We start from the raw sequence: 144179 nt of genomic DNA, 5'->3' as shown, positions 1-144179 counted from the left end.
TCTTCCTGGTTTTCCTTCTGTCCTTGCCTCTATCAACACGGTGATCCAATTGGAGTGTCGAATAAGATGGCCAAGCATGCTGTTTCTTCTTTTTCCTATTATCTTCATAATCTGTCGTCCTTCATTAGCTTCCTTTAGTATGTTTTCATTCCTTGCCCTTTAGGTCCATGATATAAGCAACATTCTGAACCAACACCACATTTCAAATGCTTCCAGCTTGAATATTTCAGCTTTTCTCAATGTCAGCGTCTCTGATCCGTAAAGTGCCACGCTCCGTACCAGACTCTTCGAAAATCGTTTTCGAACGTCCGACACATTTCTTGATAGTCTTCTTTTCCTATTGAATGCTTGTTTAGCCTGCGCTCTAAAACTAAATTGCTTTTGTACGAAAAGAAAGAGTTCAGATGTAATGTAAGATCAATTTTTCGAGGCACATAACCATTCCTCTTCTAGAGCAACCATAGTATTCTTAAGAAAGTGTAAAATGTTTATTTAGTTATCAAATTTGAAAGGGGATCCGGACCCGGTGGAGCACATACGTGGGTGCCCCTGCTACGATGTCATCTATCGACTGAGAAGTGCATCATCTTTGGACAGTAGTATAATGAAATACTAATTAATGTCCGAAAGTTAATTAGAATTTTGGACTATATCTCTTTAACCATACGGTGTGTTGTCCTGCTAGTATGATAACAAAATGAGTTCATTATTGTATATACCAATATGAATTTAATGTATGATTACCGTACAGAATCATTTTTTTAGGTTCACCTCTCTCTCTCTCTCTCTCTCTCTCTCTCTCTATATATATATATATATATATATATATATATATATATATATATATCAGTCTTGGGAAGTAATGTAACGCAAGTAACGCGTTACTTTTTAAGTAACGTTTGCTAGTAACGCGTTACATTCTTTCCAAAGTAACTGTAACGGTAACGCGTTACAATTTTTTAAGTAATGTACCTAGTTTGCGTTACTTTTTTCGCGTTATATTTAGGATGACTAACTACAATATATGTAATTTTTTTCGGTAACAAACGTTTCTTCCCTGTAAGTGAATTAGTCTGGAGGAAATACATCGAAACTAAAAATTTCAGTATGTCTAATGTTTTTCGGTGGCTTTTACCTAATTTGAGGGTGCTGAATCTGAATCTGCCGGGTGTACAAATGTACACCTTGAGCGTTTTGAGTAATTCAAGATGGCGGCCAATATGGCGGCTGTAAAATTGATAGGAATATTTTTGCATATTTTATCAAGATGGGTATCAAATTATGTTTTTGGGTTGCAGATTCCAATAATAATGTCAAAAATGTTATGAAATTGATACAAATCGAGATATTCAATATGGCACAAAATATGGCGGCTGTAAAATTGACAAAAATATTTTTGGAGTATTGTATCGACATGGGTATCGAATTATATGTTTCTTGGATTGCAGATTTCAATAGTTGCTTCAAAAATCTAATGAAATTGATAGAAATCAATATATTCAATTTGAAATTATCAGACTCGCGACCCTCGAGCTAGGTACATACTTAGAATAATATCTGATACACTGAAATTTTGGATTGGGTGTTAATGCTTTCTCCGTCACCGCAACTCACCTTGTTTGCGCTCCAGAACATTTTTTCCCACATTTTGGGCTTCTCTATATTTATTTCCAAAACCATACCTTTCTGTGTGCAAAAGAAAACAAACAACACAAACTTAGGTTTGAATATTTTCTTATATTTTTTTTCCTGGACGTTTTCTTAATCAAGAATTATGTTGCTGGGCACATTAATGCGAAATATGTATATTTCAATACAAAATGCCGATGTTTCTATGTTACTCCGCAACAAAATAATAAATATCACAGATCAGTCACTTGTCAGTCTTCATCAGAAGAGTATCCATGTTTTCGTCTTCTAGATTCCTAGTATTTTGACGTGTGAAGATATTCTGGCATCGTTTAGAGGCTTCACAATTGCAGAAGTCAGTGCAGATATTATGATTTGCCACACAGTCACAACGTCCTTTACACATGTTTTCAGAAGAACAGCCGCAACTCACCATCTTCAAGATGTCTTTCGGTGTCATCACAGTTCCCGGTGGTACAGCAACTGGTTCCAATGTTTTGTTCAGCTCATTACGATACGACCCAAAATGTGTCGGATCCATGTCTGGTGGGTCTAGTTTATCTGTTTGTTTCCAAATACAAGCCTGGGAATGAGCTCTTTTTACATTTTCAGAGAATGCCTCCGCAGTTGGTGGCAAGCTCTTCAATTTCGGCATATGTACGGCAGTCTTCTTTGGCAATTTCTTCAGCCAGACATCTCTTCTGACATCAGACATTGTAGGGCCAGTTATCCTACTACCATAGCAAGAAGCTATAAACTCAGTTGCCTCCTGAATCACATCTTCAAGTAGTGATGTCTTATTTCCAAGCTTTTAAAGCTCCTTCCCACTTTGTAATACTGTCATTGCCTTCTGCTTTTCAATGCCATAAAGAGGAGGAACTGTATCGCAGCCAGAAAGAGAATGAAGTGCTAGTAATTTTGTAACAATATCACGGTGTTTGGACACAGACAATATATTGTCAATAACTCCTCTCTGACTTTTAGTTGCCTCCATAAAAATGTTACAAGTAAGTTTTTGTGTGTGATAGTGGTGCATCAGGAGGAGAAGAACATCCATGTCATCACTAATTACATTTGTTGTACAATTTCTGTCCAGCTGATTGGCTACCATCACTACTTGTGTGATAATTATGACATCAGCCTCTTCATGAGTGTTTTTCATATCTGGACGTTCCTTGATACAATCAGCAGTTATTTCTGTTGTAACATCTTCTGGTCCAGTGATGAATAGGCTTTTGGTGGAATCTGATGGCAACCCTTCTGTCATTAGATACTTGCAGATCAGCTGTACTACTTGTACCTTATTCTTCGTAACATTCAGCACAACCTGTTGGGAGGGCAAGGACGTGTTGAATGACAATTTATGATACCTGCTACATGTTGATCCTGTTCTGACGCTTTTTACTCCTCCTTTGGTGCTGTACTCCTTGTATTTGTCAAATATCAGGTACACGTTGCACTTGTTCAATTTTCAAGCACATATGACCGATACAATTTTATGAAGTCAAGAACAGTTCCGTTAGATGGCCAGTTGATCACCCAAAAACAGCACAACCATCAAGTATGATAGCATCTTCGTGCTTGTACTATCTCATGGACTTCTGTAATATTTGTTTCAGTTTTGACTTACTTTTGCAGAACCTGGGAGTTCCATATTCATCAAACAAAGATGTGGGGACAGCGGCAAGCTCATGTGAAATCACTCCTTTAGCATCAATATCTCTTGTAGATGTGAGACACATTGCACGCGTGTACAAGATTTCTGTGTCAATGACACCAATACTACCTGTTCTTTTGACGTCATCGCAGGAAACTTTACGAACCGCAGTGCTTAAAGTGAGCCGGTATGAGCCGGTTATGCATCCGAAAGTTCGAAAATCGGCCGGTATGGCATACCGGTAGAAATCACTGATTTAAATTGTAATTTATTTGTAGAAAAGAAAAGAGTTTACACATAGAAATGAGTGCGACGTTAGCATCCAGTCAACAAATATGTTTGTACTATCAAATACTTCGTTCTGATGCTTCGAAAGAAGTAACAGTTCCCTATCACCCTATTCAATGGCAGAATTTGTGCTCTTGATTTTTTCAACATTTGGGCGAGCAATCCACTCCCCCTTAAAAAATTTTAACTACCGTACCAAACGCCTAAAATGTTTAACCTGGATCCTCTGTCGTTGACAGGACTCTTCTTTAAATTCAAAAGGATTATTTTCAGATTGTCTGGACTTCCCTGTTTACAATTACCAGGTTGTCCCAAAAGCTCTGCACCATACATGAAGGAAAAAGAAACACGAATATAAGAAACAAAGACAAACTTTTACTCAGAAAAATACAGGCCATCATGTTCGATGACCTTCACCCATGTTTGGGACAACAGTTCAATCTGATGGCGATACCAGTTGGAAGTTTAGAATTGAAAAACTCGCGACAGGCAGCATGCGCTTCATTATATGAATTGAATAGCCGACCACACAAGAAATGAGAGAGAGAGAGAGAGAGAGAGAGAAAAAAAAAGCGAAACAAATAACAATCTGAGGGTGCAACATCTGGACTATAGATAGGATGAGGTAACAACTCAAACACGTTAAGTTCAGCCAGGGTGTTGGTCACATTTCACCCACTGTTTACGTTTGTGAGGGTTTCTCAGAAACACCCACTTATCTCCTGTCACAATTCTCCACCAGAAACAAAGATCATGCGGATTTTTTAAAACAAATTCTAGCAAATTGCCACTCCGAGTTGGGCCTACTCTTCTGTCAGCTCATGAGGACTTTGTCGGGGCAGTTTATTGACGTAATGCATGGCATGCAATCGACGGTTTCCTGTCGATTTGGATGTCCAAACTACTCTTGCTAACACACACGTACTCGATTGGGGTTCAGCACTCACAGCATCTTGCAGAGGGCCGTTAATATCCATCGGAGATTTACCCTTACGGGGCTTGTACGCGAGGCTTAAATCACCCGAAGTAAATTTTGTGAACCAACGGGTAGCTATCGGTCGATCCAGTATTCCTTTGTTCTGCTCTGTTCTGCTGTCAGTGTTATAAACGACTAAGAACGCCGTACAAAAAGCACCGCATTTCCTTGTCTGTCCGATTTGGGTGATTTTTGGATATGTTGTAGATGAGAACCCCCTGGTCAATTGTTTATATAAGGCCAACTCCCTATGTCCAATCCTGTGACCTTCAGATGTCACCAAAAGTCATACCGTACAAGAAGTATTACATTTCCTCGTCTGTCCGATTTGGGTGATTTTTGGATATGTTTTAGCTGAGGACCCCGGTCAATTGTTTACATGGAGCCAACTCCCTATAACCAACCTTGTGATCTCCAGAGGTCACCAAAAGTCACATCGTTACGTGGACTATCCTGATTTGCCGTTGCCCAGTATAACACACAACTATTTTTTGTATACCAAGTTTGGACCAATTCTACCAACACCCGTTGTGTGATCTTTGGTGATCTCTGGAGGGCACAGGGTTGGTCATAGGGAGTTGACCCTATATAAACAATTTCTCGGGAGGTCCTCAGCTACAACATATCCAAAAAACACGCAAATCGGACAGACGAGGAAATGCAATGCTCTTCGTACGATGTCCTTTCTTTCGCTACAGCTTTTGCAATTAGTCCTTTTTTTTCATAAAAATCGTAGCACAGCTCGAGTTGAAATTTAGTCCTCATGTTGCCCATTTGACTTTACAGGAACGCTCGCTACACACGCATTACTTGCCTTCCTTCACTTGATCCCACGAACCTGTCCACTATGCATGCCCACAGTTTTCACTGGTGGCGCCACCTATCCTTTCAAAGTTTTACCTCATGCAGGTCAGTGTGCTGATGGAGCAGGACTTCAGGGACAGTATGATTAGAGGTCTGCAAGGGCTCGGGCCTACAAAAAATCACTTCGGGCTCGGGCCGTGAAATTTTAAATATACAACCATATTTCTCGGGCCTAACTTTCTACAAATATACTGTACAACGACATATATTGCACCGTTCTTTCTGGAGAACTTTCAAAGCACAACTGGAAAATTAAACCTCTAATTGCTGTAAATAAAAGTACAATTTTGCGGTAATTATTAAGTTTCCGTAATTCGGGCTTATTTCGGGCTCATTTGATTATCATACAAGCTCTGGCCTAAATGCTAAAACATATTTCGGACTCGGGTCGGGCCTCACATTGTAAAATCACAGGCCGGGTCCGGTCGGGCCCGGGCTCAAAATTCAGGCCCGTGCAGACCTGTAAGTCTGGTATAAGAAAATTAGTGTTGACCACGAGACAAAACGAGACCAGAAGAAGCTTTTGAAAATGGAAATGAAATTGGAAAAAATCATTAAATACTAGTGGATTACAATACAATACAATACAATGGAACAAAACGGAAAACAATATTCATTGAATACTAGGCTGATGATAATGGGGAGTAAAACATTAACATATTAGTCCTCACTCACTCACTCATACTCTTTCTATAGATTTTCACTTCAAATATGGTGCAAAAATGTCAGAATTAGAGATACTTTTTAGGGTTCTGTCAAAATTACTGCTCTAAGTGGTCATATTTGTTCCATACCGTCACCTCATCTGATGTCACTTTAAGCACTGACGAACCGTTGTTGAGATTGGATCGTGAAAACCAGTTGGTAGTTTTTTTCGTAAGAACACAACGCCTTCTCACCTATCTCAACAGCATTATCAACATTCACTTTCTGGGAACAAATTTTCCCTGTCACAATATTCACAATAGTTTTTTGATCATCGGTCTTCAGAGGATCTATACAATGAGACAGCTTTTCCTTTAACTTAATTCGGTCTGCAGCATCTCCTTTTACTCGAGATGGCATTTCTTCCTTATGCTTAGTTATTTTCATATCTCGTCCAGCATCTCTCATGAAATAAATGTCATTTACTAAACGACTGCAGATGTGAAGGCTGAAAGCCCATAGCTTCACTGCTGATGGATTTAGTGTAACTCCGATTATTCCTCCTGGTCGTAAATTAAGATATTTACGATTTATTATTACTCATGTCAGTAAATATTTTTTCAAAAATAGGTTTCAGAAATAACAACATAAACTTATTTTGCAGCTGCCATATTGGGTGCCATATTGAATATCTCGATTTCTATCAATTTCATAACATTTTTGACATTATTATTGGAATCTGCAACCCAAAAAACATATAATTTGATACCCATCTTGATAAAATATAGAAAAATATTCCTATCACTTTTACAGCCGCCATATTGGCCGCCATCTTGAATTACTCAAAACGCTCAAGATGTACATTTGTACACCCGGAAGATTCAGATTCAGTACCCTCAAATGAGGTAAAAACCGCTGAAAAACATTTGACATACTGAAATTTTTGGTTTGGTCCAAAAGTAGGGCTTTTCTTCCAGACTAAATGGAGCATGAACTGCGTATGTCAGTGACCGACAGTCAGTCACCGACACACAAAGAAACAAATAAGATTATAGTGCCACTTGCTGTTTTTGGAAGATGAGGACAGCCTTAGGGAAATCACGTGTACTGATTGAAAGCACCTGGAAGATTTTGTCGTAGATTTTATATATGCCAAATCAATACATTCAGTGAGTGAACTACGAGTGGAATTTTACCGGTAGTCTATTTTACTTTGGTGTTGTTTTTATGAAAATGGAGAACGGAAATACTTTATCGTTCGAATATTTGAAAGAATACTTTTTCTTAGAATATAGGATATAATATACAATATTTTTAGTGTTGCTCACGAGTTGAGTTGAATTTGAGTTTAATGTCCCGTTCAGCAGTGAATATGAGACGTGGACCTACTGATTAACGTGAAATCCGAACAACATGAGCTCCCACCGGGAATCGAACCCGGGTCACCCACGCCAATGGCGCGTACGCTAACCGCTTAGCCACGAAGGAGCTCTAGTGTTGCTCACGAGAGGAGACACTGTTCGCATCTCGTCTCGTCTCGATAACGAGGCCGCAAGAGATTTTTACAGCAAGCTCAGCTCGGTTCGACTGAGCCTATGGCTTCAGCCGGCTCCCTTGGGGTGAACCATCGACTCGAGCTGGCTTGGTTAGGATGAACCATCTGAACGGTTCGGGTAAACTGAGCCGAGGGATCTATACGACTCGGTTGGTGAGCTGTTGGCTGGGCTCGAAAGTGAATGGGCTGTGAGCCGAGCTGTTCGAGTCGTTGACAATTCTAAACCCGGGTAGAGCAGTTTTGAAAATATTTGGCCGTACCACTGCCCAGGTTCTGTAGGATCTGCAACTGCGCCCTATCGTCCTCGCCTGCTGCACGCACTCAATGAGGACGTTCCCTATCGCCTATCGAGTTTGTTGAGTGGTACTTGCGGACAGTGGAGGAGGGACCCTCACCAGACCTAATCTGTCCCGATTTCTTCCTATGGGGACACTTGAATAAAACAAGATATATGCAAGACCCATAAACAGTGTTGTGGAATTTGTGGCGCGAATCACCGAGGAATTCATCAGCATTCCCATTCAGATGTACCGAGATGCGTGGAGAAATGTGAATCTCCGGATCGGTTTTAATGGCAGCCATGTAGACCTCCAAATGAAGAATAGGGATTAGATACTGTAAAGCACTTGATTTTTACATCATTCCTTTGTACCTACAATTTTGTTTCATGCCATTCTTGTTTATAATAAAAATGCACTGACCACTCAAAAGGTGAGTCACTATTTCTGGAACACCCTGTATTATGCCCGTCTCTATGTCACTTGCGTTTACCGAAGTTTCACGAAAGGCTAGCCTTAGACAACTTCACCTGTCTTCGAAGCTTACGAGTAGCTTCGAATTTGTGTGTTGCATTGAACACTTTCTTCTGTTGGGAACGATGTCAAAGTGATCGTGTCTCAGCTCATTGGAATGTGATAAAGAACGGGATACAAAAGGATAGATTTTATAGTGTTCTTTGAGGTCCTTCTCTCGAAGTTAGCTCATGTTTATACGAAGCATTATAAAATAAATTGTATGCTTGTAAATTGGAACGTATATTTACGCCAGAAATATATTCAGAGTATGTCAAATAGTTTGCCTTTATTTCATGCAGTTTCGCCAAAATAGATATAATATAGTGCCTAACGAGCACATGTTTGATTCATATAATTCTGAGTTTGATTTTCGGTGCAAACGTCAAACTGGATAGGGTGCAGATTATTCGTATAACTTACCTTTTGCACTTATCATCATCACCACCCCAGACAGCACAATGCACGTACAGTACCCGTATAGTACATGTACAATTGCACGGATGCAACATGTGCATCATCTGTATAAATGCACGCCTGTACATGTGATGCACATATACGTCACAAGTCCTATTCAACATCTTCACTTGCACAGGACATGTGCAATGCACACTTACACGTCCTGCACAAGTGATCTACACCTACTGCGCAGGCGATTTACAAGTAGCACGTATTCGATTTACATGTAGTGCACACGTGATTTACATTTAGGACAGTGGTGATTTACACGTAGCATACAGATGATTTACATGCAGTAACCAGGTGATTTACATATAGGACAGAGATTATTTACACGCAGTACCCAGATGATTTAGAGGTAAGACAGAGGTGATTTACACGCAGTACCCTTTGATTTGCATGCAGGACAGAGATGATTTACACGCAGTACCCAGATGACTTACATGTAGGACACAGGTGATTTCCTCGTAGTACAGAGGTGATGTAAAAGCATATTAGAGATGCAAAGAAAAACAGAGTTTACATATTTGGTGGCTTACGCAGTAACACCATCTATTACACCAAAGATTTTTTTACGTTTACCCGCTTAAAGGATTGCGCCCTTTCTTCGGGAAGAGGTCGGATGGTATAGGAGCGTCAATTTTAATATGAGAGGGTCTAGGTGTTGTTTAGTCATCTTTATTAAACATTTTATTCAGTTTACTCAGAGGGATGGGCATTAATTAAGTGAGGGCAATTTTCATGTGCCATGAATGCTAAGGAAGATCGTCTGGCTGACATAAGTCGTAGTCGTTCCTTAACTTCGGTGCCTGAAATGAAGAGAAAATACCAAAACACAGTTGCGGTGATTCAGGTTCATCAGGAGCTATAAAAACATACGGTGCAATCACAAAAAAAAGACGGTAAGCAAGACAGGAGGAGTGGTAGATGTCATGAGGGTGAAGTGCTATGACGCCACAACACATGGGTATTGTTAGTAAGACGAATGCTGTTAGCTTCTGTTCCTGGGGCGACTCAGGAACTAATGAAGACAAAGGCAGCCCTGTTAGTGATTGATTTACTGTGCATGAGATGGATAGATGAGCGGTGAAACTGTGCCAGGATGATAAATGTCGAAAACTTCCGGATCGACGTTCTCGCGGCCGAGGTTCAAATGATACAGGGTCATCAGATGTTGTAAAGGTGTCGGATAATAAACAGCAGGGGTATCGAAGTCTCTATCATAGCGGAGAATGTTCAGGAATACTGGATGAGCAGTTTCAATGCGTTTTGTAATGTATTTTAAGCGGAGAGCCTCAATATGGGATAAGAGCGGTGGAAAATGGATACGGTCGTAGAGTAGAAAGGTTGGGTGGGGGAGCTGGATACGAAAGGCTAAACGAAATGCATGGCGTTCGAGTATTGCTAATTTTCGATAGTACTTCGGAGGAGCTGGCAACCAAGCTGTGTGACCATAGGTTAAGACCGGACGCATGAAAACTTTGTAAGTGTTTAGGAGGAGATTTGAATGTAGACCCCACGTGGTACCAACTAGTCGTTTCAGTAAGTTAAGTCTGTTTTTGGCTTTTTCGATGACAGTGAGAAGGTGCGGTGTCCAAGTAAGCTTGGAATCGAACACAATGCCTAGATACTTAAGAGTGTTATGGATGGTGACTGGTGAGTTGTCAACATGAAGTCGTAATAAATGAGGATTTCGGTGTACTCGAGATCGACGACCAGATGGTAAGAAAACGATAGCTTGCGTTTTAGTAGCATTGATTGCCAAACGCCAAACGTTGCACCAGTCAACAAATGTGTCAATTGCCTGTTGAAGTCGTTGTTGGATACCAGCAATTGTCCGTCCAGCAGCGAGAAATGCAGTATCGTCAGCGAATTGGAAAAGTTGTATACCAGGAGTGGTTGGTAAGTAGGAGACATAAAGCAAATACAACAGAGGAGAGAGAGAAGATCCCTGAGGAACGCCAGAATTAAGGAATATTGGAAATGACAGAGCATCATTGATCGATATGTAAGCAAGTCGGGCGGTGAGAAAGGAGTGTATAGTTCGTATGTATGAGAGAGGTAGTTGGAAAGAGTATAGCTTGTATATAAGACCCTGGTGCCAAACTTTATCGAATGCCTTTTCAAGATCGAATGTAACCAGACATGATGGATGACCCTGGTTGAATTGATTGTATATAGAGGTGCTGAGACGTAGCAGGGGGTCCAGAATGCTGAAATTGGGGCGAAATCCTGCTTGATGCAATGGTAGAAGAGCGTGAGCCTGTAAGTGATCGTGGAGACGACGCACTAAGATACATTCAAATATTTTGCTGAACGTGGACGTCAGTTGTATAGGTCGATAAGAGGTAACGTCAGAGGGCGGTTTATTAGGTTTGGGAAAGAGTAATACTTTTGAGTACTTCCAAGTGATGGGGAAAAAACCAGTACGGAGTATAAAGGTATAAATAAAGCTTAGGATGGTGAAGACAACAGGAGGAGCGTTTTTAATCAGAGTATAGGTAAGCCCATCGAAGCCTGGTGCTGTATTTCGTTTCTTAAGGAGAGTAGACTGGATGTCTGGCGGTTGGATGGGTACTGTGAGTGCATTATTTAGTTCCAGAGCGTGACTATGACATGGTTGCAAATGTGTTAAGTTAGGATCAGATAACCGATCGATTTCTGTAAGTAAACGTTGTGGAGTATGCCAGCCAGGTAAAGGAGTAAATATATTTTGGAAGTGTGCGGCAAAGGTATTGGCCTTGTCCTGATCTGAAGAAAGTGCTTGCTGGTTTACAACTAGTGGGTATGGTGTCCTTTGGAATTTGCCAACGAGTTGATTGAACTGTCGCCAATATTTGGTAGGATGGGATGTTTCGTTGAGTTTATTACAAGTTATGGTCCAGTGAAGGCGTTTGTATGCGATTATGTAGTTATGAGTGATTCGAAGATATTGTCTATGAAGGCGCAGTGCTTCTAAATTACGGCTGCGAGTGTATTCTCTGTAGGCACGTCGAGCTGCAGTTATGAGAGAAAGGTATCGTGGAGGAAGTTTCGGTTTGTGCGGGGAAATATATGCGGTTGGAATGTGGTGATCAGCTGCCGTATGTAAGGTCTGAGTGAGATGTTGCACGGCAGTGTCTAGGTCATGTTGTGATGATAACTCTAAAGTATCAGAAAGTGCTGAGGTGATGGTCGCTTGGTACGCTGGCCAGTTGGCCTGATAATACATATAAACTTTTGTCTTCGGTATGGTATGGTGTGAAGAAGTGTTGGTAGCAAGAGACAGCTTGATAGGAACGTGGTCGCTCCCCAAGGAATCCAAAACGTCAATATTGATATGAGAGTTGAGTGTTGTAGAGGATATAACGATATCAGGTGTGGTATTGCTAGATGGACGAGTTGGCCGAGGAAGTACATGGAAGTGGCCGGTCGTATTAAGCGTGACGAAATTCAAAAATCGTTGTTGTTCGTGTTGAGGCCGGCTGTGAAAATTGATGTCTCCCATGATAATGAGTTTACGATAGGTGTCAGAGAGGTATTGAAAAAACTGATATGGTATATACTGTCTCGGCCTGACATAGATGGTTGCATAAGCTATAGTATGATTCCTGAGATATAAGAGAACAACACTGTATTCGGGCAACTGAAAAGCAGGAGGTAGGATAATAGATCGATGGGGAATGCGAGATTGCAAGCCAATAGCTGTACCTCCATGGAGGCGAGCGCCGTTCGGTCCATCATGTCTGTGGAGAACGTATTTAGGAATATAGCAGGGTATATAGGGAGCCAGGAACGTTTCGTTGAGAGCAAAAGCGGTGATGTTTTCCTCCAGAAGAAGTTGTTGAAACAGTACTTGATGCGTAAGAAGAGATCTTATGTTCAAAAATAAGAAATTGTAAGCCATAATGATGTGGACCAGAAGTATGGAAATAGCACTGATACTACGGAGCATGTTCAAACAGCCGTTTCAATGGGTTGAATTTGGAAATGAACGTTGGATCCACTGTATGTGGCGTGTAATGTGAGATTGTAAAGAAGTTTAGCGGAGTGAATGATTTGGTTGAGGACGTGCTGGCGCTGAAATGGCAGGATGTTCTGTAAAGTAAGAGTTATGAATCATAAGAGGTCTTCTACTGTGAAAGGATGTGTCAGCGAGTTTACAGGTGGGGTGCTGTCATCAGAAGTTTTGATAGGTGCTACTAATTTTGGCTTATCAGATGCAGGTGCGGGCTTGGCACGACAACGGTAACTGTATGTAGGGTGCTTTTCAGGGCAAGTGGTGCATTGAGGAGGTGCGCTTGAATTGGGACAATTTCGGGTCAGATGATTGCCACTACAGTACCCGCATTTGACGGTGTTTGTACAATTATGGGTGTAATGATCGTTGTAGGTTTGGCATTTCTCGCATCGTATTGGAAGAGGTGGAGGCGCGCGAGAAGGCTCTACCTTGTAGCGGCGGCGATATATATAAGCACCGTTAGCCAAAAGATGATCAATTATTTGCTGCTGGTCGGTCAAAACACGCACAAGGTAGGTAGGGCCAGTGTTGTTACGAATTCGAATACATTTTTTGATTTCCAGGCCCTCGTATCGCAGTTCATCAAAGATCTCATCGTCAGTGAGTTCGGGTTCAATGCCTCGGATAACTACTGATAAAAGTGGTGGACGACGAGGTGGCGGAGGTGTTTTCCGTTGGCTCGGATTGAGAGGTGACAACACAGCCTGCGGCCCAAAAATTTCATAGGTAGCTTTGTTTCTAACATGAATATGAAAGTTAGGGTTAGGCGATTTCAATATGATTCCATCCCTAGTAGGAATGATTTGGTGGACATCAGCGCGCGGAACATCTTTATTGATTTGCATGAAGATGGCGCGTGCAGTCCAGTACTTGGTATCGAAGTTCTTTAGGATGAAATTATACATGGTTTCTCTGTTAGCTAGCAAAGTAGGAGAGAATGGCGCATTAGCCCAGTCCATCTCGGTGTTCCTCGCAGTCACTGTGGCATTTGAACATTCTCCATCAGAGCTATAGTGTCTTGGTTTCTTAGCGTCTGATTCCTTGGAGTGCCTAATCGGAGATCGTGAGCGAGATCGAGATTCAGTTTGTTTAGAGGTATCTGCGTTAGTGGTCTTCGTACCAGCAGAGTGACCTGGTTTCGTGGTTGTACTCTTCGCTCCCGTCGGGGAGGGGGCCATGATGATGATTTAACCTAGCAAGGATGCGATTCAGATGAAAGTGTTGTTAGGCAGTAGTATGAATGAAGAGCGAGAGGAAGCCCACTGTGGCTCTCACTTGAGGAAGCAATACGTCCTCGCGGAGATGTCGGTCAGTGCAAGCACTGGCCCTCCACAACAAGAGATGAAGAAGCGATTAGATGATGATGACCACGGGCTCCCACTTGAGTCAGCAATACGGACTGCAAGGGGATGTCGATTGTCTGGAGCAGAACAATCCTCCCTAAATGAACAAAAACACAATTAGATGCTCATAGAGCGTTAAGAATCGTTCTCAGATGTATGAATCGACGATTCGAGTCTGAATTCTGAGTTGATCTTACACCAACTTTTTTTAATTGCTAGCCGAAGGCTAGCTCTCTTGCGATGGTTACGCCCTCTATCCGGGGTGAGTGCTGAAAGTATTGGGGTAGTAAGGAGACTGGAGCTGGTCTATGGGATAGAGGAGAACTGGAACATCATGTATTTAAGTAACACTTTATTATATTTCAACTTTATTTCATTTTATTATAGTATCCATCAGACATTATGATCTTGTGATCATAATCATAAGGGCAGGAAAAGATGATGGTGAGGTGCACTTCACAGGACAAACACAAACAATTTGTTAAAAAGACGAATGCTGGTTATCTTCTTGTCCAGGGGCTACTCTGGACAGTGATGAAGACATGTGAAGCCCTGTTAGTATAATGGATTTACAGTGCAGTAAATGTGGGTGAAACATGATGGGGAAGATGATCGGAAGAATAGGCAGATGCGATAAAATGGTCGGGGTGATCAGGTGGAAGAGTTTTGAGATAAAGGGAGAAGAGCAGAAATAAAGGACAGGTAATGAAATTATAACCCAGATCGTAGTTGCGATCGATATCCATCGTGTCCACAAGTAGAGGGTGCCGTTGCTGAAAGCGGGTAGTTATGAACCTGAGCCTTAATTTTTCGATGTGATGAAGTAGGGTAGGAAACGTTATGCGGTCATACAACTCCTGCGTTGGACTCGGAAGCTTGATTCGGTATGCTAGACGAAAAGCATGTCGTTCGAGCACTTTTAATTTGTTGTAGAAGTAAGGTAATGCACTAACCCAGGCGGGGGTAATGTCCATATGTTAAGACGGGGCGCAAAAATACCTTGTAGGTATTGAGTACTGTAGAAGGCTGTAATCCCCATGTGGTACCTATAAGACGTTTAAGAAGGTTTAAACGATTATAGGCCTTGCGAGTGATTTCTTTAAGATGTGGGCGCCAAGTTAGATGATGGTCGATAGTGAGTCCGAGGTAAGTGACCTGTTTAATGGGTTGAATTCGTGTACCGTCGACACTGATGTTAAGGAGATTCGGATTTTTCTGTACTCGAGAGCGCTTGCGAGGTGGAATAAAGACAATTGCCTGCGTCTTAGTTGAGTTTATGTGAAGTCGCCACTTATTGCACCATCGAAAGAAGGAGTTAATTGCTATGCTGAGAGAGGAGTTAATCTGTTGAATGGTTCGGGCTGTAAAGAGAAAAGCAGTGTCATCAGCATATTGGAAAGTGTGCACATTGAGAGGAAGTGCCGGCATGTCAGCTACAAACAGAAGATATAGTAGGGGTGAGAGAGCAGAGCCTTGGGGTACACCAGAGTGAATAAAAATCGGATGAGAGAAGGAGCTATTGATGGTTACATAAGAGAGGCGGTTAGAAAGAAAGTGAAATATGAATCGGAGATAAGAAAGCGGAAGTCGGAAGCGGTGTAGTTTGAACAGAAGAGCTAAATGCCAAACTTTATCAAAAGCTTTTTCGAGATCGAAAAGGATGAGACAAGACGGTCGAGCAGTATTATAATGATTGGTAATGAGATTTAAGAGTCTGAGCAGTTGATCGTTGATGCTAAAATTAGGTCTAAATCCAGCCTGATGCACAGGAAGCAAATTATGGGTAGAGAGATGGAGATGAAGTCTGGCGACGATGATGCGCTCGAGAATCTTGCTAAATACGGAGGTTAGCTGTATTGGACGGTAAGATGCAACAGAATCTGGAGGTTTGTTAGGTTTCAGAAACATTAAAGTAGAGGATGTTTTCCAGTCTGAGGGGAAGTAGCCGGTACGAAGTATAAATGTATAGACATAAGAAAGAAGAAGAAGAAGACAGTATGGTGCTTCTTTGATGTGGCGATAAGTTATCCGATCCAAACCAGGAGCTGTATTACGCTTGCGAGTCACGACAGACGAAATATCGTCAGTAGAGATAGGAGCGGTGAGAGGATTATTGTCGGGAAGACTATGAGTTTCACTCGGTTGTAAGTAAGGTGCTGATAGGTTCAAGATGTCCGTGGGATGCCTCCGGGGAAAGTCTGGTGAAAAAGGAGTGAATGTAGTTTGCAGGTGGTCGGCAAAAGCGTTGGCTTTATCTTCATCTGTTTGTAGCGGACAGTCATTAATAAGCAATGGATAAGGCGTCCTGGTAAGCTTGCCCGTCAGCAGATTAAAGCGTTTCCAGTACTTAGTTGGGTGCGAAGTTTCTGCCAAGGTGTTGCAAGTCTTGACCCAGGTCCGGAGTTTATATGCCTTAACATAGTTTCGGACTGTGCGCTGGAGTTTGCGATGATGCTGCAGTGCTTCCAAGTTCCCAGTGCGCTGAAACTCTCGGAAAAATGCGCGGGAGCGGTGTATAAGAGGTAGATAACTTGGTGGTAGGCGTGGTTGGAACCGGGAGATTTCAGTGGTTGGTATATGAAGTTCGGACGCATGACGGATAGAGTAGGTAATATCAGAAATGCAATTATACAGAGCATCTTCTGTGGTAGGCGGCTCAAGATTGGCTAAATCGGCAGTGATTGTTGAGCGATAATGTTCCCATTTTGCTTGGTCAAAACGTGGGACACGCCGAGATTCTGGTAAGGTTCGAGGACTATGAGGCTGTGGTTGATCAATGTGAAGTTTGATGGGTAGATGATCGCTACCAATAGAATCTAGTACCTCGAGAGTACATCGTTGGGAAAGGTTGACAGATGAAATCACTACGTCTGGTGTGGTTTCAGTGATAGGTCGGGTAGGTTTTGGTATGTCAAAGATATGGCCTATGGTATGACTGGTGATGAAGTTAAGGAAACGTTGTTTCTGGTTATCTGAACGGCTATGAATATTAATATCTGCCATAATGATATAATATTTAAAGTTATTAGAGATATACTGAAGAAAGGAGAGGGGGATTGGGTGTCCAGGTCGCACATATATGGTGGCTATAGTGACATAAAGGGAGTGAAAATAGAGGGTGATAATGAGGTGCTCCGGTATGTTATATAAGGCAGGGTGGTATTGGCGATGACTAATGGAAGGATGAAAGCCAACAGCCACTGTAGAATCACAACGTAGTAATGTATATCTAGGTATTTTAAAAGACATAGCTGGTGTGAGGTGAGTTTCGTTAATGAGGAAGGCTTGAATAGATTCTTCTAAGAGAAGCTGTTCGAAAAGAGTATAATGAGTAGCGAGGGATCGAATATTAACAAATAAGAGCGAAATACCCATGATTACGGTGCAGTAGAAGGGTTGGAAGTTTCTGCGGAGGCATGTTCTTCGAATGGAGTGACATGAAAATGCACGTGTGGACCAGAGTAGGTAGCTTGAAAGGAACATTTAAAGATCAGGCGAGCAGAGTGATTGACCACCCCGAGAATGTGTTGTCGAAGAAAAGGATGAATGTTTTGCATTGCGATAGTGAAAAAAGATAGTAATTGTTGGAGAGTAATAGGTTCATCGATAGCTGGTGGTGGTAGCGCTTGCTGAGTTGGCGGTAAAACAGGTCGCAAAGGAACTGTGAGTTCCGGGCTGAGAGGCTCAGCTGTAGGTTTCGCTTTGCATCGATAACTATACGTCGGATGCTGCTCTGGACATGTGGAGCATTTAGGTGGTTTAGCTAAGTTGGTGCATGTCTTAGTATCGTGGGCACCGCTACAGTATCCACATTTGCTAGGTTGCGTACATTCTGAAGTCGGGTGGGAATTGTACGCTTGACAGCGCTCGCATCGCAATGGTAAAGGTGGAGGTGATTTTGATGGCTCGACGCGATGCTTTCTTTTATAAATGAAAGCGCCATAAGTTAGCAAGTCATCGATGGTGGTTTCGGAATTAGTAAGGACTCGTACCATGTATGTGGCTCCATGGTCGTTTTTAATACGTATGCACTTAAGTATAGAGTGCCCCTCTTGAGTGAGTTCTTCCTGAATCTCATCGTCTGTCAGGGAAGAATCCACCCCCCTAATGACAACTGAAAGAGCCGGGGGTCTTCGTGGAGATGGTGCCTGTTTAAACGCCTTTGAGTCTAGTCGCTTCATTTCAGCATGTTCGCCAAAAATTTCGAAACTGCATTTGTTTCGTACAGTGGTTAAGAATGATGAATCGTATGACTTGAAGATTATCCCATTGCGTGTATGAACAATTTGAGCGACGGAGGCGCGTGGTAGATATTTTATGAGTTGTTGGAAAGCCATCTTGGTATTCTCAAATTTGGGATCAAAGTTGGTAAGCAGGAATGAATGAAGACGAGGTTTGGAAGAATCCAGTATTGTCGGAAATTCATTAGCGTCGTCGAGATTCATGGATGAAACAGACTGCTCGGATTCACTAACCGTATGATGACGCTTAGACGGTGGCTGAGTTGAAGAAGTGTGATGTTTGTCCGGTGTGCGTGATCGGGATCTACCAGAATTTTTGCCTTGGGAAGCAGATGGATGCCTTCGGTCAGTCCCCTGGCCCACTGACGTGGGGTTCAGAGACGGCCCAGGAGGTTGCGGTGGTAGTCCCGGATGGCCACCTGACGCCATCCAAATGGGCGCAAAAGACTTCGGCGAAGAGGATGATCGAGGAAGCCCACTGTGGCTCTCACTTGAGGCAGCAATACGACCTCGCGGAGATGTCGGTCAGTGCGAGCACTGGCCCTCCACAAAAGAGATGAACAGACGAAAATGATGATGATGGCCACGGGCTCCCACTTGAGTCAGCAATACGGACTGCAAGGGGATGTCGATTGTCTGTATCAGAACAATCCTCCCTAAATGATCAAAAATAGTAGTAAATGCTCGTAGAGCGTTAGAAATCGAACTCAGACCTGTAAATCGATGAACGATTCGGAATTCTGAGTGGGTATGTTTGTTGCACCAAAGACATCACCTTCAAAGTATATCACAATTAACTAATAATTGTCAGTGAGAATTTTACTTTCGGTGTTTATTATTTGCAACAAACAAAGCTTTAAGTAGTATCTTTGACATGTTTGCCAAGTAACAAATAACGCAACATATTCTCCTGTAATCGCTCACGAAAATAATTTTGTAAACCTATGAACTGTCTGACAGTAGTTACAACAGTACAGTGCTGTCACCTGTTGATCTTGTATCCCAGCTCAGCGGACGTTATGGAGTTTCTACAATCATTCAGCTGTCATTCGTCGAAAACTTTTTATAACACCGCCTGGAGGAAAAACGACACCTACCAAAATTGGAGGTTACTTTATATTGTTGATGAGAATGAGAGTAAAAGAATGAAAGTAAAAGTATGCACTTGCACGGTATTATGGACGTCTCATACACACGTGCAGTAGCCGTGCAAATGCACATGTGCACACAACGGCTTAAGCACTGGTAATTTAAATGTGCTTCATCTTCACAAATGCACATGAGCACATGTACGGCTCAAGCATGGATTATGTACGTGCGCTGCATCCACCCAAATGCACATGTGTACATAACGCTACAGCACGGGTTATATAAATGTGTGCTTCATCCATGCAAATGCACATGTGTACATAATGGCTTAAGCACGGGTTATATAAATGTGTGTTTTTGATCCATGCAAATGCACATGTGCACATAACGGCTTAAGCACGGGTTACGTACGTGCGCTGCATCCATGCAAATGCACATGCGTACATAACGGCTTAAGCACGGGTTATATAAATGCGTGCTTCATCCATACAAATGCACATGTACATATAACGGCTTAAGCACGGGTTACGTACGTGCGCTGCATTCATGCAAATACACATGTGTACATAACGGCTTAAGCACGGGTTATATAAATGTGTGCTTCATCCATGCAAATATACATGTGCACATAACGGCTTAAGCACGAGTTCCGTACGTGTGCTTCATCCACGCAAATACACATGTGCACGTAACGGCTTAAGCACGGGTTATATAAATGTGTGCTTTATCCGTGCAAATGCACATGTGCACATGCACGACTTAGTCACTGGTTATATAAGTGTGCATAACCAACGCAAATGCACATGTGCACAAACACGAGTTATGTATGTGTGCTTCATCCACGTAAATTCAGGTGTAGGGCTTATCCACGGGTTATGTATGTGTTCATCATCCACACAAATGCACATGTGCACATGTACGGCTTGTGCACGGAAAGGGCACATGTGTCGTACACGTTCGTGTTGTCTGGGACAGGTAGTCTGCCATTATTGGTAGGTCACTTATTCTAGGTAGAAGACTTAGTTACATAAAAATCCATTAGCAATTAATACAAAATTAATCTTTTCGCGTATTCTGTTTGGCAAGATTTTTAATTTTTAGCAAATCCAAGTTTCCCTTTTCTTTATACACATCCTGTATGGCTTATTCTGGCAAATATAACTATAATTCGTTTAAATAATTAAATATAAATCAGGATTATTGAAACCTTTATTAATTTTCAGTCAAATACAAAAGAAAATTGATTGTAATGAAAATTGGTTGTAAAATTATACAAGAATAGTAAATGAATCTGGAATTTTTAGTTTTTCTATATCTTGCAACTACTACTACTACTACTACTATACCAGAAGTTTAAGATGTGTGATGTTCTGTGGAATGTGAATCTTAAGAAACTCAAAAATTTAATCATTCAGAGATAAAGTGGATTTTTACTTCAATTTACTCTTCGTCTTCTTCTTCTTCTTTGTTGACTTAAATGTCATTCTCTACTTAAATCCAAATAAAAGACCAAAATAGAAGAAAGGAAAAAAGAAAAATGTATCCCATTGTGAAACAAGATGAAAGGAGCGCTGCTTACAAACAGGGATATTGAATAGCACTGTTTCCTCGTAGCTACATTTTCAGCAGCTGTATTTATTCTTACCACAGAGCCAGTGCTTTGATGGTTGCTTGCAGCAATCCTTGTGGTAAGCTATTAACATCAGTTTCCTTTGTATCTACGTGTCTACATGTTTAATATCTGAACAATCTCACATTTTCATGTAGTCACATGGGGAAAACAGAATACTTGCCGATGCAAATGTTGGGAACTTACGTAGGTCGTTGGTTAGATTTTTCTTAATAAATCAGGAGTAGAATGTTGACAAACGATTTATCTTCTAGTATATAGCGAATAAATCAATTACGTGATGCTAAACCCAACATATTTATCTGATGCAACGAGGAATGAGCATGCGACATCTCTTTCCAAACCATCTTCTCGTACGAGAAAACCATCCTCGTTGGGAGAATCGACTCTGATTATCAGATGCTGCTGTTGAATGAGGTATATTGTTCGGAGGTTCAAAGTCTTCTTCCTTCGATGTCTCCAACATACTCTCAGACAAAATACTTTTCCAATTCCTAAATAATTTTTCCTTTTTCGCCATTCCACATTTTACCAGCTTCCTTCTCCGTAAATCAAAAATTATAATCAAAGCTGCATAATGGCAGATATAATCAGCTTCTCTTGTTATTGGATGGATCTTTATCCCTAACAAATGGTTCGATAAGGTCCACGCAAGGAAAGTAAATAATTTCACCGGCCCATAATTAACAATAGAGCAGCCAATTATAGTTCCGTAGTCCAATGCAGTAGGAAGAACTACTGTTCCACGCCAGTCGTTTGCAGCGAGAGTAACATCATTGCTGGACGGGTCAAATAAAACATAAATCCGATCAGCGAATACATAAGGGAGTCCTTGATCATCGAAATCAATGGAGGAGAAAGATGGCAAGACGGAGAGATCCCCCATTGCGTGCAATAACGTCTCTCCTTCAATTGTCATCATGTAGCAGGTAGAAGAGACCATTTTATATGAAAAAGACCACCTCATGTACTCTAAAATCCTTCGGTATAGTCTCTTCTTATTTTTCCTGAAAAGCAGCTGTGATGAATACAGTAAGGTTTGTGCATCGTCATTTTCTGATCGGTTGTGTGTCTTGTGTCCACTACAGAAAGTTAAGAGTCTTCGACATCTCTTGTGAATCCACTTCCTGCAACGAGAAAAGAATTGGCCTGAACATAGCCCAATTTGATTTTCTTCAAAATACTCAGTTGAGCTTGAAAATTCGAAATTCTCTTCCTCCTGTGGCTGTGATGGTTCAATATTGCAAAGCATGTCTCTCCAATTTCTAAAGAGCTTTTTCCTCTTTGCCAAACGACATTTGATAAGTCGCCTTGTATTCAAATCAAAAATGATTATTAAGGCAGCGTAATGGCAGATATCATATTGATCTCTTGTAACTGGATGAACTTTTATTCCGAGAAGATGGTTTGACACTGTCCATTCAACAAAACTTAAGAGCTCAACTGGTCCATAATTAATTATAGCACAAGTGACCATCTGTCCAAAATCCAGGGCAGTGAGAAGAGCGGATGTCCCACGCCAATCCTTTCCAAGTATTGCAACACTGTTTGAGGCAATGTTATGATAAACTTCTAGCTGGTTGCAAAATACATATGGCAACCCTTGATCGTCAAACTCTTCTGGCGAGAATGATGGCAACACTGAAAGATCGCCCATTGTTTTCAGCATTGTTTTTCCAAAAATGCTTATCAAGCGATAAGAAGAGCATAAACTTCGGTGTATAAATGACCATCTCAAAATTTCTATTATCTTTCTCCATAGTTTTCTTCGTTGTCTAGCCACCAGAAGGTCATTTGGTGAGAAATTACATTCTAGTGGGTCTGGCATCGCTGAACTGACTTTCAGATTCACATGGGCGTCATGATTTGCTACAAGCGTAGATATTCTATTGGCATTTCTGATTTCTTCATGTCTTTGTCGACCAAAAGATCTTCGCGTTCTCACTCGAAGCCACCGAGTGCAACTAAAAATCCAACTTCGGCTGCAGGTATGCCGTGTTCCATATTCATTCTCAGCTCTGCTGAGGTTCCCCGTGTGAGTTGCAGTCATAGATCTATGAGAACTGAAACATAGGCGAGATTCAGTTCGGTGTAAACACGTAAGTCCTGATGTCGTGCGAACCAAGGTGTCAGGAGGTCGCACTTCTGAAAATTGTAAATTAAAAGATGTGCTTGAAGTCATTTTGCAGTTTCCGCTTTTTAAAAACACGTCTACCTTAAACGACTCCGTGCGCGCATCTGTTGCTCAGAGATTTTTATTTTATAAACAATGTCAGTTCACTATTGTTTCTGTTGTATTAATTATTGTTAAAAGAAATAGTCAGTTATAGTAAAGTTGCGAACAGTTCAACCATAATGGCTTTTATTGTTGATGAGTCACACATTATAATTTCACGTCTACGTTATTTCTCGTTAAACGAAAATTACTTTAAAAATGTTCAGTGGTTCTGAAACTTTTCTGACTGACGGCACATTTTACTGAAGGTTCAGGACATCCCAACACACTTGTTCGATATTATTATACATAATAATAATAATAATAATAATAATAATAATAATAATAATAATAATAATAATAATAATAATAATAATAATAATAATATCTCTTACAATAGTGAAATCAATTATTTTTTTAATGACTCTATATATCAGGGAGGATTATTGCTACCGCTGGAGGTATTGATTAGTACAGACTGTCTCGATTTTAAGTTATTATTAAATTCTTCATGATTTTTAATATTTAAAATTTCGCGACACATCTTAAAAGACTGCGTGACACACTAGTGTGTCGTGGCATATCGGTTGGGAGCTACTGCACTAGTTTATTTATGACAGCAAGTAAACAGCAGTGAATATATATCCTTACAATCATGGAAAACCAATCCTGAAGGCAGGGGTGCCCACAAGGGGGGGCTATGACGCAAACTGTGTCATTGAAATATTTGGGGGGGGGTTAAAAATCTATATAAATATGCTTAAGGGTGTGTAAAAATTAATCGAAAAGACTTTTTTTCATGGAAGAACACCTAGGGATAGACAATTGAGGGGGGGTGCGTCATGGACATGAGGGGGGGTGGGCACCACTGCTGAAGGGGGTAGGATGCCGAGCTCCATGAAGTTTGGTTGGGCATATATATATATATACATGGGCGGCGATTAGGGGGGGCAAAGGTGGGCAGTTGCCCCCCCACTTTTTTGGTGTAACCCATTTGTGTATATAGTTTAATTTGGAAATGTAAAGTTTTTGTATGTATGTATGTTTATAGAAAAAATGGTGCCATATGATATTCGCCGTTGCGTGAGTACGTGATGGTTATCCTCCCGTGGAGTTAAGAAAGCTGCAGAAATTGCGTTTTAATTGCCACGGAAAATAACCCCAAAATTAACCTATTGCAACAGAACAATTTCAGCACATTTTCACTTCTTATAAGGATTCAATATATTAATCAGCCGCTTTGAATTTTAAGACGTTCAAGAGCAAGGAATCAAATCTCTGTTTAAGAGTATAAAGGGCTAGTACATACTTGCGTTGGTCTTGTCAATTTACTTAATAAAATATGAAATACGATATACGGTATTTTAACAAAAAAAAAAAAAATAGTATCCTATTAGCTATACAACCTTCCGTCAAGTCTTGCCCCCCACTTTTAACGTCCAATCGCCGCCACTGTATATATATATATATATATATATATATATATATATATATATATATATATATATATATGTTTAAAATCTCATTGTTTTCTTGTTACATATTTGAGAAACCTGAATAGGTCTCCAAAAGTTATACAGAAATCGATACCGCTACTTACAATGTTCAAAACCAAAAAAATATTATTTAACACGAAATAACACATGATAGAGAATATAAGATCCAAGTTACTAGAATAATAAAATATTTTCAAATATTTCCATGTTATTAAAGAAGATTGCAAATGAGAAAAAGAAAGTTCTGCGCTTTTCTATTATAATCCTACAATATGTATAGTGTTTATCGATAAAAAGATTGTCGAAAGATCAGACATGCAAATTAAATTTAATTTTTTTTAGGTTAACATCCCGCTGTTATATCCCTTAGCCCAAAGGAGACGGATGATTTATGAGAGTAAATTATTAGGAAATTAAATTTTTGTATGCTTTCCCACCGAGGATCGAACCCAAGACCATGTAAACAAAAGATACATGCGTTAACTAATTAGATCAGCGGGTAGGGTTAGGATCAGAAAATATATACCAATGAAATGAAATGAAAGATGAAATGTTTCAGTTTAACTTCCCCCGATTATGCCCTTATAGGGTAGGGAAGACGGGCAATATACCAATCAATACACCTCAATCAGTAGGACAAAACAATATCCATCACTGTAATAGTTCATGTGAAATTCTCGAAAAAATTTAGAAAACAAGTTATTTTTCAAACATAAAAATTGATAATGATCGAAAAGTAAGCAGCCTATTAATATGATACTGATACTGAAGTATACCCTTCTTGAAGCAATTCATATACGAAAATCAGTCAAAAAATTCCCGAATTGCTGTAGTTCTGGCATTTGTGATGCATTCATAATGAACCTTGTACAGTCCAGTCCTTAGGTTGCCTAGTTATGAATATGGCAAGTGGGAACAGGTCATAAGAGTCAGTTTACGAGTAGTGCACCTAAACGGAGGAGTATGTGGTAATCAGTTGGTATATTGTCGCAGTTCGAGCAACGCGCCAACATCAAGCTTTTACACAAATTGGGGGAAATCTGCTTCAGATACCTATTTAATCGTCTTTAAGTCAGTTTACGGTGACAATGCTTTAAGGAAAACAGCATCTATACCCGTTTCGTCACCATAGAAGACATCAAAACCAATGCGACGGCAAATTTCGGAAGATACCAGAAGAAGTCTTTTGTCCGTGTTTCCAGCAATCGCAGAAGCGGTGGAGCAGATATGTGTGTTCAGAAGTTGGCTACTTTGAAGGCAATTAAGTAAGTGCTACCACTTACTTTGTGGTAATAGAAAGCTACAACAAAATTCGGAGAACTTTTTGACTCCTCGTATTAGCCCGATGACAGACATGGATTAGTTAGAGAGTTGAGTTGATTTTGAGTTTAACGTCCCGTTCAGCAGCGAGGCTATATGAGACGTGGACCTACTGATTAACGTGGAATCCGAACCACATGAGCTCCCGCCGGGAATCGAAGGATTAGTTAGTGAGATAGACGGCCTGATTAAAATATCGACTTGCGTGATCGCAACGCAATATTTGCGATGAAATCGTAGCAAATGGCGTTAATTATTATTTTTCGATATTTGCGTTATGACGTCAGTCGTTAACATTTTGCGAACTTAGACACAAAGTTAGCAATCATATTGAAGGTTTCACAATCCGATATTTAGGACAAATTTACTGAATAAAAGTATAAAGGTATAAACGCTGAATAAAAGTTGCTTTGTGATATTTGTCTGGATTGAGTAAGAAACAATCTAAAACTGATGCATTGCAATAAAGAACTCAATAAGAGGACACCACGTTTGAGAGATCGTGTAGATTAAGAATATGGAAACCAGTTCATAAAATTTTACATCACTTTTCTTGCTTTAAATAATACTGCGAAACTTTTTAATGTGTTAATTTCTGGGCGCATGTTGAAATAATGGAGCACAGGTTGATCATATACGTACAAACCGATATGACAAAAAAAATTTTGTTATTGAAAAAAACAGATACAAACATGTATTAAATGATTCCAAAAATAAGACTTCTATCTAAGCCAGTTTAGGACAGTTCTAAGTTGGGGAGGCTGCGTCCGTAGGGAACATTCGGTACAGAGATGGTAAGTATGCGCTTAAGATTTCCTTATAAACTTCAGTCACTCTTCATATTATAATTTACATAGTATCTATTTTTCCACTCCCATGCTAACTTTCCGCAATACAGTGTAACAGAAAAGTTCACCTAAAATTTCGTTTCTCGAAATTAATTTTAGATTAATACCTGTAACGCGTTACTTTTTAAGAAACGTTTCCTAGTAACGAGTTACATTCTTTCCAAAGTAACTGTAACGGTAACGCGTTACAAATTTTTAAGTAACGTACCTAGTTTGCATTACTTTTTTCGCGTTACATTTAGGATGACTAACTACAATATATGTAATTTTTTTTCGGAAACAAATGTTTCTTTCCTGTAAGTGAATTTCTCAGAATGGAATAATGGAGCATAAACTACGTATGTCAGTGACGACACACAGGGAAATAGATAAGATTATAGTGCCACTTGCTGTTTTTGGAAGATGAGAACAGCCTCAGGGAAATCACATGTACTGATTGAAAGCACCTAGTTGATTTTGTCGTAGATTTTGACAGCTCCAAATCAATACATTCAGTGAGTGAGCTACGAGTGGAATTTTACCGGTAGTCTATTTTACTTTGATTGATGTTGTTTTTATGAAGATGGAGAAAGGAAATACTTTATCGTTCGAATATTTGAAAGAATGCTTTCTCTTAAAATCTGAAGATGATGGTGGACAGAATTATAAGTAAAGTGGTGCCCGGCGGAAAATATTTATCAACAACTAGGTGTCATAATTAACGATATACAGTAAGTGATTAATATGAATAAACTGTGTTCTGATGAGCAGGCCTACTTTATTGATGTAATGTTCATGATATGTAATATTAGAGTTCTTTTAGGCAGAGCCGTAGCTAAGGGGGGGGCAGCGGGGCGCCCGCCCCGGGCGCTGATAGCAAGGGGGCGCCGAATGAGCAAGGAGAAAGAAAAAGTGGTGTTGGACATGAGTAAAAGACGAGTCGCCCCCAGAAAGTATTGGCGCCCAATTGGATCAATATTGCTGTCGGTTATCAATAAAATACGTAGATTTCTGAAAAATTTTTTTGCTCGCTTCGCTCGCAATACAAGAGTTTATATAAGTCAAAACAAGTTTTTACGTATTACTTAGAGAGTTATTATAGATGATTTCTTCGTGACATGTGGTATACAAGGTACCACTTATAGTGTACGCAGGAACATTTTCAAAATCAGAAACCAGTTGAGAATGCTCCAAGAGCATTGTCAGAACGAACTTAAAAAGAATGGAGAGATGATATCACGGGAACGGTAAGCCTTCTCTTTCTCGCAAAAATTAACAAAACAGCATTTCTCTATGACTTACAGTTCTCGAGATATTGTTGCTTAAATATCTAGAAATTCGGAAAGTTTGGCCAATATCTGGGGAACAGTGACCAGTTGGCCAATAGAGAGTTAATCAGTGGCCACCGGTTACTATTTGGTACCAAAATGTTCACCATTCTCTTAGATATTGATCAACTCCAATATGATCTCTGTGTGACTTATGATTCCCAAGATTTGACTCCTTAAATCTCCTGAAATCGGAACTATCTTTTGGCCAATCATAGAGAGCTGATATCACGGGAACGGTAAGTCATAGAGAGATGATATTGGTGTCAATCAATCCCTAATAGAATGTTAAACATTTTCGTACCGATATTAACTGATGGCCACTATCCAACTAGCCACTGGCCATGGCCACCAGTTAATATTTGGTACCAAAATATTTACCATCCTCTTAGATATTGATCAACATCAATATCATCTCTCTACAACTTATGGTTCCCGAGCTACGGCTCCTTAAATATCTAGAAATTGGCCATTTTTTTTTCAATATCACAGGAACGGTAAGTCATAGAGAAATTATATTGGTGATAATCCATCCCTAAGAGTATGGTAAACATTTAGGTAACGATAATAATTGGTGGCCACTGGCCAAACCAGTGGCCAGTTGGACAGTGACCACCAATTACTATTTGGTACCAAACTATTTACCATCCTTTCAGATATTGATCAACACCAATATAATCTCTCTATGCAGATTGGTGAATGCCAGAGAAGTATGATGTTGGAAACAAGATGGGTCCTGGGGGCGAAGCCCCCAACGAGGTCTGGGGGCAAAATTCCCACAATAGACCTATATTCAACTTTGTTACTGCGTGCATGGAGATCATAACCTAACACTTGCTCTCACATTCATCCCAGCTCAATTCAAAAGCAGCATTGCATCCAGAATGCGGTTTTCCTATAACATTTTCATGCGCTATATTTCTCAAAAGTGCCAATATGTGCAGGTTTTCTCTTTGCATACAGTAAGAGCAATGCTTCCGCTACGACATATTAAAAAATCACAGATATATTATGCCATATTTTCTACTAAAATGCCATTCTATCGTTTGACCATAGTTTATATGCTTTCAGTACCACAGCATTTTCCAAATATGATATTAAGTAGGGGATTATCGTACGGATATGATAATGATATTAACATCATTCCAAATATGATTATTGACTACATCATATCAACATTCTAAATATACAAAACGATACATACATGTCGGTCGTCTCACCATGTTTACCAGCCACTGAATATCTACACGCAATGTAGGAATAGTCGCATTCAAAGTCAATTTCCTATCTTCTGTCACTAAGCAGCGCCTCTCCGGCTTCGGCGGATAACCAAATTTACACGTCCCATGAATTCATTGTAAACTGCTATCACTTCTTTTCCTGTACACTATCTTATGTGTACACTATTAAAGTTTTATTATAACAAATTATATCGAGTCAATCTTTTGCTTCATTTGTCGAATTTTTGCTAAGAATTGCCTGTTTGGCCCCAGTGTGCGACGGTGAGAATGAAGGTATGAAAGTGAGAAGAGTGAAGAGACACATTCAAGCTGCTGTTTGCGCGGAAATATTAAAACTAAATGGAAACGAGGGGAACAATAACATTTTCGAACTTCAAGCAGTTGTAGAATAGGGGCTTAAGGGATCAGAACTTAGCCCAACGAAATTCGACTTTTTCAGACACTAATCACTACCAATTATTTAGTTTTAAATTCCATTGACTTTTTAAATGCTTTCAATTAGGAGGAATTTATTGGGGTCATTTTTCATCAACATTTTGTATCGCCGGCATATTATTTTGTGCATACGTGTCTAGTTGTGTGATGTTTTTATCTATCTACATACATACAAAACATAAGTACACACACTCTTTATATATGTACGTGTTAGTGTATTTTAATGTGTTAATTAGTAATAAGTACCTTAAATTCGGAACTTTCATTCAAAATTAAGTAATTAAGTAATTAATTCGAAATTAAGTAATTACTATAATTTCAGACATACTTAGTAGCCAAAGTATATTTTGGATTTTAAGTACAAAAATTGAACATATTCTTCACCTCCATCGATCAATACTTAGAAATTCACAAATAAGGATCCTTCTGAATTTCCATTACATTTCACAAAATATTTCTTACCGTAAAAAGATCGAAATTAAAATGCTATTGATGTGGTCACATACAGAATAAAATTAAAAACTTTACAATTATTACTGGAAATTAATACTGTCACCCATTTCGAAAAATTTAAAAGCACATAGTTTTTAATGTATTGAAATTTCATTTCTTTTCTATAGTATGAAACGCTGTAAATAGTACTAAAACAACCAAAGGTAGTTTTGTCAAGTTTAACAAAAAGCCCAAAATGATACTCTTAAAAACAGCTCTTATTTGAAAAACGATACATAATGATCGTTTTTGGTTATTGCAATGGTCTTTCCAAGAAGATTAATAAAAATTCAAAGTAGCATAACAACAAAAGCTGCTTTATTATATATATATATATATATATATATATATATATATATATATATATATATATATATATATATATATCTATATGTAGGGGGCGCCGAATTCTACTTCGCCCCGGGCGCCGAAATCTCTAGCTACGGCTCTGCTTTTAGGTCAGTTTGCGTATCCTAAAGTCCCGTTGATTATAAAGTTTGGAAGAACTAGCTTTAAAAAGCATGTATCGATTTCAGAGTTACTGGCAAGTTTTGATTCACCTCCTGTTCGTGTGTTCTCATTTTATTAGTTGTAGTGTAATGGTTCTCTACATTCTGTATTTTTAATTTTACCTAACAACATAGTTATTATTACATAATTAGTTAGCCGAATAATAATAATCATCATCATAGGTATTCTGCCTTTATTGGCAGGTCACTTGCCGCAGCTGAGAAGCTTTTATGCTTCACGGTCCTCCGCTAACCTTTTCGTCTTCGCGTATGATCTTTCTGTTTTAATATCATCCATTTATTGTAATCTCGTTCGCCCCCTCCCTCTCTTTCCCCCACCATACCCTCTAGGACGTCCCTCATGATACAATCTCTTCTTAGGCAATGTCCCAACCAGTTTCTCTTCCTCTAACCATTTTTTCTAACGCATAGGCATGGGCGCGAGTCAAGCTAAAAATCGACTCAATTCAAGTCGAGTTACGAATCGAGTAAAAGGTAATATTCTCGAGTCGAGTTCCGAGCCGATTCACAGTTTTTGGCGTCGAGTTTCGAGTCGAGTCGAATTTGATAAATGGCTCGCTTCTTTTAACTAGTTTTGAAATCATGGCCTGATTTCACTTGAAAACGAAAGCCATGAGATATGTAAGCTAAGCATTAATATAGAATATTTTTAGTGTTGCTCACGAGTTGAGTTGAATTTGAGTTTAACGTCCCGTTCAGCAGCGAATATGAGACGTGGACCTACTGATTAACGTGGAATCCGAACCCCATGAGCTCCCACCGGGAATCGAACCCGGGTCATCCACGCCAAAGGCGCGTACGCTAACCGCTTAGCCACGAAGGAGCTCTAGTGTTGCTCACGAGAGGAGACACTGCACACACTTCATCTCGTCTCGATAACGAGACCACAAGAGATTTTTTATAACAAGCTCAGCTCGGCTCAACTGAGCCGATGGCTCGAGCCGGCTATCTTGGGGTGAACCATCGACCGAGCTGGCTTGGTTGGGATGAACCATCTGCTCGGTTCGGGTAAACTGAGCCGAGGGATCTAGCCGACTCGGTTGGGTGAGCTGTTGGCTTGGCTCGAAAGTGAATGAGCTGTGAGCCGAGCTGTTCGAGTCGTTGACAATTCTAAACCCGGGTAGAGCAGTTTTGAAGATACGGTACTTGGTCAGTGCCCTATAACTTTTAACAATGTTTAGCTCGAGCCCGAATACTCAACCTAGACCCTCAACCCAAATTCAGAAGCTCGTGAACAATGTCCTTGACTCCTAGACTTCAAGACTACCGAGGTTGGAAATCAACTAGGTTTTAGTATTCAAATACAAACCACCTATCTTTCATATTTATACATATTACAGTGTTTATTATTATTATTATTATTATTATTATTATTATTATTATTATTATTAATAAGAAGAAGAATAAGAATAAGAATAAGATAAAAAGAGGAATAAGAATAAGAATAGCGGAAGTAATAATAGTACGGAGAGTTGAAGTAATAATTTTTTTTCACATATTCAAAGTTTCGGACCTAAAAGTAACGCGTTACTTTCGAAGTAAAGTAACAGTTACTTTTTGGGACAAGTAACGCGTTAGTAACGCGTTACATTTTTACAAGTAACTTACCCAACACTGATATATATATATATATATATATATATATATATATATATATATATATATTATAACAAAATACTTTGGTTTGTGTAATATTTACCTGTACCTTGGGCAGAAAGTACTCATACATGTGCACTATGCTTAGTAGAATGTTCATTTCATATTAACAAAAGAAGAATGTTTTTAATATATGTAAGTGATTATTATGGGATAGTTGTTGATATGGACATGTTTTATGGTTACCTAGTCAGTGAATTTGTGTACTTAACAGTTTTAAGAAAAGGATACTATAAATTATATCAAATAATAAACCAGTTTAACATCGTTTATAGACGTTGTCAGTTTTATTAAAAAGGTGAGATTAATGGTATTTAAAGATCGAAGTTAATATTTTTAATGTCAAAGAATTACTACCACCTCGGATTTTTATCTCAGCAAACGAACCAGGTTTACGACTATCTTTTTGATAAGTCGTTGTAAAAATTTGGTTTACCTCACCCGGGACTTTGTAAATTCAGTTCCCGAAGAAGAAGAGTAAGGTTGAATTTACTTTTATACTACAGTTAATGAATAAGAACTTAACCATATTGCGAAGTGGTAAAGTAATCATAAGAAAAATGGACAACGAAGCAATGCAGCAGGAATCAAATACTAGTGACCAAGGTGAAACTAGTGTAACACCAGGTTTGTCATCAGAGGATCGACTCTTGTTAGCTTTACAGCGACAATTCAGGCAGATGTCTACCGAGATAAACAAGCAAAATGAAGAATTAAGTAGACGAATAGAACAGAAGTTTGACGAAGCTAACAAGACCATGGAACAGAAGATAGAACTGAAGTTTGACGAAGCTAACAAGCAAAATGAAGAATTAAGTAGACGAATGGAACAGAAGTTTGACGAGGCTAACAAGCAATATGAAGAATTAAAGCAGACCATGGAACAAAAGTTCAACGAATCTAACACGACCATGGAACAGAAGTTCAACGAAGCTAACAAACAAAATGAAGAATTAAAGCAGACCATGGAACAGAAATTCAACGAATCTAACAAGACCATGGAACAGAAGATAGAACTGAAGTTTGACGAAGCTAACAAGCAATATGAAGAATTAAGTAGACGGATAGAACGGATAGAACAGAAATCAGATGAAACGAAACAAACAATTGTCCAGGTGGTGAACGACATATCCTCACAGTTCGAGGAAAAGTTAAAAAAGATATCCGATGATTGTCAGGAAAAGCATGATCACCAAAATCAAGAAATCTGTGCTGTAAAAAAAGATTTAGAAGTAATAGAATCTTCCATTAAACAGCAAAAGATCCAGGTCAGCAACAACTCTAATAACATACGTGTAAATACACAGTTGTTAGCTACTATTCAGGAAGAGATTAGAACGTTACAGGCTAAAGACAACATTTACCGTAATAACCTGGGTAGTGATCGCTTTGAGTTTCCCCACTCACCAGGGATGAACTCGCCTTCGCCGGGGTCTGATGAGGATATTATACTAGAAGAAAGTTGTCCGAAGAGTACTGATGAGCGAAACATAGATGGTGTCACGACACAGCACGTCACGGATAGGAACTATCACTCAACAAGAGCAAGGAATGAGAAAAAGAAGGTAAAATTAAGTGTTAAGATGAGTGAAATCCGCGCTATGAGCAAATTCAGTGGTAAGTGTAATGAGAATGCTACTTCTTTCTTAGAGAAATTCCAAGACGAATGCAATATAATGTGTATTGATCGAGCACAATATATGAAATTAATACCCCATGTATTACTCCCACCTTGTTCCTTATGGTTTAAGGCAATACGTGATCACATTAGTACATATGAGGAATTCAAAGCGGCATTGATCGCAAATTATGAAAATGACTTTTTGCTGGCAAATAGAGATGCCACCCTTAGAAATCAACACTTCAATCCTCGATTGCACAAATCTATTGTAGAATTTGTTGTAAATGTCTACAACGAATTAAAGGTCGTTAATCCTTTGCAATCGGAATCGAGAATAATAGCATCGATTCGAAATTTGCTTCCATTTAAATTGCAACAGATCTTATTTTCCACACAGTGTATGAGTTTCAGCCATTTATTGATGCTTGTCCAATGCTACGAAACTCAATACCATGCCATGAATCCACAATCAGGAATAGGTAAAAATAAGAATAATTCAAATCATTTGGTGCCTGTTCGGAATTTAAATATTCGGAGTGTGAATAATACAGAACCTAACCTAAGCCGAGTATACTCTAGCAATCAAAATGAGCAAAATATACAAGGTTATGTAGAGAATCCGCCTAACCTAATTAGTCGTAGCAATTCATATGTTAGACCATATAGTCAAAATAGATTTAAAAATCGACGTAATGTATGGCGAAATTCCAGAAATACAGCGAACTACGCGGATAGACGTAATGGAAGGACAAGAGATGGCACTTCGCATCAAGATCCAGGCATTGAAGTAATTTCTGTACAGAACAATAATACGGGACATAATCACGATTGTGCTGTACAGTGTACCTTATTGGAACCATACACGAGTATGAATTTAAACTAATCGCGGCTGATGTGGTAGGGGTTAAACCCATGTCAGCTGTGGATTCTCATGAACATTTATCTAAAAATTTAAGTGATAATTCTTACGAACATTTATCTTCCAATTTACATGTTCATGCTAATTATGAAAATGATCTTTCATATGACGTCGCTGTAAATAATTATTCTGAAATAGCAATTAATAGGTGTCAGTACCAATTTATACCGGTTGTAAATCGCTGTTGGTTTGAAGATGATACTGTCAATGATGGTTTTAATATTGAAGAAAATTTTGTATTTTTAAAGTCATATAGTACAGCTAAAATACCTATTAAAGTCAATGGGTTAAGTACCGAAGCTCTACTTGATACAGGAGCAAATGCCTCTCTATTATCGTATTCATTGTGGAAAGCAATTACTAATAATTATTCGAATCCTAAGCTACAAAAGGCTGAGAATCTTATTATAGTTGATTTTACCGGCAAACATAAAAAGAGAGTAGCAGGAATTACTCGTGTGACAATATCTATTCAAGATTTTGAAATATCAATCCCTATTCTGGTGATAAAGGATCTTAACGAGAAATTAATTATGGGCTTAGATTTATTATCCCAATTACGTGTCAGGCTTGATTTTAAAAACCAAACGTTGACGATACCGGGTATACCTCAGGAAATCGTTCAGAAACTGCTTCCAAAATTAGATAATCTTGCTTGTCAATATAATGATATGTCTCCTATAGTGAATAATGTTTCTATTAGTGCAAAAAGTGATAAATTAAATGATCCACGATTGGAAGACAAACAAAATTTGATGAATATAAAGGACGATGTATCATTTTCTGAACATGTTAAATCACTCGAAAGCAACCTTGATTTTGCTGATAATACAGTAATAGCCGACTTTAAGAACATCTTATATAAACATAGAAATATCTTTTCAGAACGTCCTGGACGTTGCAAGGATTTTGTTTATTCTTTTAAAGTTAAAACAGACAAACCCATAGTAACCAAGCCCTATATAATTCCATATAGATACAGGGAGAATGTACGGCAGCAAATTGCAAATATGTTAAGAGATGGGATCATTAGGCCTTCAAGAAGCGTCCACCTTAATCCATTACATGTTGTTCCCAAGAAAAATGGTTCTCTACGTGTGGTATTAGATTTGAGACGCACTAACAGTCACATTGATCTGGAACAAGTGAGGTATCCTCCAGTAGAAGAAATACTAGCTTCTTTACAAGGGAACACTGTATTCGGAAATCTAGATCTAGTGATGGCGTATAATCAGGTCGAGTTACATGAAGATTCTAAACCATACACAGCATTTAGTTTTGAAGGTCACTTGTACGAATACAATCGTGTAGTCTTTGGGCTTATCAATGGTAGTGCAGCATTAGCATCTTGCTTGAACAAAGTTCTAGGTCAAGACTTACGTAGCAACGTGATAACGTATGCTGATGACATCTTAATCATGGGGAAAAATCCACATGAATACCTGAAGTACTTAGATATAGTTTTAGACAGATTGGAAAGTTCAGGCCTTACTATCAATCTACAGAAATCCAAATTTCTGCAGAATTCTATAGAATTTCTTGGATACCAAATTGATGCCTCTGGTTTACAATTCAGTCAATCTAAAGTTCAAGCCATAGAAGATCTACCTGCGCCAGTAAATGTGAAACAGACGACAAATATTAGGACTCTTCAATTGGTTTCGCAAAGCCATCCCGCGATTCGCTGAGATAGCCCAGCCTTTATTTATGATCATAAAGAAAGGGGTACCATGGCAGTGGGGTCCGATTCAGGAACACAGTTTTAATAAGTTGAAGGAGTGCGTAAAACGAAACATCCATTTGAATCACCCCAGATATGACGTTCCTTTCTATGTACAGTGTGACGGTTCTCAACTTGGAATCTCTGCAGTACTCTGGCAACCTAATCCAACTATTCAGGAACCAGCTGTTATACATTGCGCTAGCCGTACTCTAAAGAAAGCTGAAAAGGGATACACCACGACAGAAATTGAACTTTTGGCTATACGTTTTGCAATACAAAAATTCGCTCCATATCTTAGCGGATGTCATTTTATAGTACTTACCGACCATAATTCATTGCGATACCTCAATAGCGTACAAGGATATAACAACAGATTACTTCGCTGGTCGTTAGATCTTCAAGCTTATGATTTCGAAGTACAACACATTAAAGGGGTAGATAATGGACCCGTAGATACCTTATCACGTTTGTTTCCTGGAGAAGAGCAACATATTTTGTCCATTAACGAATTTAAGATCTTACAGTATGAAATAGCTACCATTTCGATAGAAGATTTAAGAGAACATCAAATGAAGTATCATGAATATAAACAAATCATGGAACATTCATCTTCATGTGGCGAGGGATGTAGTTGTCCCAAACACTGGAATTCCAGATTTAAATTAAATAACGGAATTTTACTTATTAAGGATTTTAAATTCAAATCTAGGAACAAAATTTGCATTCCACCTACGTTAACAGCACGCATATTAAAGGCCTACCATGATGATTTCGGACATTTTGGGTATGTGAAGGTATGTGCCTTGGTTAATAAATCTTTTTACTGGAAGGGAATGAGAGCTCAAGTCAAAAGTTATATCAATGACTGCATTGAGTGTATGCAAATTAAGCATAATTATCAGGCTATACAAAAACCAATGCTCTCAATAACACCTGAGAGACCACATTCATTTCTATCGATTGATTTATATGGACCGTTACCCAGAGCAGCTACTGGAGAAGTTTATTTGTTAACAACTATGGATATCTTTTCACGATATGTGGTAGCCTATCCCTTGCGTAAAGCAACCTCCGCTGCTATCGTGAATAAAATTCTGAATGTATATATTCCACATTGTGGCCCTATCGAGCATATATTATGCGATAACGGTTCACAATTCAAAAGTGATGTGTTTCTCAAAGCCATGAACAAGGCCAACATTAAAATTCATTTTGTGACTCCGTACCATCCAAGTAGCTCCGTGGTAGAAAATGTACATCGCAATTTTGGTATGCTGTTTCGGCACTTTTGTAAGGATAAACATGCTGAATGGATTAAGCATGTCAACCAAATTACGTACCTTTTGAACCATTCTATATCAGATACTTTAGGTGTGTCTCCTGCTAATGTGCATAATGGCTCTGATTTGATTTTCCCTGTGGAACAACATTTCGATGTCAAATTGGAAGATTCGACAACTATAGATTCATCCAATTTAGTGAATATGGTAAAGATCCGAAGACATAACAAGTTTTTGAAACGTAATTCGCAAGTAGAGTCTTTGCAAGAAGGAAAATATCGGATCAAGGTCAATGACTTAGTTTTTGTTAAACAACATCCGCAAAGTAATATGTTATTAAAGAAGATTTACAAATTTTGTGACATTTTCTCAGGTCCTTATTTATGTTTTAAGGAAATAAATCCTAAAGTTTTCGAATTGTTGAACGCTAAAACGGGGATGTCAATTGGACTTCGCAATATAGATGAGTTAAAGGTTTGGAAACCTACTCCGTATACAAAGGAAAAATGGATGCATCTAGTGAAAGAATTAGTAGCACCGGACATTCTTGCTCAAATAAATAGGAATGAAAAATAATAATAATAATAATAAAAATGTATTTATATAAAAACAAAAGGGTGTCTTTTGTTTCTGTAAAAATAGAGTTATTTACTTACATGTGCTTATTCAAACGTAGATTGTGTTTAATTTTTGATTTTTGTTCAATTATATTTTCTTTGATTTTCATTCATCAACGATAATTTTTCAATGACTTGAATTCTTTCTTATTAACGTGAAGGATTGTAATTTAATTCATGATTAATCAAGCACAAAAATTGTTTTCATTATATTAATTTGTGTTAAAACTTTATTGTTAAAGATAAATATTGATGAAATGTAAGATTTGTTTAATGTATATGTGAAATGTAATGAATAGATATACAAGGTGCGATCAAAATATGATGGACATATACAATGTAAAAACACTAATGTAAACGGACCAGTGGTTCTTGAAGATAAAAGCCAAGCCTACTCATGACTTTTATATTCAGTCCCTTTGTCGAGCGACATTTTATATAACAAAATACTTTGGTTTGTGTAATATTTACCTGTACCTTGGGCAGAAAGTACTCATACATGTGCACTATGCTTAGTAGAATGTTCATTTCATATTAACAAAAGAAGAATGTTTTTAATATATGTAAGTGATTATTATGGGATAGTTGTTGATATGGACATGTTTTATGGTTACCTAGTCAGTGAATTTGTGTACTTAACAGTTTTAAGAAAAGGATACTATAAATTATATCAAATAATAAACCAGTTTAACATCGTTTATAGACGTTGTCAGTTTTATTAAAAAGGTGAGATTAATGGTATTTAAAGATCGAAGTTAATATTTTTAATGTCAAAGAATTACTACCACTTCGGATTTTTATCTCAGCAAACGAACCAGGTTTACGACTATCTTTTTGATAAGTCGTTGTAATATATTAGGGTGTCTCTTAGTTACGGTAATTTCGTGTTCCGATACGCATACCCGCTAAATGTAGTCTATGTGACGGTAAACACGTATTAGTGAAATAGCAGCTCCCTACGAGAACAACAGTCATGAAATGACGCCTCCACATTATAATATAATTTAGAATGTCAACCTGTGGTAACGGAGAAACTAAAAGAGACGAACGAAATTTTGCACGAAGCAACTACAGAAAGGACGACATCTGCTCGAATATTGACAAACATCACTGGATGAACAGTGTTGCTAACCCAAGAGAAAGTTGTGTTTTTAGTAAATAAAATGACCTAAACTGGATGTCATCATTGGAAGCAACAATGGAAATAAAGACAAAAGAGATGGTAAACGCAGATCAGTGTTGCAAATTTCTCGAGAAATAACGTATAACATGTGCTACATGCAAACGCCGTGACACATACAGGGAGTGAAGTACTAATGTTTTGTACACCATAAATTAAATATTGACAAGAACTGTTTACGCTGACTCCAAGTCTAGAAGGGTCCGTTGAACAGTGTTGCCATCAACAGAAGAGGAAAGTTGAATTTGGAATATTTACAATAACTCGGAAAAGTCACTAATGCAGTATGGTTTAAAACCTATAATGCAAGGCGGTAGAGCATGAGGAGCAGTACTGTGGTCAGTGGCGTATTTAGGGGGGGGGGCTTCCGGGCTTAAGCCCCCCCGAAATCTTACTTACTATAGTAAAGTATATGAAATATCTTGCAGAATTTTCACATTTTCAGGCAAAGCCCTCCCCGAAAGTTAGCAAACCCCCCCCGAAAGAAAATCGTAAATACGCCACTGACTGTGGTTATGTCAGATTGATAAGTGACGCACTGACCGAGATATTTGGTGTCTTGTTAAAGCTCATAAGTAAAGTTTGTAAAAGATAGCAACGCTGTACAGTGGGTTCGAATCCTAATAACCTGGTCAAAATATGAAAACAGCGTGCAATTTACATGGGTGTATGTACTGTTTTCATATTTTGACCAAGTTCTTAGGATTCTGACCCATTGTGCAGCGTTGCCATCTTTTACAAATCTTACTTATGAGCTTTAATAAGATAGACCGAGAATGTCTCAGTCAGTATCGATCTCATATAACCACGGCAGTGCTCCTCATGCTCTACCGCCTTGCATTATAGGTTTTAAACCATGCTGCACTATATCTATATATATATATATATATATATATATGTAAACCTAAAAATTTAGTTAACAACTTGGTAAAGAGAAGTGAAGGAAATTGTTAGTTAATAAGATAATAAGCAGCAAGGCTCTGCTTCCTAACGGTTTTATGAACAAAATAAGTTTTTTTCCTATCTGTAAGCAAAAAGTTCACTGATGCGATAATTTAAGAAAAAAAAAATTCATTAACCATCGATACTCTACTCATAGGAATGATGTACTCCCTGTTACTCACTTTTGATTAGTAGACCCCATTTAACTATTATTTAATTAATTCTGATTTTCAGGAAGAAACTAATGCATAAGGGCGAATACACTATGAAGTTTTATAAAGTGTCCCGGTTTCTAGTCTCGAAATATAGGAGCACTGATACCTCCCCTACTTTTAATCGACAAATTTTGTTTCTTATGAAGCAAGTTTCGAATATCTTCGAATTCCCGTGGCTTACTGAGGGTTCAAGAGAAAAGTAACAGTGGAGATTTCGCTTTTAAATTTTCGTCAGGAACAAAGAAGTAAATCGTACATAATACCGCTAAAGCTATACAGAAGTACCACATATTTTGGTGGAAATATATTATTCAATTATTTGAAATGAAAATGAAATGAAATCTGAGTTTTACGTCCCACGGTTATGCCGGTTAGGCTAAAGGAGACGGTGATTATGAGAAATGAATGAAATGGTGGAATGAAGAAAGTGGGAGGAAACGGGAGAACCCCGAGAAAACCCACGCACACGGTGTTTGTCCACCACAAAGTTCACTTGGCGGGAGCAGGGTTTGAACCCGTGACCCCATGCACCAGAGGTGAACGCTCTACCACTGAGCCACCGCGGCCCCCTTTCAATTATTTGAATTACATTTGAAGTTTCAAGATATAAACAGAAAAAAATCACTTATTTACTACAATTTCATTAAGAATATCCAAATATTGTGCCAATTCAATAATCTTGCATTACACAGCGTAGCCCATAGAAGTTTATCACTGATGCGTGAGGTTCACAGAGATTTTACAGCTTTTACATGAGTACCAATATCGAGGATCATTCCATGTTACCTAGTTAGAAATAACGTGAGCTCCAGTGGTGATAGGTCCAATTTCATACGACGACATAACGAACACTCAATACCATCTACTAAGGTTTGTTCTTGAATAAGAAATGAAATGAAATCTTTCAGTTTTACGTCCCACAGTTAAGCCGGTTATGCTAAAGGAGAGGGTGATTATGAGAAATGAATGAAATGGTAGAATGAAGAAAGGGGAAAGAAACGAGAGAACCCCGAGAAAACACACAAGATTGCACCCGAGAAAACACTTTCATACAAGATTCCATACTCAATTTCCAATAGAACTATAGATACATCTAGGATACATCCGAGACACATTTAGGATAATGTCAAAAGTTTAACACACATGCTTTGCTTCCACGTAGTTCGATTGCAAATTCGGTAGTGTTCATTGGACATAGTGATCCAAAATATTTTCTAGTAAACTAAGTAGATAGCGTTGGTCATATCCTCCATTTCAGACTACTAGACAAAAAAAAAAGAAAAAAAGAAAAAGAAAAAGAAAAAAAGAAAAAAGAGAAAATTGAACAAGTGCTATTTACTGCTAAATTTTTATCAGATATACCCTATATTAAAGGTCGTAATGAAAAGTTACAAATGCTCGAAAGGGAAAGTTTATGTTCCTCATGTTTCAAATTTCCACGTGAATAAAACACATTGAACTATAGGATGGAAAGAAATTTTGTGTCAAACTACTATAAATAAAATTTTGTTTTCAAATAACCAAAGAAGTTATCATTTTCCAGTCTTTTCCGAAGATTTATCGGTTCCGAACATCTAGCATCGATTTCCCCTCTTGCGGATATAATGTAATTTGCATAGATAGAATGAACAGGAGGCTAGAGCTCAAACGGATCTTCGTGTCAGTCGGATGATGTTTATTAGGTTATAGACCACCAGTGGGTCGAGGATTCAAACCCGTAGTGACCCGTTAATTCGACTGAGACTCGTTAACCAACAGGATGAAAAAGAGATTTTACTTATTCTCTTGCGTTTATACAGTATTTCTGTTAGAGATAACCACAGTATTACTGGAGATGTTATCTCCAGAGCACGAAAAACAAGACACCGAAGTTCCCAGTTAATTAGATTTTCCAGACCAGGTATATCGGGCTCTTGCTCCGTTTTAACTTTGGCAAGAGTTATAATGAAGTGTGTGTGTGTGTGTGAGAGAGAGAGAGAGAGGGGAAGGGAGAAGTGAAAGATACAATGACGATAGGGAAACGCCAAGAAAGAGAGAGATAGGGTGACGAATATAAATATGAAACATACTTATTATTGCAGTGTACGATGTAGAATGCACACGCTGTTTATTGGAATTATTGCCAGTGATGCATTATAAGTTCTCCAATATAAGATGAATCGCTGTTTGCAGTCATTATTTTATGCGAAAAAATCATACTACCTGATAGGGAATCGAACGAAGATTTTCCATTGGGTGTCTAGCACTTTAGCACTACACCACCGATTGCTTTACCTAAACTGTGTTTTACAAATTGTGTAGTGTTTGTTTCTGAGAATGATAACACGAAAAGTGTATAGTGCAGATCAATGATTGTTTGGAGTGTCCTTGTAATTCCCTTGCCCTTTCCCAACCAACATTCGTAAATCGTCTCTATCATGATAGAGGTGTTTTCTTCCACATTTTTACGTACTGCTAGTCCAGTATGATAAGTCGGTTCTTCGTAATCACTTTGTAAAAAATGAACTTCGGTGTGAACAGGATTTGAACCTATGTTAGATACTTGGGTTATTCATAAGTTCATTACCTTACTCCTACGCTACCAGATATTACTTACCCTACATACAAGCCAGCCCTTATCTTTGGAACGAATCGACTTCTTCTTGTAAGGTTATTTACACCAAAGTCTATAACGAAATTCATTTATTCGACGGGATGGAGAGAAATTAGTGCCTACTTATAAAGAAAATAACATACAAGTCAGGAGAAATCACTGATATAGAAAATATATTATGCAGTAATTTCAGCATGCAAGTTCAAAAGTACTTGAATAATAATAATAATAATAATAATAATAATAATAATAATAATAATAATAATAATAATAATAATAATAATAATAACCTATATTATAAAATTAAAAGTATCTGTGTTTGTGGTTCCTAATCTCTTGAACCACCCCACCGATCTCGATCAAATTTTCAACATTGATAAGATTCGGGCCTGGGGAGCTTTTTTATCGTTTCATTTTAAAGGCAGAACTTAGGGGGAGGAGGAGGGAAGGAGGGGAGATATATGAAAGTGAATAACACGTAATAACTTTTGAAGCACCAGACCGATCACTATCGAACTTTCAACATAGATAAGATTTGGATCTGGGAGGAGTTTTATCATTTCAGTTTGACGGTGCAACGTAAGGCCGGATATATATATATATATATATATATATATATATATATATATATATATATATGTGTGTGTGTGTGTGTGTGTGTGTGTCTGTCTGTCTTTGTGACTTCACCACTCTTGAACCACCCGACCGATCTCGGTCAAATTTTTAACATAGAACAGATTCAAGCCTGAGATGATTTTTATAATTTCACTTTCACGGGAGAACCTGGGGACGGGAATGGGAGAGGGAGATATATAAAACTAAATAAAACTTAATGACTCTTGAACCACCAAACCAATCTCGATCAAATTTTAAAGCTACATGATGTTCGAACCTAAGATGGTTTCTGTCATATCACTTTGGTGGTGTAACTTAAGGGAGGGGGAGGGGAACGACATTTAAAAAAGAACGAAAAATAACCGGTATTAGTGTCAAATCTATAGTTTTTGGAGTCACTGAGATTAACAGTGACACATCTGATGCTGTTTAAATCCAAATTCAGCCCCATAAATATGATCGAAATAACCAATATCAGTATCGAATTCATAGTTCTTCGGCTGACTGAGAAGAACAATGACACTGCAGATTCAGTGCTCCACAACAGGGTGAGAAGGGATATATAAAACTCATGGAATATGACCGATATCAAACAGCGCTTTAGTAATAGTAAAAATTGACTGAATAACGGAACATGTTACTATTTTTTCTCAATTTAACCCAGCGAATCGGATAATAATAATAATAATAATAATAATAATAATAATAATAATAATAATAATAATAATAATAATAATAATAATAATAATTCTTATTATTATTATTATTATTATTATTATTATTATTATTATTATTATTATTATTATTATTATTATTATTATTATTATTCACATACTTTTGAACATGCACGTGAGATTAGTGCAAAATATGTTTTATTTCTGTAATTTTCCTGGATTGTATGTTTTTGATTTATTAGTGGGCACTAATTTTCTCTAGCCCGTCGAATAAATGAATTTCGTTGGGCACTTTGGTACAAATAACCTTAGAGGAAGAAGCCGGTTCGTTCCAAAGATCAGGGCTAAAGTAAGTAATATTTGGCTTGTAACTTAAGGTGTCATGCTACTGTAGGGGTAACGTAATGGCCTTATGAATAATACAGGTATCTAACATAGATTCAAATCCTGTTCACGCCAAAGTTGATTTTTTTACAAAGTGACTTGAAGAATCGACTTATCATGCTGGACTAGCAATACTTAATAATTTAGAGACGATTTACGAATTTTGGCTGGGAAAGTTCAAGGGAATTACCAGGACACTCCAAACACATCATTGATCTGCAGTATACACTTTTCGTGTTATCATTCTCAGAAACAAACACTACACAATTTGTAAAACACAGTTTAGGTAAAGCAATCGGTGGAGTAGTGGTAAAGTGCTAGACACCCAATGGAAAATCTTCGTTCGATTCCCCATCAGGTAGTATGATTTTTTCGCATAAAATAATGACTGCAAACAGCGATTCATCTTATATTGGAGAACTTATAATGCATCACTGGCAATAATTCCAATAAACAGCGTGTGCATTCTACATCGTACACTGCAATAATAAGTATGTTTCATATTTATATTCGTCTCCCTATCTCTCTCTTTCTTGGCGTTTCCCTATCGTCTTTGTATCTTTCACTTCTCCCCTCCCCTCCCCTCCGCTCTCTCTCTCTCTCTCTCTCTCACACACACACACACACACTTCATGTGCGTGTGCGTGTTCCAAAGTTAAAACGGAGCAAGAGCCGGATATACCTGGTCTGGAAAATCTAATTAACTAGGAACTTCGGCGTCTTGTTTTTCGTGCTCTGGGGATAACATCTCCAGTAATACTGTGGTTATCTCTAACAGAAATACTGTATAAACGCAAGAGAATAAGTAAAATCTCTTTTTCATCCTGTTGGTTAACGAGTCTCAGTCGAATTAACGGGTCACTACGGGTTTGAATCCTCGACCCACTGGTGGTCTATAACCTAATAAACATCATCCGACTGACACGAAGATCCGTTTGAGCTCTAGCCTCCTGTTCATTCTATCTATGCATATTACATTATATCTGCAAGAGGGGAAATCGATGCTAGATGTTCGGAACCGATAAATCTTCGGAAAAGACTGGAAAATGATAACTTCTTTGGTTATTTGAAAACAAAATTTTATTTATAGTAGTTTGACACAAAATTTCTTTCCATCCTATAGTTCAATGTGTTTTATTCACGTGGAAATTTGAAACATGAGGAACATAAACTTTCCCTTTCGAGCATTTGTAACTTTTCATTACGACCTTTAATATAGGGTATATCTGATAAAAATTTAGCAGTAAATAGCACTTGTTCAATTTTCTCTTTTTTCTTTCTTTCTTTTCTTTTTTTCTTTTTTTTTTGTTCAGTAGTCTGAAATGGAGGATATGACCAACACTATCTACTTAGTTTACTAGAAAATATTTTGGATCACTACGTCCAATGAACAATACCGAATTTGCAATCGAACTACGTGGAAACAAAGCATGTGTGTTAAACTTTTGACATTATCCTAGATGTGTCTCGGAGATCTATAGTTCTACTGGAAATTGAGTATGCAATCCTGTATGAAAGTGACTTAATGAATGTTAAAAGCATCCTCTATACATTCGAATAGTTCTGAAAAAGCATGTAGAAACAAACGTTATTTCTATATTACTGTCGGATTTCTGGAAACGGAAGTTTATCATGTTAGGTTCTTTTCTTACTACGTTTGAATTCCACATTTTTATCTGTTCTCCCTTTTCATTTCCTTCTTCTCCCATCTTCTCTCTCTCTCTCTCTCTCTCTCTGCCTCATTTCTGAACCTCTGTGTGATCTACATCCATTGGTTTCAATTTTTCATTATGTGTGTTTCAGTTTCTCCCTACATCAACTTATGAATCTTGTTTCGGCTAGGTTTTGTTATTTCATTTTATCGAAAGTAATACATGTGCAGTTTGAAATCAGAATTGTGTTCATGTTGTTAGCTAAATTTAGTATGGGAGAGAAGAAAAGAGGAGAGAGAGGGGATCTCTTTACCTGACACGATTATAGGATAAGAAGGTGTATATGGGGTGCCTAACTTCACGGCGTTGGCTCTCGCAATTTTTTTGATGCGGAGTGTACCAGGGTATAATTGTCATGTTAAGCTTAAATTGTATGGTAGATGCAGTAGCAAGTATCTTGCTCGGCAGCTTTTATTTTAATGATATATAGTAAGCATACGAATTTCGTCACCATCATTTCTGAGTTTCCTTCCTGCAGCTTAATATGTTTTAGGTTCAATTCCTATAGATCTTCAATTGTCTCACGATGCTGGGTTTAAAAAAAGTGCTTTATACCGGAAAACGAAGCCAGAATTACGCTCACCTAAGACAAACTAGGAAAGAACACGTGGTGTGCACAAAAACCTGTTTTTCTGTTTTCTGATTTTAGGAAAACCGTAAACGGCCTTGAAAATAAAAAAAAATCAGTTTTTCACCGAAACCAGTTTCGGTTTTATTTAAAACCGTTTCGCTTTTCACCGTTACCGGTTATCAGTTTTCTCCCAAATCGATTCGGTTTTTCACCAGATCCGGTTTCGATTTTCTTCAAAACCGGTTCCGTTTCTTTTTCCAAAATTGGTTCTATTTATAACCAGAATAGTGTTTCGTTGTTCTACGGAAACCGAGTCCGTTTTTCAGCAGAAATAGTTGTATGTGTTTTCCAAAAGTTATCACCGAAATCAGTTTCGTTGAAAACCTAACCGGTTTTGGACAAAACTGATATGTCTGTTTTTCGGATTTCGGTGTTTCTAGAAACCGGTTTCCGATTTTTATAAAAAACCGGTTTTGCCCATTCCTACGTGAAGGAGTTGGATTTATCTGAAGTGATATTTTGCTGTTAATACTGAAACCGGAAGTGGTAATAGATTTTTATCTCTACCGCTTTAATAGCGAGATTAAAGTTCAGGTGTGATATATTCTTGGAACTCTCCCTTAATTGCAGAGAACAGTATCTTACTATATAGAGTTGTTACCGAGAAAATGCCCATATGGGAAAAATGCATGTTAGTATATTTAATCCATAATTAGTAACATACGTTAGTGTGATAAGTGTTGTATGGGAGAAAATTTAGTAAAATAATTGTTGCATAGAAGAAATCAAATTTTGATTATAAATATGAAAAAACATATTGTTTTTTTATTTCAGTAGAGTTTGATGTAATTTCAAAATACTGAACAAATGGTTACTAAAAAAATCTTCGCGTAAATAAGCACATTGGGAGGCACGCAAATTACAATTTAGATACAAGTTAATGTCAGGTTATCTAAACAACAACATTATATCCATTTACTGTTCTAAATTCCAAAGACTCTTTCAACTGCACTGACAAACACTGTACCACTTCAAAGTTTGAAATATCAGATATTGTGTATATTGGAGAAAAAAAAAACTTAAAGAAAGAGTAAAACAACATAAGGATTACGTGAGACGTAAAAGATAAAATAACACGATATATAAACATGTAAAGGAAACAGGACATGATATAGATTCGGAAGGTGTACAAAGTTTAGAAAAAGAGAATAGAATATTAATTTTTAAAAAATGGAGAGAAGCAAGATGGATTGAGAGAGAAAAAAGAGAAATATTAATTAACTGGACAAATGAACTTCAAATTCATGAATTTATGGGATAGGTTGTTAGAAAGAATTGAAGAATACAAATTACGGATATTTTGGAATTTAATTGATATTTGGGAATAAGAAGAAGAAAAGGAAGAGAAAAAATGATAAAAATAGACATTATGTAATATTAATAGAAACATTTTAATATAAAATTTTAAAATGAAAGGGTAAATTATGACAATATTTTATTGTTATATCAAAACTATTATTTAAAATATATACGTATATTATTCATGAGAAATACATTTTAGTTTGAATAATAATTTACCTGCTTTTTAATTATATTTTTTGTTATCGTTATTATTGCATATTGTAGTAAAACTTTTCATAATACGTAATTTTACAAATATTCTGTGTTTACAATATTTTTAGTCTAACACGATAAGTAAATCTAGCAAATCCCAAAACTTTTACACTGATGAAGGCAGCAAAACAAAGCAAAATGAAAAACAAACAAATGGAAAATACGTATTTGAATGAACATAAAATGGTAACGTTAAATAAAAATATAATGGAATAAATATATTCTTACAGTTGGAATACTTCTTCTAGTTCTTTGCCTTTGAGTATGGTACCCTGTATTGAGGCGACATTGCCTCTTAGAACTGCCATACTTATTCTTTGTATGAGGAGGGTGCTTGCTCTGTCATCGCCAGATAACTGCATGATCCGTCTGCCTATTTCTTTTATAAAGTTAATACCTTCTCTGCCCCATGCACCACTGGATTCAAGAGCGATAGTTACAAAATGATATTTCTCCGCAAGATTACTGTATTTTCTCCTTTTTGCCGTTTCATTTCGGCTGGCTATATTTCCCGCCTGAATTAAAGAAAAGGGGAGATTGGAAGGAGCGAACGTATCTGAGCATGTAAAGTCTCAAATTGGCGCTTTACCTCTCTTCCACGGTAACAGAGTCATCCCATCTGGTCTTTATCCATCTGTTCTGCTACACCCAATGGGTTCTCTTATTGCAGGTATGCCGGCTGAGATTAGTGCCCTCATTATAATGTCATTAACATTTGAGTGGCGAGAATGTCTACCTGCGCTTTTGGAACATGAAAGGCCATGTAAACCTTTTTATTTATTATATTTAAAATTATATATTAAGCAACAATAATAATTGTATATCAATAATTTAATACTATGATGTCTCTATTACCTACCTTAATATGAACGTACATTTTAACGTTTTAGGAAGATAACGTTGCTTTATGGAAACTGTTACGAAATATTTTAACTTTTAATAAAGAAGTACATACTCTGGTTAGAAAAATACTAACCATTTAAATAATAATACCAGAGTAAACATGGAGGAAGTAACATTTTTAATATCAGAAATTGCGAAATTCGGTGTCAAATATCTTATGAGATTGCAAACAATACTATAAAATCGGTCCTCATAAATAACCTAGTTCATTTCTGATTGGACATACATTTCGTTGATCATCGAGAACCTTCCCAGCCATTTTTAGTAATCGTAGTCTTTTAAATACGTACGTTTCTCGCTCATAGAAGAAATTGCAAGAAATCCTTTTATATATCACCTTTATATAAAATGTAACAACTTCATGGCAAAATAACATAGCACTATACACTTTTTATCTTTTGGTTGCCTTTCTTTAATATCTTGGGAATATAAAGTAAACCTTGAAGAAAGTAGTCTTGCTTCATTTAGTTGGAATGGTGTAGAACTTTTAAAATGTAACCATGCAATTTTCTCCACCCAGTTGTTCCACGTTTTCGTAGTCTGCTATTTTCTGGATATTCATTACTACACAAGAGATAATTTACGTTCATGTTAACAATTTAATACTAGTTTCCTACTACTTCAAACCTTGTAAATCAACCCTGCTCACCTCACTGGAAAAATGACCGCGAAATTGTGATTACTCGCGCGAGAAGAAGACTGACTCTGCTGCCATGAGGTATATACACACATATAGAGAGAGACGTAAATCAGTGAAATTCTCCCGTTTTAAAAGAAATACATAATACGAACCTTGAAGTATGGCTGAATCTGAGATGAGCAAAATGTCTTGTTAATAGCAACAGATAGAGATATACGTACAGAAAAATACTACATATATACCTAGGTGTATATATATATATATATATCTATCTATATATATATATATATATATATATATATATATATATATATATATATAGATATATAGATATATATACAGGGTTTTCATAAAGTCTGGACGGATTTAATTCGCTTATAATTTACATAAAAATGCTCATATTGAAATCAAATAAAGTGCAAACGGTAGCGGAAGGATTAAATTTTTACCTGTAATCTGCACCAGCTCAGTTCATTCACCGCCACACCTCTAACTGGGCGCGTCGATTCCTAGACGGTCCATGGAACTCGGAATTCCACAGACAACCGTGTTTAAGATAGCCAAGAAGACGATCAAGGCCAAAGGTTACAAAATCAAGATAGTCCAGGATATGCATGATGAAGATTTGGACATCCGGTTCAACTTCTGTGACGCCATGCTCAAGCAGTTGGAACATGGCGACGTTCTCCTTTCAGCCAACATGTTCTCAGATGAGGCAACCTTCATGTCTCCGGGAAGGTTAACCGACACAAGTGTCGCGTTTGGGGCACGGAAAACCCAAGGGGTGGCCCGTCCTGTTGGAACACGATGTCGTTCTGGATTCCACGTGCCTCCAGTTCCGGAATGAGGTATTTCTGCAACATATCCAGGTACGAATCTCCATTCACGGTCTCCTCTTCAAAAAAGAACGGTCCAATCAGATGATCATAGAACACAGCGCACCAAACGTTCACTTTAGGGCTCTCAACGTGTTCAGAGTTGCCGCTTATCTAACAGTGTTGCCAACTAAAAATTTAATCCTTCCGCTACCGTTTGCACTTTATTTGATTTCATTATGAGCATTTTTATGAAAATTATAAGCAAATTAAATCCGTCCAGACTTTATGAAAACCCTGTATATATGTATGTGTGTGTGTGTGTGTGTGTAATATTTAAAACGACAAATTCTTGATTTAAGCTCTTTCGAAATTTATTTCGGTTTGTCCTCAGGACAAAACCGAATTAAAACCTTTCATTTTGATTCTGTTCCGTGAAGAAGAATGTAGAAGATTAGCTGGGTCAAGTGGAAAACGAATGAGAGGTTGCTAAAAAATGATGTGGAGGGGGAGTACAATTTAGATAGAGGAACTGTACCAAACCCGGGCCCGGGTCCATAAAGCGGGCCCCCTCAGTTGCTGCTCCGGTTATTGGCGTAGAATGCTAGAAATAAGCTGAATTGTAGTTTACCGTTACTGTTGCATGCAGCGCTAGTTCCTGTGTTGATCAGTTAATCCTTTGTTCTGCAATCAACATCTGACGAGTTTTCATGAAGTGGAAAGTTTTGGAGCTCCGAGGAGCAAGCATTGTTTTCCATAGTTACTAAAGAGATAAGTGAACCAACTATTTATTTATTTAATCTTAATGGTAAGAGGTATGTTCTATGTAATTAGCTAGTAATTTAGACGTAGGAGTGACAAATTATTTGCAGCGAAAGTAGAAACATGTATGGTCGTAAAGTGGGCCCCCTTATCAATCCTAAAGCGAGCCCCTACTATGTTGTGCAAAAGTAAAAGATATGTTTCATATCAAATTCTCATGATTCGTGCAATTTATTTACAATTTTCAAGAGGACCAAAATGCCCAAAACAAAGCCGAAACTAATAACTCAATATCGTGGTCGAGGGCATGGAAGTGTCAAGTCATTATCAAGATCCTATGATCCACGAAAGTAAAAGATACCGCTGAAGGTGAAAGGAAGAGCCAAGGAAGACGATTCTGATTGTGGCTCAATCTCTGATATAAAGAAGCATCAACAATATTCTCAACTTTAAACGTTCCACCGGGGAAAACATCGTCCACGGATGATGATGCTCCTGCATGTTCTGCACTGAAAATTTTTTGAGTGATACGAAAGTTGAACTCTGGTCCATTGTGTCATGTGCTCTTAGTGGGCCCATGTAGATTGTGAGGAGACTGACAAAGTCATTTATATTTGTGACTTTCGCCAGTAGAAATCTTAACTTTGTGAAACATTTCATTTATCACGTTTAATTTGGAAGTTTCGGTTCTGAAGTTTCAGAATCCTTTTTTTAGATGCCAAATAAGCAGGTTGGAGAAAGAGAGATGTTAAGATTTCTTATTTCCACCAGTAGAATATTGAATATTTCAGTTTTGAAAGTTTCAGTCTTCAAGTTTAGTCTATTTGAAAGATTGTTCTTTAGCTTAAAAAAGAAAAAAAAGACTTTTTGATTTCCTATTTCCGCCAGTAAAATGTGGAATATTTAAGTTTAGACATTTTCAGTTTACAAGTTTAATCTATTTGAAAGGTTGTGCTGGAGCTAAGAAAAAGACTCTCAGATTGCATTTCGGCCACTAGAATGTAGAATATTTAAGTTTTAAGTTTAATTTTAGTGTGTTCTTTACTTTCCGGAATTTGTTTTAATTTCTTCTAATAAAGTTTTTTAAAACATTCATATTTCATTTTATTTCAATCCCCAGTGTTTAGTACGTTGTTTTTAGCTTAAACACGTAACTCATTTAAGTAATACAGGTTTTCGCTTTGTGTAATTTATCTAAATTTAAAGGGGCCCGGTTTTGGAACAGTTTTTTCGAATGCCGAAAATGCAGTCTATATGAAAATCCATTTTTTCTCAACCTATTTTTTCCTTGATTGTTATGGGAAGAAACAAGCAAAGCAATTACATATTATATTATTTTCAGCCTGAATAGCATTTTTTTCTGATCGATATTTTCTTAGATATATGGAAAAAACAAAATGGGGGCCCACTTTTGGTACAGTTCCTCTACTATAGAAAAGAGGAAGAGAAATTAGTTGGGATATTGGCTAGGAAAGAACTATATCATGAGAGACGTGCTAGAGGATATGATGGCAGGAATGAGAGGGGGAGGGCGAAGAGTGCTACAATTGATTAACGATATTAAAACAGATAAATCGTACGTGAAGACGAAGAGGTTAGCGGAAGACACTGGAGCATGAAAATTTCTTAGCTGCGGCAAGTGACCTGCCAATAATGACAGAATACCTATGATGATGATGGTGATAATTTAGGTTCTGGTACCGGAATCCAAAACATTTTCAGTTCCGTTACCATTAAGAACCCTAGTTCTGATCAGGCGCAGAGGAATGCAGCAAGGTTGTCTCCCGTTGGAAAGGTTGCGTTGTAATGGATTAACATGTTGCTTTCTGAGAATTCGTGATGTGAATGGAGGAAAATAGTGTGGAAGTTGAAGAATTGAAAGATATTTATAATTTAATTTAAATGATAATTTTTCGCTGTATTTCATTAATAATATGTACTGCTATCTTGGTAATGTCATATTAAATAGCGTAATGGAAGTATTTTAAATACATTTGAACTTCAGTTCAATAAGGTGAATGACTTTATTTGCCCGGGATTAGACTGAAATGTAATATTTTTATTTTTTATTTTGATTAATTCTATTCAGATTCAGCCAAATTATGGCAGTTTGAACTTACAATTAAATCAAACCAAAATTCCGGATTAATTTAATATCAACAAAACCAACGAATTTAATACATATCCCAAAATTTTTAGTCTGTGTCCATTTCAAATTTCACGGAATCCAAAAGTGTAAGAAAATACTCCCTAGAATAACACTAGAGACAAGACAATCATATATCGAACCTTAAATGTACGTTCTTTGCACGGAATATGTTTATCGAAAGTACTTGAACCTTTTCCCCTTTGGGATACGCATAGGGGATGAATTTAAACTTAAATGTCATCATGAGTGACACTACTCATCTCAGGGCCGTGTGCACCAACAATGTTCAACTGTTAAACGAGGGTCATAACCAAGCTTGGTGAAAATGTCTGTTGCACCAACAACGTTCAAGGTTAAGTCTCGGCCAAATGGTCGATAAACTTGGTTTTAGCTTGAACGGCCGAATTTGGTGGTTTAAACTTCGTTGATCCAAGTCAATCTGTTTATATTCAATAATGTCTTTGTATTTTTTCAGTAATGAAATTACAATACTTTCCTCGTGTTCGTAAAAATTGTTTGCTCGTGGTTTCATTACTTTTTCCATCACAATTACGATCACTGAAATTAGACTACTCACAACTCTATGCACACAATCTCAAAAGTCGGCACGCGGTATGCTTTCTTCATTTGATACTTCGTTAAACGAAGATTAGAGACAAAAGACGACAACTAATCAGAGTCGATTTTACAAATTGATCGAAGCTTACTTAAACGAGATGTACTGAACTTCAGCTTTCAATGGTACAATAAAAGTCCTAGAACCACGTTTAAACTTGAAAGTTTAATGTTGATTGCTTTTGTCTGAACGCTTGTTTAAACTTCGTTGGTGCACACGGCTATCAATGAACCCGAAAATTATATATTAGACATTAATATTAGCCGTTTTCGATTACTTTATATCTCGATCCCTCCCACTCCATCGCTTGCCCTCTTTGCTAATGGAGGATGAATTTGGACTTAAGGCGTTGCAAGAGTGTCACTGTTAATTTCAGCGACCCCGAAAACTATGGATTGGACACTAATATTGATAATTTTGGATTATTATTGCCACAATCCTTATCTCTCTTCTCTAGCGCTTCCCCAAAATGTGCAAACCTTCTAAGTTATTCCAGTGTTCACTCATGTTCTAAAATCATCGCTTTGATTTAAGAACTTTTTGTTTCACCCAGTCATGTAGTGAAGGGTGACATGAGCTTCTTAAAGCTACATCCGACATTTCTGAAAATTTATTATTTACGTACGCAAAAATTGTCATCTTCATTGTCATCAGAGAATCAGACAGTTCAGTCTGATTCAAATATCACCTCAGAACTCATCAGTAGGTCGCCATCCATAGGTTGATATTCGCTGCAATATAATATATATATATTAGTTTTAAAAAAAAAGAATCGAAAAATACAAGATTACATCCAACACAAACAATATGTGTCTGACGAGGAACCCCTAAATCAACTTTAAAATTACACATACTTGCCTTCCACGTAAATAAAATAATTTCTCTGATTACGTAACCAATTAAATCAGCTTCCGGAAAATTCTTTCAGGAGTATTGATTGATTTGTGTGAAGAACATTAGATTTAACATCTACAGTATATTTAAGAGATCTAATATATACTAATATTGATGCTAAGATTATGGTTAACAGTTAATGATTTAATGACAATGTCATCAGTAATTGTTTTCTGATAATAAGTAGAACTAAACTGGCAATATTATGTTTTCAGCTGAAGTGTGAAAGTTCTTGTAACATTATCCGAGTTGCGGAATCGCAAAAGGTACTAATTTCCACTTCAATATCTGGTAACAGTAACCGTGGTAACGCCGATCGCACTTTCCACTCCCAACTCTGCACAACAGTCTCTCGAGTCACCATTGGGAATTGTAGTCTATTAGAAGCGTGGTGCAAGTGGTTAAGATTTTAACATGAGAATGTGTGATTTTAATGTAACAAGTTCTGGTGACAAACGAATAGCTAAAAATCAAAATACAAGTATCATATGTTATGAAATTCATAAAATTTCACAATTCATTAATTGACTGGAAGTAATTTACATTCACATTTATAAAGTAACTGAGTAAAGAAAGAATTGTACTTCCAACTGAACACATTTGAAGTAATATGTATTTAGTTCTGGTATTTAGTGACTTTCTAACCCATTAAAATTATACATTACCTTCTGAGGTCGTTAAAAGTAACAATGCATTATCACATAAGCCTCCGAAAGTCCACAGTTGTGTGGCATAAAGTAAAACAGGACTTCTTATCCAATTTCGGTGCACTGATTTCAAATCTAACAATCGTTTTTCTCTAACATGTAAGCATTTTCTACAATGTATAGATGGACTATTTAACGATATACCGGTGCTGTTTTGTAATAAATATTAACTATCAGTGACAATATCAGATGTGTGTTGAATTGAATGCCACCAACAAAGTGTAGCGAAAACGTATAAAATGGCTAGGTTTTGGATATCAATTGAACGAATTTACGTATACAAAGAAATACATTACAGGAAAAGCATATTTTAAAATGTTCAAGTGCTTAAAATGCCATTCTACACATGCTAATGAAATCAATATTTCCAAAGTACAACAAATGCAACGTATTATATATAAATGCATCGATTATTATACAGAATCTATAGGCTATAGCAGGAAACGTGGTTTTGTAATCAGAACATTAGATTTCTCAGTTTTAGAAGGGTTAATGAATGATTTATTGAAAATTCTAATATCAACGTGTCTAAAGCATAAAATTTTCAATGTATGTATTCTGCCTGTTTTTACACATGAATCGGAGATGTGGATACTTAAAAAATCAGATATTCATCACCTGCAGACTACACAACTAAGCATGGATGTATATATGTTTCGAACCACCTGCAAAGACAGAAAAACAATCACATAAATTAGAAAGACGGCAGGAGTGACAGACACTGTCATGGCAATAAAGGCATTGAAGTGACAGTGGGCTAGTCGTATTGAAAGAAGAAACGATTATTGATGAACGTCAGTAATTCTGGACTGGATACTAAAAACAAGAAACATCATCATACAAAGAGAATATGACGAAATCAAGAAGAACTGTGGAGTAACCTTAAAAAGATTTGCCGAAGAATATGGTTGTGGGAAAGAGCTGGATAGACTTTCACCTAGTAGTGGATGACAAAGTTGACTATGATTTTTATACATATATTGATAATATGTATAATAATATACATATAAAATATACGACATTAAATTACAGGAGATACCCTACAAATATATGAATAATAGCAGGGACAGTAAATCAATGAGAAAGTAAATATACCAAGATGTTGCCCAAGATTCTTTAGTAACAAGGAAGTAATTGCTTTTACAAGCGGGAAATGACTGAATAGGAAAAGGTTTTAGACAACTATAAAAAAAAGACTAAGGAACAATGCATCTTCTTCCCATTCTCAGCAGCGGCTCTTCTCTGCTTTTTTCTTCTTTCTTTTTTAGTGCTGAGAAAGTGTAGCATGTCTTTACAAAGTGAGCGCTGTAAGCTTTCGTGATAATTTTCCTGATTTTTCTTTGCACGCATATTTGACTGGCATGTTTCATCGTACGGACTTGTTGCTATTCTTATTGACATTTATACAATCATACTTAAGACATTTCTTTTAAAGCTTGTATTGTAGACACAGTTAATATTTAATTAAGAGTGTGTAGTGTATTGTTGAGAGAACATAATAACAGCAAGTCATCAAGAATTGAAACTTTTTTTAATTTATGGAACTTCTACATTAGATATATTTTTTTATGAATTTAGCTGTACAATGCTGTTAATTTAGTTACAATTCTTAGTTAATTTTACTTGTTACATAAATAAAAATAGCATTTCGGGGGGCTAGTAAGAATTGACAGCTTATTTTTTTTTAATTAAAAACTATATTCCATATGGTTTTCCTTGAGTCGATTGAATAACTCAATTACTCGCGTAGTACTAGTATTCTGTTTCATAACAATTCACATACAGGGTTATACAAAAAGAAAGAACAGATTTCAAACATTTATTTCTAATTTAAACAGCCTGGATAGAAGTTCCAATCACGGCCGCATTGGCGCTGTTGTTGTTGTTTGTCTGTAGTGAAATGGCGGCATCACCACAGAGAAGCCTTTTTGTGTGGTACAATTAGCAAAACATGAGTCCATTGTTGCAGTTCAGCGAGCATTCGCCGTCAATTTAATAAACAACCGGCGCATCATAAGCAAATTTACGAGTGGCATCGAAAATTCGTAGAAGATGGTTGCATCTGCAAAGTGAAAAACACGGGACGTCCACGCACATCGAACGAGAATGTCGAGCGTATTCGTACACTTTACGAAAGGAGCCCAAAGAAATCCACATCACGAGCAAGCGAAGAACTTAACATTCCTCAACCAACTGTATGGCGAGTTCTAAAACATCGTCTGCACATGAAGCCATACAAACTGCAGTTATTGCAAGCATTGCATCCTGACGACTACAACAAAAGGTACGAATTTTGCATTAGCACCGTTTTGACATTTGTCGTGTAACACACGGTGCTCATATTGAATGCACGCCATAATTACTAACAATAAATTGTAAACTTTTCTTAATCAAGTAACGTTCGAATCATGTTTCTATCTTTTGTAGTTTGAAAGGAATAAACGTTTGAAATCTGTTCTTTCTTTTTGAATAACCCTGTATTTATAGTCTAATGCAGTAAAGAGTAAACTTTTTAGGAGAGGGCTGAAAAACAAGGAAAAGAATTACGGAAAACAAGAAAAGAGTTAACATAATTAGGGTTGTCATAATTTTTGATCCAAAATACGGACAAGTCTTAAAGTGACGACCCATTAGATACGATGTCCAAATTCAGAACAAATATTTTGGAATTTCTTACCTAAAAAAAAAAAAAAATCACAAATACTTGAAACAGTTGGAAAGTAACATATTTTATAATTTTTCCATTAGCACAAATATAATAAATCATGCCATTAAATTACGTATATTAAATCTAACCAAAAAAAACCCTTAGAATAGAAAGATGATACAATTTTTAAAAACATAACCTACTTTATTAATGGTAACTAAAATATAAGTTACATGATGAAAACACAATTCTTTTCGTCCGAGATTTTAGCGATATCCTACTCAGAAATTTTCGGGCAGCTCCAAAATCTGTCAAATACGGATATTTTTCTATTTCATACTTTGTACGATACGGACACGGACCCAAAAATACAGTCAGGCAGTACAAAATAAGAACTTATTGCAACCCTAAATATACAGTAGAGCGTCGATTATCCGAAGTAATTGGGGGACATGGGTATTCGGAAAACTGGTTTGTTCGGATAATCGAACTGTACATGTTTATTTGCCAAAAATAAGTACTGTACAGTAAATTTATTCATAAAAAGAAGTGTGCTGATTGTTGAAACACAGCTACTGGCGGCTTGGCCGGTCAGCAGCGCCTTATGAAGGCCCCATTAGAAGCAATGTTCCGCCAGCGGTGACTCAGTGCGGCGACTACTGTGGGAAACTTGGTTTGGGAGTGAGGGGGATGATGGACGGTAGGGTGGGACAGTAACAGGTGCGAGCGAGTACACAGTTCGGTTAAGCGGTCGTTCGGTTGACCGACGTTCGGATAATCGACGCTCTACTGTAATTAATTAAAAACAACAAAGGTAGGACTTTTGACCAAATTCATGTAATACTAAGCTCTATTAATGATTGAAGTGTTTCATTATCTGGTTCATGTTGTTCGGCTTCCGCCATCCAAGTGAACTTTGTGATGGACAAACATCTTGTGCGTGGGTTTCCTCGGGGTTCTCCCGTTTCCTCCAACTTTTTCATTCCATCATTTCATTCATTTTTCATCATCACCGACTCCTTTAGCCTAGCCGGCATAAGAGTGGGACGTAAAATTCAAAGAATTCATTTCATTTCTCAGAAGTGAAGTTAAGTACTCATCTGTCAATGTAATTCTAATACCATTCTTTCCAAGCAATTCTATTCTTCTCTTCATTCGTTAGATTAGGAATTATGTCTCGAGCCAGATAGAACCACACAGCCACTAGTTGGGTCAGTAGACCGCATCTTGCTCGCAGGCCGTAGTTTGTCCATCACTCCCCTAAGAAGTATAACTCAGATAAAAGTAAATTCCTTTATAGGGTTATCATATTTTCACCTTCAGGCCCATAATTGTTAAATGTCTCCGGAATACGAACACCCCAGAACTCGAACAACTTGGAATCCGAACGAAAAATTCTTAGTGGTAACATAATAAAGCCCTTGTTAATATGTGTGTCAACTTCCCCGGCGGTTTTAGAATTGGTGAACAAAAGATATGATAAGCGAAACAACGCCCCTTTATATTCACACAAATGATAATAGATTACACAGTTTCACATCGTCTTTTATCCAGAGGTAAAAGTGAGAGGGAAAGCGGGGAGACGCCGTTACCACGCTTCAAAAACATATTTATGGCGTCCTTCCACTTCCTTAAAAATTACAATGGGCAAAGATAGGCACGTCATGCGTCTCCCTATCGTATCAGATCGACTTTTACCCGTGCTTTTATCTATTAAAATGCCTTTACCAAGTGACATACTTTTACTGTAGTTCACGAGACGCTTTTTTAAGCGTATCATATTCTATTGGAAGGCCTCCTTCTTGTCACGTATCTTATCAAGAAAATTCTGTCTCGTCTCATCTAGTGGCCAACACCATGCGTAAGCATTTTTTGTTCACATTGAATTTCAATAATTGTAAAATTTCCTTATTTTCCGTTGATTGATAGTTGTACGCATAATAAAATTTGCTCGTGGATTTCTCTTCTAGTAGATAAAGTATCATGCTATTTTTTTTTCAAAAACAATTTTGTGTGTACCTAAGTACTATCTGTGTTATATGACGTTTAAGTTTATCAATATAAGGCAACTGCAGGTATATACGCCAGTGCAGCTAAATACGCCAAGTGTTCAGTGCTGGGACGTTTGTGCCGAAATTCGCTAAAAATGCGCCTCCAATATGTGCCACGGCCTAAGTTCGATTTGACGAATATTCCGGGAAACAGCGCTGAGACCGCCACGCCGTGCACTGTTCTTTGCTTCAGCAAAGTTCCGTGGAAGGACGTTATTGTTTCAATAGAGGTAAGAATCCGTTATTAGTACTGTGCTAACTCAGAACATTGCCGATTGTTTACAACAGCGTAAGCCTTATTTCGTGTCCGTCTAGGAACAATTTGTTTTGTAAGTGTAATTTCACTATTTGTGACTTCATGGCTACTAAATCAATACCAATCTTGGTGCAGCGAAATACACCAGGGCTTGTGCAGGACTGACTGCGGAAGACCAAGATATTTTTATTTGTCCAATATGTTCCAAGTAATATCGCTGTAGTTTCTTAAGTCACACTACAGTGACTCTGTTTGTTTATCTTCTTGTTGAGTAAAACTTTTCAGTTTGGAACTTCATTTCAAATTTGGAGATTATCATTTTTACCTTTTATCTTTTTATCTTCATCTTGCACTTTGGTTATTATTATTATTATTATTATTATTATTATTATTATTATTATTATTATTATTATTATTATTATTATTATTATTTTGCTTCAGCCATGCTGTGTAGCTAATATTTGAGTTCGTATAATACAGACGATGTAAGCAGTGGCAAGGGCGCCGATTTCTCTGTAAATTTCGGGACCCCATTAAGATGCAGAAGGCATATATGAGGATTTTAAGAGAAATTGAATTCAAATTATGCCTAATATTGTATATTTATAAATAAAATGCGGGGCCCACATGAGCTTTGGGGGGCCCGGGCCCCTGCGCCCCCCAGGATCGGCGCCCTTGAGCAGTGGCAGGATTTATTGCAGGTTTCTAGCAGTATCTTAGACTTGGCGTAATTACCTGCATGTGTTGGGAAATATGCCACTTTGTAACACTTTTTTTCTTTTACCTTGGGTACAAAATAGAAGTGAGTCGCATCATTGTCACATTTTTTTTTTTTTTACACAGAAAAGGCTACTCTGCAACGCACATGTTTTGTTCTTTGTGTTTCATGTAAATTAAGGCCATAAAAAATCCAACACTCTTAACATGGCGTATTTACCTGCCACTACCTTAGTATAATTAACCTAAGTACATTTTGGAATTGCAGTTTATGTATACAGCGCTAGTAATAAGGATTTTTCTCACGAAACTATTAATGCTTCCGTATTATTTATTTCTTTTTATTTGTTGTAATAATACATAGTGTATGGTACGAGTTATTACATTCAATATATTTTCAATATGTATTTCAAAAGACGACAGTTAATTTATGATCGAGTATTACCTCTAAAGCATTTCTGCCCTCCATTTCAAAATATTACCATCCATCTTATACTCTAAACAGAAGAATGCTACATTTCCCTTGAGTCTCAGGTGAGGTAAGGCTTATTTAATTTTCCTCTATTTGTAGATTCTAAAATTAAACAGTTCTGTTTACAAGAGAAGGCTATGAGAGCTGTATAATTTGAAGTTATCAATGCAATCCGAAATACTGTATTATCATTTCTGCTCAAGCTTCCACACATATTAACATTTCCGCTTATATTCTGCCTTCATGTCGCCCCGGTGTCCGTGGAACAACAAGGGGTGACGTACCATCACATATCCTTGGAGCCGCCAGTGGTTAACTAGTTCAATAATATCATTGAGCATTTTTCGAGAAGTTCAAAAAAATTACCAGCATCAGACCACTTCGGAATGCTGATTCTCAATGACTCAAAACCCTCTACAAGCAGTACCTTAGGAAAAGGCATAAAAAGTCCAAGAATGCTTTTCATTTATGATACGCTCTAGTATTTTTATATTTAGAAGTAAAGTATACATGAATTAACACTTTCGTATGATCATCTAAAAATCTGTTCTCCAAAAGTTTATATACATAAAAATTTTACTAGGAAAAAATAGTTTCTTTTAAAACTCTGAAGAAAGAAAGTAGTCTAATCCCAGGAATCAGTTTGTACCCGATTTCATGAGTTATATTGGACCCCGAAATTACATTGTAGAAAGTACGTAGTATAATCACCATTTTTAGTGTTAATTCACTTTCAGGTGGAGATATATCAACACTTAGGAGAACAAGACTGTAAATTTTAACATAAATATCAAGTTCTTAGCATAAATGTCACGTTAACAAACAACAGATTTGTGGTTGCCTATATGTTTCCTGCAGACGTTTGCTTATCAACCTTCAACAGTAAGTAGCGAACTTAACCTAAATAGGAGAAAGTTTTTTTTTTTTTTTGGTCATTTATTTACTTGTTTGTACGAGCTGCACCTTCTAGCAGTTAGGTGAAGTTGATACCTTAGAGACCTAGAAAAACGGTGATCTACTGATTTCTTTTTCTTTTTTATATATATATATATATAGAGAGAGAGAGAGAGAGAGAAACACACTGGTTATTTGGATTCTTGAAATTAGGTGCATTCAGTTTATTCCATCCAGACTGAGAATCTAACACACTTGGCAGAATATGAATCATTTTTGATTGTTCCATTCTTAACTCGTCGTTGCACGCACCCGCGGCAAATTGCCGCAGTTTTGCAAAAACACCTGCACTTTCCTTATTCTAAGACAACAGGGGCGGAGGGGCCGAGTTATCCCCTACCCACCCCACTTCTACCTGACCCTGACCGGTTTTGTCAGTCACGCGTACGGTTCTGGAGTGGAAGGGCGTGTTTTGGTCAACGTGAGCAAATTGCTAACGGCGCGTGTAACCACGTAAAGATTGTTGTGAGCAGGCTGCTAACGGGCGTGTTCTAGTGTTAAGTGTTGTATTTTAAGGGCCTTTGCTCATTCTTTAAACGTATTGTTTGAAGAGTAGAACAACAGGTGGCACTAGAATCGTACAAAGCTCCAAAGAACAAATATATTGTATTACTTTCCCCATCGCACGAGGACGATGAGATTGGTGAAAGTACAGGTGATGCATGCAAACCATCAAGTACCTTCTACAACAAACAAAAACAAAAACAAAAACAAAAAAAAAAAAAAAAAGTGGTGTAGATGTCAGTGACGTCATGCAAAAAGAGTATAGCGTATCGAGGGTATCAAATCGCTGGCCACTAACAGTTTTTTTCTTGGAATTGAAAATGAAATGAAATGAAATCTTTAGTTTTACGTCCCACGGTTATGCCGGTTAGGCTAAAGGAGACGGTGATGATGAGTGATGAATGAAATGGTGGAATGAAGAAAGTGGGAGGAAACGGGAGAACCCCTAGAAAACCCACGCACACGGTGTTTGTCCACCACAAAGTTCACTTGGCGGGGGCTGGGATCGAACCCGCGACCCCAAGCACCAGAGGTGAACGCTCTACCACTGAGTTCTTTGAATTGAATGTTGGTTGAATAAATTCGTTTGTTATTTGGAAAGCCAACAACATGGGAGATACTTGGTCGACAGCTTATTATGGATCATGCGCAGCTGCAAACTATCCAATCGCAAGGTCAATAAAGGACCGGCTAGTTGAAATATTCCAACTTCAGACAATTAGGCAAGAACCTCAAGCAGCACCTGATCAGCGAGGTCATAATAGAGTTTGCGGTATCTGCCCTCGTAGAAAGAACAGGAAAACTACTGTCTTATGAATCAACTGCAACACTTCGAAATGCAAGGAACATAAGACCATCATGTACAAACTGCACCGAGCGTGGCCAAGGACCAGCTGTAAACGATAAGGACGGAGGTGACATGTAAATATACGTTTTAAATTTCTCTGGACTAGTTTCATAACATCACTGTTCTAGTACATTAGTGATGTTTTTGTACATTTTTTTGTATTTGTAATAATACAACGTGTGTCAATATGACGGAGAAATTTTCCTATAGTCCAAATAGCTAATGCGGCAATTTGCTCACAGCGCGTGTCCTGGCGTTACTTTGTAAATCCAAGAGTGCAGCAATATGCTAACGTGGCGTGTTCTCGTGTAGTAATAGAAATTTCAAAAACTGTGAAATCATAACAAAAATTTTCTCAAAATCTTTAGGTTAATCATTTTCAGGTACTGAAAGTGTCTATAATAAGCTAAGAAGCCAAAATTTCATGGAATAAATTTTTCACTCTCAATAAAAATGTAAAAATACTGAAATTAACTATCAAAATATGCGTGAGCAAATTGCCGTCATGGCGTGTTCTCATGTTACAATTGAGGGGCGTGTACTGACGTGTTAAAAATATATATCAGATAAGTGCTTCCAAGTATTTAGTAGAAATTCTCTTATGGAGATTTACTCGTAGACTTATATGCAAGTGGAATATTAAATATATTTTCTCTTGAAGCTTTTGAAGAGTGCTCGGCATTTAAGCTAGAAGGAAAATACACTCGATTTCCAAAGTGTTTTAAGTAAATGTAAGACAAGCAGTTTGGTTGGCTATTACGAAAGCCAAATTGCATGGCAAAGATTCTTTTAAAAAACGAAAACAAAAAATTTCTACTGTGGGGAGGGAAACTGTATCGCACGAGGTCAATTTTAAGGTCTGCGACTGATTACAAAGTTCTGTGAAGTTACTCCTTAATGTAAGGAGAAAGTGGTAGAATCAATCAGAAAAGAAGTCACTGTTGCTGCAATTGTGTTAACACACAAGCAAGAAAAAAGTCTATTATGCGAAGTCAGATGACACCAATTCACATATATCACAGAAGCTTTTCACCTTCAAGTAAAATGAAGTGTAATGACAGATACGAAAATCGTAGTGGAATGTTTGGGAATTTACTTTCTTTTCAATTAGTATTCTAAAGAGAATAGCAGGATATATGAGAAAGATGCTCAAATAACTGGTTGCGCTAGAGTACACAAATAGACTGACATAGTTTGAAACAAACTGGTATCTCTACGAAAATACAATAAGAAGTAAATTGCTATCTTCCTCAAGAAATTAGATATGCATCGGCAGATTTTCAAGTTAATTTTTGAGCCTTATTTGGATTTTTATTTGTTAGATGTATGTATATATATTAACGCGCTTGTATAGGAATGTTTAAGAAGCTCTAACACCTCATGTCATGCGAAAATATATTTCACTAGTTTGTTAATACTTTCACCCCAATCAATGTAAAATCAACAATAATGGGCACGAAATTCTAATATTGACGATGTTCATGGCTTACTTTAAAGCTCTAGGTTCTACAATACTATTAGTGTTTAATAGGAAACAAACTATCTAAAGATGAGACAAATACCAAATATTAAATCTTTTTAACCTGAACAAACTAATATTGGTGAATTTGAAAGTTCAGGCGTAAATTTTTGGGAAAATCAAGGAAAACAAATTTATCTCTAAATATAAAAATTTATGCTGTACGAGAAGTACGATACCTATTAAAGTGGAGGGAAAATTAGCTGAAGGGTCATTCCACATCACCTCATCCACACCCCTGCACCCGACCATCTCAGAATTAAATAAAAACTGGTAGACTGATAGATTGTTGGATCCTGATTCCAACGAGCCCAACGGTTTTGAAATCGGTCCATTGGTTCAAAAGTTATTAGCTTTTGAAATTTATGCTTAAACTGCAAAAAAGCAGTCGCGAATCGCGTTTTTTGCTTCAAGGTCATAGAGGAAAATGGGTATAACTTCCTTTGTAATAAAGATAGAGCCATGATTCTTTTTTTGATTTTGAACTCATGTAATATACTTTCAGGTAAAAAAAGATTGAGTTGTAATTCCTTCAATGGAATTTATTATGAGTGCTAATGCACAAAAAAAGGAGAGTTGAAAAAGACTAACGTTTTTTAATCTTTAAGTTCCCATAACTCATGAGCCCCACTTCCAATTTTTATGATTTTTTTTAAAAGATAGCTGACAACATGTACAATAATCTCAATGAAGAAAATTGATGGGATCTCTAAAGGAACACACAGAAAAAAATAAAATTCTCTAAATTCAGAATTCCAATCAGAGAAAAGCCAATAGCATACAAAATTCTTACAATTTTTGCTACCAAAACAGCATGTTTGCAATGTGTGTGAAGAAAATGTTAGAACATGTCTTAAAGAGGTTCCATTAGGAGAACTGTTCTCCAGAAATAGGTCCCAAATAAAGAAATATGGTGTTAGAAATTAAGCTTATGGGATGCAAATCAATGCTAGACCACCAGTATTATTAATTCATTATTTAAAGCACAACTATTTTAAAAATTCATATTCAGTAAATTCATCATCATCATCATAGGTATCCTGCTTTTATTGGCAGGTCACTTGCCGCAGCTGTGAAGCTTCCATGCTCCACGGTCCTTTGCTAACCTCTTCGTCTTCGCGTATGATCTTTCTGTTTTTAATATCATCCATTAATTGTAGTCTCCTTCGCCCCCTCCCTCTCTTTCCCACCACTATACCTTCTAGGACGTCCCTCATGATACAATCTCTTCTTAGGCAATGTCCCAACCAGTTTCTCTTCCTCTTCCTAATACTATCTAAAAGTGTTCTTTTCTCACCCACCATTTCTAACACTCTCTCATTCGTTTTCCGCTCGACCCAACTAATTCTTTCCATTCTTCTCCACACCCACATTTCGAAGGCTTCCAGTCGATTTTCGTCACCTTTACATAATGTCCACGTTTCCGCCCCATACAGTACAACACCCCACACGAAGCACTTTATGAGTCTTTTTCTCAACTCTTTATTCAAGGTCCCACAAAACAGACTTTTCTTCCTCCTAAAGGCTTCTTTCGCCATTCCTATCCTTGCTTTTATTTCACGTTCGCATTTCATGTTATTACTAAGAATACTACCCAGATATCGAAAACTATTCACTTGTTCTATTTTCTCCCCTCCTACTTTTATATTTGACACAGGCCCCTTCGTTCCAATCACCTGGCTTTTGTCTTTCTAACATTTATTTTCATCCCATATTACTCTACATGCTCTACACACATGCGTTATTTATTACAATGAAGACGGAACTCTCAAACACAAGAATATCTCCATTCTCAGCGATGATTTGGAACATGATGTTCCAATGGCCTTCGAGACACAACGGCTACTCTCAGTGTATATCAGAAATGAACTTCCAAAAGTGGTGGAAGTTGAGTATTTCACAGACGGTTGTGCGGGTCAGTATAAGAACTGTAAATCGTTCTTGAATCTGTGCCATCATGAGGAAGACTTTAATTTGAAAGCAAAGTGGTCATTCTTCGGAGGCAAATCGCCTTGCGATGGCATTGGAGGAACTATCAAGCGTTCTGTCACAAAAGCAAGTCTACAAAGGACTGTAAGTGGACATATCATGAATACAGCAGCCATGTATGAATACTGTCGAGATCACATAGAAGGTGTTCTGTTTTATTACGTAGCAAAAGAAGATATGCCTCCCATTCGAGAAAAACTGAAGAAGCGATTCACGGCAGCAAGAACAATTCCTGGCACTAGAAGTCTGCACTATTTTTAACACATTTCAGAGATGAAGATAGGTGCTAAAATGTTAAGCAGTGATGAGAATTTCAGTGTTACATCCAGTTTTACATTGTCAGTAGACCTTCCTATGCCAATAGTGTCAGTGAATAGCTATTGCGCATGTGTTTATATGGGTAATTGGTTTATTGGAATCATAACAAAAGTTCAGGAAGATGAAGGAGATGCTGATGTCCTGTTCATGCACCCTCATGGGCCATCTCCTTCTTTTTACTGGCCGTCAAATACGGACTCATGGCCTGTACCTTTCACCAACATATTAACACCTGTGGATATCACTACCATTACAGGAAGAACATATAAGCTGTCAGATACTTCCAGTAAATTAGTGGCAAAAAAATGGGCAGAATATGTGCAAAGGCATTAGAGTGTAAGTAGCCTACACTTTGAACTTTTTTTTTTTTTTTTTTTTTTTAGCAACATTTATGTGTGTGTGTTACAAGTTTCTTGCAGTGTGATGTGTAAGTAGTGGACATTGCTAAGAACATTTAGTACTATTTTTAATGCATTATTAACAAGCAATGTAGTATTTAGGTCCATTTTACGTTAATTAACTAGGCCTATATTCATCTCATTATCAAAAATAAGGAATTTTTAGTTTTTATTTTTTTCTGTGTGTTCCTTTAGAGATCCCATCAATTTTTTTCATTGAGATTATTGTACATGTTGTCAGCTATCTTTAAAAAAAAATCATAAAAATTGGAAGTGGGGCTCATGAGTTATGGGAACTTAAAGATTAAAAAACGTTAGTCTTTTTCAACTCTCCTTTTTTTGTGCATTAGCACTCATAATAAATTCCATTGAAGGAATTACAACTCAATCTTTTTTTTACCTGAAAGTATATTACATGAGTTCAAAATCAAAAAAAAGAATCATGGCTCTATCTTTATTACAAAGGAAGTTATACCCATTTTCCTCTATGACCTTGAAGCAAAAAACGCGATTCGCGACTGCTTTTTTGCAGTTTAAGCATAAATTTCAAAAGCTAATAACTTTTGAACCAGTGGACCGATTTCAAAACCGTTGGGCTCGTTGGAATCAGGATCCAACAATCTATCAGTCTACCAATTTTCATTTAATTCTGAGATGGTCGGGTGCAGAATGCCTGTTTCTGTGGATGATTTGATATGGAATGACCCTGAACCGTTTGAAGTGAATTTTGGAATATTATTAGCACTTGACTGTAGTGGGGGTTTTATCGTCACTGAAATAAAAATGTGTATCATAAGAAAGAAGGACATTTAAAGTTTATGTAAAAACTACGCTCCGAGTCACCAACTTAGGCAAATGAAACTTCATATATAAATTCCTTATTACAAATACGCTGACATTTATTCAACTGCTTTCGAAAATTGTGCTTTTAAGGGAGGTGAGGGCAATGTGTTTTAATTTCTTATTTTGTTTTCATAAAAAGACAACAATAACAAGACGGGTCAACAACTAAAAATCAATTTTTGATAACAGTTAGCACTTGAGTGGATCTGAGTTTTTATTATTACACTTCGATGGAAATAAGTATCCTCAAGTAGGAAAGGATGTTTAAATTTTTTCACAAAGAGTAAAGATTGCACCTCTTTAAATTAATTTTTGCACTAGAAGTTCGGTCGACTTAGCTTTTTATCATTTCATGTCAATTGAATTACGAATCTTAAAAAGGAAAAGGGGGTTCAAATATATTTTTCAAATATTTGCTATAAATCTATTCTTTCTGTGCGAAGAGCGAGTATTTCAAATTGTTAATAATACATTCAAATGTTATGCAACAACAGAATTAAGTGAGGCACAGAAAAGTCTTCAGTTTATCTTGCACAATCTTGTCCCAAAGCAATCAAACTGGGAAAAGACACGAGACACTTTCTTTTTGGCAATAAAACAAAGTAATGAGGCAAGGTTATGTTCATCATCCTTAATTTGTTTGCTCGGACGAACACAATGATATGTCACAATTTCTAACTTTCGAGTAAACTGGGAAAGAAGGTTCAATATTTCAATGCAATTCAATGCAATGTTACATACCAAATGAACATCCTCTGCAATCTGCAGGTAGATGTTCGATATTAAACTACCTACATACTCTTCTGTGGTTTGATCACAACCCATTCCAACTAATAACTCAATTATTTCACCTAAATGTCGCTTGCTATTATGTTCGCCCGACCCGCTTAATTCCATACTATAAGTGTTGTGATTTCAAAGAATTTTCCTCATATTTCTTTTCGATATATATCACACTTTTTTTTACACAGACACGTGTATGTGTAATGTGTAGACTAGGGAGGTTTAATGAAATTTAGTTTTGTAGGACGAAGATCACTATCAGAAAAGTCACTGATATCAATTTGGTCCAAACTGACTATCTAGATGAAAAGTGTCCTGATTGAAGACAGCAACAAAATGTTATAGTAATCAGTTTGTTGGAAGGAATTTGATTCCGAAAATTTGACAACAGCTGCAGATTTGATTAGATAATTTTAGCAGGTGTAATATTGCAATGTGCGAAACATCTGAAGACTACAATATTCATTTTTGATAATTCGAAACCAAAGGAAATAAAACGTGTGTATTTTTATAAACATAAGTTTCTTCAGTTTAAAAATTGCTTCCAATTCAATTTTAATCATCCATCAAAGCACGAACAAACGTAAGTTTCTAAGGAAACTTCTTTGGCTTAAATTATTGACAAAATTTCTCATTCAGGAATGGAAAATTTCAAATCAACCAACGAACCAACATTTGTCAGTGTTTACAGAGTTCTTTTTTTTCTCCAGACTTGTTTTACAATGAGGTACTTCTTCATTACTCTGCATGATGCATATATGCAATTATTATCATTAAATTTTATTTGTAAACTAGTCTTTCACTTGCTAGGGACTCCGCTCCCAAACCTCCGCGTTTGCTCGATCTTCTATGTATCAGCCTTTGCATCAAGAGTTCATTTCGTACATTTGCACTTAGTATTTCCTGAATTTGACCAGCTGGTATATTCGCCACCAGATCCCTGCGTTTGCTCGGTCTACGGCCTCGCATCTCTTAAACCCACAATTCTATCGAATTTCAAGTTTCTTTCCCTATTTCAACTATCTAAAAGATAAGATTTTATATCCCAAGAAAATGTCCATTTAAACATGCAAATTTCTTCATCCCTCCTTTAGACCCCTTAAAAACTAGAAATATTCACTTTGGGCAGTTTTCCTGTGGATTAGTCCTGGAAAGCTGCAATCGTGTCAAATTTCGTCATTTTAATCTTGCCGGAACATTTTAGGGTGTAGATGTCCCATATAAATAACGTGGAAAGGATTTTTCAGTTCCCCATAAAAACACTCTAAAGTTGGACATTTTTATTTTTGGTGATTTACTTATGTTACGCTAACAAAAACGTATAAGCATACCGAATTTCAAGTTTTTATTCCAATTCCAAGTACCTAAAATAAGAGGTTTCTGGTCCAAAAAAAGTTTGATTTAAATAACATGAGGGATTTCTTCATCCCTCTTCAGACTCCATAAAAATTTAAAATATTCACTTTTATCAATTTTCTTGTGGGTTAGTCCCTAAAAGCTACAATCATGCCAAATTTCAACTTTCCACGTCAGGCAGAAGTACCCGTTATTTTATATCAGTGAGTGAGTTGTAGTTTTATATAGAGGAAATTAGGAAATAACGTGGTATCCATGAGAAAAAATGGGGAAATGAAAAATCACCCTGATTACGAGGAATGTTACCCAACTGCAAAATGACTTCTAAATAATCTGAAGTAGATTTAGATAGCCTCTCTGAAGGTGTAACATATTACAAAATTGCAGCTGCTCATGGGTATAAATAAAGATATAGCACAAAAAAGATTTGTGTAATATTTACCCAAAAAATGGTAAAATTTTAAACACAGTTAAGCTCTTTAACCCTGGAATACTATGATTTTTTTTACTTAGTAATACTAGAGTGGGTGAATTTCCACCCGTTGATTTAATTATAATTTTTATTGTTACGTTTATACAAAAACACGGAATCGTAATATTACAGCTTTATTTCTATATATGTGACTTTCCACATAGACATTATAAATATTTTAAAAATAAATTGTAATTCACGTTAAAACAATGTATTTCAATCACTTATTTTTTTCTCGTGTACATATGATCTTGGTTTACCTGCACATTTAAAGATATTTATTATAAAATATTTTTATATTTTCCATACTATAACCTTCTCTTATATGTCCTAATCAATAGTCCAGAAAGTTTTATAAAGTAGATATTCCTTTCATGATAGTACAAAACAAAATTCAGGAAAAGTGCATTTTGGCTAATTGTCATCACGGCTTATTCGTAGAATAAGTTACATTTTTTATGATACGATCAGTATAAAATACCACGTGTACGTGTCACAACGATTTTTAAAGGCAATTTACAACATTAGATGAAAAAATACAGTTGAAATAATTGAACATTAGGGAACTACTACCAATGGGTTATTATATAATGTCACTTGCAACTTTTGCATACTGTTTCCCTGTGTTCACCACAAACAAATGATTGGCACGTACAACAGCGAACAGCATACTTTCTGTCCAGACCTGGGCGGCACAAGGGGCATCTTCCTTGTCGTGACGTTCGTGCTGGAAGTCCAGGAACAGGTTGCACTTCTACATTTTCGGCCACATCTTTGAGCTTTAAAACATCCGCAATTTTAACACGAATACTTGGCTGCAAATTCTTTACTAACAGGCGCTTCCAGCTAGTTGCAGTCCCAAATTGTACGTAAAATCCAAACGATTTTGAACTTGATCTCCAGTGGCTTCCATAGTAAAGCAATGAATGACAAAGGCATTAATACCTCCACTATTAAGCATGCCATAAAAAAACAGCAAGAGGCCATCGCTTAGTTTTCCGGCTGCAAGAGTAGATTTTCGACACTTGATCGAAAACATCAACACCTCCTTTGGTTCTGTTATAGTATTCAATAACTTCTGGTTTTTTGCTACCTTCAGATAATACGGAAGATGTGTGCATTGAAGAGGCAACCAAAACAACTTTACCCTTTTTTGGACAGAATGACACTAATTGTTGTTCATCGTGAGTGTTGTAAACGAATATTGATGTTCCTACATGCCGATTTTTTGTTACAAGAAGCTCTTTCGGCACTTCTGGTTTATTTTGGAGTACAGTTCCAACCATGGTAAGAGAAAATGATTTAAGCATTCGCGCCATTAGTGGGATATCGTATTAGTGGGAATTATCAGTAGTAACATTTGAGAAAGTGCCACGTACATGTTTTGTTAACTCTTCAACAAAATAATCAGCGAGAAGTTTGTCTCCATGGGTGTCTTTTCCAATATACGAAATGCCATTCACTAAATAAAATGTATTGGCATCACACATCAGAACCAGTTTAATACCATATTTATCGGGTTTATTCGGAATATACATTTTTAAATTTACAGTTACCCCTAAAGACAAGCAATTGTTCGTCAACGGTAACCTCATATGATGGTTGATAGAACTTGCTACACGAAGAAATAAACTTATCCCACAGCCAACGGATATGAGTAAATGGGTCATTTGCCCGGCGTTCTTCTCTAGTTACTTTGTCATCAAAGAGCAGGCAATTTGTAATGAAAACATCACAATCCTGGGTATCTACCGGTAAAGATCCCCATAGAAATTTCGCTGACATATGATTATCTTTTTTCGCCCCAGCAATATACAAGATACCAAGGGACGCTTTTAGTTCAAGGATATCTAAATCATGTAACCATCCAGGATCTCTAGTGCAATTCTGCCTTTGTCTTGCCATTTCCTGATTCGTGTGCAACACAATGGATTCAAGCATTTCATCGTCGAAATAGAGAGGCCAACAATTCAACTCAGAAGTACATTTTCTTGCATCTCCTCTCGGACCAGGCATTTTCCTAACAATATTTTTTTGCAGGAGTTTTGCCCTTATTTTTCGGTTCAGTGGTTGCCCATTTTGTAGAGCGTTTGCCTACAATAACCTTCTTATGCAGATCAAGAATGTTTGGATTACTATGTTTTGATTTGCAAATCGTATCTATATCGAGCATAGTCCTACGTTTCACCTTGGATTTTGAAATAGTAGGAACTGAAAATAATTTTGAACTACTTCTCTCCGCATCTACCATTACATCTTTCCTACTTGTTATCACAACAGTTTCGCTATGTAAATCGCCACTGGGACAATAACTATCACTAAACATAAATGTCATTTCAGACGCTGGACTTACCACACCGCCAATACGCAGTTCAAGTTTGTCTTTTTTTTTTTTTTTTTTTTTTTTTTTTTTTGCTGGCACCACTATCTCACTATCTGATTTGTCACTCGAAGAACTATCACTTGGTTTATAGTCAGGATCAATATCACTGTCATCAATGCCATCTATTTCGTCGTCTTCTATGTCGTCTTTTCAACGACATCATCCTCTGGGTCAAAGACAAATGCTGGTTCCTCGTCTATGTCTGAACTGCCTTCCGCTGCTTCATCCGTTAACATTTTTTTAAAATTTCAACCTCTGTAAGACCTCGCAAAGAAGCCATGTTCGGACAAAACAGTTAGAGAATTACAATTACTTTACTACTCGAATGAGTGAAATTTCACCCAAACAATTACCGACACAGCGTATACTACGTACACAACACAGCTGCACGTGACAATGACTGAATCTGCACTAGCTGGAATGAAAATACGCAAATGCCCAACTAACTAGATTACCCTGCCATCTAGTGGCAACTAGTCAAAAATGTCATTGGGTGAATTTTCACCCATCCCAGGATTCCCGGGTAGTGAGTAATCAAAGTAAATGGTTATGCAATAATTGGTAAAATGAGAATGTGGGAGGAAAAAGAAAACCACAAACAATCCACTTACACGATTGGTTCCACCACAAACTTGCATGGCCGGGGATCGAACCAGGAACTCATTGCAACAAAAATGAGCGGTCTATTAATGAACCATGATATCCGTTTTTGTGGTCAAATAGCACTATGCCAAGTAATTATGCATAGGCCTACAAGATGATTTGATAATGATGAACAAAAATTCACGTTGCCTTAGAACCCTTATTTATGAAATATCAACAAAATTGCCTGAGTCATTTATTAGAAAATTGTTCTGGAAAACCCATCCTTATGAATTTTAAAATGAAAACCGATTTATACTGTATTCTAGATTTTTAGTGAAAGAATTATTTATGAAATATTTACAAAATATCTTGAGCTACTTTTGAAAAAAAAAATCGTCCGAGAAAAAGCCACCACCGAGAGGAAGCTACTGCTTGCGAATTTTTAAATGAAAAATTATAGGTTTGTACCCTTTTATAAAACATGAACAAAATTGGTAGAGTCGTTACTGAGAAGATCATCCGGGAAAACACCCCAAGAGTGAACGTCCCTGTCTGAATTTTCTAGTGAAAAATTATTTATACCATACTGTTGGATTCTTAATGAAACATTTATTTATGAAATATGAACAAAGTTACCTGAGTCGTTTTCGAGGAAATCGTCTGGGAAAATATCACTTCAAAAATAAACCAGCCCTTCTAGATTTCTCCGAGAGAAAAGACTTATACTAAAATATAGGGCTATTAATGAAATATTTATTTATGGAAAATGGGCAAAATCGTTAGAACAGTTTTCGAGAAAATCAAGTTTTTTAAAATCCTTTAGTAAACTATCCTTATTTTGGTATAAGGAGAAATTTCAAACCTCTCCCTGGAGAATCGTATATAAACCTCAAGTTTAAAATTTGTTCTCGATACGTTGAACGGTAAGGTCTACAGACGAGTGTACATAAGGACGAACAGTCAAACGGACAAACAGACATCAAAATATACATTTTTTCGGTATGTAGGCGCTACGAAACGTGTAAATGCGTTGAAATAGCGAATTCATTTTTGTTCACGATCACTACATTTTTTTTCTCTCTCTCTTGTCGTCGCTCGAAAGTATAAATCATAAACAATGAGAGGGTTGAATGCCTTAGAATCCAGTTCGCATCCCACTGGGTGATTTTTAAAGCCTAACTTTTCCTCTTTCTTGCCTTACAGTTCTTTATAAATACGTTGTGATTGACAAGTTTCTGACCTAACCAAAAATCATACATGCGTAAATATTTTGTTTTGGTTTATTTCTCAACGAAATTCCTTTTGAGTTCAAGGCACTCGTTGCATCAATCCAGAAAGATTGAGTAAAACTTGCAAGCAACAAAGAAGGAAAGAAATATAAAATCAGAAGTTCTAGTATTGACAAAATTACTGACAGCCATATACGCGTAACTCCTTCACCACCACTAGATGAATGTTCTTTATGCTTTTTATTTTATTTTATTTTATTATTTTAGCTGGGAGCCAGAAAATGTGTTAAGCGCACTAAATCTGGTGAGGCAACACTTCATTTCTTCTCAATTTACATGTTTGACCCTTATGTTGTCTTGCTACATCATGACGCTTTCTACAGCAATCTCACATTTTTTCCTCAATCAAACGTCTTAATAGTTCACAATAGTACACTCCGGTTACCATCACACCTTATTGCAGATAGTCCACCAAAAATGCCCTCAGGCTTGCATAAATTACTCGCCATCACCTTATTCCGAATAGTCTCATATGAAATATTTTGAGAGAAGAGAGAAGAAGTGTTTTCCCTGCTTTAAAGCCTGTTTTATATAGGGTCAAAGTGGTGTACTTATATAAGGCTCATCCTGAGTTATGTATCTTTACTGAAACATGTCTGTAACTGATTTATAAAAGTGAATAATATGTCGGTGATGGTTGTATTCAGCATTGAGAAATTAGGACACCCATCTAGCCGATATTTTCTTCATGTCGAACACTTAGTCACAGAATCTTATTATACGATATGTCAATAGTCTACAATATACCAAAAGAGTACTAGTACTTTTCGATTCTTGAACATCATGTCATAGATGACATTATCTTTTTCTCGGTCAGCATTGCTTAGGGTGCAACACAATGATGTCCATCTTCAATTGCGAACTGATTCATTTTGAAAACTCCAACCCAATTGCTCACAGTGACATAAAAAAGTGCTATATTTCTCAACATTTGCCACATAAATAGATGGATTTCTTTAGGAGTTCCTTCTCATAAAGGTACTCAATGATTGGTCGGTTTTCGTCCGTTGTTCCACGGTTTGCCTATTCACAGGGCTATCCCGTCGATTTACGGGAAATAGGGGGAAGATAAATTGCAGAATGAAAATAATTAAATTAATCATAATAATATAGTAACTCGCTTCATAACATAAGAATATAGTACTAAGTGTATACTGCAAACACTATCCACTATCTTTCATGTGGCGTAAAGACCCTTTTAATTAAAACAACGTGCAATCTTTATAATAGCAGATCATCATCTGTATTTGTAAACTTTCAAACTATGTATAAGTATTAGGAAGTCTTACAGAACGGCTATGTCTGTTCGAATTGTCTGTTGACAGATATTAGAGCGTAAATGATAGTAAAGCGAGAAACAGTTTCTTGGTATAGACTCAGTGTCCGAAGAAAAAGTTCAGTTTCCTTCTTTAAGACTCTATTCAAATCGTAAAGGATAGAAATAAATGATTTTCAGTTTCAACATAGGACACAACCTGTAATAGATAGCAAGAAAATGTTTCTTGACATGGATTCCGTGTAGTAAGAACAGGTTCTATGTCCGCCCTCATCTTTCTAGAAAAGCCGGAAGCTGTAGAAATGTTCACAGCTTCCAGTTTCCATTCTGATCCTTTTAAAACAAAAACTTTAATAGATAGTGAAAGTTTTCCTTTTATATGGTGTCTGTATCTAAAGAATAACTTCTGTATTCGATTATATATCTCTTGTATGCAATCGAAACATACAGATTCATTACTTTCGATTTTAATATTTTGTCCATAGTTTAGAAGTTTACCTTAGTTTCACAATATGTTTATCGAAAGAAAAGTAGTTAAACTATATAATACTGTATTTAATACAACATCAAACAAATCGTCCATCAATTCCTTTTCCAAATTTCTTCTTTATTTCACTTTCAATACTAATCATAGTTCATTCGAGCGTTTTAGCTGTGTGGATATCCATAGGTATTATTATTATTATTATTATTATTATTATTATTATTATTATTATTATTAGCTTCGAAAACTGCGCTTCAGATGCAACTGTGATATTAATGACAAGCAGAATACGGTAAGCAAATAAGCCTACTGTTATTAGCTTCTGACGTAAGCACACGGAAGATTATAGTTTCATTATGCGCTCGTGTACGTATATGGTTCTTTATTTCTCGGTAACTACTGCCTGCTTCTAAACAAACTTTGATGGACAAGTAGCTAATTATCTAAAGAATAACGATTACTATACTTGAGCTCCACCAGGGACAGACTGGTGTTTTACTTTTGAGTAACTACTGGCCGGACCTCAAGAAATTTAGTGGATAAGAAGGAGGGCTATATTTGGTGACAGAGCGCAGTCAGAGAGAGAGAGCCTCAATTTGACTCGACTCGCATTGTAGGTTGTACTTTGTTTCTCACTACTAGCTAGATCTGAACGAAATTTGGTGAACAAGTAGCCTATCGTATAAGGAAAAAGATCACTATATTTTGTAATAGAGCTTGACTAGGGATAGGCTCGGCTCAGTTTGTATTGGCATTTTACTTCTCGGTAATTACTCTCTGAATGACATTCTGAATGACATTTAGTGAGCTAGTGTCCCATCGACTAAGAAATATAGATAGCTATATTTGGTTGCCGAGCTTATTAACTAATGCTTCATGCATATCCTCTCTCCTTTCCTACCCTGACCCTATGGCACCATTCCTTTCTCCTTTTTGCCTATCTGACCTGCTTTCCGGTCACAGGTTTAGAGGCCTCCTGTTCCCCTATACTTTACTATCTGCTTGGCAAACTCTGCCAATATTCCCTCCTGACCTCCCTCTAATTAAATATGCACAGTTTCCGGATCTTCGATAGTTGGTAAAGAAGGTTTACCATACTATATAAAAGTTCTGCATATAAACATTTTATATAGTATGTTAGAAAAAATATTTTTTAGTTTAACGTCCTACGTTTTATGCCCTTTAGGCTTAAGGAGACGAATGGTTAATGAAAATGAGTGAAAGGAAACTTTTGTGCTCTTCTACCGGGAATCGGACCTGGTACCACGTGCACCAAAGAATACTTGCTACACAGTAGACCAGCGATTAGGGCTTGTAGAAGTTCGAGACTAACGTGCAAATAAAAATTTTCATAGTTCATAATGTTAGCTTTAGACCATTCTAACTTCTATACCTTTTGATGTCTGCCTCTCAGATTTCGTATTTTTTTTATTAATCTCGATTAGTACTTTACGAGTACTCGATTAATACTAGCACCAATACACACACACACACACACACACACACACACACACATATATATATATATATATATATATATATATATATATATATATATATATATATATATATATATATATATATATATATGTATAGATAGATAGATATACCATGTCTAGACCTCCGTTTGATGAGTGAGAACGTTTATTTGTGAGAACAATATTATGAGTGGCAGTAAAAATATGGTAAGTTTTCTTCATCTAATCCAAGTGAATCACTCAAAACTACCGTGTATTTAGATGTATATTATTAAAATAGTCAGGTTTGCGTAGAAAAGTGAATGACTCCTTTTGTGATGTATTATGTGACATGTATTATGTACAACAGGATTGTATATCTAACCTATAAATTACTTCCATTTTCTTGTAATTATTTTGGGCAACGGCGCTTAAAAGTGCACAATTTGTTGATAAGAAGAAGAAGAAGAAAAATGTAGAATATATGTTGATTTTATATAGATAATCATGTAATGTCAGTTGTTGAAAAGAAGATAGGTATTTGTCTGTTGTTGCTATGGCAACAGAAAAATATATATAAAATAAGAAGAATAAAAGTAAGTTGTAAACAATTTAGGTGTTTAATCGTATTTATCAATTTTTGTGATTCTAACTGTGGGCTATAAATGTAACAAGAAAAATATAAAAATATATTGTTACAATTGCAATTACTTACATAAATTTATGAATCGCATTATGACTGAACCACTTGATATCAAGTATACCGTTTTAAGGCAAAATCGTAACACCATCTCAACTGGAAAATCAAAGACAGTGGGAGTTCTTATTTCTGCTTTGACCAAGTACAACATGTACTTATTAGACAGTAATGATAATAATTACGATTACTGTTAGTGAAAATATGTACGGAGAAGGAAACAGTATTCATATTGTAGTGTACTTCCCATCTGAATCTAATATTGAGTGGTATGGTGATTTGTCTACCTGAATTGAAATAACCTGTTCTCAAAATAGTTCGATTCCTCTAATTGATGATTTCAAATTATTGGAAATAAATTAAAGTGAGTTAAGTAAACAACAAACAAAATAAAAAGTTGTATTTAGTGAAAACGCAATGAGAGATGAAAGAATCATATTTATTAGAACTGTATTAGTAGTAGTACTCACAAATACTTCTCATAAGTATGATGACGTTTTGCCACTGGATCCTACCAGGTCAGTCCGCATCATTTGTCTAACCGAGTCACTTCGAATCATTCGTTTTGTTCTAGTCATACGGGGGTCATGGATCTGTCCGGATCACTCTGAGACGGATTTGACCAGTTACTTTGGGCCACGGGTCTGTTAAGGTCACAGGATATGCTGGGTCATGAATCTGACTGCCTCTGGATGTTCCAAGTGAAGGGAAATGAAGTTCGTGACACATTCTGCTACTGCTGTGGAAACCGTAATTAACTGACTTTAATATGTATATGTTCAAGCATAACTTCAACATAGATTCACCGATTTTGATTATTAATTGATATCAAATAAATGAATAATACTTTTTCGGTTGCTCTGTACAACTCTTTGAGGATCTGATAATAGTCTCTGGAGTTTAATTATGGCTGATAATGTTCACACCATGATTGGGTGTATGACCACATGTAATTTCCACATTAAAGCATCCATTTTGTTGATTTACCTTTTGTTTTATTTACCTCTTGCAGTGGTTTCATATAAATTTCATTAAGATCTGATAGTGGGGTGGAAGGCAAGAGAAAATCACCACTCTATTTTCCCCTAGTTTGCTGACAGCAGAAGGAGAACAGGAGGAGGATGGCTTGAGAAGGACTATAGGACGAGAAAGCAACTAGTGAGGAAGATAGATAGGGAAAGAAAGACAAACAAGAGCTAAAGGTTTAGGATAGGAACATGGAATGTACATACCATGTTTCAGCAAACAAAATAATCCAGATTTGATAGAGGCTTGTGAAGTTAGAAGGGACTATAATGAGGTGTTGAACATTGAGAAATATAGAATGTTCTACTTACGTAATGAAAAGGGTGATCATAATGGTGTAGGAATAGTTCTAGATAAGCACTTAAAAGAGTAGGAAGTGAAAGTAGAATTCATTGATGATAAATTTATGATGATTTAAAGAAAGAAAAAAAAAAGGATCTAGTACTGATTCAAACAAATGTACTGACGACATTGCTTATAATTAAAGTAGAGGAAAATTATGAGAAAATAGAATAAATTATAGACGAGAAGGGAACCGGTCAAAACCCCCACAGCCAAAACCCCCACACTCAAGAAATGTCAAAACGCCCACACAAACGGTCATAACCCCCACACAAATGGACACATCTCCCAAATGCACGAACGGTCATAACCCCCACAGTCAAAACCCCCACACTCAAGAAATGTTAAAACGCCCACACGATCGGTCATAACTCCCACACAAATGGACAAATCTCCCAAATACACGAACGGTCATAACCCCCACAGCCAAAACCCCCACACTGGTAGTTGGTCATAACCTCCAACGGTTATAACTCCCACACAAATGGACAAAACAGCCACACATAGCAACGGTCACAATCCCCACATAAATGGACAAAACCCCCACACAAATGGACAAAACTCCCACATGCAGAAATTGTCACAACTGCCACACAAATGGACAAAACCCCCACACAATCGGACAAATCTCCCACACTCTAAAATGATACTGGTTGCATGTCTTGCCCTTGTACTTTTTAATAACATTTTTTATTCCAATTAAAATTGATATTGCAACTATTCTTCTTGGGCGTTATAAAGAGCCGCAACAAAGACGTGAAATGACGATCATTTCAGAGTGTGGGGGATTTGTCCGATTTTGTGGGGTTTTTGTCCATTTGTGTGGCAGGTGTGACAAGTTCTGCATGTGGGAGTTTTGACCATTTGTGTGGGAGTATTGTCCATTTATGTGGGGATTATTACCGTTGCTATGTGTGGCTGTTTTGTCCATTTGTGTGGGAGTTATGACCGATTGTGTGGGTGTTTTGACATTTCTTGAGTGTGGGGGTTTTGACCGTTCGTGCGTCTGGAAGATTTGTCCATTTGTGTGGGGGTTATGACCGATCGTGTGAGCGTTTTGACATTTCTTGAGTGTGGGGGTTTTGGCTGTGGGGATTTTGACCGTTTGTGCGTTTGGGAGATTTGTCCATTTGTGTGGGGGTTATGACCGTTTGTGTGGGCGTTTTGACATTTCTTGAGTGTGGGGGTTTTGGCTGTGGGGGTTTTGACCTAGACCCGACGAGAAGTAGAAGGGTGCATGCGTAATTGCAATAGGAGATTGATTTCAATGCAGTTGCGAAAGAAAAACAGGAAGATGATGTCGTAGGTAAATATGATTTAGGCGAAATAAATTAAAGAAAATAGAGACTAGTCAATTTCTGTAGACAGAATTCATTAGTAATTGGAAACATTGGTTCAATCATCACAAGAGAAGAATATATACATGGTAATCCCCAATAGACGACGGAAAATATCAGGTAGACCATATTATTATTTAAGACAAGTTTCGGAATAGTTTAGAGAACGCGAAGACCCTTCCCGGGGCCGACATTTTGTTTGACCATAACCTTGTGCTGGTCGAAGCGGATATTCACCTTAGAAATGCAGGAAGAAGAAAAGTAGACAACAAGTGTTGAATGCTGAAAAGTTGAAAAACGAGGAAGTAAGAAATCTTTTCGTCGAGAAATTCGAAGAAAAATACTCAAACAAGGAGAGGATAGGTGCAAGTAGTAAGACAAGTGGAAGCATATTAAACTTTACATACAGCAGGCTGCAGAAGTAGTTACCGTGAACACAAAACGGCTAACACGGGAAGGTTCCACAAGTTGTCGCTAAAATCTGAGTGCCACATAGCCACATCTGATAGAGCATCATGAGAAATAAAAATGAGCAAAATTTAAGGTGCTATGGACCAGAAGGACAGGACCTACGAGGCTTAAGAATTTAAATATCCAAAAAATTATATCATGGAATTATGTACGTTTAAAGTAAATATCTTGAAAACCGTTAAAGCAATCAAGACAAAAGTTTCACAATGTAATGAGAACAAAATGCCCTATCGAAAACCACAAACAGTCTTGGCATAGGTAAAGCAGTGTTGCAACTCAGCACAAAAATATGTTGTTTGAAATAGCACCATATACAAGTGTGCACATATTTAAAATTCACTATTATCACTAAATATAACAGTGAAGTGTAGTGGTACAGTGTTGCGCACTGTTGGAGCTACGTGTGCTGAAAATGTAAAATGGAGAAGTCTGATATGTGGTAACAGAGGGTAATAATAGAATGCATTAGAAAAAAGTGAGGGTTTTTCATTATACTTCTTTAGCCCCGGTGAATAAGCACACAACTCGCGAAAGCAAAATGATTCACACGAGGAAAGAAACATGTGTTTTCTAATTCTGTAAACTGGTTCTCCAGATTATCTTATCAATAATGGGAAGAATACTTTCTTGGTTTATGTCTTCGTGTTAAGTAACATATTCTTTTACTTCCTCTCCTACATACCTTATGATTATGTTTGCACACTGTAATATTACTATATTCACATTGGAAATATGGTTATTTAATTACTACCTCATTTCGTTTTTAGTCGTCCCGGATAGCCGTGTGGTCTAGAAGACTAGACAACGGACAATTAGAGATCGCGGGTTCCAATCCCGCCTCGGACATGTTTTTGTTGTGCTTTTCGCGTTACATTTCATTGTTATCTTTCTCTTTCATAGTGATTCGGATCCCACTTTACACTATAGGTCCCGGCTTCGGAGCTAACACAGAACATAAAAGTGGCAACACTTAATCTCGTTTTTCATATGTATCAATATTTTGTGACATTGCTGACATTTTGCTATGTTATACAATCTGTGTTATGCATTTAAACTAAATTCATAGTATGAAACCCAGATTCCTTTATTGCCATCTGTTGCCACATATCAGACTTCTCCATTTTACATTTTCAGCACACGTAGCTCCAACAGTGCGCAACACTGTGCCACTAAACTTCATTGTTATGTTTAGTGATAATAGTGCATTTTAAATATGCGCACACTTCTATATGGTGCTATTTCAAACAACATATTTTTATGCTAAATTGGCAACACTGCTTTACCTATGCCAACACTGTGGTTTTCGATAGGGCATTTTGTTCTCATTACATTGTGAAACTTTTGTTTTGATTGCTTTAACGGTTTTCAAGATATTTACTTTAAACGTACATAATTCCATGATATAATTTTTTGGATATTCAATTTTTAAGCCCCGTAGTTCCTATCCTTCTGGTTCATAGCACCTTAAATTTTGCTCATTTTCATTTCTCATGATGCTCTATCAGATGTGGCTATGTGGCAATCAGATTTTAGCGGCAACTTGTGGGACCTTCCAGTGTTAGAAACCAGAGTTATAGAACAGATATTGCAGAGAATGAGGGAAAGGAAAAAAGTTGATACAGAAGAGGACAGAAAGATGTACAGGAAGTTAAATAACCAACTGCGAAGAGAAACAGAGAGAGCAAGGGAAGATTTTATGGAAAAATGCTAGGACATAGAAGAGTTAGAAAGAGTTGAGAAATATTAGAAATTGTGTAAGGAGGAGTAATCTATGGAACTTCGGACGAAATAAGGGGATATTACGATGGTAGTAGAAAATAAGAATGGGAAGGTAGCCAGCGAAGGCAGTCTTAGGAAGATGAAAAGAATATGTTGAGGACTTATATGAGAGTTGACCTAGTCGTTGACGTAGAAAATAAAGTAGCCGTGGATGATAAAGGGTTTACTATTCTTTGGAGTGAGTTTGAAAAAGCTATATCCGACATTAAGAATGAAAAAGGAACCAGGTATTAGATATCATACCAGTCGTATTCGTTAAAAATATGGTATACAAGAGCAAGAGAGAATTGTTTTGACTCTGCTATGAAATATATGAAACATGAAAGTGGCCAAAAGACTTCCTGAAGACGAGGATGGTACCGATGGCTAAGAAATCGAACCGAAAGAGATGTGAGGATTATAGAACAATTAGTCTCATATCTGAAGCGACAAACATTTTCCTTCGAATTCTGAACAGAAAATTGTATGGAAGAATAAATGAAAAAGTGAAAAAGTGAATAAAGAATAAATGAGAAGGAACAGTTCGGGTTTAGAAGAGGTAAGGGCACAAGAGATGTAATTGGATTATTAAGAGTGATCGGTGAAAAGTTTATGAAAAAAGGAAAGAGGTATATGTGGTATTTATTGATCTAGAAAAGGTTTCTGACCGTACGAATTGGGAATAGTTGTTGGAAATTCTGAAGAAGATTGGTTGGAGTGGGAAAATCGAAGACTCATAAGAAACTTATATACGAACCAACAAGTAAGTGTTAGAATATGGGAGGAAATGAGAGAAGAGAGTGTAATTGGAAGTAGAGTTCGACAGGGATGCTGTCTCTAGACAACATTATTAAATATCTATCTAGAAGAGATTGTGAAAAACAGTCTATAATGAAGACGGCATTTTAATAGGAGGTAGATTTATTAGGCGTATACGGCTTGCAGATTATATGGCGCTTGTTACCGAATCTGAAGAGAAGATCAATAAAATATTAGAAAACTTGAGGATGGAGTGTGAAGAATATGGGATAAACAAATAATGTTAGAAAGACAAAAGGCCGTGGTGATTTGAAGGAAGCAGTCGGTGTCAAATATAAAAGTAGGAAACGAGAAAATAGAACAGGTGTGTAGTTTTCTATATCTGGGTAGTATTTTTAGTGATGATATGAAGTGTGCAGATGAAATAAGAAAGGATAGGAATGACGAAAAAAGCTTTTAGAAGGAAGAAAATACTATGTTGTGGGACCTTGAATAAAGAGTTCAGAAAAAAGACTCATAAAATGCTTCGTATGGAGTATTGTATTGTATGGAGCAGAACATGAACATTACACAAAAATGATGTGAAACGACTGGAAGCTTTCGAAATGTGGTATGAAGAAGAATGGAGAGAATTAGTTGTGTCGAGCGGAAAACGAATTACAGGATGCTGGAAATGATGGGGCAGCAAAGAACAATTCTATAGATTATTAAGAAGACGAAGAGAAACTGATTAGAACATTGACTAAGGAGGAACTCTATCATGAGGGACGTGTTAGAGGGTATGATGATGGGAAAGAGTGGGAGAATGTGAAGGAGACTACGATTAATGGACGATGTCAAAACAGAAAAATCGTACGGAAAGACGAAGAGACTAGCGGAAGACTGTGGAGCATAGAAGCTTCAGTATTCTGCAAGTGGCCGAGCAATAATAGCAGAATACCTATGATGATGATGATGATGATGATAGTGTGGAGCCAAATCATAAATCTCTTCAATAGCTGACAGTGTTTTAATAAAATCTTAATTAATCGATCTCGTTACGTGTAGGTCCAAACCTAACTTTAACACAGATGTACCGATATTGATAATATTTTTTTGGTTTCCAAGAGTATAGTTTTTCTTAGGTTCCTTACAAATTTTATCAGGATCTGTTACCCTGATGAAACTCTTCTGTTAGACGATGAAACTCTTCAACAACTGATAGTGTTGCTATCGTGTATACGTTTGCATAGACTTCTACAACGCGTAGACCAATCTTTAATATATAAAGTAACTCGCTATCTCAAACATGTGTTACCATATATAATGCCTATATGATCATGCGAGCGACTCATTTTATAGAAAGTTAGTAGGAAGATCTTACCTTTAATTTAGAAACTAACTAAACTATCGGAACAACGAAAATTTGGAAAAATTAAATAAACTTAAAAGAAAATAACAGACTTCACGAACACACTAAAAAGCAGAAGAGCTTAAAACCATAAAATAATTCATTACTATTATCTGTCATAAATTTTGAAATCGGTGCCAAACCAAACAAATTATGGCTCATAAAATGTCCATCCAAATTAAGTTTATGTTAGGCACTAATTTGTTTGGCTTGGAACAGACTTAAGAATTAATAGATTAATATTGACTAGTTATTTTATGGTTTTAATCTCTTTATTATTATTATTTTCTGTTTTCTTAGAACTTTTGTTGAACTTAGTTCATATTTTTAAAGTTTCTTAACTTATTATTTCTTCATTATTTGCTTATAAATGTATGCTTCTTCTTAATTCTTTAATATTTGAAGAGTTCTGGGGGAAACAATCATAACCCTCATTTTAAAACCAAGTGAGTTAGTTACAGAAAAACAATGATAACACTCATGTGAGCTGAATTGTCGAAAGAGTTCCTGTTTAAAACAACAGCAGAGTTAGTATCATATTTTTTCTATCTTGAATTGTTTCCGCATTTCAGTTCACATGAGTGTTAATATGTTTTTTCTGTAACTAACTCACTTGGTTTTAAAATGACGATTATCATTGTTTTCCCCCGAACTCTTCATCTATTTATTTCTTCATTTCTACATTTCACAGAATATATTTATTTTCAAATTATTTGTTTCCTTTCGTTATAGGAATTTATTCATGGAATTCTTAACTACGCTTTACTTCCATGGTATACTTCGGATCCTGCTATGGGTAAGAAACTATAGGATTCAAAAGCATATATTACAACAAAATTATTTCACATAGCTGATCTATTACATATACCAATACAGCTTGTTTGTTTTGAAATAAAGTCAAAATAGTAAAACAGTCATTTTGTAAACTGTTATCTAATTTCGTTTTAAATATTGATTTACTGGTAATTTAGTTTGGCAATTTAGTAATCAGTAAACACCACAATTTATTTTTATAAAAATATGTGATGTGTGGCATTGAGATTTACGGAGGAATAAATACTCTTCCAAGCTGATTTGTATTTAGAATCCCTTCATTTTATTATGTTTTCTGTCGTCCATAGAATTAAAGATCAATCGCTGGAATATAAATTATCTTCTTGTTTAGACAGCAATTTTTTGAGTTTATCTGGTTTCATCCGCTTGCCAATTAACCAATTAACATTGGAATCACATTCTTCTCTAGATAAATAAATGGGTTTCACACTTTTGGAGTCCATTAGATCAAACATTCAGTTAATCCCAGTTGGGATGTATAATCTTTCAATTACAATAATTATTTTGTCTAGAAACGTTTCTTTTCTTTTTTATCTTTATCCTTCTTGTTAAACTTTTATCAACTACAGAAATCTTTATCTTGTCAGCTTTTAAAAATTTGGTAGCTTCTATTTATATTTTCTTCATCAAATAAAAGTAATGACATGTAACTAAAGTAAATGGAAACGAATAACAAAATATCTAAATACCTAACATAATCATAATAACTATAACAACTGTGATGCAATTAGGCACACTGAAATACTGGCACATTACAATATGTGTATACGAAGTGAGCTGGAAAGATCATGACCAGATTTTTTGGGAGAGGGGGATCGAAATTTATTCTTTTCATTGTCCCTCTTCCACCTAGTAAAACCTGCTGAGTTCTATGCAAAGTTTCTGACCAACTAGTAAAGAAAGAACGATGATAAATCGGGTCTATCAAAAAGGAAATTCTCGTTGCATCATTACAATGTTGGCCACCATATAAGTGTCGGGTCGCTGACGCATTCGCCTTATTCTCAGATTTGGCTACATCACGCTTCCACCTCTATCCAACTTGAAAACATATCCTACCGTATTTCGATTTTCTTTAGACGAAAAGAAAGCACTAGTAGAGGATCTTTTCACCGGTAGATACGACTCTAATTTCCGTAATGGCATCAAGTTTCTAGAATATTGTCGCACCAGTGTAAGAGAAATGTCGGAAAAGTATTTGTTTGGGGGAAAACTACATTGTGTAGGTTGGCCAAATTTTGCGACACGATGGTCCAATGATGTCTTTAGCCTGCAGATGATGTTACTTTTATTTGTCATCTTCCGTTGTAGAGGGGTAGTTATGTTGAATGCTCTTCTGTGGTTTCGGTGCAGCTAAAATGGTAAAGACATGGGTGCACGCGTGGATACATTCGATTTCGCCAAGGCCTGACAAAGGTCGCGAAAACCCAGAGAATATCGCTAGGTGCGTAACAAAATCAAAACAATGTTCATTGTGTTCTTCAATTGCCGAAGAAATGTGCAGCGTGAATACGTACTTCCTGTACGTACAGATACAAAATACTTCTCTTCGGAAATTTAGTGTCTTCTACGTAACTTTCTTTGAACGAATTGACCAGATCTGTGAACTTCAAAAAGCCGAAGATTGCACCAAGATAATGATGACATTCATGCAGCTTATGTGATGGTCCTTTTCACCACACAACAAAATTTAGATGTTTCATCAAGCTCCTTTCTCTCTGGGTATATAGCCTTGTGAGACTTTTGCCTCTTCCCAAAAATCGAAAGGCACCAGAAAGAAAATCACTTTCGCCACCCGATAAGAGATCTAACCTTATAATTGGCAAGCATTGATAGCATTACCATTAAAATATTTAGTTTGTTTTCATGGTTGAACCATGTCTTTCTGATCATAATTTCGTAAGTTTTAAAGTATTTTTGTACTTTGGTTACAAAATACAGGATGTTTATTTCAAAGTAACATGGCCATAAAATAGGTCGTTTGTGTTGCTACTGAGCAGCATTGCCCTATTACGGTCAAATATCATAAGAATATTTTCAGTAATTAGCTGCAGTTTCGTTGAAATATCTTCCTACAGAGCAAAAAAAAAAAAAAAAAAAAAAACACACAAATAAAAAATAAAAATAAAAAGGAACTTTCGCGGAAGGTAAGGGATAAAGCTTCAATTTGACGAAGATTAGAAATATCTAAACAAGCTACCCGCAAACCATGTATATGAATATTGTATGAAAACAATAGTGCAAATTAAATGATCACTGAAGTTATAATTCGTGCCCATAACGTAATAGAATACGATGTTGCTTGTAAGTAATACTGTCAAGGGCTAATGCGACGGCTGATCTCCTAGCACTTCCCGATGAGAGGTTCCAGGCCTGTTTTCAGCAATAGAAATGCTACCAATCTCGTGCATGGAACTAGGAGGGAACTAGATTGAAACGGATTAGAACTAAGAAAACGTCAAGTAAGTGTATTGGTTTTCCGGGGTCAAGACTGGATACTTTCCCGGCAATCTTCGTATTAGTACCAAGAAAGACACTGCTGAAATACGTATAAACATAATTTTCAAAAGATAAATTAATGTTTTGTACGCCATTCCAAAAATTGGTCCTAGATTGCGTTGAACATAGCCTTTAATAAGCGATAGATGAACTTGAGAAATGAAAATGTATAATTACTATGCAGTTGAAATGCTATGATTCCTTCTTTAACGTAGTTTAGTGAGTTGGTTTGAGAATGGGTTGTAACGGTGTAAAGGGAGACGGTGATGACATAAGACGAAATGGTAGAATGAAGAAAGGGGTAGAAGCAGGAGAATCCCGTGAAAACCTACCCACACGAAGTTCAACTCACCAGAAAGCTCATTTTGCTTGTGCTAGGATCGAGCAAATGACCTCACGCACTAGAGGTGTGCGTTCTGCCATTGAGTCACCCTTGCTCCAAAATTTACATTATTGGTCAACTAGCAGCGTTCACCCCGCTTCGCTGCGGTCACCCCGGAACGCAATAAACTTTGTTACTTAGATAATTTTTACTTTTTCGCTTTCAAGTGATTTATAGCGCCTGTCAGTTATGTTAACCCGCCGAGTCACAGGGTCATGCGGGTTGCATATAAATACGTTTATTTTTATACCTATGATGAACTAATAACAAAGGATTTGTACGTATGGACACCTGAATGGTCAATTATCTCAAGACACTGGTAATTGAAAATTAAAGTGATATGATAAAAACCATCTAGGGTCCACATCCTAACAACCCCCCAAAAATGAAAGAAATCGGTTCACCCGTATTAGCGTGATGAGCGGACAAAGGATTTTTTTTTACGTATTCACACCTGATTGGTCAATTATCTCAAGACACTGGTAATTGAAAATTAAAGTGATATGATAAAAACCATCTAGGGTCCAAATCCTAACAACCCCCCAAAAATGAAAGAAATCGGTTCAGCCGTATTAGCGTGATGAGCGGACAAAGGATTTTGTGCGTTCTCTTTTATATATATAGATTGCATTTTAAATTGTGTTCACTGTAATGCACTCTCTATATTTGGTTGCAATTTTCTTGTTTAAAAATATTACATTTTCTCTGAAGCAATATTGTATATTCAACTTAATCACTCTTAGACAACACATTTAAGCAACAACAAAAGAAGTTACACTAAAAAACCCAATATTACTTTTGTGAAAAATTGAAAGTGAGCCTTCCAATCTGTTAGAAATAGTATGAACATATTAGAGTTTCTCAGTAAGGAAAAGGCATCGTGAAAGTTTAAAATAGGTTTATTATAATCTAAAATTTCTGATATTTATAAGTTGCACAGATGATAAACACACAATTTAATACTGACATGTAAGTTATTGTTTACATAACACGTAAATCATGATCAAATCCATATCTACTGAACTGAATAGTACACACATATATATAAAGTTTAACTCTATTCTCGAATGGCAGTGGTGATAACAATGACAATGATGAAATTTGTAAGTATACTAAAGACCAGCTTTAGTAATTTATTAAAATAAATTATTATTTTATTATTCTATGATGTAATGATAGTGAGAATTTTAAAAACCTGTACTAAAGCTTTGAAAATTCGTCCGTTTTCATAAATAAATTAAACTTTTAGAAATAAAATATAGATAGATAATATCTGTAGTGGCTACAGATATAAATTTTTAGAACACTTTATTTGTAGTTTCCAAATTTTTTATGTCCTTACAATTCCGAAAATCACTATTTTTTAGATTACATAAATATTTTTCTCTCTTAACTTTTATGCTTTTATTGGGATTCGTCTGTTGTCTTCGAATATCCACTTACAATATTGATTGGTTGAAATGCAGAATTATCATCAGCATTTAACATTGGCCATTGAGCACCTTCTTTATATTCTGGATCAGCTATATAAGATGTACGGAAACTTGATTCATAGGGAGACTTTCCAGGGCCAAATTGATCAAAATTAAATTTAACTTTACTCTCATAAAGTTCATCAGATCTATCTAGATTACCGTCATGATTTGCACTATTTGAAGCAACTCTACTATTCGAAGAAATTGTTTCAACACCAGTACTTTTACCTGAGTTAGAAACAGCTCCTGAGCCAGCTGTTGGAGCATTTAAATCAACATTAGGAAACGACATAGAACCTGACGTTCGCTGAACTGTGTTAAAAGGAAAATGAGAATTATCAGTGGGAACTCTATTATACAACTGACTAGAATGACTGGGTTGATTGTCACGATCTGAAGTTTCACTTTGTTGTTTATAAATGGGTTGCACTACAGGTTGAAAACCGGATTCTGCCTGATTATAAGTTTCAGCATTTGCAGATGGTACCGAAAAGGAGCCCAAAGCTTCCAAAACTGGAGGAGTATATGATTCAGGCAAAGAAGGAGGTGTATAGACGGGATTTTGGCTAAGAGTAGGATATTGCTGGAACTGTTGATTCGTGTCTGATAAAAATGTTTGCTGTCCATTTGTACTAGAATACGAAGAGACAGGTTTCTGTTCAAGCATTGAATTTTGCTGTGGTTGGGAAGGTAATTGAGAAAATTGAGAAAGAGGCCTTTGATAGGATGTGGGTGCGTTATATATGTTGTGTAATTGACTAGGAGCACCCTGTAATCCATTGTAATATCCACCGTAGGCTTTATTTGGCATACCTCCCTGATATTGGGGCGGAAGTGAAATAGATGGTAGTCCAGGAACATTAGGCAAAGCACCTAAAGCGGAAATTTTGGGTAACTCAGGAGGCGCCGGAAGAGAAGGTAAAGGTAAAGGGTTTACAGCTTTTGTTGAAACAAATGGCTTAGGAGTAGGTGGATAATCATCAGATTGGCCACCTCCAATAAGTCCTTGTAGGAAATTAGGAATATTACTAAGACCACTTGTGAAGCCACGAATAGCTCCTCCAATGCTGAATCCACTGTCTTCATCGTCATCTGAAGCTGCAGCCTCGTTTCCAGATTGAAAAGCACCAAGTGCTGCTCCTATGTTGTCAAGGTGAGATAGTCCCTGTGCTGCCAAGGTTGGATTTTCCAGAGACGATAGACCATAAGGAGGTGCTGGCTTTAAAGCTGATGAACCATACTTTCGTGGTGGTGCAAAATAACTTCCCGAGGGAGAATTTTCGTGCGAATTGTATTTTGTTGATTCACTCTGTTCAGCATCTGCTTGTGACGGCGGTGGTAGTGGTGGTGGTGGAGTAAATGAAATTGAGTCTTTGTTCTTTTTCCCTAGTTCTAAACCTAACTGAACTGGTTTCAAATCCACACCATGATATTTGTGAATTTTCCAGAGAGGATAATGTTCCAGCGGTGGAAAATCTTCGTTTACAGTCCCAATATTTATTCCGAGGTCATTCAAATTGAAGGATCTCCCTTGTGCAGAACGACTGTTTTCTTTCGGATCATCCACAGTTGCAATGGCGCCATCTACCACAACAGAGGATGCCAGACAAGTCAGCAAGAATATCACTGAAACCTAAATAAAGAAAATAATCAGTACATTGCTTATGAAATTGTTTCATGTTATATTAAAATAAACGTAAGATATTCGGCATTGTATGTTATAATACTGCGCACTAGATCATAAACAACACCATGACAAAATAGCTAGAATGATAAGAAATGGAGCTAAAGTTAAAGGGGAGGTCAGAAAAAAACTAATTTATGGTGTTCTCAACAACGCAATAAATGAAAACGCACGAGATTCAATCTCATCAACCTCTATTTCAATTATCTTATTTATCTTCTAAGTGTTTTTGTTTCTTTTTTTCAATTACGCACAATTCATATTTTATTGCACAAGAACTCTTAATTTAATTTTTTGTTGTTGTTGTTGTTCTTGTTAAAAAACAATATTATTATAGCACGGAATTCTTATCGCAGGTACAAGTAGCAACATCCTATGATAATGTCACATCGTTATCGCTCACCTGAGCTCAAGCAGTGACGCCAACCCGTGGGGAAAAAATCCCACTCTGGGATATTTTGACAATGATTTCTCGAAATGGGATAAAGGAACTTTATATCAAAATTGGCTGGATTTATGAGATTTTTCATATATCTATTCCACTGACGCCAACAAAATTATTTCTGGGCGAGTACACAATTGAGTCGTCCAGTTCCAAAACGGCTCTTGTCCAGAAAACTTAGAACAAATGTAGGATCTGCATGTTTTGTAGAACTGGGAATATTTCAGGTGTTCATGTGAAAAACTTGAACATCCTCAAATATTTCCAGTTCTGCAAAACGCATCGATCCTGCAGTTTTTCTCGGTTTTCTTGGATTTGATATAAATGGATAAGAACCGTTTTGAAACTGGACGATTCAATTGAGTCTTCAATAAACGTGACACCAATGCTAATTGTCAAATTTTGTTACTATAAAATGCATGTTAGTGTTAAAGTGATTTACGTAGAGACTTGGAATCTCAAAAAACAAGTGCCAAGGAACTTTAATTGTACTCTGGTATTTAAGAAAAAATGAAAGAAAGAACCGAATTAACGGAAGAAGGTAAAACGACAAACGTGAACTTCCAAAACGTTCTATACGAAATGATTGAAGAATGAAGTTTATCTAGTTTCATTACGTTCAGTGAAAGATCATGGCACAAAACATGAAGGACATACTAAACTCAACGAAAATACACTTGGTTCCATCAACATTTTCAGAATTCGTCACTGACAGACTTTCTTTTATTACTCTTAAGGGACAGTGGTGTGATATTATTGTTTTAAATGTACATGCCCCAACTGAAGACAAGGATGACGATATAAAAGGAAGTTTTTACGAAGAAGTGGAACGGATATTTGACCAACTCCCGCGATACCATATGAAAATTCTACTAGGGGATTTCAATGCGAAGGTAGGACGAGAGGATATTTTCAAACCGATTATAGGGAACGAAAGTCTGCATAAGGAAAGTAATGACAAAGGTGTTAGACTCGTGAATTTTGCAACATCCAAAAATCTAATCGTGAAGAGTACAAAATTCCCACATCGCGACATTCATAAATACACTTGGACATCACCAGACGGGAAAACACATAATCAAATTGATCACGTTTTAGTAGATAGAAGAAGGCAATCTAGCATAATTGATGTTCGGTCGTTTAGAGGGGCTGATTGTGACACTGACCACTACCTGGTAGCAGCGATAATACGAGAGAGGTTATCGTTGAATAAAGGTAATATTCACTGTCCGAAAACGGAGAGATTCAATTTAAAGAAATTAGAAGAGAGCCAGGTAAGAGAGAAATACCAGATTGAAGTTTCGAATAGATTCTCGGCTTTAGAAGATTCGGAGTGCACTAGTGTTGAGGATACCTGGATTGAAATTAGAGATAGCATTAAAATTTCAACAAAAGAAAAATTGGGACACGCGGAAATACGTAGGAACAAACCATGGTTCGACCAGGAATACATAAAACTAGCAGAGAAGAGAAAACAGGCAAAATTACGGTGGCTACAAAATCCGAATGAAATAACTACACAAAATTTTGCAGATATCAGGCGGGAAACTTCCAAAACTTTTAGAACAAAGAAACGGGATTTTTTGAAAGCTAAAATTAAGGAACTTGAAGATAATAGTAAAAATAAAAATATTCGGGACATGTATAAGGGAATCAGCGAATTTAAGAAAGGCTATCAACCGCGTGCTTATATATTAAAGAAATCTGACGGGACAGTTCTCACTGATACGGATAGCCTCTTAAATAGATGGAAATATTTCTTTGACGAGTTGCTGAACACGCAGCGAAAAACTAATGTGCGTGGAGAAAAGGAGATACACACCGCAGAACCGTATATTCCAGAACCCAACCGAATAGAAGTAGGAACTGCTATAAAGAAATTAAAGAAACACAAATCTCCGGGTGTAGATGAAATTCCGGCTGAGTTAATTTTAGCTAGTGGCGAAAAATTGTGGAACAAGATACACAAACTCATTCTCCTTATCTGGAACAAGGAAGAATTGCCACAAGAGTGGAAAGAATCAATCATTGTTCCAATTCACAAGAAAGGCGACAAAACTGACTGTAATAATTATCGAGGCATTTCTCTTCTGTCAACATCCTATAAAATCCTTTCAAATATTCTATTAGCAAGACTGACCCCATACGCAGATGAAATTATTGGAGATTATCAAAGCGGATTTAGACGAAATCGATCAACTATCGACCAAATATTTACCATTCGCCAAATACTCGAAAAAAAGTGGGAATACAATACCCCGGTACATCAACTATTTATTGATTTTAGAAAGGCGTACGACTCGGTTAGGAGAAAAACATTATACAACGTTCTTACAGAACTTGGAATACCGAGAAAGTTAATTAGATTAATCAAGATATGTTTAATTGAATCCCAAAGTAAAGTTCGGGTAGGAAAATTTTTGTCCACGAGCTTTCACGTCGAAAATGGCCTGAAACAAGGAGATGCGTTGTCGCCATTATTATTTAACTTCGTTCTGGAATACGCTATAAGGAAAATCAAAGATAGCAACCAGGGACTACAGTTGAACGGTATTCACTAGGTTATGGCATATGCTGATGATGTAAATTTAATAGGTGATGATAGGAGAACAATAGAAAGAAATGCAGAGATCTTATTAAACGCTTGCAGGGACATGGGTTTAGAAGTAAATGCAGAGAAAACTAAATACATGGAAGTGCGTCGGGACCGGAATACAGCAAATTATGGATGCGTTAAAATATTAAATAATACTTTTGATAAAGTGGATAGTTTCAAATATCTAGGATCAATATTAACAGAGGAAAATCATATTCACGAAGAAATTAAATGTCGACTCAAAGCAGGGAATTCGTTTTACTATTTCGTTCAAAATCTCTTGTCGTCGCGAATTCTGTCGAGAAATTTGAAGCTTAAAATATACAAAACGATAATCATGCCTGTTGTTTTGTATGGCTGCGAAACATGGTCACTTACTCTGAGGGAAGAACATAGACTGAAAGTATTTGAGAACAAGATCCTGAGACGAATATTCGGACCCAAGAGGAACGGGAATGGGGAATGGCGGAAACTTCATAACGAGGAACTACATAATTTATATGGTTTACCCAACATTGTTAGGGTCGTGAAGTCTAGGAGGCTTAGGTGGGCGGGTCATGTAGCTAGAATGGAAGGGAGTAGAAACGCTTTCAAAGTCTTGACTGGAAGACCGATCAGAAAACGACCATTAGGAAGACCTAGGCGCAGATGGGAGGACAATATTAAAATGGATCTCGCAGAGATTGGAATACAAAGTAAAAACTGGATGCAGTTAGCTAAGAATAGAAGTCAGTGGAGAGCTTTTGTGAACGCGGCATTGAACCTCCGGGTTTCATAGGCCATAGAGTTAGTTAGTTAAGGAAAATACGCGTTCATAACATAAACGATCGAAATTTTTGGATCATTCACTCATATACGAAAGAAAATGACTGATATACGCTAATTTCACTGTTTATGTTTTCTAAGTTTAGGAAATTTTATTAGTATAGCGTGGGAAATTCAAGAGTAAAATGGGAATTTCAGCCTCTCGAATGGGTATTTTTCAGATTGGTATCCGTGAGCTCAGGCAGTGTCCAGTGAAACGTGATTGAGTGCAGTGTCTTGTGTGATAAGTATTGGATTGTGAAATGGGTGATTGAAAACGCAGTGGGTCTGTGCTAATAGTAATATCTTACAAGTAGCAGTCTCACGTGTACAACACGTGAAAGAGTTTGGTGTGATATTTTCTCAATTAATATTGAAACCACTACCAGTTATATATATATTTATCACTTCCGGTTTTAGGAGAGTTAAAGATGGAGATGAAGTGTATTCTTGAGACTTTTAGTCGATTGCAGGAAACAATTTGTCACTTCTATTATCATTTTTGCTCTATTGTGATCTATGTTAAAACCGGAAATGGTTGATTTTCCCTACCAACTCTACGCTGAATATCATTCCCATCAATGAACTCCGCTCCTAACATTTCACCGTCCACACCCTGACCAAACTTGATGTTGATCCATAAAGTAGTTCCTGACATATTTTGTCTCCCATATGGACGGACACACATTTTTGTCTCCCAGACGGAGTAATGGACAAATGGACAGCCAGTATAAATATATAAAGGAAGAGTTTTGGTAAACCAAATTCCTTAAGAATGAGATGATCTTGTGTGGGATCGAATCACGGGAAAACAGCTGAACCGTTTGAAATGAATTTTTCAATGTAATTGTCATTATCTTGAACTGGGTTTTTATCGGGTATATTGATTAAAGTGTGTATCTTAAGGGGAAATGAGGGCAAAGACGGATCCAGGATTGTCTGAGGGGGTGCACCCATAACTACCAAAATAACCAATCATACTGAAATTCTTCAAAGTGACATGTGATAGTATTTTTTACCCCTGACAACACTGATACATAGAACGGAGGAAAATAATTTAAAGAGGGTCGCAAGTGAAATGGAGGACAAAAATGTCCTTTTCTTCTCCTGCCTTCTGTTTTCTTTCCTACTTTGAAAATGTTGTATTGTTTTGCTTGTTGAATCCTTTTAGTTCAACCTTCAGAAAATCGACTTAAACTATTGCTTTTGCGAAGCTCTGCTTTCTTTTAAGGCCCAAACGGAAACATGATGGTAGAAAGTTTCGGAATGTATTGCTGTCTTCACTGCTAACTTCTCATTTTAGATAGTGTATATTTACAACGAAGGAGGGGGTGCACGTGCACCTTTGCACCCTCCTAAATCCAGCCCTGAATGGGGGAATATAAAATTTATGCGAAAAATTAAGTATCTCACGAGCCTGTCAAGTTAGGGAGAAGAAATTCGGTATAAAAACTTACAAGAAACAAACGAACATGTGTCCCAGTGTTTTTAAAAATTCCTATTTTAAGGGTAGAAAGATGCAATTTATATATCTTATGTATAAAATACCAGATGTAGAGTATTCAATTAGGTGTGAAGTGAGGTACATTAATTCGCAGCACGACCATTATCAGTTTATAACAAATTTTTGTATTAGTTCTCTATCGTTATGTATGATCAACACAAAAAATTGCACCGCGTCTATTAAGGAATAATGGGCAACGTTCAAAGATGATCACCTGTCTAAGTTGGCCACTTGTTTAATTTGAATCAGTTTTTAAGAACTTGCATCTTCCACAAGACATGCATTAATTGTTACTATGTATATTGGCCACCAGTGTATCCCGGCATCTGGCCACATTTACTCAACGTTATTGCTATTCATTTAGTGTTAAAGTTATCTCTTTGTGTTGGACACTTGTATACTGACAACGCACATGATACTTTCATTTGTTAGAAATCCTTGCAGAACATTTTTTACAGTTGTTGTTGTTATGTTTCGCAAGGTCAACCATCCCAAGGAAGAAGAGTGTATCCAAAGATGTATTTCTATTCTTATTTTTTCTACGTTACATTACATTTTGCACTCTCATTCCAGACGGATTTGTTGAATTACGTTGCTGGAAGCCATTATCGTTTAAGCAACTTGCAGGAAATTTATAACAAATGAGAAGAAAAAAGTTTATTAAAAATCCTTGGTGGTCGAAACTTATTAACAAGGTGAATGTAACTTATAATGCTGTTTGTAAATTCACAAGCGAGGAAACTTTTTGATGTATTGATGTCTTGAGTATATCCTTACATAGAGACCTTATCTTCATTTATCATCATAGACAGAAGACATGAAACAATTTCAAAGGAATCTACTCAAACCGTTTGTAGATATTTAGCATATTGAAATTACATTCAGATTAGAAGCTGGATAGTAAACTTAAATCTTTATTATATTAAATGTACATATATTGCAGAAATATTACTTATTACATACTGTTTGTCAAATCATTGGTATGTACGTAATGATTAGTTACTGCATTAGAAAGCTTATGTTAAAATTAATATGTAATAGTTTTTGCCTCAAAATACATAACATACGTTGGCAATTTTCAATGGAACCGATGGTGGCATACACATGTATACTGTTTAAATAGGGTTGATTTGGATAAGACCTTATGTAGCCGGTATGCTGAACATGAAAAAAATATCGAAATCCGAATATTTAAACAATTCAGTCTTCGTATATACAGAAAATACTAAAAGTAAAGCTTTCCTGTAATTTCAAACTTCTACATTAGCCCCTACACTTCAACCAATATATACTCGTGTACTTTTCATCATTAATATGAATAAACCCTTACTAAACGAATTTTTAAAATGGAAACTACTTAACAGATACAATTACTAGGAGCAAATGGCTATATCTCGCATTACGTAGCAATGTTATAAACTAAAATATATTGCAGACAAGTCTATATTGCTATATGTTAGCTTCAACAAGTAAGATACGGACACCAATAATTACATCATATCAAAATATCACAGCAAAGGTACCTGTGTTAAATACTTAAAACAAGTATAATTGATCTGTGGTCTGACAGTACATACTATCGAAAAGCAGACAGACCAAACAGACTACCTATTAAAACAAGCATTCGAAATTGAAATATTAAAACTTGTGGCACCATCGATAATAGTGTTAAGCTTCAGAGGTTGTGTTTCTTTGCTGTTGGATTTCATACTGAATGACAAAGTAGGAGTGGTATTAACGGAATGGACTATCAAGTTGAAAATTATAATCACTATTTTTGAATACTATGGAAAAATTTTCAGCGTCGAATCTGATATTATGTTCAATTTCGACATCTTTGATCATCTGGTTGAATGAAGTTCAACATCCCCTTTCAGCACCGAGACTATATGAAAGAGGATATACTGTTTAACCCCTCAGTGCCAACCTACCTAGTGATAATACAAAGTAAACCCATTCTTCACATGTTTTCGACCTACCTAAGTGGTACTGACCCATGATCATCCTTCTGATATTACTACATGGTAGTGTTGCAGTGTAATGTTTGAAATGGCATATTTCTTACTTGCTTAACACATTCGGGTCAGAGTTCTTTCATCTTAACCCACAAACGCCCAAGACCAGTTTTATTCGTTAGCAACTGCCTTGAACAATACCGTGTTACATCGAAAACCTGAGAAGAAAACTAAACGAAATTCGTACAAGAGAACGGGTAGTGTGCCTGAAGTGGAACAACGGGGGTTTGGCTAAATGAATGATATAGTCCATGTAACGTAGTGAAAAATAAAGTGGGTCACTGGTGGCACAAGGGGCGTTTGTGGGTTAAAGAGGATACTTTGGGAATGTGAGTTAAAGGTTCAAAATTAATATACCCCTCCGTTCGTCCGTTCAAGCGGCGATCTAAATTCCCGTGTGCTAAAGTGGGATCCGGACTACTATTTGTGTTTGTATCCGTGGAGGATACCATACTATGAATTGAACCCCGCGAATAGAAATCATGCGCATTAGTCACTCGGACATTGCAAGGCAAATTGTCTCATTCGATAGTGCGATAGCTTTATATTTCTTCAATGATAGTACTCCTACTTAATTTACTGCTTCCAAGTTTATTCAGTAGTCTTGCATTTACTATTCGACCTATCTGTTAATTCTTTTATTTGTTTTGTAATGTTAACCTATCATACACAAATTATCTTTTCAATGTAAATATTTCATTAAATTATTTCATTATAAGAAATGATGCATTAGCCATTCAGTGAACAAAACAAATGTAGTTTAAATTTAAAAAAAGAAATACAGGTTGAAAGTGGGCTTTAACTCATTTGATGCTACTGGTGGATCCACGGGAAGGGCGATGGGAGGCGACTGCACCCTCCAAAGGCTATTTTCTTTTCTTCTAAGTTCAGTTGATTTTGTGATACACAGAGCCACATCTCTCTCTCTCAACTAATGATAGTTCAATAGAGTTTTCTGCAAATTGTGCAAACGTTATAGTTGTTTTAAGATTTTAAACTGACATATATGCATGTATCATTCGAGTATCCTATATACAATAGTTGATATAATGTTCACATGTTAATGCTCTTCAAAATTCACTCCCCCCCCACTTTTTAGAATTTTAGTGACTAACTTAAAGACAATGAGGAATATGAAAAATACAGAAAATATCCCAAGTTATATTTACAAAATGCTATTATATAAACTAATAACCGACTCCAAAGCTTTTCTTACAGGCGAGAACTTTGGGCGCGTAGTTTATGTCATAATTGTTGGGCACCCAAATTTAGCTATAGACAAAAAAAAATCTTCGTTATTATGTGTCATATAATAACTTTTTGAAAATACTCTCCTGCTCACTTTCTACAGATTTCATATTCTTCATTGTCTAAAGTGGTGGTCGCCAAACTTAAGAAACTTCTGAGCCATCGTACTGTTTTTAAATTCTACTGTGAGCTACTAACCTAAAAAATTACCAACTTCTTTTTTTAGAAAAAAATCTTACATTTGTTTATTGCCTACAAACTTACATTTCTGGTAAATATGAAATCAAACTATCCAAGTTAGCAAATGTCTAATATACACACTAAAAACATAACGTACACTCATGTCCAAAATTATTGTCGCATGTCTATAAATATATTGCTGTAGGAATATAGTTTAATAACGAATTCGCCCAGTATTTCTTACAATGTTAGTACGTGTATAATCGGCAAAGACATCTATGTGGCAAATCTCATGTCAAAAGAGCAGTATATAAGAACAATAAAACAAAAATAAAACTTTCTTATCCATTTATCAACATTTTGTTTTACTCATTCTAATTTTCACATTTATAATTCTTTTCCTATACAATTTGCTACAAATATACATTTCCTGATTATACACATAGTATCAGTATTAAAAGCACCGTGCAAAATCATTATCAAATTATATTCTTACAAGAAGATATGCGACAATCATTTTGGATATGAGTGTACACAACTCAACGCGTATACAATCAACTGTGAGATGAGACTGACAATGGCAGTTGCGTGGGAGAAACAAGCAGTTGTCGTCAGCGCCCCCTGTCATTAGTGTCATCTCAGTGGAGGAATCAAGGTTAGCCAAACGTCAACGTGATCTACCGAAAATGTCCAGGCAAGCTATAGTTGCTCGCTATCGACGTTTTGGGGATCCAAGTATTCATCAAAATTGAAAAAAAAGAAAAAGAAAAAAGAAAAAAAAAAGAAAGTGAAGATGAGCTTAGTGAAGATTCTTTAAGTTCTCAAAGTACGCCAACGGTATTCAATTTTTTTAAAAAAATATTACAGTCTCGGTAATAATTTTTTTCTTCCAAATCTCAGGGTATATGAGTCGCAGCGGGTTAGACCTAACATCATTTTAAGCTAGTAAATGTGTGCAAAAACTGTTGTAATTCTTACAATCAAACGTAAGATGCAAAATGAGTAAACTTTCACAGAACTGTGCTACATTTTACAATTTTATTTCGATAAAGGAGCAAATGCTGCTCAACATTGTGAAGAAATTTGTATTGTTAATGGATAAAATACATTATGAACAGCAACACCGAAAAGATGATTCAGTCATTTTGTTCTGGAAATTTCGATGTCCAAGATGCTCATCTGACTGGGCGACCAATCACAGCAAAAATGGATTATATTTTGGCAAAAATCGGGCAAGACCGGTATATAAGCAGCCATGACAATGGCAATGACCTAATATACACTATTTGGAAAAAGCTGGCTACAAAAAGAGGCTTGATGTTTGGGTACCCCATGGTCCGACTCAAAAACGCTTACTCGATCGAGTTTGGATCTGCGAATCTCTAATGATCCTTAACAAACTGCAATCATTTCTGAAGCAGTTGATCACGAGTGATGAAAAGTGGATAACCTATGCTAATTATGTAAAATAATAATAATAATAATAATAATAATAATAATAATAATAATAATAATAATAATAATAATAATAATAATAATAATAACAATGGAAAAAGCAAGAAGAAACCTGTGGCCACACTTAACGCCCTACTAATACTGTGTGTTTAGTAGGATTTGGAGACATCGTGCATCACGAGCTGGTACTGTCGGGCAGAACGATAGACCCGGACCTATACTGTCTAATTAGTGCGAGGTACCTAACAATTCAAAGAAATAGCCGGCGTTGGTCAACAGAAAGGATGTGGTACACTACGCTGACAACGCCAGGCCACACATCTTCAATGAGCTGTCAGGAATTAAGATAACTTGTATTGGAGGTTCTAATGCATCCAACTTAAAACCCGGGCCTGGTACATCAAACTGTCGTTTATTTCGGTCTCTGTAGTTTTTAAGTTAGTTTCAAAGGAGACCTATGAAAACCAATTTCAGACCAACTTAACAGAAGTTCTGTAATGATATGATTATGGTGTTGCTGAAAAATGGCAGAAGATATCGAACAAAATAATGAAAGTGTAGTTTCATAATGTTATTTTAAAATCACAATAAATGTACTCTTAATTTGACCTCCAAAGGCTCAATACATTTTAGACATGATAATATTCTATCTCACTCGATAGTGTTTTAGCGGAATCCTTAAGAAGGGTTAACATTAATTACAGTGTAATTGATAAATTCTCATCAGCGAATTCCTGATCCTTCACTAGTAAGGAAGGACGGTTGTTGAGAAAGTATTAAATAATTATTGATAGTGTTTACTTTTCATTGAGCCTGAAGAACAATCAATGCAGCCCGAGCTGCCACTTCAATGATTTTGTACCAACTGCCCCAGTTACTTATTATGTAATTTCCGTAAATTTTATTTCTTGCTGATTATCATCTTGATAAATTTACCGAACATTAAATCTAAGTAGTAATTGCAAATTTGGAGCGAAGCTATCGACTTTTATTGACTATTCATTGAATTTTTTAATGCAACAATTGTTTCGGGAATGAACACCCAGTTGAATTTGCCATATCACCGAAAAGCATACTGACTGAAAAATTGTGTTCGCAGAACAAAATGAAAAGGACTTTGCCCTATTTCTAATGCTGAAAGTTCTATTTTCCGTTGTTTACAATTAGAATTCGCGCTCTCGAATCACTGTCAAATTTGGTTAGGAACGGATCAGACACCTCGGAGGAGCATCCGGGCCTAAGACGAGTAAAGAGAAGCTTTACTTTGAAAAATTATGTTCACAGAACAAAACGAAAAGGGCTTTTCTATTTGTGATGCTGAAAATTCTATTTTCCGTTGTTTACAATTAGAATTCGTTCGCCAAATGCTTTTCCAATGTTAAGTCTATGGACACCCCGTTTTTCGGTGATTATTCTTTAATGGTATGTCCGATCGGGACATGCAACCCTTTCGGTGCGCTCTCGAATCACCATGTCAAATTTGGTTAAAAACGGTTCAGGCATCTCGAAGGAGTATCTGGATAAACGAATGCCTAAGTCGAGGAAAGGCCTTCGCTCCAATTATGTTTCTTATTTATTATTGTCCTATTTCATACGAGAAAATCATCATGTATAACACCTGAAGTAGAAGTTAAATGCTATATCAGAGCCGAATTTAAGAATTTTTTAGACAAAAAAGTAGTATTCTTCGATGAGTATTGGAATTTGTAAAGTAAAATTTGAATTTTGTTTTTATGTTGAATTTTGAACTCCTGCGATGACATGATCAAGAAACAGTTCTACTACTTCTTTCTATTGGCTGATGTCGAACGAAGTAATTGTAAGTTTATTAATTGCTTCCTAACAAAATAGTTCTGGAGTTGTAACGGGCAGGTGGGCATGTCATGTAGCCAGAATGAAAGAAAGTAGGAACGATTTCAAAGTTTATACTGGAAATCCAATTGGAAAACGACCATTAGGAAGACCTAGGCGCAGATGGGAGGCCAATATTAAGATGGATCTCGCAGAAATAGGAATATAAAGTAGAAACTGGATCCAGTTGGCTAAGAACTGAAGTCAATGAAGAGTTTTTGTGAACGTGGCGTTGAACCTATGGGTTCCATAAGCTATAGAATTAGATGTAATTCTGCCTTTGTATTCAATAGTGAGTAATTAATAGTTTTAATAAATCTTCTTTAGAACCTCGTAGTAAGACACTATGATATAACTATCGATATTGTGCATCTAATCACATCTGCCAACAACCTGAAATTTATTCGACAGTGTTCGAAAATAGATATTGCAGTTTGGCATATAATAATAATAATATATCAATCAATTAAACAATATTGCCAGAATAGCGACAGATAAGAATCGAGAAAATGTCAGTTACGATAAATAAAAATATTTGGTTATACGCTTCCCATCCAGAAATTTTACTATGTAAGTGAACGCGTTGCCAAATTTATCAGGAATTTACTGTGGTTGGCAACTCTGCCAAAGAACTTTCCACTCTAATGTAAATCATGAACGCTGTTAAACTGTTGCATCTCTTTCCGGGCTGCAGCACGCCACGAATTACAAGTTGAACTCCTTCCTCCTTCTATCTTTCACTCCTAGTGGACGTAGTAACGTAAAAACATACGTCACAATCTACGGAACAAGAGCTCTTCAGTACCTTACGGTCAGCTGTTTAATAGAATTTATTCGGTAGTTTTCACTGTCACTTTAGGAACTATTATATTTAGTGCCATATGAAATAATTTACATTTAGCCTATTGTAAATATTATATATTTATTATATATTATTCACAACATATATTTATTAAATACAAATTAGAAAATACTTAGCACCTGACTAACTACACATATTACTTCCATAATGGTTATAGATTATCTTAATTGTCAATATAAATTACTATTCTTTAAATGAAATCAATTTTAAATAGTTCCTTCTCCTCCTCCTCCCACTACTACTACTACTACTACTACTACTACTACTACTACTACTACTACTACTACTACTACTACTACTACTACTACTAGTCCGTCTGTTCCACGATATATTTTGCAAAACATATCTGATTTTTAATTGAGATTTCTTCCTGTCATTTGGAATCATCCTGTTGTTTCGAGTTTTAATCGTCAAGTATAAGGGAGTAAAAAGATTAAAATTTATCATATTTCAAGTTTGCATATAAACTCCAATACATTTTTTTCAGTACAAACTATGTAAAAATAATTTGATATTGATTAAATACAATATATATTTTCTTTGGGAAATTCAAATCATCTTCGTTGATTGCTATTACATTAATCGGTTGAAAGAGGTTAATATCCCTAAACTTCAAAATTTCTCTATTGAAATAATACGATAAAATAATTTTGTTGGTAACTTTTGTCAAAATTATTCAGTTTTAATACAATATGGCAAATACTTTCTCTGAAGATTCCCAGTCACTCCTCCTGCATGACGTAAAATCCGACTGCAATGAGAGGTAGAATTTATTGCCATGAATACTTTCAAACGAAAGTTCCATGGTAACCATTAAGAAATGTTAGATTTACCAATATATAAAGTGTATTGTTCATGTTATTTAAGTCAAGAATGACCTCTCCATATTTTTAAAAATATGTTCCGCGGTAAGTTTCGTAAAAATGGCACGACTTTGGTGCAATATGGTATGTACATTCATTGAATCTTTTGGACAATCTCCACTGCTTAGAATTGCATCAGTTACAAATAAGGAGTGAATTTATCTTCACCCCTATTTAAAAATATATATCGTAAAAATTTTGTCAAAAAATTATCTGAATTTTATGAAACATAGTGTGTTTTGTTCGAAATTACGCATTCATTGCTATCGTTTGGAATTCAGAGGTGAATTCGTCCCATTTTATTAAGACATGGTAATTTTAACTTCCTAAGGGCTAATTTTGAAAATAAATTCTGATTTTGATGAAGTAAGTCGTGTTTTATTTTAAAGATAAAAAATTACTTCTGTTAATTCGAATCAAAATTGTTGAAGGGTCAGACGATAGGAATAATCACATTAGAAAAATTTCGCTTGCCTCTATACATATTTTATCAAATACTAATATATTCTAATTATTATTTGACAAGTAATTTCTGTATCTGAAGCACTATGGAACAAACAAATCCATGGTTGAGTAGCGATAAATGGAAGAAGTCTATGTGTAAAATTGCAGTATGCAAGTATACTATACACAATTAAATAAAATAAAAAATAAAAAAGTAATTGAAGCCGTGAGTTCCATAATCGCACAAGTTCATTTGAAGAGATATTGAGAAACTCCATAAAAACTAAATATTTGTAGAATTATGAACTTGGACATCAGATTTTTTCATACTTAGTGACATTTGTTATTCAGTGAAGTGTAAGTTTGAAAAAAAAAGTCTGATTTACGAGTTCACATTTCCAACAAATAATCAATTTTTATGGAGTTTCTCAATATCTCTTCAGTTGGATTTGTGCGGTTATGGAACTTACAGCTTCAATTCTGTTTTTTTTTTTTTTTAATTCTGTTAAAAAATCTATTTATGTATGACTATAAAAGAAAAGTATGATGAGCGTTCTATATACGATTAATTAATAAGTACACGACACGGAAGCGCTTTCCCTGCTTTTATTTTTAGTCGTCCGTCTCCTTTAACCTACCCGGCATACACGTGGGACGTAAAACTTAAAGATTTCATTTAATTTTAGTCGTGCTTAAATAGATCTTTTAAAAATAATTTCTTTAAAGCAGGATTATTTTTTACTTTTGATTTTTTACTTTGTACTACGCTTTGTTCTATTTTATATAAATTACCGTCTACTGAAATATACGGTAATTTATATAAAAAATACATACTGACATATAGAGACCATTTATTTACAGGTTTGCACAATAACATTCTTAGAAAGCAAGTCCCAAAATGGATACACATAAGACACCTACTGGCTGTTTTGATGAAGTAAAACACTGAAAATAAATCCCTTGAAACATTTTATTACGTAGCCCAGTGGTTCTCAACCTTTCTTGATTGATGACACACTTTATTGAAAATTATAATAGTGCAACCTTATAAGTTTTTATAATGTAATAACTGTGAGGATTATTGCTGCCACTGGAGGTGTGTTGACTGATACTATCTGTCTCAAAACTGATTTTAACTAATTATTATTAAATTCTTCATGATTTTTAAATTATAAACTTTCGCGACACACCCAAGAGGACTACGTCACACATCAATATGTCGCGACACAACAGTTGAGAACCGCTGACGTAGCCTATAATTTTATCTATGATCTTCTTCGTTTCTGTGAATAGTTGCAATGATTCTTGTAAAATGGTAATAAGAAATGATATTAATCTATTAGTCAATTAGAAAAGAAGAAATATTCATTAATGTTAGTAAAAATTAAGGTCGTAGAATGTAGGAAGAATTAAAATAATTGAGATAGGTTATGCAACCTGATTATTTTTGTCTTCAGCAATAATCGCGAAGGCTTTTCTCCGCACTGGCACAGGCGGTGTCTGGTCAAGCTTCACTAGATATGCACTGAACCAATTCCTTTCTCCTCCTGTCTTGCGAACAGAACCTACGTAGAGACCTGCACGGGCCGAATTTTTCGGCCCGAGCCCAATCCAGCCCGAACGTACCTAGGCCCGGCCCAGCCCGGGCCCGAAAAGTTTTGGAGATTTTCGGCCCGAGCCCGGCCCGGCCCGATAAGTTTTTTAAAATTCTTGGCCCAAGCCCGGCCCGGGCCCGATAAATTTTAAAAGTTTTTGGCCCGACCCCGGCCTGATAATTTTTTAAAAAAATTAGCTGGAGCCCCAATCTTTCTCAAAATTTAGTACTAAATTTGACCTAACCTCAGAAGCATTTAATAAACTCTGGTTTACAACCTGACGCTTGCCTCCCGAATGGTACCATTGCCTCCTAGAACTTTGCCTGTCATCGAGAGAACAAAAACTCCATTCCCTGTAACGAAAATCTAACTTAATTGATTTTTAGCATAAAGTGAAGATGGCAATATTGTTTAGCGACAGGCAAAACATTCCCACCCCTTCTTTTTATATTTTGAGTTCAGTGAAGGTCAAGGTCAGAGTTCAATTTACCGCATAATGCCTGCAATCGTCTATAGTGAAAGAGGAGCCGCTAAGCAACACAAACTGTAAATAGCTATTGCATTCTTTGTAACATTTTTCACGGACACACTTCTTCAACGTTTGGCTTTATTCCAATTATCGTTTAACGAAAGTCAATAATTATTAAAGAATTGCAATTGATCAGCCCCAGCCCAGCCCGGCCCAAAGAAATAACAGTGTCGGCCCGCCCAAGCCCGGCCCGGCCCAAAGAAATAACAGAGTCGGCCTGCCCAAGCCCGGCCCGTGCAGGTCTCTAAACCTACGCAATACATACTGCATCATCACTCTCTGATGCACTGGACACTAACCTGCATCGGATGATGAACCATTGTCTGCTGTTACTAAATGTAGCTTTTTCTTAGGTTTATAATCTTCTGAAGTAGTTTATATGATAACTATTTCGTTTGAAAATGAAATGAAATCTTTCTTTCAGTGTTACATTCCACGGTTATGCTGGTGAGGCTAAAGGAAACAGTGATGATGAGAAACGAATGCAATGGTGGAATGAATGAAGTCGAAGGAAACGGAAAAACCCCAACAACACGAACACGGTATTTGTCCACCACAAAGTCCACTTGGCGCAAGCGAAGATCGAACCAGAGACCCACACACCAGAAGTGAACACTCTACCACTGAACCACCGTGCACCCTGATCGTTAATTTGTGTCACCAGAAAACACCTTTCGATACAATACTTGCACTCTACGATTTTATTTGTATAGAAAAAGTATATTAAAGTCAAATAGTTTTCAATGTTTTTTTTTTTCTTTACAGTTTTAGTAAAGACATGTAATGTTAAGCGTTTTCTTGAATCTCGAAATATTTCTAGCATGAAATATGGTTGTAATAGAAATAAAATGAAATCTGAGTTTTACGTCCCACGGTTATGCCGATTAGGCTAAAGGAGACGGTGATTATGAGAAATGAATGAAATGGTGGAATGAAGAAAGTGGGAGGAAACGGGAGAACCCCGAGAAAACCCACGCATACGGTGATTGTCCACCACAAAGTTCACTTGGCGGGAGCAGGGTTTGAACCCGGGACCCCATGCACCAGAGGTGAACGCTCTACCACTGAGCAGCGCGACCGAGACCGATACGGACATCTATAAATCGAGACGAGACTGAGGTCGGTCTCAAAAGTCTCGGTCTCGTTTCGAATATTGATATTGATAGCTATTAAAATTACTTTCATTCAAAATTTGTTCCGTTTCTGTGTTAGATAATATGAGAACGGTTGACTGATGTACAGTGGCGTATTTAGGGGTGGCTATCGGGCTCAAGCCTCCGAAATAAATTTGTAATCATTTTTTCATAGTGCACGTACAACACAAATGTTTTCTTACCCGTTCCTCAAGCCTCTCCCGCAACGAAATCCACTGCTGATGTATATAGATTACTCTCTCTCTCTCTCTCTCTCTCTCTCTCTCTCTCTATATATATATATATATATATATATATATATATATATATATATATATGTACAGTGGTGGATCCAGGATATGATCAAAGGAGGAGATAAACCATAGTTTGCCGCTTTATCCAGTGTAAAAGAGGATTAAAGTCCATTTTATCCAGTGTATACCTGAGCGTCTAGGGGGATTATAGCCCCTATAGCCCCCTTGGATCCGCCTCTGTATATATATATATATATATATATATATATATATATATATATATATATATATATATATATAGAGAGAGAGAGAGAGAGAGAGAGAGAGAGAGAGAGAGAGGCTATATATATGTATATCAGGATCAAGGAAGGGGCTATAGCTCCTATAGCCCTCCCCTTATATCCGCGCCTGTCGGAAATTTTTTTACCATGTTGTGTGAAATATTGAAGGGGAAATTCTTCTAGATACTTTGTAATACCACTAGATAAACAAACAGTGTGGCCAACACAATATAAAGTTGTATTTTCTCAAATTGCACTATATAAAGTATTAAATATTTCTAATTTAGATATTAAATAAAACCACAATATCACACACATTCAGTGTAACAAAGGAAAATACAGTATCAAAAATATCAACATTTTGGAGATCTAATAACTCAAATGACATGGTTAGTGCAATGCGCAACAAACGTATCTTAGCGTCAAATATTATGATCATGGTATAATGTATTTCGAATGAATGAAGGAACAAAGTTACAAGAAATGGAAAATTTAACTTTTTCTAAACACTTTACTTAAAAAGCGTGCTGACATATCACGTTTCATCATTTAGATGCTTCGAAAAGACTTAAAAGATCATAATGACATTCAAACCGTATCAGATATAACAAACACATGGGTAGTGATTGTTACACTGCTTGAAACGACGTATTTGTGTTACATCTTTATAATGAATGTTGCTTTCCTTTGCTTCTATAACATTATAACAATAGTTTTTGGTGTTTTTTAATTACAACAAGTCGCAGTTACATTATTTTAAGCAGTTTTGCCAACATAAATAAATTGCTAAATATTAATCCAAACATAGTGCAAATAAAGTAGCTAAACGGCAAAACATTTTAAAATTACTAGTAATGTGTTTTATGGTGCATGAATGTTTTCAAAAGACGACGTTTTTCATAGTTTTTGGGTTACTCATAATGTTAATGTCCAAGTTTTCGTTCCAGCAATAGAGTGTCCGGGGGCAAAAGTCCTTTTTGTGGTTTGGGGGTACTTTTTGTTGGAGTTGTGCAACATTGCTTACGCTGCAGAAAGATTAAATGGCGGCGGTGTACTGTTCAAATTCGTAAAGGTGTGCGGTGAAATTTGTTAATACAATGAGGTAAGTTATAATTTGTCTTACTTTGAAGTAATATTTTGTTTTGTGGGAAATAGTACTACAGTCTATGGGAGAAGTTACGACTTATTTTATTGCTGTTTCATTTGAAAACACTTCTTCAGTATACACTACCTCCCCTTTTCCCGGTATCAGTTTTGAAGCCAGCATTTCATTGTAATTAAAACATGTACGAATAGGGCAAATGTCCGATTTTTTTTTTGTGGGGCAAGAATCCGAATGCGAACTTTTGTCCCAGCTCTCGAATTTGTAAATAATTTTATTTTTAAATTTAAATTCCAGTTTCTAACAGTAGACCTATTTAAATTCATTTGCTACGTAGGCTTTCTTTAGCTTAACTAAAGTTATGAAGGCCTATATGGAGGTTGATCTTTGAATTTGGGCAAGCCACGCCCAACACTGATTAGTGTACCGATGGCACCAAGGGCACTACTCATATTTCAGCGGTGTAAACAGAGCCTAGGATTAATAGTGCTAACACATACCCGTTTGTATTGCTGAATCCTTCTGTTGAGGTGTGAAAAGTGCTCTTGATGTCATTTGGTTCATCGGTGCTGAGAGAGATTTGTCCTTTGCTATTAGATAGAAACACTACGAAAAAATATGGTTTAAATTTAAACAGATACCACATCTTTTTCGGAAGGTCAAGAAAAGAAAAGAAAAAAAAATGCGTTGTCGTTTTGGTTGAATGAATGTGCCATGGTTGGATCTGAACTTACAATACAGTGTTTTATTTATTTCTGGGAGTTGTGGTAGTTTATTTTCTGATGCTTGTCAACAACGAACCTTTGTATATTTTTTCTACAGGGTGGTTCGTTAGTCTTAGTACAGTGGATTATTTTGAAAACAAATAATTAAAGCAAACCTGACTAGTGGAGGGCCGACTTGGGTAAAGGAGCTACCGATTGATGCATGCGTGGTGAATGGCGGCCATCTTGGATCCAGGTTATTTTTTTAATGGGAAGGTAGGCATGTGACACATCAATTAACACTGTTTTTTTGTTTGTTTTTACAGGGGAACGCATTCCCGCAAGCAGAATGCGTTATCCTGTCCCGTTCCAAAGTTATGATGCCCCAAAGTTGACGGTTTTCTGTTTCCTTGCAGGGAGAGCGACATGGTACTAACGCTGCAAGAAAGACGCGATGCCCCAAATTTGACAGTTTTTCTTTTCGTTGCAGGTAGAGCGAGATGGCACTGACGAAGCAGGAAAGAATTGAGATCATTCTAATGTCTGGGGAAAGAAGCAGTCGTGTGATTGCCTAGGACTTCAACGCGCGCCACCCCGAAAGACCAGCAATAAGCCACAACACCGTTAGCTACCTCATTAGGAAATTCAGTGTAACTGGTAATGTTGCCGACATACCACGAACCGCGACAGGTCCCCCACGAACCGCGACAGATGAGGAAACATCCACAATGGTGCTTGCTGCGAATGTGAAAAGTCCGAAGCGCAGCACAAGGCGATAACAGGCCTACCACTTGCTTCCGTGATGAGGATTCTCCATACGAAAAAGTGGCATCCCTTCAAGCTGCAGCTTGTACAAAACCTTTCAGAGGATGATGATGCTTGGATCTGCATTTTCGTGGACGTTAGATCAGTCGCGAGGCCTTGTGGAGTGGCCAGCCCAGTCGCCGGACCTCACTCCCTTGGATTTTTTAATGGGGACACTTAAAACACTTGCTGTATCAAAAGAAGATTCGGGATGTTGCACAGCTACAGGGACATATTCAGAACGCCTGTGATACCATCACCCCAGCTGTGTTGTTACGGGTTCAGGAGGACTGGATTGAGAGACTCCGGTGTGTTCTGCAATGGACGAGAAACATGTGGAGCACATCCTGTAGTTGGGACTTTGGGGCGTCATAACTTTGGAACGGGACATGATAACGCATTTCTGCTTGCGGGACTGCATTCCCCTAAAAAAAAAAAAAAAAAAAAAAAAAACAGTGCTAATTGGTGTGTCACATGTCTTCCTTCCCATTTGATAAACTACTGGATCCAAGATGGCCGCCATTCACCACGCATGCATCAATCGGTAGTTCATTTACCCAAGTCCACCTTCCACTAGTCAGATTTGCTTTATTCATGTTTGTTTCCAAAATAATCCACTGTATAAAGACTTCTGGACCACCCTGTAGTTTATCAATAACTAACTAACTCTATGGCCTATGGAACCCGAAAGTTCAATGCCGCGTTCACAAAAGCTCTCCACTGACTTCTATCCTTAGCTAACTGCATCCAGTTTCTACTTTGTATTCCAATCTCTGCGAGATCCATCTTAATATTGTCCTCCCATCTGCGCCTAGGTCTTCCTAATGGTCGTTTTCCGATTGGTCTTCCTGTCAAGACTTTGAAAGCGTTTCTACTTTCTTCCATTCTAGCTACATGACCCGCCCACCTAAGCCTCCTAGACTTCACGACCCTAACAATGTTGGGTAAACCATATAAATTATGTAGTTCCTCGTTATGAAGTTTCCGCCATTCCCCATTCCCGTTCCTCTTGGGTCCGAATATTCGTCTCAGGACCTTGTTCTCAAATACTTTCAGTCTATGTTCTTCCTTCAGAGTAAGTGACCATGTTTCGCAGCCATACAAAACAACAGGCATGATTACCGTTTTGTATATTTTAAGCTTCAAATTTCTCGACAGAATTCGCGACGACAAGAGATTTTGAACCGAATAGTAACATGAATTCCCTGCTTTTAGTCGAAATTTAATTTCTCCGTGAATATGATTTTCCTTAATTAATATTGATATCCCCCTTAGTTTATCAATACGAGGAATAACTTCATACTTTGTATGTTTATTGAGTTTTTCTCAAGTGAGATAAACCTATCTTTTTGCTTAGTCTACTTTTTTTTTTTTTTTTTTTTTTAATACGAAGAATCACTTCATGCTTCGTATGCTCTTTGTTTATCATAAGATTCTTGTAGAAAGCAAAATAATTCAATAAAAATGCATGTATGTTGATTTCCTACTTTGTGTATTTCCGCGGACTTTTGCCCCATTGTGATAGGACTTTTACCCCTATACTGGGGTAAAAGTCCGAATTTGTCCATTCTTTTTTAAATTGCTGTACCGTAAAACGGGGCTACTTTGACAGGTTTTGGACTAGTTTAGATGTGTACACGGGATACTTTCTGCAACCAATGAATGATACTATTCTCATCTTAACAATGGGTATCTAGGCTATCACATCCACTACTAAACCTAAGTCTCTACAAGTAAGTTTAGGCGGGAATAAATTAAGAAATACCGGTCAAAGTAGCCCCGGGGGTGGGGCTACTTTGACATCTTAAGTATTTGCTGCATAAGGTCAAAGTTAGTCAACGTATGGAGTTATTTTGATATGGAATTTATGTAAAGTGTATAAAACACTGTTTTGGTCATGTGTAAGGTACGGTATGCTATATACTTGATAAGCACGAAATCTTTATTTTGTTGTGGTACATCATTATACACCACTATACAAGTTTTTCTAAAGCTTTATTTTTAACATCCTTTACTTTGAACATCACGGTGCTTTACCTTACATTCTTACTTTATTTTTTACCCTACTTTACTTTTAACATAATTACACATGTACCGGTATGTTATCTTTACATGTAACAATGGACAGAAAAACCTTAGTCGTCAACATCACAGTCGTAACAAGCATACTGAGGATTTTTTGATCCACCATTACAAAACTCACACACCCATTTTTTGCACAGGACACATTGAATCCACTCTCTTCCATCCTTCCACAACACGTTGATATATATCGTCAGAGTGCGAATTAGATTATTCATTTGGGGGGGGGGGACAGTGGCGGATCTAGAAGTCCTCATATTATATATTGAGGGACAGGAAGGATATTGAGAGGGGGTAGAAATACAATGGGGGAAACCCCTCATCCCCTCCGGCAATTCGCACCGTGGACACCATATCAGCCTTTATCTATGAAAGTATATGCAACAATTCTCACAAGAAGCACGAATTGCTCATCTGTCAAAGTAGCCCTATTCTATGTCAAAGTAACCCTAAATGTCAAAGTAGCGCCGTTTTACGGTATCTTATTAAGTAATAAATTGGTATGCTTTCTAGCACCTTCAAAATATAGAGGAATGTCCACTTATACTTCTGTGCGAAAATCGTTATTTTACCTTTATATCTTTCTGCACCAGCGCAATTCAAACACCAAACTGCGGCGTTTTGGCCCCGCTTACTCTACATGTAAATGCAAATTGTAACTGGAATTAAATGTAACTGGTAATTTTTCAGTAACACTAGTTGTTCCCCCTAAGCTTTAGGCCTGGTGTAAACTTTAGATTAAGACCGTGCTTAATTAAAAGTTCTAATTACACCATAATTACATTTCACTTGTTTTAGTTTGAACACCGACCACCTCAAACTCGATCCATACCATATAGCTGCAATTATTCAAGACTTTACAGTTAGTAATATACATTGTGTTCATTTTTGGTTTGGTTTGTTTAAGTTTAACGTCACGGTTATGCTAGGGCGGCTAAAGGAGGTACTACTGATTATAGTAGAATCCAAACCACTTCGGTCGTTCAACTGTACCCCCACCGGGAATCAAACTCGGGACCACGCGAACCGAAGCCAAGCGTGCTAGGCGCTAGACCAAATGGGGGTCTTCACATTGTGTTGATTTAAATCACTGAGTCAGTGTTACTAGATCCGAAAATCAAAAAGTACCGTGCCTGTGCTCCAAAACTAGCGGATTTGAACTATTTGTAGTCCAAAGATATAGTAATAAATTATTTGGCATATAATAACTGGTACTAATGAAATAATTTTTAACATGGGTTGGAAAATGTGCTGGACATATTGCAAGAAGAAGTTATGATCGATGGACGAAAATAATTCTTGACTGGATATCACGAGACAAAAACAGCCTAGGAAACGTCCGCATGCAAAAAGGTGTGACAAAATCAAGAACCACTGGGAGTAACCTGAAAAAGAATTGCTCAAGATAGATAGTTGTGGAGAAGACTTTGAATGACTTTCATCCAGCAGTGGATTGATAATCGTTGATTATGATGATGGTGATGATTTTATTACATTTAGACCTCATTGGTAAACTAAACCAAGTTATAATTTCCGGTTCCTTAAGTAAAACCTATAGTACTGTCTTTCAAACTTGTTACCCCGCTAAAAAGAACATAGTCTATTAAAAAAGTATTCTTAACTCAATTTAGGCCAAAAAGTGACTTAGCATAATCTACCTCTAAAGTTCAGAAATATATATAACTTTTACTAGGTAAGGTAGGGTAAAAATGGATCCAAAATTTAACATAAGTCATACAGCAATCTATATCTATATCTATATTTATATCTATATCTATATCTATATCTATATCTATATATATATATATGACTATTAAATTCTTCATGTTGCAGAAAAACCACGAAAATTGATACAAAAGAAAACTAGAAAATTAAGAATCACTTGTTTTGACGAGAAAAAGAAAACAGATACAAATAGCTCGTATTATCTATGTATACTTATATAATATGTACGTATGTCCATGTTTCGCAAGTAATTTTCAGTCAATATAAAATTTCAACGTATTGAACACACGATTTGTTTTCTCGAATAAAGATCACATGCACATTTTGTCTAAAAATGTTTGCTAAATTTTCGGTTACCAAGCCTATTTTACAAGATAAGAGAAGTAGCTACTAGACCATGTTTCGAAAAAAAAAATTACAGATTTCATATAATTACTTTCAAATGATCTTAGCTCAGACCGTAATGAAAGTAAATACAATAAAAACAAAAAAAAACAGGATACTCAGAATAGAAAACGGGGGAAGGAGGAGGAAGGGGAAGGAAAAGTAATAATAATACCAAAGAATTGTTTTGATTTTGTTCTGGCTAGCAATGCATTATGAAATCGTCATTACTGCTGTAAAATTTAAAGTTATTAAATAGTTGTTAATGGAATTTAAAAAGTTATTAAGCTAACAGTAATATGGTCGAGAAACAAAACTAGTCCGATCGTTAAAGCAAGAGCAATTGGTTATAATAAGAGAACATACTTCTAGTAAAGCAGCCGAGTAAGCCAGCAAGAGTTTCGCATGAGACGAGAAGTGAGAACATTTTAGTGACAAGATTCGACACGACATATAGCCTTTCCGATAGAAACAGATATATATTTTTTTCGAGACGAGATAGCCTGACGTCTTGTCTCGTGCGCATCCCTAAAATCAGCGGATCGATCGTAAGACTACTTTTGTTAAAATATGAATGAACCGTCAGATAAATTTACACTAAATGCGGTGCACATTTTCTAAACTCTTTCCAGCCTTAGAACAAAGTAGACATAAACAAAGCGAAATGTATTACTCCGCGGTTCACGCGTGCTTCGGCAGCCAGAGACGTGAACAGGAAGATCGTCTGCTAGCTTATTGTCGTCGCATAATTTCCACAATGTTAAGGCTATAGTTGGTTGGTAAATAGTTAACGCACTGACACTATATTGGAAATATGTATTTTCTTAAATCTTTATATAAACGAGCTTACCGCTGTTCCTGTGTCCTCTTTTGTGTTTTATAACACGAGACGAAAATGGATTATTGTCACATATCATCGCCACGAAACTCTGCATTCTGCTATAATTTTAAATGAGTGAGGTAGGCGCGTGAACGCATACGCATGCGCAGTAAATACTATATGTCCAAATACGCGTGAGGTTGAAATAAAGCTACATCTGTTGTTAAATATTATATATATTGCGTTTATTATCACAAAATGCAGGATATATTCAGATATTGAAATTATTTGAAATTATTATTTTAGTAGGGATTATATTGCGGTAGGATACTAGTGCAGTGAGTCCAACAACCAATCACTGGTCATCGACCCACTGGTAGTCAGGTGGGTTTGTTTACATCTACTTTTTTCTATGGCTGAAAAGAGTATACTATAGTGATTTCTAAGATAACGCAAAATTACAGTTATCTTATGATTTATTTAATTACTGTATATTTTAACCTATACATGACTATTACTATCCATTTCAAATCAAACCCTTTGGCGTAACAGCCTTCTGCGCGCTACAGCGCCATCTGTTAGCGAATGGTTGAACCACATCGAGCCTAGCGACGAACTGCGTCGTTCTGTCACCAACAGGCGTATCAGGAACTTTCTCCTAGTGGCCGTCACATTCTTTATTCACGAGGCTCCCCAATTTGCCTCACGATCCTGGGTGGACGCCGAAAATTGGGAAAGCACTGTCTGGGAATCGAGCCCAGGACCACGTAGACGTGAGACCAACGCTCTAACAACTAAACTATGGTGCCCTTACTACCATCTATGAAATAATATTAAATAATGTATGATTAACTTATGAACTTCAGTTATGATAGCAACATAAATACTCATTTGCCAATTTATACATGGAATCACTCTTTGATTAGAGAAATGGGCCGTAGAGATGCACACGAGGAAACCATTAAAGCTGTCTTGTCTCAAAATATTTGGCAAAAGTAATGTCTAAAAATGTATGTGTTTCTATTAAAAGAGCAGTATCTAGTCACGAAAATTCTGCCTTGTTTCGTTTCGTACGCAAACATTACGAACTTACGAGAAGGAGCTTTTTTTTATATAGAAAAATAGGTCAAAAAGGTTACGTATTTATAGTTTACAATCTACATTTCATATACCTATTTTCAGATACTCATCTTGTGATATTTCAAGTATACTTAAGCAAAATTAAAAATATCCACTATTAATTATTAAATTGTATCTACAGTTGTTTGATCTAACAGTGACGCTGGTAAATTCTATAATAAACCTTTAACGTAAATATGAGTTGTCCAAAGACGAGACGTACGCCAATAGATAGATATCTTAAGTCGACTAAACTGATGTGCATGAATGTAAAAACTCTTGCGTAGTTTTCGAGAAAAAATCGAGAAAACGAATTTAGGCTGTATGAGAACCATTCACACATTGAATTGAAACTGATACTGAGATATATCTTCATCAAGCTCTTCATTACGACGCTAGCAACATTACAATACTAGCGTCAATTACCCACTTCGCTGGGTTAACATAAGAACAATTAGTAATATGTTCCATTAGTCAGTCATTTTTCATTATTACTGAAGCGCTCTCTGATATCGGTCAATTTCGATTATTTATATATATATATATCTCCCCCTTCTTCAAGTTGTGGGGCTGAATTTGGATTGAAACGGCATCGGAAGTGTCACTGTTCACCTCAGCGACCTCCAAAACTATCGATCCAACACTAATATAGGACATTTTCGATAATTTTTATATATATATATCTAACAATGCCCCTTCCCTAAGTTGCACCGTCAAAGTGAAATAAAAATCATCCTAGACTCGAACCCCATCTATGTTGAAAATTTGACTGGGATAGGTTATTTCGTTCAAGAGTAATTAAGTCACAAACATAATCACTTTCATTTTTATTTAAATAGATGGTTAGTAAGATATAGCATCAAATTATCATCAACTCTTAAATTTTAGTTTTGTTTAATGAAAATATTGTCCGAAGATAACACATGTTAATCGACAGTTAACATCGAGCTGAACAATACAACATACTTGTACATTTCCATACGTAATTTTTGAGAAAAATTAAAAAAAAATAACTTTTTGCCTCTAAAAAGCATGTCATTCTTTGTTAATAATAATTGAAAGTCTTTTTATTTTGCTGCAAGAAATTGTTATTTATTTATGTAATGTATAAACTAACTGACTAACTAACCTATGGCCTATGAAACCCGGAGGTTCACTGCCGACTTCATAAAAGCTCTCCATTGACTTTTGTCCTTAGCCAATTTGATTCAGTTTCTAGCTACTTTGTATTCCTATTTCTGCAAGATCCATGTTAATATTTTTCTCTCATCTGCGCCTAGGTCTCTTCCTAATGGACGTTTTTCAATTGGATTTCCAGTCAAAACATTGAAAGCGTTCCTACTTTCTTCCATTCTGGCTACATAACCTGCCCACCTGAGCTTCCTAAATTTAACGACCCTAATAATTTTTGGTGAACGGTACAAATTAAGTAGTTTCTCGTTATGAAGTTTCCGCCATTTTCTATTCCAATTCTTTTTGGGTTCGAATTCTCGTCTCAGGATTTTATTCTCAAATTCTTTCAGTCTGCGTTCTTCCCTCATAATAAACAACCACGTTTCTCAACCATAAAGCACAACATACATGATTATCATTTTATATATTTTAAGTTCTAATTCCTCGACAGAATTGGCGACGACAAAAGATTTTGAACTGAATAATAACACGAATTTCCTGCTTTCAGTCGACATTTAACTTCTTTGTGGATATGATTTTGGTTTGTTAATATTAACCATAGATATTTGAGCAATGTATATGTAACCAAAGACACTGTAAGTTTACAATTCTATCTACTTCGTTAGGCACGTATTACTTGTAATAATTGGATGACATAAGTAATGAGTGCACGAAGTGAACAATATTCATCACAACTCATAATCAAATCTATTATTTGATTGATTCGTAATTTTCTCAATAAATACTAATGCGCACTGTTATAAAAGTGAATATACTAATTTAATATCTTATTTATATACCTAACTTTATATACAGGATATATACTCTGAAATTTAATTCAATTAATTTTCTTAATCAATTAATGGAGAAATGTAATCTATTAATTAAGAAACATATCTATTGGTAATCAACAATTACAATGTTTAATTAGTTTATAGTATTTAAATTAATTTGTAGGAACTTTATGAAGGATGTGATAATGATTTATGAGTTTTATACTCAAATATAAGACTATCGAGTATTATTGATTTGGATTTTATTCGGCATACGTAATTGTTCGTATTTACAGAAGAGTATTTAGCCTATGTTAAAGTGTTGCAACTTGCTCGTACTGGAATATAATTGATTTCCTGTGAAAGAATATAGTTCTTTGAATGTTTCCTGTTGCATATGATTGGCTGTCGCAATGTAACAAGCAGTTGTAAAATATAAAAGTGCCAAACGGCTGTGTATACTCAAAATTGAAGTTCAATTTCTATTACCGACTTTTGTACTTATCTTCAAAGGTAATTGCATTGCTTAGTTTAAAGTATCACAACTTGGCGATGAAGGTTAAAAATGAATAATAGTAAAAATGACAGCATCGAGACAATCAACATTTTTTAAATCATTTAATCACAAGATTCGGATGTACACACATATTTGGAACAATTTGAATACTAATTGTATTAAAATACTGACATTGACTAAGTGAAGATTAAAACTGCGAAGTGTTTTGTTTTTCCAATTTTGAATTCTCAAATTCAACTAAGATTCATGAAATTTGATAACTCAATAATGCTATAAAAACATTATATTCCCTTTAAAAACCTAAAATGCGTGTAAAATTTCTTTCAGATATCGATCTAAACACAGTGAAAACTGTTACGTCAAATTCTTGAATAATAATTACATTACTTATACTTGGAAATATTCCACGAATGAAGCAATGCTTGTTCTCTACGGATAAAAGTTTTATTCCCAACAATAGTTGAATGAACATGTCTAACTTATAAACATTTCTGTATGATTCAGTTTGAGGTAATTTATCGTGTTGTAATTTAACGAAATTGTTATATGAGACACTATTATAATTTAATGTGCGACTCGAATAGCACGTACTTGAGGTTGAATGAGAGAGAACGTATACATACTAGCTAAGGTCCGCATTCTTCTTCTGGTTTAATGAATGCTGCATTTATACCCCAAGGGCTTCCGAGATATAAACATCTTAATATGACGCGTTCAATGCACATGGGAATCAAGTCAACTTTAAATCATTTTGGATATTTTTCTCTTTAAAATCTCTATCTGAAGCTTTTTTCAGACCGTAAAATGTTCGTGTTCAGATCTTGTAAAATAATTTCTATACTGTAAAAAGCAGTGCTAACTTTTTTATGTACTTTATGTTGCATTTTTAACAACTTCGGTAATTTGTTAATTTCTTTGTGCTCTGAATGCCTCATATGATAATTGCAACTCCCAGTCACTTATCTTACCATCTCTTTTCTTCTTTTCTTAATCAAATATCAAAAAAGATCTGAAAGATATGTTTAATAATGTTTAATGAAAATTCAAAATGCCAAATTTCATGTCTTTAGTCTTAAGGGATTTCAAATATATACCTATAGAGATCTTATATTTATTCTCCTCCTTCCACATCGAATTTCTGAGAATCCTCCCTTCCTCAGTGATATTTTTCATCACAAATTCTATGTAGGCTATGCTGTCCAAATTTCAAATTTCTAGCTTAAGACCCTGACATACTAAAAATAATACAAAATTTACCATTTTCCCTTTTCTTGTTTTTCATAAATGAAAGGAAATGATGAAATGCAACTTACCACAATCATAGATAATGTTATTTTACAACAGAAAATATGAACCTGAAGAATTTTCAGTGTAGCCATCTATAGAAATTACAGTGTTGCCAGAATAACATTTCCTCCAGAATCTAAGTTAAGGTAGCGACTAGAGGAACGAACTCGATTGCATTTGATTACGCATTATATTTTTTTTTTGTGTCCTGTGAACTACTTTTTAAATAAAACTAGTATTTAATCTTAATAACTGTATGTTAAAACTACCTTGTTTATTACAAACTAAATACAACTATTATTTAAAAAGTAGTTTACAGGATTTCAATACAATATTGGGTTCGTTCCTCTAGTCGCTGCCTTTTGGGATAAATATTATTCTGATAACACTAATTTCTATGGATGACAACACTGAAAATTCTTCAGGTTCATATTTTCTGTTGTGAAATAACTATCTATGATTGTTATCTATGATTATCTATGATTGCATTTCATTATCTCCTTTCACTTATGAAAAACAAGCAAAAGAAAACAGATAAATTTTGTATTAGTTTTAATATGTCAGGTTCTTAGGTAAGTTGGGCTAGGCGTTGATTGATCAGTCAGTCAGGACTCTTATATATACTCAATAGACTCACAGGGCTTTTCCGCCTTCCGAATGTAATAAAAACAAATTTTCGAAAAACAAAACATACAAATTATGCTGTCTAAATCTGTCCATTAAGGCTGCTTACCCTTTCTCATATTCCTTTTTTTTTTTTTTTAAACCTAAAGGCAATGATTCTTATTGAAGACAGGGGATGGATCAGGACGGTTTGTTAATAATATAAGTTGAGGAAAATTCTAGAAATGTCATTTACATGGAGAATTTTAAATATGCTTTGGTTAATCACTGTTCTATGATCAGTCCTGTGTTTGTAGGAAATTCTCAAAAAGAGCACGAAATCATTTTCGATAATTACAGAGAAAGAATGAAAAACGAACACAGAACATTCATTAGGGGTCTATCCATGCTAAGTGATCTAGAGAAAAGAAAAATTGCCGCTCGACCTTTTCAAAAAAAATCTATTTTTTTCATGAATGTTTATCCTATATCAGGTTACTTCAAAACCACAATTAATTATTTTCACAACACCCCATGCCGCCATTTTGCGTTTTCTCCTTTTTAAGCGTCCACGTTGTTTTGAATATCTCAGCACGTATTTGCCCTATCAAACTGAAACTTTCTGGTCGTCTCCAACTCGTGCAGAGCTAAAACTTTGGTCTCTTAACATTTTTGCCTAAAACCACTTGAAGGGGTTGAAATCAGGGCCTACATTAGCAACATTTTTGGATTTTGAAGACATATTTGGGAAGAGGAAACAACTGACGTAGAGGTCTGAATTTATGTGTGCATGTAGTCTGTGGTCATAAGTTAATACACAAAAATATACAGACCTGTAGCTGCTCCCAAAGGCCTGAAAAATAATCGTAAAGTTCGGAAATTATGCGAATTTGGCATGTTTCACTGTTCTGTATCTCCAATGGGCCTGGATAAAAAAATCTGAAATTTTGGGAATGCTTAGGCCTTTAGTTATCATAACACACAACAAAGCGCGTTTTGTGTTTTTGAGCAGAAGGGGGTCAAACTAGTAAGGAATGATGTCATACTCTAGGAGGTGTTTTGTTCATAAATTCAATTGGAAATTCGTTGTTGTGAAGTAAAATAAAGTAAGATGAATGGTAAGTCCAGTCAAAGCTCTCAAGCTCGTTTCTTTCCCCTAGTTGTAACACTGTCTTATCACACCCACAGTAGCATTAGTGAAAAATGTTGCTATCAGCAGAAGGCGAGGAAAGTCAAAATGCACACTTGACAAAAAAAAAAAAAAAGCTGTAAGTATTCCTTGCTCTTGCTGCTTGCTATATCAATGATACTCAATCATGTTTATTCTTGTTTTAACTGTCAACTCATGCAGGAGACTGTTGTCCTTTCGTTTGATCTACATTCACAAGTCATTGTTTACAGCGAGTAAGTGTTCACTGACTTGAGAATGTAGATCAAACGAAAGGACAATAGTCTACTGCATGAGGTGACAGTTAAAACAAGAATAAACATGATTGAATATCATTGATATAGCCAATAGCATTTGTCAAGTGTGCATTTTGGCTTTCCTCGCCTTCTGCTGATAGCGGCATTCTTCACTAATGCTACTGTGGTGTGATAATACAGTGTTACAACTAGAGGAAAGAAACGAGCTTAAGAGGCTTGACTGAACTAACCATTCATCTTACTTTATTTTACTTTACAACAACGAATTTCCAGTTGAATTTATGAACAAAACATCTATAGTATATCAGTCCTTAATACTTCGATCCCCTTCTGCTTAAAAACACAAAACGCGCTTTGTTGTATGTTATGATATACTAAAGGCCTAACTATTTCCAAAATTTCAGATTTTTTCATTCAGGCCCATTGGAGATATAGAACAGTGAAACATGCCAAATTCGCATAATTTCCGAACTTTACGATTTTTTCCTAGGCCTTTTGGAGCAGCTACAAGTCTGGAAATTTTTATGTATTAATTATGACCACAGACTACATGCACACACAAATTCAGACCTCTACGTCAGTTGTTTCCTCTTCCAAACATGTCTTCAATGTCCAAAAATGTTGCTACTGTAGGCTCTGATTTTACCCCCTTCAAGTGGTTTTACGCTAAAATAGTATGACACCAAAGTTTTAGCTCTGCACGAGTTGGAGACGTCAAGCAATTTTCAATTTGGTACAGGAATAATGTAATCCAACAACAGATTTCACCAACAGGTTTTTTTTTGGCTATTTACGTTTAAATTAATGCATTCGATGACCCACTTCTCATTTACACCAATCGCACGAGCTTCAACATGGCCTCTTTCAAGATGGCGGATATTCTTTTTATAACTTTTAACAGATTATATCGACCATCTCGTATCCATGTATGCTCATTTCATGTCGCTACAATGATTAATTTTAAAGAAAAACGTGCATTTTCTCACCATGTCCTTAATGTACTGACGTTCCACTTTTGATCTTTCTCGGGCCCTAGTGACCAAACGTCTTGGATTCTGCAGCTACAATTTTGGCTGTACGAGTTTCCCGAGGTACTCTCTCTGTATACAAAGTTTCATGAAAATCGGGCTCTGATAGATACCTAGGGTTCCTTGTAAGACAACCAAACGAGGCGTACGGATTTTGCACGAGGGGTTCAGACGAATTCCACATGAAAGATGAAGATGGACGAACCCGAAATATTGCCTGCAATAGACTAATACTTAGGGGCATTTGCAAACTGGCAAGCCCCAAGATATATATTTATCAAAATAACTATTTTCAAAAATGATAGCTATTTGAAAAGAATATTATTTTCTATTCCGATCTGTAATAAATAAATGAATAAGTTGAAATTGAAAATAACAATGACATTAAAATACGGGACATTTGTCCTCGCCTCGATAAAAGTTACAGATATACAGGGCACATGACCTTGAAATCGGGACTGCCTCGTTTTCTTTACGCACACCATAAGAACATAAAATATGATAATTTTTTGAGACTCTCGTCTATTGTTGACTACCTGAAAAATCATTTCTTCTTACGGGAAGAATAGGTTTATGGAAGTTATTTTTAAGGTATACAGGGTATCAATGAACTCTGTTTTAAATTAAGGAGGTAATTATGAACACCAGAATACATACATCCATACATACTCGCATAGTTTCCGAGCAAGAGATTACCAAAAATGGGAGAAAACAATCTTAGAGATGTCATGCCTCCGCCTTATGACAGATATATGCCAAAAATACCTAACATAATCCTTGCAATTTAACTGTGCATCATAAATTAACTACATCTTCGGGATTTGTTACATGTGGATACTTATAGTAAGCTCTTTGGTGGTTATACAAGTACGTACAGCATTTAAAACTCTTCCACCATGTTGAATTCGACTTCAATATCCTCTTGCCGATAACCAATTCCTAGTTTTCTAATTGTGTTCTCCTCCGTTCATACTTATTATTTCGATCCACCTTTACTCCAGAATTTTTTTGGATAATACCTCTTGCAATCATTAAGGTTGGTGTAAAGGGACAAGTTTCGCCGATAGATGTCACTACAGTCTTCGTATCTCTCTCATGTATTTTTTTACCTTTTACGAAAATTTAAAATTTCTCTTACAAATCTCAACCTAGAGATTTCAAATTTTTAAAGAAGGAACTTCATAACCTATCGAAGGCAACAAACCGTGCCGATTTTTTATTTAGAATTTTCTTCATTGTTGAAATGGCTTAATTGTTGAAATTGGATATCCAAATCTTTAACAGTATACTGTTTCAACAATGAAGAAAATTATAAATAAAAAATCGGCACGGATTGTTGCCTTCGATAGGTTATGAAGTTTCTTTTCTAAAAAAATGTGAAGTGTGTAGGTTGAAATTTGTAAGAGAAATCGTGAATTTTCGTAAAAGGTAAAAAATACATGAGAGAGATACGAAGACTATAGTGACATCTATCGGCAAAACTTGCCCCTTTAAATCAACCTTAAGCATTTTTGTTTTTCTCTCTCGTTTTCGACAGCCTCCAGCTTGGAAATTGTGCGACTTAGGACATGTTCACACCAATATTTTGTCTTATTTTTGTGTGTAGAATCACCTTCCAAAATTATTATGCAGTGTTTATAAACGTCCTGTATATGAACCCCGATTTCCTCCTTAGAATGCGTATTTGAATCGAAATGAAATTACAAAAATCCACCTCTATTCAAATGCTAAGTTCAAAACTTCATGTCGACAAATACAGTTGTTCTTATTTGCGCAGATCCGAGCAGCTTCATCCCAAAAGTTCCAATATGAACGAGAAAATAGAGACGTCACAACAGCTTTGTTTCTTACTACGTCATTGAACTTGAAACTTTGAACTCGCTTCTTTTCATGATCGAGTCATGTATTGGAACAGCAAATATGACTTTAATTTAAATGCAGATTAATCTTAAGCATACTAAAGAAAATCACTAAAAATGGTGGCGTATTTCAAAGAATATTAAAAGTTGGAATAACCAAACTTCAATTCAAGAAATATAGTATACGTCAAACTTAGCAGAGAATAACTCAGCATAGAAGTAGAAAAATATATTGTTTTACTCTACACGGGGAGAATTACTAATTAATTCATTGCATAGCAGTAAAGAATCCATGAATACAAGACACAAATCTTCAGATGTAGTAACTAGTAGTAAGGTAGCCTAGAAACACCACATAATGTAAGCGTGACTGCTACATAAGCCATCATAAGAAGCACATACATTAAGATTTTCCAATGTGGAGATTAAGATTCTGCTGCTACCAGGCACTTCCTTGTAATCGCGTTCCTTCTTATAGAAAGTTTGCGTAGGCAGTCAGAACTCTTTATTCAATTGACGCCTGTCCACCTAGTGCGTATAGATTTATAATGTGTAAGCAAACATGGAATGAAAATAACTGCTATAAAAACTGTTATTCGAATGCTTGCTGTTCATCTTTACGAGGGAATGTGCTCCCTGTTGGACTGGGAAGTGTGAAACCTGAAGTGACCAGAGGCAGCAGAGTAACACTGAAATCCAAGGACACAGGAGCGAATGCAATTCAAAATCACTGCATAGATAAAAAATAAACTATACAGATAGATACATATGTACTACTTAAGTACTACAGAAATCAAAACACGTGCGTCCTGTACCTCCAATTTTTAAAATTTCCCCCGATATGTTTATTGCACTTGTGTATTATTATTATTATTATTATTATTATTATTATTATTATTATTATTATTATTATTATTATTATTATTATTATTATTATTATTATTTACCATTCATTTCTCACTTTCTGCAAAATCAACCTATTTTCCTCATATCATTCATTTTTGTTACCAGTGTCAGTGATTGTCGCGTATTCTCGATTCATGCTATCCCTACATACAATTGTGAAATGAAATGAAATCTTTTAAGTTTTACGTTCCACGATTACGCCGGCTAGACTAAAGGGAATTGTGATAATGAGAAATGAATGAAATAGTGCAATGAAGTAAATGGGAGGAAACGGGAGAACCCCGAGAAAGCCCATGCACACGGTGTTTGACCATCACAAAGCTCATGTTGACCGAAACAAGCCTAACCTAACCTAAATTAACCTAATGTGAACAGAAACTACCGAAATTATAACAGTTTTTGGAAAAAATAGCTGGAACCCTTCTGCTAAACATTGTCCCCATTTTCTACCAAGTCATAGTAATAGTGGTTTTCAACTAAATATTCTACCAAATAAATCTTCATTTATTTCCACACTCACTTAATGCGCCTGTTTTCTCCAGACCCTCCCGTTTATTTCTGTCCTGACTGGGATTTGTTGCCATACTATCTCATAGAAACCACCTAGCACAAGTTGGTGGGCGTATGTCGCACAATTGTACCATGCATGGCTTAGTTGTAAAGACACAATATCACCATTTGTAGCAAAATACTTCTATATCACCTTATTTTTCGATGTGCATAAAGGCTAACTGGAGCGTGAAATATATATATATATATATATATATATATATATATATATATATATATATATATATATATATATATATATATATATATATATATATATATATATTTTTCTCATCTATGCCCATTAGACTAAAAGAGACGGAAGATTAATGACTGGAACCCCAGTGTTGTACGCTATTCTGAAAACAAAACAAAGTGTTGCACTACAAAGTTTACCCACAATCTTACGCAAATGTCGTGTGCGTAGTTTTTTAAATATACCTGCTTGAACAAATAGTCATATAAACATAATATAAATCTATTTCGGGGGCCGCGGCGGCTCAGTAGTACCGCGTTCACCTCTGGTGCGTGGGGTCCCTGGTTCGATCTCAATCCACGCTAACGACAAACACCGTGTGGGAGGGGTTCCCATTTCCTCGCACTTACTTCATCTCACCATTGCATTCATTTCTCATCATCACCGTCTCCTTTATCCTAGCCGGCATAATCGTGGGACGTAAAACTTAAGGATTTCATTTCATTTCATAAACCTATTTCTATCGCTTAGGAATTGAACATAAATTAAAAAAAAAAAAATACAGCATTTTATTTAATGGAATTAATGCTTTCTCTATCTTCCCCCGCTCTCTCTGTATCACATACACTCGCACACAAACAAAGAAACAAAGGAAATCAACAAGAATAAGAACAAGCTGAACTCTAAACTTTCCACGTCAGCATTTAATTTGGCCAAAAGAGCACTACTTAAGCCGTGCATTGAATGAAACTCTTCTGATTCGCGAAAATAGCAGCTGTTGCTCTGTTTGAAGAATTTTAAATCCCTTTTCCCCTTAGGATACGCATTTTAAACAAGTTGTAATGATAAAAGCCCAGATCAACCCAAGTTGAACTATCTGAATACCACTCATTCTAGTTTTGGAACTTCTTGTATAAATTAAAAGACAAATACTGACCAAAGCATATATTAACTAATAAATAATAGCGTTACAGTTTCGGCAAATGAACTTTGCCTTCATCAGATAATGTGTCTGATGAAGGCAAAGTTAATTTGCCGAAACTGTAACGCTATTATTTATTAGTTAATATATGCTTTGGTCAGTATTTGTCTTTTAATTTATACAAGTTGAACTATGTTTAAAATAGCATTTTAAATGGTTTAACTGTTTCCCCACTTTTATTATTTATAATACAAACAAATTTAAATATACAAATTGTATCCTCCTTTATCCCTTTAAAAGCATAATTTTCTTAAATGCTAGGCACGTGTCAACCTATTTTTAATGAGTTTATATGCCAAGTTTCATCTACATAAGTTGAGGAACTCCTGAAACTACTTTGGGCACATTTTCGGACCGCCTGCCTCTTCCTCGTAGATTTCTATATGAAATAAACATACAAACTAGGAATGCAATGGATATACTCGATTGCAATGAAATGAGCTGAGCAAGCTTAAGCAACGTAATCAGTTTATTGTGACTTTTTAAAACAATCAGTATTTTTCATAACAATCGCACAATTCTTCGTCTTGACCTTTTGTTCCGGCTAAAAAAAGTTTAAAAAATCGTTAATTTGTTTTTAAATTGTGATTAAAATTGTAAATTTTTACGCTAAAAAAATAAAAGGGCTTCGCCGGAATTTTTGAAAATCACGCGCAGATTTTAATTGTTGACAAAGAAAATCACGTGAAAACTTTTTCCCCATGTTAAGTCTATGGAAGCGTATTTCAGTGATTATTCCTCGATGGTACATCGGATTTTTTATTTCTACCTATGTTCTCACTCAGCACGACATACTCTATCAGCGTGCTAAGTTTGGTTGAGATCGGCCAAACGGTCTAGGAGGAAGCGTTTTTCGGTGATTATTCCTCGATGGTACATCGGATTTTTGATTTCGACCTATGTTGTCACTCAGCACGACATACTCTATCAGCGTGCTAAGTTTGGTTGAGATCGGCCAAACGGTCTAGGAGGAGTTCGCGGACAACCAAACGGCTAACCCGAGTATTAGAGCTTCGCTCGCTTCGCTCGCTCAGCTCAATAAACAAACAAACATTATGCTTTTCCTAGATATATATAGAAGAGAAGATTGATTCGTAGATTCATTGCTCAAGCATTGTTTTTATACATCGTAGCCGTACACCTGCTTTAAGACCTGATATGAAAGCGGAGGTAGATTAAAATTCATTTGGTTCGGACTAATATAGAAATGAATAAAACTGACGAGATAACAAACAGTTTAGAAAATTGGTTTTCCCAAAACAAACTAAAATTGAACACAGACAAACCTACAGCTCTAAATTTCCATCACATTCAAAATAAGCATTGCATGGATATTGATATCATGTTAAATAATCAAATAACAATATATTCAAACTCAACCAAATTTCTGAGACTTTGGGTAAATCACAATCTTTCTTGGGAAACACACATATCTTCATTGGCCTAAAAGCTCAAGAAAATACTGTATGCATTAAAATCTATCAAACATGTTTTAAATTTAGATACGCTTCATAACTTATTTTTCCGGCTTTTAAGTCTTTACTAGCATATGGCATAATTTTATAGGAAAGTTTCCAAAAAAGTAAGATGTTCGTGATTCAAAAAAGGGTTTTAAGAACTATAATTCGGGCCAAAATAAACGATTCATGTAGACCAATATTCAAAGAACTTTAGATATTGCCTTTCCCCTCTCTATCCATATCTCGAATCTTGTTCTTTGTTAAAGCCATCATTGAATTACTTAACACACCATCAACCCATAAATACGACACCAGACGTAACGATAAAATCCCCAGCAAACAGCATCGCACAAAGTTATATGAAAGGAATCCAACATTTATGGGTATTTATAATAAATTTCCTCAGTATATTCGAATGACAGAACAAAGAGGAGAAGTCAAGAAATTACTGAAAACCTATCCGTTACAGCACTGCTTTTATTCCGTGAATGAATTCCTAGATGTGTAGATAAATTTGATTACTGATAGTATTAAAACTGTCTATTTTTTGTATTTCTTTTATATCGTAGATGTAGCCTAATATTTTAATGTACTCAGTATGTATATGTCACAACTATGTACACTCATGTAAAAAAATGATTGTCGCATATATATAAGTGCATTCTTGTAAGAATATAATTTGATAACGATTTTGCAGGGTACTTTTAATACTGATACTATGTGTATAATCGGAAAATGTATATTTGCGGTAAATTTCATAGGAAAAGAACTATAAATACAAAAATTAGAATGAGTAAAACAAAATGTCGTTAAATGGATAAGAAAGTTATATTTTCGTTTTATTGTTCTTATTTACTACTCTTTTGACATGGAATTTGCCACATACATCTCTTTGCCGATTATACACATAGTAACATCGTAACAAATACCGAGCGAATTCGTTATCAAATTATATTCCTACAACAGCATATTTATAGACATGCGACAATAATTTTGGACATGAGTGTACGTTTATGTATCTTTATACTTTGACGAGTCATTCATACGCACGAATTCGTGCAATATGTTGCATGATTATAAAGTCGAAATAAATAAAAATGAAAATGAATAAGTGAATTATCACATTTAGAATTCCTGTGACTGCACGGTTAGCACGGTATTTAAAATTTAACATATTGTGAACATTCCTAACTCCCTTTTAGCTATATGGTTATTTTCTAACATGACGGTTCGATTACCGGTGAAGCTTCATGTGGCTCAGATCTCACATTAAACTGAGAGTCTACGTCTCATATAACCTTGCTACTAAACGGCGTACTAAACTTCAAATCAACCAGCCAACTGCTGTGAACGTTCTTAAACACAAAATAAATCGAAGTAGATTAGGCTCATACTTGCAATCTTTCTAACTGGAGATAAACATAATATTCCAATGAGTAAACATATCTTCTACATATTGCAGAACTATATGCATTGTTTCGAAAACTAGTTTCAACGATCCACGCAAATAGACAAAGTAAATATCGGTATTTTTCTTTCTTTCTTTTTCTCCCTCAGCTGTTAATTTTTATGGAATGCTGAATAAAATTAAAATTAAACTCTGTTGTTTTACGTCGTGCGTTTATGATCTTTAGGTGAAAGAAGGCAAATCCTTAATGCAAGTGAGTGATTATTAAATAACTGATCGAATAATAATGTCCGTGGAAATGATAAAACCCCAAGAAAACCCACAGATAAGATGTTGTCCTCCACAAATTCGCCTAGCCGGGGATCGAACCAGAGACCCTTCGCGCTAGAGGTGACCCCTCCACTATTGAACCACCGTGCCCTTCCCCTATAGGATATTAAAACTGAGCTAAAATTAATTGCTTAATAATAACATGTGATTTTGCAACATTGTCAAGCAAGTTAATAAATATACACACTTATTCTCTCAATGAATCTAATATGAATATTTAATTATTTCTATACTTACTTTTGTCATGGCGGAAGAAGCGATGACAGCTGTTCTACGTGAAAGAGTCTTCCAGCTGATGAACAGAAAGAAATGTCCAAGTTCTGTTTTATACTGAAAATAAACCAACGTTATTTGACCCAATATCCTGTTCCGATAACGGAAACACTGGAGAAGGAGGTCAGTTGACCATCGCTTATTTTGTCAGGCACACTTATTTGTATACAAAAATAAATTTAATTTCTGTTTTCAGTAGACATGTCCTTTCGCTTTCTAAAATTTCAGTCTCAATGGAATTGGTATGTTTGATAAAACGGATAAGCTTTTAAAAGACTATTTTATTAATATTTCACAGAACTACTTAATCTCCTCAGTGGATTTGTACCGGTACAGTATACTGCACATCGTACTTAGGTATGCTTTAGGAACACTTATTGATTTAGTTGAGATAAACTTATAATTATTCGTCTTAACATTTATTTTGGGCCTTAAGGTACTTTGTAATGAAAAAATAAAAAAATACATACATCTACATATATTTTTCAAAATGTACACTATAACGTACATTCTCCCTCTAGCATTTGTATATATTACACATAAAATGACCAATTTCAGAATACTGTACTAGATTTTCGAATATGGAAAAGTGTACTATAGAAAGGTCTCTTTTCTGATTACGCACCATAAGAAATCCCTTTTGGTGGAATTCACAGAAACAATTTCTTTCTTGGTTTAGACACAAATGTACATAATATTTTTGACAAAGAAAGTGAGACCTGAACTTTCTGAATGTCTGATATTTGCGATGGGTTGGTTCATCCCGATTATCATGAATAGGAAGATGGTCTACTTTGCCACTTTTACACTTCGTCAGTAAACTTTGTGGTGGACAAATACAATGTGCGTGGGTTTTCTCGGGGTTCTCTCGTTTACTCTCACTTTTTTCATTCGATCATTTCCTCTATTTCTCAACATTACTGTCTCCTTTAACCTAGTTGGTATAATCGTGGGCATAGCTGAAAGATTAATTTAATTTTTTTTTATTTTTTCATTTTTATCTGCGTTGCAACCAGAATCCAACCAGAAAGAAATACACTGCATGGAGTAGAACTGCTCCATGGGACTAAGGTAAAATGTACAATATACTGTACATATTTTTTTCTCAAATACGTTCTAACGCAAATAAAAATAATATGAGTGTTATTTGGCATATAAAAATCAAAATTAGTCATCTGCAATACACAAACGAGCAATTGTTTATTTTGATCAGCCCCGTTTACTCAATAAAAACACAGTTTTAAAACACAAGGAAAGCACAATTTCCACAAAGCACAGACAGTGCCACATTAGTAGTTCAATGATTGACCAAGAAGTAGCAACATTATGCACAATCTTCAATGAATACCAAACACTGCAATTCAATGAGCACAAATGCATTTGAGTGACTGTTGGGCGGTTTTCGTTGTTAAAACAAATAGCTGCAAACTGTGTACAGTATACTGTATATTTTCTTTCAATGAGTATAAAAAGCAAACGTAAATTTGCCACTTAGGAGGTTAAAATGAGAAATTAATGATAAAAAAATAAATATTAACGTAGACATATACGAGTATTAAGAACATGGAGCAAGCACGGTGATTCATGATATAGCGTTCACTTCTGCTACTAGGGGTCTCTAAAATGATCTCAGTCCAAATGAGTTGGTAGTGGGCAACATCGTATATAGGTTTTCCCGGGATTCTTCCGTTTCCTCCCTCATTCTCATTTCTTCAATTCTTTCTCAATTATGTGCTTTTATTAATTATCCGTCTTTTTTAGCCTAAAGGCCAAACACGTGGACGTTAAACTAAAATTTCGTTTCGTTTCAATTTCATAAGAATATTAGAATTCATATCCAGAAAAAGTTAAATATTATTGTCAACATGTGAGATGGATGACTCATATATTATTATTTAATGATTTTATTTTTAAGTCGGACCCAGTGTTTCTTCCAGACATGTTTTTGGGGGACACTGCCCACCCGGAGTTCTGAGAGTGCCATCCGAAAGAGACCAAATAATACGTCCAATATACGAGTATGCTATTCGTATAATAATAAATAGAATAGTACCGCGTGATAATAATATGAGCCCCTCGGAATACTAAGTGTGCCTCCCCCGGAACATTTTTTCTGAAAGAAACTATACGAAGTTTAGAGAATTAAAAATCTAGATGAAAATATCTACACATTGTTGCACACAGTAAAATTTTCTAAATATAAGTTACGTATAATTAAATGCATTTACACTTCCTCGTGCCTCAATGAAAATTGCGCCATTAAACTCAATAGTGATTCATTTTTGATACAACGCAGTGCCTCATCAACACGTTCTACAATTGAGGACCATTTTTTAAAAAAAAGTCGATAGAGCAAATTTTGAAAAACAGTGGTGTGCATATATGGGATAGCTATGCTCTAATGTTACCAATCGAGCTGCGAAATCAGAATTGGCAAATCTCGAAACGTGCCGTGTGTATAGAATATTAAATCATGAGCGTTTTGTCAGAACTCCATAAAGGTTATGTACAATGATCACTAAAATACATTCTCTGTTAAAAAGATGTTTTGTGCTCTATCAGGTTTTGAAAAAACACTGCTCAATTCCATATTACAACCTACCTAAATAACACCAAATATAAAAACAACCTGAAAACTTTGTAACGTATAAGAGAAAAATAAAAGCTAGCAGAGATCACAAAATCAGTAGTGTCATTTTAAATTTGGCCAGAGGGGGGGGTCAAGGTTGCACACGGACATCAGTTTCATGTTTGTTTTGTTTTGTTTTGTTTTTGTTAGTGAATAAGGACACAATTTATTAAAATGCGTGTGTTTTCCAAACTCAGGGAGCAAGGGTGCCCATCAGGGGGGCGAGGGGGGGCGCTTGCCCCCCTAAGAGGAAATCGTATTTGGAAATATCGAAAGCCCAATAAAATTTTTACATTAGTTATAGAAAAAATTGAAACTATATTTGAAACTTCGCTTATATTTGCCCCCCCTTGGAAACCACAACATGGGCGCCCTTGTCAGGGAGGTAATTTCCCCCTTCCTCTCACAAAATAACGCCTCTGTATCTAATATCAAAGAATACAAATTGTTACGTATCATAACCTTTTATTATAATTAGGATAATTACACAGTCACACAAAAATCTAAAAGTTCTGTGCACCAGACCCCAGGATATGGATTCGATGTATTTTCTTACGTAGAATCAAATTTCGAGACCCAGGACGATCGACCGTTTTTTTTTTTTTTTTTTTTTTTTTGTTACAGGCGAAAAACTTGAACAATTTTGGATAGGGAAGTTACATGTAACACACCCGTACAAAAAAGAAAAAAAAGTTTCGTGCAGTGGACTCTTGGGTATGGATTCGATATATTTTTGTTAAACAGAATCCAAATTTCGAATCCCCAGGATAATTGACTGTGTCAATTTTGTTTTATGGTCGAAGAACATGTGTCCTCCCTATCCAAAATTACTCAAATGTTTCACCGATAAAAAAAAGTTGGTTTCGAAATTTGGATTGTGTTTAACAAAATACACCGAATTTATACCCTGGGGTCCACTGAACAAAACTTCTCCTTCTTTTTTTCCTTTTTTTTCTTTCTTTCTTGTTTTTTTCTTTTTTTTTTCTTTTTTTTTTTTTTGTATGGCTCTGTTACATGTATCCTCCCTATCCAAACTCCTCAAGTTTTTCGCTCATAACAAAAATTTGAGACGGTCGATTGTCCTGAGGTTTCGAAATTTGGATTCTGTGTAAAAAAAAAAAAAAAAAAAAAAAAAAAAAACATCTAATCCTGGGGTCTGGTGGGCAGAACTTTTATTTTTATGCGCATGGCTGTGTTATTATTATTAGTTGAAGGTCCCGCTGCTATCCTCCAGGCTGTAATAATGATAATGAACGATGGTAGAATGAAGAAAGCGCCACAAAAAGGAAGAAAATAATAATAAAAAAAAACATTGTAATTGTCCATTACGCAGCCTACTTTGCCCGAGCCGGGATCCAACCAGGATTCCAACACAGGAGTGGAAATTTATTTAAAGATGCTCTTGTCCTGGCTTCGATGATTGTCATTACCTCCTATTTCTAGAACTTAGAGTAGCATTATGCTTAAAATTATCAGCAACTATTATATTATAATATATATTCTAAATGCAGTGTATAAGTCTGTGTCGACATTGAAACACCTAGTATCCTGATTGATCCAGTTTTTTTTTCTGTTATTATCATGTTTCATAAGATCTTCTATGATATCTCAATTGTTAGTGTTAGATGTGAAGATCTTAATATCTGGTCTGGTGTGAAAACGAATTCGATTCTCGATGACAGGAAATGTGTTTCAAATTCAGAGCTGAAAAAGAATTATAAACTTTTATCGAAGAAATAAATTTAATGATCTTTGCAACAATGAACTCACTCCAGAAAGTAAATTTCAACATTAGGTCATTTGTGATATTTCATGATGTTGCAGTTAAAATATTATAATGTAATTTCCTTTATGTTAATTTTGAAAACTGAACTAGGAAAACTATATAGGAACTTAAACTCATTTCACAAATGACTATTATTGATTTAGAGAGAAAGATTTGCTTTAATTTTATTTTGAATTTAGCGTCCGTTTTCAAGGACGAGGCTATAACAGACGTGCACCTACAATTTAACGTGGAATCCTAACCACATGAGCTCCCATCAGGAAATGAACCTGGGTCTCCCACGCCAAAATCCACGCTGGAGCTCCGGAGAAAGATTTGATCTGTTAATGAAGAACTGTTTTCTTTTACTAGTTCAGTGTGCTACAGGCATGGGAGACCCGGGTTCGATTCCCGGAGGGAGTTGATGTGGTTCGGATACATGAGCTCCTGTCGGGAATCGAACTGGGTTTCCCACTCTAAAGGCGCATATGCTAACCGTACAGGAAATCACCATAAATTATATTAAATTTTAATTTTACGTCCCGAGGATATGTTCTTCAGGCTAAAGAATATTATTGAAGATGAATAATCATAAAATAATTGGTGGAATGAAAATGTGGGGGAAACGGAGAACTCCAGGAAACCTGCGGACACGATATTGTCCATAATAAACTTTACATCTATTGGTTGGTTGGCTGGTTTGAGTTTAGCGCCTCGTTGAGACCGAGGCTATGTAAGACGTGGACCTACAGTTTAACGTGGGATCTAAACCACATGAGTTCCCACAGGTCCTCTGACCCGAAACTATTCTTGCTGTACTAAATCCATATCAAATATCTGCTTCTCGCTATTACTGTTACTCACTATAGTAATCAGCGCTGAAATCGGAAAGATTCTCGCTACTTCCTGTTTCAATAGAGAGAGAAAGGTGGAGATAATACATATTCTTGGAACGCTGAATTCACGTCAGAAAACAATTACTGATTGCATTTTACCACTTTTACTCTATGATGATCAATATTGAAACCGGAAGTAGGATATTTCTACTACTTCCAGTCGAAATAGAGGAATGGAGTCGAAGATGGAACCTATTCTTACGATATTATCTCCATATTCGAAAACAGCAGTTTGTTTCTATCTATTACCATTTTGCACTATTGTGAGCAGTGTTGAAACTGGAAATTGTCTAGTTTCAGATACAGGAATAAAAGTCGAAAAGGAAGCTTTTTTTTTTTTTTTTTTTTTTTGGAGTGGTGCTTAATTGATTCCGAAAGACAGTTTCTGGATGTTTCTTGACCAGTGTTGTAAAGTTTCGGGAAATTTTGAACCTGTTGGTAAAAAAAAAACAGTTGTTTCCGGTTTCTTTCCGGAAAAACTGGGAAAATGACAAAAATCTTCGTATTAGGCTAATTTACTAACAATGGAACCTTTTTATTTTTTTTTCCGAACGCTTGAAAAATCAAAGTTGAGAAATTTCAATATTGCGAATATTTAAAAAGAAGAAGCATTCGAAAATAAAACTATTGTAATTATTCTTCAAAATCAATAGTATGGACTCATTTCCTTTATGTGCTTTTTAGTCGTTTATTCATGGTTGTGCATTAGTTACAGAACTTTTACAGTTGCATACACATTTCCTATCATGAAGTGTTTGTTACAACAAATAGGACTCTTGAATGAAACTGAGCTGTTAATGTGCTCTTGATCTGGTGATATTTTGTTAATTTTAATAAAATTACTTGTTTAAAAAAAGAGCAGCAGGCTTTAACTAATACTCATGCACTAAAACATATAATTATATTATTATTATTTAATATTCTAATATAGACTTTCATATAGACCGATAATAATATTCCAATATAGACCGATGTTAGTATCGAATCATAGTTTTTGTTTTTGCTGAAATGAACAGTGAAACTTCCGATGCCGGTAAATCCAAATTCAGTATTCCAACTTGGGGAAGGGGGAGATGTATAAAAATGATGGAAAATGATCGATATTAGTGTCGAGTCCATAGTTTTCGAGGCCGCTGAGATGAACAGTGACACTTTCGATGCCGTTTAAATCCAAATTCAGGCTCGCAAGTTGGGGAGGAAGAGATATATAAAAATGATTGAATATGATCGAAATCAGTGTCGAATCCATAGTTTTCGGTGTCGCTGGGATATGAACAGTGACACTTTCGATGCCGTTTAAATCCAACTTCAGGCCTGCGTCTTATGGGACTCGGAAGGATATATATATAACCACTCGCAGGGATGTAAATAACCACTCGCAAGGAGCAAATGGTTCATCCGTGCAGGCGAGTGTTTAATATCACTATTATTTATGTCAAACTGTAAAGACTAGTTTGTGGGCTAGTAGCTCTTTTCTTAGGCTAATAAAATTTTGTAGCTTATTTGCATCCTTGATATTGAAAATAGCCGATATTAGTATCGAATCCATCGTTTTCGGGGTCTCTGACGTAAACAGTGACACTTTCGATGCCGTTTAAATCCAAATTTATCCCTGCAAATTGGGGGAGGGGGAGATATAAAAATGATGGAAAATGATCGATATTAGTGTCGAATTCACATTTTTCGGACCCTCTGATAAGAACAGTGACAGTTTCGATGCCGTTTAAATCCAAATTGAGGCCCGTAACTTGGGGAGGAAGAGACATATGTAAAGGATTAAAAATGATCGATTTATTGTAGTGTCGAATCCGTCAAATCCATAGTTTTCGGGGTCGCTGGGATGAACAGTGACACTTCCGATGCCGTTTAAATCCAAATTTACCCCCATTAGCACTCCTGAAGGGGGAGGTTGACATGTAAAAGTAATTGAAAATGACGGGTCCTCGTGTTGAATTAATAGTTTTTTGGGTCCGTAGGTTCATTGGTGATAGTTTTTGTACCCTTTATGTTCAACATGAAACGTACTCTCTCCGTGTGAAGAATGGGTATTCTGTTAGTCTTAAATAGCGAACGAAAGTTTCACATGTTAAATTATTTAATATATTTCTTGCCGCTAAAATTTACTCCCTTGTGCAGTGTTTGTGTATGTGTAAATAAGATTTTTTTTTTCTAATGGGTTCAAAATTTCCGGAAATTTTACACAACACAAGTAAGATA

The 144179-nt window shown here is 36.2% G+C and overlaps 1 protein-coding gene across 1 annotated transcript; it reads right to left on the bottom strand.

Moving 5' to 3' along the window:
- Positions 1-92831: 92831 nt before the first annotated feature.
- Positions 92832-136759, bottom strand: LOC145671249 (uncharacterized). Its single transcript, XM_081740164.1, has 2 exons — positions 136637-136759; positions 92832-95056 (listed from the first exon to the last, which is right to left on the bottom strand). Exons 1-2 carry the CDS (start codon positions 136643-136645, stop codon positions 93353-93355), a joined length of 1713 nt encoding a protein of 570 aa, XP_081596290.1. The 5' UTR covers positions 136646-136759; the 3' UTR covers positions 92832-93352.
- Between the last annotated feature and the right edge of the window lie 7420 nt (positions 136760-144179).

Source organism: Thermobia domestica, chromosome 15, assembly GCF_964235325.1.
Source record: "Thermobia domestica chromosome 15, izTheDome1.hap1.1, whole genome shotgun sequence".
Taxonomy (NCBI): Eukaryota; Metazoa; Arthropoda; class Insecta; order Zygentoma; family Lepismatidae; genus Thermobia; species Thermobia domestica.
The sequence above is the reverse complement of the archived record's forward strand: the minus strand, read 5'-3'. Positions and strand labels throughout refer to the sequence as shown.